The following is a 126539-nucleotide window of genomic DNA, read 5'->3' on the forward strand; positions in this document are numbered from 1 at the left end:
GGGCCCAGCCGGGGCCCGGGGTTTCCATGCGGAAGGCGGCCCGTCCACGCATGACGGAATTGCACCGGTGTGGGGGCTGCCGCTGTGCCCAGCCCGCGCTGCTCCCCCGGGGAACAGCACTACGGGCCGGGGGGGGCATCGCCTTTTGTGGACGTTGAAACCAACGTCCTGGCTAGCAGTGTTTTCTCATCCTTGTCCTGAACGTTAATCAGAATTTAATTTTTTCTTTTTTTAAGAAAATAATTGATGTTGATCCATGAAAGATGCATCCTAAAGTTTTCGAGGCATCAGAAATCACATACCACGAGTAACCTCATGGAGTTAAGGAGGTACATTCAATTTGGTTGGAGTTCTTGTGTAATTGTGGGATCAGGGCTTGAGGAGGCTACTTTGTACGCTGTTCTTCCCACTTAAGTAAACTGGAAGGAAACTGGCTGTTGTTACTTATGAGACGATACAAATGTGACTTATCTGGCCAGGAACAGCATACATGCACTGTTTATGTTGCGAATGAGCCTTTGGGTTCAGCTTTGGGTTCAGCTTTGACTCAGCTTTAATTTTGTGTACTAGTCTTTTCTGTCTTAACACACAGGCTGAAAAAGTAATTTGGGCAGTGCTTGTAGTTTATTTCAGTATAACGTATGGTAAACACGTACCCTGCATCATGCAGATTTTAATCATGATACTGAGAACGGAAGAGGAACCATAATACTTCAAAAATTAATTCCTTTTATTTAATTCCATGAAGGCTGTTGTTAAACTTTTACAGAATCAGCCCAGACCTGTATTGCAGGAGAGAGTACTAAAATATTTACCTTAAAAAGAATTGCTGAGCTTGACCATACATGTGACATTAATGTAAAATAGTCTTGTCGGGACAGAAGAGGCCAAAGGAACAAGAGCAGAGAAAGATGATGGTAGATTCATAATCAACAGCAAGGTAGATCTAATATAGAAAAGTAAAAAGTGGTCAAACTATCTGTTGGTTTTATTTATGTGTTGGTAAGATCCTTGGTTGGAACATGTCTCTAATAGCTTGTATTATACAGTGCTCTCATAGAAGCTAGGCCATTACAATGGTTAAGGGACTGGAGCATCTGATGTACCAGGACAGGCTGAGAGAGGTGGGACTGCTCAGCCTGGAGAAGAGAAGGCTCAGGGGAATTTATCCATGTGTATAAATGCCAGATGGGGGAACTAAAGATGGCAGGGCGAGACTCTTCTCCATGGTGTTGAATGAAAGGACAAGAGGTGATAGCACAAACATGGGAAATTCAATTTAAACGTAAGAAAAAAAAAAAAGACTCTGAATTTGTTCAAACAGTGGAACAGGTTTCCCAGAGCAGAGAGATTATGAAGTCTCCGTCTTTGGAGATACTCAAAACCCAACCGGATGCAGCCTTGAGCAACCTGCTGTAGCAGACCCTGCTCTGAGGAGGAGGGTTGGACTAGATGATCTGCAGGGATGCCTTCCAACTTGAATGATCCAACGATCTTTAAGCCAGTTTTTCCAATAAATGTGAAGTGCATAAAAAACTGTAATGAACAGCAGGATATCCTATAAGGTCTGTGGTTCCAAGGACATTTTCATCAATCTGTCATTCATATAGGGAATGGAAGTCCAGAATACAGGGTACGTTACCCGCAAAGATTCAGCATATCCAAGTGTTATGTCGTTGCAGGAAAAGACCTCAGAAAAGCTGTGATGCCATTGAAAGGCAAATGGCTAGATGTTTTGTGAAGACTGAATCTTAACTTCTTGACTGGTTGCTCATTCACCCTGTGTGTGTATAACCATTGCACCTTTATCCCCGTGTTCTTTACTACTCTGGAGCCAGATACCAGCAGCTTTTGAGTCATTAGAGAGACATTTTGTTCTGATGAAGCCATCACCTAAATGTTGTCCCCAGCCACTCTGGTTTCCAGTAGGCCACAAACACCCTGGTGAGATCAGGAACAGGGTAACTCCCATCAGTGGAGCTGCCAGAAAGCAAGCCATGTTTGCAACTGATATTCACAGTCCTTTCTGCTCTCACAGCTAATGGAGGAGTCCAAGGGCAGAACGTGCTTGAGAGCAGCAGATACAATAGGTATGCTTGTGCTACTTGGTAACAACATAGATTAAGCTATTGGCAAAAATGTTTTTGTAACTTGCACTTTTTGGAGTGGACTAGGCAAGTTGTAAAAATACATTGTAAGCAATAGGATTTCTGACCTTAATTAGTGATTAGGTTGGGTCAGATTTGGTACATCAGAGGCAGAATATAGCTTGTATATAGAAGTTTATAGCTCAATTGTTCAGAGTCCTGTGAACAGAGCCCTTACCTTCCGACTCTGAGATCTAGTGTTTCTTTATATTTTTTCCCTAGAGCTTATTTCAGTGTCACTCAGCAGTAGGTACCGTGCTGTATCTGACTTTGCCCTCACAAAAGCAAATTAAGCTGGTGGCTTTTGCTGAGCATCTTCTTAAAATTATACTCATACTTAGTAGTCATGGAGTTTGTTCTGGAGATTACGTGCTGGCAGTTTCTTACTTGGACGCTTAATTATCACATCGGTTATTATGATGTTATGATCAGGTTCCATTTAGGTTTTCTTTAAAAAGAGTAATTGTGTCCTTCAAGTCATGAAAAATTGGTATGGCTGTAAGTCAGTATGGCTGATAATGTTTGCATCCATCTCACTGATAATTTACATGTGAATAAATTGTAAAAATTATTAAAGAACCATTTTCAATCACAGTTCCTTCCTGTTTTTCTTGTGTCTTATTTAGATCCCTTTCCAGGTACTGGCAATGCGCTTAGCAAACAGCAGTGTGCCGAGTAACACTGCCAAATTTCTCAAGCTCTCGCTCCTCTATTGCTAACAGCCCTAGGTTGTAGGATGCTAAGTTGAGGGTCGTCAGCTTTGTGTTGACTGGTTTGAAGGCCTTTACATAAAAATGTGTTTGCTTCTTGGTCTACAACCAAATTGAGTTATTTTATTATCCAGTTACATTATCCTGTTTCCTAACGGTAGCAGTTTTTCTACCTTGACGAACCCATCAGCTGGTGATGAGTGGTCCTTTTGAGTTCAATCAAGGTTACTTCACTGTACAGTAAACATACTGAGCCTACTGAAGTGATCTGTTCACATTTTTGCTATGCAGCCACAGTGATAGAGGGAAATTAGAGGCTGGGTAGGAAAGGAAGCGGGGGGATTCTAATTTCTCCCAGAATAGTCTTCTGTTGATGTATTTTCATGGAAATTCTACAAATAATTTTTCTGCCTTCCAGCTTCTTTTGAAACTTGTCTATAAAAAGAAAATACTGTCATCCAAGCATCTAAAATCTTCCATAACTTTTTCTATGTTAGTTATTAATAATACTGCGCATGCACCGATACTTACCTGCAATCATTTGATTAAAAAGGAATGACTAAGGAGAATTAACAAGATTGCTTGTAACAGTGGTTAAAAGGTTTACTTCGTAACTGCAGTAGCTGCTCGCTTACCAAAAGGAAGAGTTGGAAAAAACATCTTTTAATTTTAGCTGGCTGTGGGCCACCTTTGAAATTAACTGCACAGGAAACAGGAGTTTGGTGTAGTTAAATACAAAAACTTGCACATGTGATTCTGAGGCAGTGCTTGTAATACTACTGTCCACTAAACCATTTGTGATATCCAGGAAAAATTGGTTACCTTTATTACTAACATCCCCACTACTAATCCAAGCAACCCATGATATGTATCAAAGACTACGTGCATTTTTTAAAAATGTGGATTTCAAAAGAACCCAAATACCTGAGTATTTAGTATTCTTGTTTTATACCGCTTGTATCACCACTAAAACTGTCCCTGACAAGGATTTTAGAGGACAGAGAGCTTTGTAGTATGTTAGCAGCAAGAGGTTTTAGCAAATGCGTATTTCCATCAGTAGCTGAAAAAGGGGTGGTGGAATAAGTGCTTCTGTTTTCTGTGTGACAAAAACAGCAGAATGTGTTTGTAGTTCATGAAGATAAAGCAGTTTTCAGTCTACAAACAACTCTGCAAGGTTTAAATTGTGAACTTTTGCTGGGATAGGTTTGCCAGGAAGGTCAGTTGCTTTATTAGAATTAATTTACTCAGGAGGAAAGGAGTGTGGTGTAGAGCATGTCAACTAAAGCAGTGTTTTGTGGTATAAGCTACAACTGTACTAGGAACATTTTTCATGCATAGTGTATTTGGGACAGTTACACTGAAAAGGAATCCTTGTAAAAATATGTCCCAAAGTGAAGGCAGTGTGAGCGATAAGCAGTAATTCTATTGACACTATTTAATCTGCAGGTCCAGGTAACCCTGGACTCTTAAAAGTGAACGTAACAAAGGAAAGGCTGTCAGACCAAAAGTCTGTTAGACTTCATAAGCTGTTCTGGACAGTAATCAGTAGAAAATGCGTAGTGAGAAGTACAAGTATAGGGAAAATGTAGAGTGGTACGTGCCTCAAAATACGCTCCTGCCTGCCTTTCTCAGCAGAGGAGGTAGCTGGTCTGTTTACAATAATGTATGCAAATCTCAAAAAGCTTGAGCCATCTCAGAAAGGGTGATGTCAGGGCCAGTTCCCATTTGTCTGAGCAGGATGAGTCAGGTACTAATAAGCCAGGCCAGTTTGTTAAAGTCAGTCCTCGGCAAAATAACGGAAAAGAAAACATGGAATTTCTTTGATAAAGAATAAAAGGGCAGGAATATAACTAACAGCAGTAAGTGCGGCTTAAGGAAAAAAGATCTTGGCAAACACACTGAGCTTCATTACTTGAGTAGGTGAGAAGCTTCAGCACAAAATAATTGTGTAGATGGAGTAGACTTTCATAATGTGCTTCATACTACACACCAGTGAGTCTCACTTAGTTTCAATGTAATATGTTAAATGGCTTAAAAGCTGATGGACTGACAGGTCTGAAGAAATAAGTAACATTACAAAAGTAACCAAACAGTTGGATTGTTCACAGAGGTGGAGCCTTAGTTAGAGTCCAACAGTTCCATCGTGGTCTAGAAGTCAGCACAGTATTGCCTATGATTTTATTTGTGGCTGTGAAGATGCTGGAGTGGGTAAGTATGGATGATGAGGAAAAGACAGTAATGCAGAACAATCACACAGACTGGATTACTTTTAAATGGAACCACTTAAATAAGTTATGTCTTAATGAGTCCAAATGCAAAATTATGTATCTAGGATTAATGAATGCAAATCATGTAGAATATGTAGAAGATATTACTGAATCCTGGAAAGCAGAGACTTTAGAAAAGATTAAAGGGGTGCAATCACAAGACACCTCAAAAAGAGTCTGGTATACATGTGGGACAAAAAGGGCTAGTGCTGTTTAGGGATGATAACAGTGGAGCAGATAGATAGAAATAAGGTGAATTTATATCGGCTGGGTCCCCTTTTTTAAATAGACTGAAAACTGGAGAGGCCACAAAGAATCATAAAAGAATTCAGAGGCTTAAAAAGTCTCTAGCAGTTTAATAACAATAGGAACAAAAAATAGAGATACATAGTAATGGGAAGTCACTTTAGTCTAGAGAAAGACGTAACTGAAATTGATAGCCAAAGTTTAAACAAGATGGATTCAATCTAAAAACTTAGACTTGACTTTCTAAATGGTAAAAGGTGATCAACCACGAGCAAAACACAAGAAGCAGGATGGGTACTCCTCCCCTTGATGCCTTCAGCTCAAGATTGGATGGCTTTCTGGCATTTGTGCCCGAGTCAATGTCCTTTGGTTCACAAAGGAGTGAGCAAAGTTTAATGGCTTACACCACAGAGAGATCCATATCAGGCCGTCTGTGACAGTTCTCCCCTGTCCTTTCAAAAGTGGAAGGAAGTAAAGGTATCTAGAAGAATACAGTTTCTTGAAGTCATATTTTTTAGTATTCTCATGTTTTCTATTTAAGAATTGTTTCAAATCATTCCTTTTGCTCTGTCAAGACATGCCCTGGTCTAGTTGCTCCATAGGAGACAGTAAAATCTTGTCCCCTTTTGTAGTCTCCATAGGGCTGTCCAAAATTTCTAAAGAATTGCCCAGACATCAATTTGCATTTGTAAGTTAAACTAATGTGATTATCTAATCAGGCCTGTGGAGACACTTAATTCTGTAGAGTCAGTCCTCTAGTGTCCATGCTCGGGTGCTTGCACTCAGCCAGCAGTGCATGTTTCTCCTCTCTCTCCAGTCTTGGATATTACAGGGTCGACATTTCTCAATATTGCCAAGCCTTTTACTGTCAGACTGAGCAGACCCTATTCCTGTTCTTCTTTGCTGACTGCTTTAGGGAAAGGTCATTCTGTGTCCACCACGGATAATGTTGCCACCAGGCTGCCATCACCAACCCTTCATTATCTCCCTGCAATCACTTGGTCCTTCACCAAAACTATCCTGGGCTAGATGATCTCAAGAGTTTCCATGCAGGACCTGGAAACATCCAGTGAAGAATGGGCTGTGACCCACAGAAGGAAATGTGTCAGAGATTAGTGATCCCAGCCTCTGTGCCCAAAATAGGTCTGAAGAGGAGTTTCTTTAACTCGTTTCACTTGGGGCAAAAATCGTGTCAAGAAAACAGTTGCTGGAACCTCCCAGAGCAGCACTGGTCATTGCTGACTGCTGTGACAGAGGCATATGGCTATGCACAAAATCTCAATGGATGAAGCAAAGTCCCTTGAAACTGCCTACAGAAAAGTGAAGATAGTTCAAGTCATCTGGAATTGACAGGATGTTTTATCCATGGTATGAAGTGTTGAATCACATTATGGCCAAGGAACCAACATCATCAAATTCAGAGAAATCACAGCATGGGACAGATGCAGTCAGACAAAAAGGACACAAGATACTCCGAGGTGTGAAGTGATGTTACGAGGAGTCAGGGTTTGGCATTCCTGCTGGACAGGGGAATGAGAGGCGTATATGATTAATCTTTCTTGTGGGCAGGGGATCACAGGCCTATAGAACTGTCCAGATCTCACTATGCATATGTGATCCATAGGCACCAAAGGGCAAGTGCTTCATAACCTTGCATTCCTCTCCCAAGGCATGGTTCAAATGGTTTGGCTTTGTTTGGCACTAAATTGGTCACAGGCTGCTCACAAGTAGAAGCTTCCCTGTTTTCCAAGTGCCTCTGTTAGTTATCTGCCTCATTAAAGACAGGATAAAATCAGCATGGAACCCCAGGACAGTCACCTGCCATATGCTCTAGCAGTCCTGGGTTTGCTGCATGACCTGCTCCCACCAGGCAGTATCTTCACCAGCTGGAGCACCAGCTGAATGCTGCGGCTTGGTGTGCTGCCTATCACCCTCCCCTGGGAGGCTGTGGAAGGGCTTTGACCCATCAGTCCACACTTTTGCAATTACCTCTGGTCTTCAAGGTGCTCCCTGGAGAGACCTGAAGAGAGAACTGCCTTGGTGTTGGTGGGAAGCTTCACATAGCTTCTGGGAAACAAGGCTTGGAAGGTACAACCTGGGCTGGAAAGGTGCCCAGGCTGTCACAGTGCCTGGGTTTCAGGTGGCATCTGGCCTGAGGTTTGTCAGAACAAACGGCTGGGCCACTGAGACAGGCACATTACAGCCCCTACCAACATGTGCAGCACGAAGCCACCGACTCGCTTCAACCCATGAAGTTTAGGGACATTAGTGCCAGTCGTGCTCAGGGATACTGAACCACTCCATGGTATAGCTCCATAATCACCTCTAAGACCAGAAATACCCTCCTGTTTTTTTCAGCAGCTTGGCTGAATTAGACTATGTCTACCAGTCTCCAAACCTAGGACAAATTCAGACAACCAAAGTTGTGATGCTCACTGAACTGCCCACACATACAGGCAGCCAGAATGCTTGGGAGCCAGAGGCTTGAGTGCAAAGGAAGATGAATGAAGCTGTAAGAGAGAAATATTTTCTTTTGATGAGAAAACTCATTGCAATGAGTTAAGTAATGGAAACAAGATTGACCTGAACAATCTTGTATTAGTAAACAATTCTTTTGAAGAAATTACCGTTAAAAATGCTTATAAAATAAACCAAAAGTCTTTCAAAGAAGGTTTTCATGGCATTATAAAACATAATTTTTCCAAGTCCCAATGTAGACATTGCTGGGATCTGTGTAATGCTGAAAAATAAGTTATCAGAGGAAAATCTATGAAAGAACCATGGCAACGTGTTCATCTGGAGGAAGTTCATCATGGTGAGTCTGGGATATTGACTAGCAAAGGAGTAGGAAATACACAGGCTGAACAGGGAAACGTGATCTGAGAACATCGTATTTGTCAGTGTTGCTTGGGGTCTGAAAAATGGATTCAGATTTAGACAGACCTTTTAGTGGTTCCTACTAATAAAAAAAAAAAAAGAGTAATTAAAAAAAAATGTGTTCAGATATACCAGGCTGACCACCGACTGACATGGTTTTTATTCAAATATTATCATACATCTTTCTTAGAGAACTGTGTCCAATGTAAAGAACCCCCTGGCTGTTTGAACCCAGAAGAGGAATGCAAAGGGCTCGTGTTCGGTCTGCCTGTGCTGTGCTATGCAAGATAGTCGTAGAGAAAGATCAGAAGAGGGTCCAGACATTTACAGTCTTTCTTACGGTGGTGTTTATACGAAGTCAATAGTTTGAACTGACCTAATACGTTTAAATCAGTGAAAATGTTGTAAGGCCAATATGAAATCTCTACAGCTGTGTATCTTTTGGATAACCTCTCTAAAAATATTAGCAATGTGCAGCGTAGGGTTACTTATTTTGAAGCTGTCTGACATTTTGCATTATACAGGTTTTTAGTTTGCCAGCGTTCCCAAGTCTGAAATTTTCCATAAGGGGTGTTGGCCTCAAACTGAATGTTTTGGGAACATTCCAGACACAGTTTTTTCAGCTGCCTGAGATCAAAATGCAGATTTTTTTTTCCTTGTTAAAAAATAAAATAAAATAAAAATTAATTTAAAAGTTACAGAAAGAAAACAATTTTGAGAAAAGATCTTACATTTAAACAGCAGGGTGGTCCTGTGTTGAGCAGGGGTCCCTGGCATCTTCTGGAGAGCTGACAAGTTATTTGGCTGCATTAAAATCTTTGAAATATCTTGGTTTACAAATATTCAGTAGACTTCTTAATACTTAGTGGTTAAAGGTAGGGTTTCACAGGCAATTTTATTTCTAGCACTTCCTTATTAAGCGCTGTGCAAGGTTAAAGGAATTTTTAATTGGGCAGAGAGGTTAATTATTTATTCTACATTTTCAAATAACATCCTCTTGGTTTAAACTCTCATAGTTTTAGCGGGGGAAAGGTAAGCAAACAAAAAAATCCAACATTTACCCTATAATTCTGTAAGCTCACATTTCATTTGCCTTATTTGTCCACGAATCAAAGATATCGCCTCCAGAGTTGTTGGTGAGTACATGTAATAAAGGTGAAAGGACTAGTAAATACTCAACCCAATACGTTGCTGGAAGTCAGCACTGATAGATCTTGAAAAAGAAAGGCTAGAGAAAATTCAAAGAGTTAAAAGGTATTTCTGTTTTCTCTTCTTGGCTATAAAAGTTACAAATGGTCCCGAGGGCTATCTGCTTCGGTGACTACGTAAGCATTGTATTTTGAAATAGGACTGAGCCAGCCCCTCCCGGTTTCTCTAATAAAGAGTTTAACAAGACAGCAGGGCATTACGAAACAAATCATTACGTTGAGGGAGAAACCCTCTTTTCAGTGAGACTTTAATAAGAACAAAATTTGCTGCTAGAGTAGCAGTAAAGACAACACTGAATTTTAGGGTTGTATTTGTCAGTTCAAAGCTGTGGTGTTTGCTCTCTTTCCAGCAAAACGCTTCCGTAGCTACATTAACTGTGCTCTGGCTGAGCCACGAGGCTACTTTGAAACCCTCAGGTGAAAGATCCTACATAAAAATGGAAACCAAGTTCCTCCGGCACAAGTAAGAGCAACGTCTTTTCTAATCTTTACGTAAAAATGCATGTTATGACTTGAAACTGTCATACAGGATTGGACCAACAGGACCCAAATTAAGAATGGAGCCAAAGTAAGAAGCAAAGCACAAATTAAATCTAAACTCCTGAAATACGTGGAGCAGCTTTCCAACAGTCTGTAAGCTGCCAGGTTGCACTGGTAAGTACTGAGAGTCCATTTTTCTGTGACATTACACATCAAAACAGACACCTTCCCATAAAGCTCAAAATCCTGTCAAAGACAAATGTGAAGTTTTAACTGCAAAAATAAATTTCCAGCACGAACACAAACTGGTAGAATAGCAACAGCATGGAGTAGCAAGTAACGTAAAGGAAGAGTTAGGCCTCCAGGAAAATGGAAGTCATTTAAGATCACGGTTTCTAAAACACTTAAGGCACCAACTTACCTTTAAGTGTGTAATGGTCCCATTGGTCTTAACAGGACAATTTGAGTGCTTAAAGAGTACAGGTATATGGTTTGCAGGGCTGTACCGGCGTTCGCTTGCTCAGTGTGTTTAACACACATGTTATCAGACAACTAAGCAAGGGGCAGGACGCCAAAACCATACAGAGAATACGTGAATGCTTGTGACTGCTGTGGGAGGACTAATTACGCTCTCGTACCTTTTATTTTCATGAAAAGTGTGGCTCCGTGTTAGTTTTATAAAGTATTAAGTTGTGTACAATTACTGCCAAATGAATAAATGGGAGACAATATAAAGAAAGAAAAATACTTGTTGCAAAGCTTTATCTTATCAACAGCATTTTTGCTATAGCCAGGAAAAAGTACCTAAGAAAGTATTCTACTTCTGTATGCCCGATGCTAGTCACCGACGTAAAAAAAAGGTTCTTGAATGAAAACTTACAAAAGCTGAGACTGTTAATTCTGTATGTGTAGTAGTTAAAACTATGTTGCAAGTGAACGATTTTGGATTCATAATAGATTACATAGTTGAATAGATGATTAAGCAAAAACAGGAAGAAAAATGAATCAGGGAACCTTAAGGCACATTTGCAGGAGAAAATGCTTTTCGTGTCTGCATCGTAAACTAAATACACCGACATAACTAAACATAGAATTGTGTAATGTTTGGCAGGGGAAGAGGCTTTCTAAATAACATAATTCATCCTGTCTAGTATGTTAGATTCATTTACAAAGGTCCACAAAGAGGCAGTAAAGGAGAGCTGATGCCTTGATTCATTTGAATCCTTAGGGTTGTGGAACATGAGGGTTAATTTGTGAATCTTAATTTTTTTTTTCCAAAGGTACTGAAATATTAGAAGTAGTATACTAGGCTTTAGAAAGCCACTGCTTGACCTGAAAAGTTGTTTTTTTATAAATGCATACGCTGCAATTTCTTAATGAAGCCTTCTTCAACACAAGTAAATATCGTATATGTTAACATTATTTCAACTAAAATATTTCAACAATTTTCATCCATGCTTGAGTAAAGTGTTTTAGTTTGTTGTATTTTTAAAAGGCATTGAAGAATATGTATTTATTTACATGTTTGAGGTAATTCCTTTGACAAGATGCCTCTTCCTTGGCACCACAATTCTCTTGCCTATTCCTTCTTCCTTGCACACTGCCCATGTTAGGAGGCTTGTTTGTTTGTTTGGGTTTTCATCCTTTCAAGGCAATAAGGGAGGAGAACTTATTTACATACTTGTCTCACTTACATACAGTTTTTGACTGTCACAGCTGAAATATTATTCACTGCATACCAAAAACTCTCTAAAAATGTTTATTCTACCTGGATTTAGTCTGGAAAGATGCAAAACAAGCACTTTTACTATGCCAGTAAGATGGACTGGAGACGTATAGAAAATTAGATGCGCACATATAGATGTAGCTTTACAGAAACAAGAGTAGCAACACGAAGCCAGAGCACATTTGTAATTTTAGCATCATGGTAAGTGAACATCAGCTATTAAGCCAGCCATGCCAACATAATTATGGCAATGGAAGAACTGATGAATGACGAGTAGCGTACATAGAGTCTGGGGATTGCAGTAAAAAGGCCACTGACTGTATCATGCATGCACAAGCGCCATCGTATGGTCAGGAACCCAGCAGTATGTGCAAAGTTGTTGTTGTTGTTGTTGTTGTTGTTGTTGTTGTTGTTATTATTATTATTATTAAGGGAGGGCAGCAGTTTGAAGCTTTGTAAATGTTTAGCCCCGGCCTCGCAGCAAGAAGTGACCCAGAAGGGCAGGGGTGTGCGTAGCTGGGGCATTGCACTGGTGGAAGCACTGATGGGACACCAGCATGCGAACAGGATGGGGCAGAGGTTTACATCTTTCACGTAGGCAATACTGAGGCCATCGCCAAGATGACTCAGCATGGAAAAACAGTAGAAATTCCTTTTCCAGCAGTGAGCTAGAAGGAACTTTTGAAAGTGCCACAAAAGTGATGCAACAAAACCATAATTTTAAAATGCTTTTGGATTTTGCATATACTAGAACAAAATCAGCAAAGATGATGATTGATGATTGATGCTTCACCCCTTCAGAACAAAATCTGAAGTTTGGCTGGAAACGGCGTTTCCTAAACATATACTGAAGTCTTAGAAATAATTACTGACACAGTGCCTTAACTTCGTACCATTGCACAAGATATCTACTTATTTGTATTAAAGCAGCATGATGTATTACATCATGCTGCCTTCTTAAATATTGAAGTAATGCCGCCTGGCACAGCAATGTCCTCAGCCAGCATTGTATCCTTTAACAATGCTTTAGTTCAACTTGAGCCAATACAAAACACTGTATGATGGGTCAAACCTCCTTCCCTCTTATGCTGTTCAAAACCACTCAGTGCCTCAACAGGAAAACAGGGTGAGACAGAAGCTGATGTAACAACTGTGAAACTAGCAGACCCATTAATCACCCTCATTTTTTCCCCCACCACATTTTATTTGGGCTAGTTTAGGAGAGTTCCCCGCAAGACACTGGGAGAGCACTCTGAAAAATAAACTACGAAACTGTCCTCTCACCTGAACAGCGACCTGCTCCGCTGTTAGGTATATTTAACTCCTATGACAACAAACTTTATAAACCAGTATATAACCACAGGGCTCTGGTGACTACATGGAGCTTAAACTTTTACTTTTAGGAACTAGTCCGGCATGTTAGAGCCATAGTGGTTGAAGCAGCAGTGTCTTTTTGCCTTTATAGGTATGATTACAAATCAACTTTTCCTAAAACCTCTTCTTTTTAAGGCATACAATGCAGCACAATAAAACATCATCCTACATTTGTGTTGAGTCTAAGCCTACCCATCCTTTTAAGACTTTGTATCTTTCTCAGTGTTTTATAGCTGTTTCTTCAAAGAATGAACCTCAATAAGCATCATGTAGGAGTGTAAGCTCTTAGCTTTATGTCTTTTCTGCATCACAGAATTACTCTGTTTCACTTCTGTACAGCCATTCACCGATCTTATTCTAGTGAGGCAGTGTTACTTATATGCAATAGTATAAGTAACATAACTATATATATACTGATGCCTTAGAGAAAACTTCAATATGAAATTAAGATAATGCCTCTTTCTCCCCACACTTTTGTGAAACCAGGGCTTTGAAAACCAACCTAAGCTTTTAACAGGACCACCGCCACAACTCTGGGAAATGCTCTCTTCGTTTAACCCTCCTTGTTATACAACTAACCAAAATGCAGATACTCCACAGATACTCTCAGGTGTGCCTCCTCTCTTTAACCAGCTCATCAGAATACTTTCTAAAAATAATGAAGCAGTGGAAACCACCAGAATTTGGGGAAAGGAAAACCAGGATGTTTTGGGTTTATTTTGTCCATCATTCACTTGCATTTTTACTACTTGGAATTACAATATTACAGTTATAATATCCCACTTAAACTGCATTACCATTGTGAATTACTAGATCTACAGAACAGAAGTATACACACAGGCTGGGATGTAGTATCAGTTTAATGGAAATAAGAGTGCAAAGTCGTACGTATAAAGTCTTAAGTTATGTTAGGTATCTGAGGAAACATAAAGGTTATTTTCTAGCTGGGGAAAGCAAAACGGAATTTCCCACATTCCCTGTCCCCTGAAACCTTAGGACAAAAAATTCATTTTAAATCCAAGATGCCAACATAAAAGACTGTCTTTCTCTCATTTCTAAAAAAAACATAGTTTTTCAAACCTGTTCCCACATCTGATTCACTGCACATCTGAACAAGCACTGCAGCTGATACAACAGGTATAGGGAACAAGCATCCAGGAGCAGTATAGGTCCAAGCTTCAACAGCTTCAACCCAGACTTCTGCTCCTTTAAAGCAGCTATATGACCACAGCTGCCATTAATTTGACATTTCCCTATTTCAGCAGGTTTGTGTTTCTACAGCAGTTACTAAGGTGACTGACCTTGCTTTCAAACATTCCAGTAAATGCATTTTTTCCTATATTTTTCTTTATGGCAAATTTAAGGTAGGGGGTGATTCTCTTGCCTGTTACGCAGCAAGATCTAAATGGAAGAGAACTTGGAACAGGGCGCTGGGAAGACACTTCTACATCTTTTGTCGCTGTTAGTAACTACATGCTGGTCTACAAGACAATGAGACCTGTACAAACACGAATGGGCAGTAAAAGGGTCACTTTCACCTCTCATTTTCACAGAGAGAACTGGTGGGAGAAAGGGAAGAGAAAAAAGAAAGAGGAATAAACTGAACAAGCTCTCCTGTGGGTGTTTATTCCACTTCGGAGTAAGTTGTGTTTCACCTGGAGTTAATTAGAAACACAGTTCTGAACACTGGTCCTCCAAATCCCTGAAGCATCCCCACAGTTGTTGCAAGTCCCGTGCCGTGAAGAGCATACGTACAGAAGATTAAAATCCACCCACGGTACCCCAAGTGACGAGGACTTCAGCATTCTACGTGGACGTGGAAGAGAGGAGAGGTGTGAGTCCTCGCCGTGAAGAAGAGATGTAAACCTTGCTATTTGGAATACAGTGTTTCTGCTCTTAAAATATATTTTGCTCCCTTACTAAGGTTTTCGTACTCATCTGGATGGGAAGCAGAAACGTTTCAAAAAAGCCCCGGAGGACTATCTTCAACGGAAAAGCTGCTTTTGGACAATCTCTAGCCACAAAGGCTTGGATATACGGCATGGTGCCAGAGAGCTACCCTAGGACAGGAGTGGCGTGCAGACCTTGGAGAGCAACCACTCTTTCCTCCCAGAGTTTCTATTCAGTTTTAAACTTGACTTCAGTTCCATCAGAAACAATAGGAAACTAGTATACACTTTTATTAAGAATAACCTAATTTCCATACACAGAATCAAATGAAGCAGCAGTAAAATGCCAAAAGGCATTTTGTAAATGCCCTTTGGCATTTACAAAAAGTTAAGGTGAAGAACTACTTTAAGTTTTGTCCACCTTTGCTTCCTTAAAATCTGGTTACCTAGTTTTAAGTATAAGAAATTAATCTCATTTTTAACTGTGAGTGGTTTTGCACGGCAGCACAGTATTTGTGATATAGATAAACATATTGGAGATCTCAGTTTCTTAAGTAGCTTGTTTAGTTTGAGCTAACCAGCAAAAACTCCTTGGAATGACAGCCAGCCAGTCTCTCCTACTAGTTTTAATACAGAACCAATCACAGGTTGATAAAAACAAAGCCAAACCACGACAGGTTCAGTTTAACTTACAGTGGTCTGGTAGGTTTCTTAGATACCAGAAGTCTTTTGCAAAATATTTATTGAGGTGACATACTTTCCTCCCCATACTGAAGAGGTACCACTATTCTAACACCCTCCTAAAACCAAGTTCTGACAGATTATTGGAAGAGATTCAGTTCCCTAAGAGTACGTACTGGTGCCATCTCAGATGCCCTGCTGTATCCATCTACCGCTCCACAATGTGGCAAGTGTGATAGCTGCCAATGCCACACTTGTGCCCTGGCTAGCCAGCCCATTTGAAATGCAACTGCACGCCTATGTTCAGGTAGCTAAATATGACCTATGAAGGGTAAAAAGCAACAAAAAAAGAAAATCATCACTCTGAAACAAATTCTTGGTAAAGTGAGAGAGCTCGCAAGTAATCTGTTACTATTTTCATCCTGGACAAGAAAATCTGAGAAATTTTTAACTTCCTTAGTTTTACATGGTCTCTCTTCCTCTCATTCATCTAAATCTCAGCATCACAATTCAGTGAATGCAGAGTGGGTGGATACAGACACATCAGCACATAATATATTTATACTTCCACTGTTCATACTTGGCTTTCTGATGCTGCAGAGTCACATGCTTCATGTGTTCATCGAAGTCCCAAACTGTTCCCATTATGCTTTACTCGTGCCAGCAGAGTCAAAGCTTTCCAGTTAGAGGAAATGTAACATTTTGGTGGCAAAAGAGAGCTTTGCACTTTCCACCTTCCCCCCATCGTCACAATGTGACAAGATATACAGCACACTGTTTATGGCATATGTAAATCACAGCTGACACCTCAGACTACCTATATGTGCTCCTAACCTCCCTTCTCTTGGGAAGGATCAGGAACAGACTTTAGGCCAGACATTGTTACTATTCTGCAACAACCATCCCACTCAGGCAACTCTTTTCTGCACGGCACAGCATACATGCACGAATAAAGAACCTAAGTCTACCATCAGAAGAAAGTGCAGAACAGTTCAGAATATAAGAAACTGCCCTGGGAGAAGGCTGCATCTGCTAAAAAAAAAACCCCTAGCCCAGCCTGGAAGAGCCATTGTGAAAGCAGGCTGAGGTGAGAATGGGTCAGAAGCAAAATTCACTACCCTGGCACTTCATTGTGTCTATCCTTTCTCTGGTTCCCACCACTTCCTATGCACACCATCAGACAAACAAAATATTACTTAATATTTCAGAGGGAATAAGACACTTTCATAAAGTATTTCTGAACATTACTGATAACATATACCTAATAAATCTGCTATCAGCTACAGCAGCATCAAATCATGTTTTAGACCTACATTAGGTAATGACCTACAGCTATTAGCTGGAAGGATGTTAAGGGTGGCTACTAATCCTCACACTAGGACAATACTAGTACTAGGCATTTATTACCTACCCAAGTGAAGGTGTACATTAAGTGTTTTGGAAGGATTTATGGCACTTTTATTTTTTGAATTGCAGATTGAGAGATTAAGGCCTAATCTCCAAAATATCTGGATGCCTAAAAATGCCTACAGGTGCTTAACCAATCTGTCCGAAGCATTTCAGCATTTCTGTTATCATTCAACCCACACATTCAGTGCATCTAGAAAGAACTCTTTGGACTAGATTTCACCCTGGTGGCAGCGTCATCCTAGATTCTGCGGTAGCTTACTTTCTCTTTTGTGCTCACCCTCATGCTCCCAAACTAGGTAACACATAAGTTTATTCAAATTCCTAGAATTCTGAGTTACAGAAATGAGCTTCCAAAGCATGGAAGATGCAGTCTTTGAAACAGATACATTTAAGATTGTATACTGGTCCAGTACTAGAAGAATCAGGAAGAACTAGAGCTGACTCTCTTTTAAAAAGGAGAAGCGCTACACAACAATTAATGTATTTAGTCGCAACACCATGTGAGGTAGAAGTACTTTACAAATGGAGAAACTGAGTACGGGAATGTAGGTGGAATAAGGCAACACAAAATACAATGCAAAACAAGGAACAAAACTCAAGCTGCTTCAGCGAAGTGCATTTTGATGGGTGAAACGGTATTTACCTTTAGAACACCCTTGAAGATCTTAAGTGCAACTGAAACCAGGCTTTGAAAATGAACACAATACTGTGTATAAAACTCTGGAAAGTAGCATGACTTGCTAAATAGTCTAGTATATATAATACCTAGAACTATGTGCATTAGTACCAATAAAGAAGTTAAACCTCAATGGATGAAAGTATTAGCACCCTACAGTAAGTTTATTACATTATGTTTTCTCCTAAGGAGTGTGATTCAGCCTAGCTAAGCAAAAGTGGTTTTACACCTTTTTCCTCATCTCATTCTGAATTCCACCTCCCCCCTCCCAGTCGTTCCCTTCTACAGCCTTTTCCAGATATTTTATAGTTCAAGATCATAGCTAATATTCCCTCAATATAATTTTGAAATAAGCAGTTTACTCCTACTGTATGAAGAGCTCTCAGGTCACTCACACAGAATTCCACAATGATGAACACCTATGTTTCAAATGAATTCTTTTCATAAATCCATTCTAAAATAAGGTAAAAACCAGTACTGCCAGTTCAGATGCAGTTTACTTGTAGTTTTTCTTCTGGGGTTTAACCAAAACTCCTTATAATATTGGAAGTGACAAATTTAAGTCAGTCAACATTGCCATCCTAATTACAAAGTGTAATACAGCTAGAATGCTAAAGTCAGAACCATACAAACTAAGAAAGTTTCTGCTGTAAACAGCTGTCTAAACAAAACAAACTGAAGATGTTGTGCAGAAAGGGTACTAGTCTTCAAGGAGAGTTTGGTGGTTTGTTTAATTCTCATACTGGTTAAACAACCACTGAGGTCTTTTGTTACTCAGAAAAATTGTATGAATTAATGAAAATAAGCAATATTTTATTTCAGATTTATAGTTTGTGTGTTACACTGGGGCTGGCTTGACTGATATTAAACAGGTATGTCTGAAACACAAAATAACATAAATTAGACATGCCATGGGACATGTACAATTAATTTCTACTAAAATGTGGATAATTAAACCCACTTCTATGCCAATTCTTTTACACTTCTAATGGTGATAGTGACTAGTATTTTAGTAAGAGGGTAAATTCAATGAAGTGTGTAAGGACAGCCATACAACTCAATGATAATGTTTGCACAGCTTCCAATTCCACTGTGAAGATATACCCCCTCCAAAACAGAAATAGGCACTTCATCTTTAAAAATGAAGCACTCTCTTTTGTTCTTCAGTCATCATCAACAGTTGGCTTGATTGTCACTCCTCTTCTGATTTGACCCCAACCAATTAAACTGCAAAAAGAAAAAGTTTATATTACTTTTAATAGTAGTCAGAAACATCCAGGATAAATCAACATCCTTCTGTCATTCGTATGTCTTCAGTTCTCACATTTTGAATTTTTTCCACCTCTCTCCCACGCAAAATATCCTACAAGATCTAAGACTGCTTAGTGGAAACACAGAATAAAAAAGAATAGGAACAGAGAACATTTGTATGCTTGTAATCAGTTAAGCATGTATCTTTGAACAGTAAACTAAAAATCTGAAAATGTTGTAACTTGTACTGGTGGACTGTGAATCTATTTACAGCTTGATCTCTTTCACCTATGTTACTGTTCACTTATGTTACTGTTTCACCTATGTGCTGCCTTACTTTCAAATAGAAATGAAAATGTTAAAATTCAGATGACAGTAAGATTATAAACAGCGCTGTAACTCTCAATGAACATGTAACCTATAAAAGGTAACTCAACTCTCAGGTAAGTTCTACTTATACTCAGTAACATTAAGGACCCCTTTTACAGGCCACTGTTGCATCAGAAGAACACATTTGTAAGAAGAAATTAAGATTATGTCCATTTCAACAATCAGTAGGCAGTCCACGTTATTAATACAACTATCTTCAAAATGTTTCCATTTCTGGCATGGAGATAACACAGAAACAACATGTGCATCTCAAGTTCCTTTCCTGGTGTCCAGAGACAGGCTGTATTGCTTAGCAAATTAAAATAAGTATATTAGCCCATCACTTCCCACTTTTTAGGACTATATCCATAGGTTATAACTCGTACACCTCTGAATTCATGGTTCCTTGGAATCCCTAGTGTATCTTGTTTGCTTGGCCATTTGCTGTTTAGCCTCTATGCTTCTATATATTTACTTTCTATTTTATACTTCGTGTTCATCTCTTGCTTTCTCACTTTCTTCCATCTTTTCGGTACTCCCTTACCTCAGGCTACAAGTTCCTTTTCACAGTACCAACTGTATATTATCTGTACTCCAATTGGACTTTATTATGCTGCTTTTCCCAGTTTGCCTCCTTTCCCTTTTCTCAACTTTCAGTTTCCTTATGTTGTCCCTCTGTCCTTTTTATACAGCATAGAGGGCAACTTTTTAATAACAGGATCTTTATAGCAGGCTGCCACTACTTGTTCACCCCATAAACCAGAACGTGGGCTTTTTCACAAAATTTGCTCATCTTTTTCAAGTGGGAAGTAATCTACAGAAGCAACAAAAGTCGCATTAAAGTTTACACAGGCTGTCAGTCTATAGCTCAAAAAAAGCATAATTTCCAATACAAATAGTTTCTCCTCTTCCTTCTGCTTTCCCTGACTTAATTTAGGTCCTGTCTTTTTTTCCTCCCCACCCCCGTTTAAGAGATGTCAGTGAATCTAAATACCCTTATGTTCTTATGATATTCGTGTAGTCTTATGGAAGATGTAATAGGTACAGTCTGCATAATCATCTAAAGAGAAGTATGGCACCAAGCTTAAAATGAATCATCAACCAATTCTGCTCGCCATTTTCAGCCTCCAGATGCCTCTGTGCAGCTGGACATTTTATACTTGTAATTTGAATGGGTCAACCCAGTCGGTACTTCTTTCTTTCCTCTCTACTCATAGTACATAAAATACTCAAACTTTAGAATGTCCCTCCTCCTTTCCCCTGCTGTTACTTCAAGGTTGCACTAGAAGTCACATACAGCTCCACAGGTTGAACATCACTGTGTATAAAGACAGGCTTTGGATTAGCATTACTAGAATTTTAGAACTGCGCTGTTGAGATAGCCTGCTGTTAGCTCAATTACAGCATGGCTGTTCTGGCAACAAACCATGAACCTCAGATGTTTCCTTGTCTGTTAAGTAATAGACATCTACCCATTATAATGCTTCTTTTAAAAGAGGCTAGAAATGAAATGGAGCATCCCACAATCATGGTGTCAATGCGTTAGGAAAATCTAGAGGAATTTTAAAAACAGACATATATTTACCTATTCTAGAGCAAAATCAGATCTGTGTATTTTTTGTTAACCTTAAAACAAGCGGGTACTCTACCAATTTAGCACCAACTTACCGCCAGTGTTTCTCAACTCTTCGACTCAGGGCAATTTTTTCTCCCACTTCTGTGCATACTGGGTTAGTTAGCACAATCTTCCCCAAATCAGCCTTTACTGCACTGACTCTTCCTCCAGTAGATAGGGATCCTATGTTTACCATTAAAACTTCATTCTTTGATAATTTTTGCACCTGAAGTAAAACATGCAAAACATACATAAGCTTTAGTATTTATAAAAAGAAACCCACAAACATACCACAGACAATATTAAGTATCTCCTGTTACCTAGCTACCACAAAAAAAAAATATCTGAGAAATTAAAAAATTATAAATATCCCCACATAAACCATGCATGACAGTGTCAATGGATAAAGTTTATATTCTAACTCTTGTGAAAGGACAAATATGTAAATATGTTGGATATGTAGTACTGCAGGTTCTTGTTGTAGAGAAATCCCAAGAAAGTATATCATGCCATTTTCGGTCAAACGTCCTGAAGATTACACACAGACTCATAGAATGGCAGGTTGCTCAAAGCCCCATTCAACCTGGCCTTGAACACTGCCAGGGAGGGGGCATCCACAACTTCTCTGGGCAACCTGTTCCAGTGTCTCAGCACCCTCACAGGAAAGAATTTCTTCCTAATATGTAATCTAAATCTACCCTCTTTCACTTTAAAACCATTACCCCTTGTCCTATCACTACATGCCCTTGTAAAAAGTCCCTCTCTCACTTTCCTGTGGGCCCCCTTCAGGTACTGGAAGGCTGCTATAAGGTGTCCCCAGAGCCTTCTCTTCTCCAGGCTGAACAACCCCAACTCTCTCAGCCTGTCTTCAAAGGAGAGGTGCTCCAGCCCTCTGATCATATTCGTGGCCCTCCTCTGGACTCGCTCCAGCAGCTCCATGGCCTTCTTATGTTGGGGGCCCCAGAGCTGGATGCAGTACTCCAGGTGGGGTCTCACAACAGTGGAGTAGAGGGGGAGAATCACCTCCCTTGACCTGCTGGCCACGCTGCTTTTGATGCAAAAAGTCTCAGATATTGCTACAAATTGGAATGTTATAATATTCTTTTAAATAATCTGGATATTCTCATTTCCCTTATGCCTACATATATCAAATTGATTTCACAAAAAATAATTAATTTCACAGGATAGAGAGACAGTTGAGGCACTTAATTTACTGTTGCATGAAGCAGTTCATAGATTTTACTGTTAGCTGGGAAAGGACCAGTCTCCGTGGAACATGAGACTGTGCCGTGCATCAAGTTCAGTTTCTTCTCAACTACAGTGTTTCAAAAATACTTCCTCTTTAAAAAGTTCTTCAGAGAAAGAATCTATAAAAAGCACATAAGTAGGAAGTAGATCACTATGTATATAGAACTAATTATTGCACAAATAAGGAGGCTGATAGCAAAGGAAAACAACTACCAATATGTTTCAAAGAATATCTAACGTCAAGACACATAAATACTTTATGGTACTTTAAACTACTCTGATATGAATTCCTAGTCCTCTGAAAAGTATTCTTCTATAATACTAAATAAACAGTAAGTTTTTTTGACAAGCATATATGAACAGGAAGACAAAATTACTACATGAACCAAAAAAATTTACATACTAATAAAACTTAGCACAATAAGTTAATAAAAGAAATTAGGAAAAAAAACACCAACATAGTACTGTCTTTCTAAAAAAGAGGGTACATACCTTGGCAGCTTTCTTGTCTCCTTCAGTGCGTACACCTAATAGTCGTCTCAACAAGAAATAGGAAATTTCTAGCTCCGTAAATATTTCCGGCAGTGCTCCAACTGCACCAAGAACTTGGCCTACCATTCGGTCAGCCCGACACAAAGTTGGATCAATCTTAGTTCCAACACCTACAACACAATAAAGAAAGTCACAAGAGGTAACTGAAAGGTAGCTGTCATATTTACATATTAAAATATTCGAAGGAGATCTAAAAACAACAAACTGAGAATGTACTGGGAATTCCCTATTACCCAGACAGCACTTTCAGGATGTCAGCAAGGCTGAGCTCTGTCTAAACAGATGAAGAAATATTCTACTGTTAAAGCCGATACAATTAACAACGCAAGTTAATCTGAGTTGGCCAGTGACATTCAGGAAAATTATTTATTTATTGAACATCTAATTTTCACACCCATGTTGTCTCTCTGTCTCTTTCTACATAGATGTATTATTTGAAATGGCTCATAGCCTTTTTGTTTACTACACTGAAATTCATTGTTAAGTGAAGCCAAGTGTTTTCAATAAGCATGAAGAAATAAATCTTTTCATAAGAGAATATTCTTACCTATAAGACCTCCTGGAGCAGCATATTGTAGATCATTGTGTTCGGCAAAGAGTGACACAATTTTGGAAAAGATTGGCTTGCACATGAGTTTTCCTTCACTGTCCTTGGACACAATACCAGGCCGGACCTCAATTTCCTGGCCCACCTAATTACAAAAGTGAAAAAGTGATTAACTGGTTGTTTCACAGGAATGTAAATCTAACTACTAGTCACAGATAAGACCTACTTATCCCAAGATCTACTGTTTATACAAGTCCTTGGTTCTGGGCTACTGTAGAACTGCTGTTGCAATGTTTACTGCAAACTGAACAATATTGGAAGCTCTGTAACTTATAGCCAACAAAGCAATTGATTTTCTCTTCAATACCATCTACAAAACTGCTTTAGCAAAGGACATTTACCAGCAATAATTCCAGTATTTAAATTTTAGGGTTTTTTTTTAAATGACATTCAATGTAGAAATGTTACAGCACCAAGAAAAATTAAGTTAATTCTATCGGTGCAACTGAATAGCATCAATAAACTGCAAGACAAAGAAAATACAAGTTGCATAAATGTTAAAAGATGTAGTTTTCTTTCCAGTCTAACAGAGGAACTTTTAAAGTTTCCATCTATTGACAGTATCCACAAGCAAAATAAAAAATCAAAATACACGGAATACTTAAATGGGCAAATGGGACCTGTGGGAACCCACACACACTTCAGAGGTACCTTTAAAGTTCTTTTGCTGCCCTCTTTTCCCCCAGTAATTCAGCAAGTAAAAGTGGTAGGACAGAAAAAAAAAGGTCAACTCCCTCAATTTTTGTAAGCAATGAAATCAGTATTATTATTAGCAAAAGTTAAGACTATGGTAACAAAAATACGTTTCTTGTTCCGGTATTTTAAAACAGGAAAGTAGAAATAAGGCACAGTGAGAAAGGACAGGTGCCATCTGACTGTGTTCTAGTTTAAAAAACATTCAATTATATAGATTCTTTTTGTACTAAGCATGCAAAAACTCTACTCATTATTATAATTACAAATCTCCAGACAACAGAGGGAAAAGGTTACCTTTAAAACACCCTTTAGAATACTGCCACCAGCTACACCCCCCTTAAGGTCATCAACTTCACAGCCAGGCTTGTTGACATCAAAAGATCTAATTACTGAAAAGAATAGACCATAACCAAGTTTATATTTAAGATCAGGTTTTTAAAGAATTAGTAACTTTCTTTTTCTTTGCTTTCCTATTCTTATTAAGGTATACACATATTTATAGACATCATAAAAACATAATTCAGGAATAACACTAAAATATAAATATTTTATTCAGAATTTTTAAGCATATAGTTGATTTTGTTCTCAAAACCATTTAAGCTGCTCATATACATAAATGGCTTTTAAAACTGTTTCTGCATAGCAAAAATCAAGTTAAATATCAGTATCTGAAAAAGAAAGCAATAATCAACTATATTAAAAAAATTCCTCGACTCACAGTTGACATTGTGAATATTGTAACCTTGTTTTAATGTAGTCAATTTTTATGCATTCTGAACATATGTTTTGTTGGTCTCCTATGTCTTGTGTGAGTAAAAAAGCAAACGGATCCATAGTAGTGGAACTGAATTTCAAAATATGCTGGACAACAACAGACTTTCGGGAGATAGGACTCAACAGAGAAAATCTAACCAGGCTACCTATAAGATTTTCATGGAAATAATTTAATTTTCAAATTCAACAGTTTGTCAGTACTTTGTTAAATCAAATTTAAATTTGTAGCAACTAAAGGAATGTTTTAAGACACAGGTAAGTTTCTCATCTTTATTGCATTTTAGTGCTGTCATACACATAGAACATACACAAACACCAGCAATTACCTCAAATAGATTTAACTGTAGCCATTAACTATGAACAAACGATACAGCCCTCAAAAATATGCAAGTTTTAAAATAAGAGTGCAGTAAACATTCCTTTTAAATCTACCCCTTTAGAGCATTCAGCAACATGCTATTCCAAGTGTAGATAGCTGTAATAAACGGTTAGCCACAAAAGTCCAGACCTAAGTATTTACATACCAATAAGCCTTGGTTCAGATGTGAAGTCTCGCAAAGGGACTGGGATTTTCTTCACTATATACTCACAAACTACCTCAATGTTGTATTTCAACTGTGCTGAGATTGGAATTATTGGAGCTCCTTCTGCCACTGTACCTAAAACAAAATCAAGTTCAACATGAAGCCTTAATACAGTATTTACAGCAACATGACTGTGTTCTGTCATTGTTAAAAATACTAATGAATTTCAAGGCACATTTTATATGTATTTCCCAAAGCATTAAGTATCAGAGCATTTACCCTTCCCTTCAACATTTTAGCTCAAACCAGCCAGACCTACTCTGAGGCAGTTGTGTTGCCTCTGGATAACTGTGTCCTGAAGAGCTTTACAGTTGCTCTCTGAACATTGTGCAAGATAACCTTCTGCTCTAAGGGAGAATTCACTTCTTACATTGTGATCAGAACTATTCTTAAGAGAATTTCCTCGGAGAGATTTGATATCTCAGTATTTGATACACAGTATTAATTTTACAGTCAGATTTCATTCTGATGAACTAAAATTCCTATCAATGATATGTTTTCTAAGTTTTGCAATACAAATACATATTTTATAAAAATTCTAATTTTATGGAAAGATTTATTTAGTTATCAAGGCTTGCTAAATATTATTAGTTTTAATTATATCTGTGTTTCTTGTGATAACTCCAGTTCTCACAAAGAACTCCAAATCTGCACATCAAGCTACTCTGACATAGCTGTTATGAACAGCTTATGCAAGGCAACAATTCCGAAAAAAAAAAAAAAAAAAAATTAAAAAAAAGAGACCCATTGACTACTTTTGATGGTGACAATCTAGCTCTGAAGCTTTTCACATACCCCAGCTACAGCAGATAAGCAGGGAAAACAGTGGAAGCTCCTGGGAAGATGAAACTCAAAGTACTAGTCTAAAGTTGAGCAGAACTTCATGGACAGAGTAGGATAACTCTGTCTGAATTGGACTTACAGAGAGAGATATGAAAGACCAATCTTCTGTGATTAGATAAAAGTAACTAATATATTTATACCTACAAGGTGCCCCTAACAAGTACTGCTTCATTCTCTCCTGCACTGCAGTAAAATCACAGTACAATCTCTAGCAAAGAAACAATCCAAGAAGAGACAATACCAAGAAAAAAAACCCGAATTCAGTGAAAGCTGCTAGGCAAGAGCTATTGCTATTTTACATCAAGAGCTCTGAATAACAGCCGTAACACTATTGTACGTAAGCAGTCTGAAACAGATAAGAAGCACAACTCCAATGGTCTATTTTTTAGATTAACAGACTATGTACATCAGCATCGTCTAAATAAGAGAAGCTTTTCTATAAACATACAGAAAACCACTATGTCCACGTCCCAACACTGAAGAATTTCCACCACCGTCTGGATTTCTGAAAACTTACCTTGTACAAATGCAAGAATCTGTTCATACTGTTCTTTAGCCTGGCTCTCCTTCACCAAATCAATCTTATTCTGTAGAATCAAAATGTGTTTCAGTTTCATGATTTCTATAGCAGCTAGATGTTCTGAGGTCTGGGGTTGAGGGCATGACTCATTACCAGCTGAAAGAAGAAAAAGTACTGCAATATAGAAACTATAAAGATAGACAAAACCCCTACAGTTAGGACATCTACTTTCCATTATATCTTTATAAAAAAAGACAGTCACCTCTCAGTAAGCTACATGTGAAGCACCCAAGTTAATAAGCACCTACTCTTCCCCAGAACTGCTGGCTATAGCACCCATACAATATATGACAAATGAGAGATTGCCAGAGTGGTTCCCCCATTCTACTTGCTCCCAGTAGAAACACACATCTAAAATTTCCAACTATATTGACAGCTAACTTTTGTCTACTTGACTCATTCCATCCTTTAGGCCTTCAGACATCTCAGTACTGACTGTAACATAATGGACAATTGACCTTTCAAGAAATATCTTAAAATTCTATGGCCATTTTATTATCACTAAAGCCATAAAAATGCCAAGATTCCCAAGCTCTGTAACATGCAATAAATATATCAAGTATGTGAATAAGGCAGTTATCAACATGGTTTGGATTTCAGCCATCCAAGCAGCCAACTTTGGCCTGATGTGCCATTATGGTGGTTAATCTCATTTGAAGTTTGGTTTATCACACTTTCTATATCTAAACAGGCAGAAGGAATGACAGCTCATCAGCTACCTCAGACTATTTAAAACACAGTATCTGAAGCTGTTTTTCTTGTTTGTTGACATGCCCTATCCAGGTAAGATAACTACTATTCATCACTGCAGAGCACTACATTCTGCTATAGACATACAAAAATCAGTATCACTCACTTCCTGTTGGTTGCAAATCAGAACAAAGATTGTCCGAATCAAGATAAATCTCCTGTACCTTGATTTTGCCCATATACATCTGAGTTTACTGTTTGTACTGGTGTTTGTGGACTCTCCTGTATGGCAAAGGCTACATATTTAAAGCAAACTGAAGCTTGAGAGAAATTCAAAGTCTACCTGTAGCTAACCTATTTCCATAAAATTATATAAATTTTACAGTACTATATCACTACAAGATTTCATCTTACCTAACTAATCTTCTATCAATCGGGCCAGCTACCAGACTAATGAGTATGTATAGCAATGTTCAAAAAACCCTGCTTGTTAGGGTACATTTTCATTGTAGCATCACTTTATTTTCTTAAACACATCTCAAAAGCATCCACTTGTTTTAATCGCTCACCCCACCCCACTAAATTTTAAATCACATATAAAGTTGCTTCATGATATTAAAAAAATAAAGCTCTGCTTTTGTGTAGCGATCATTACCTATCAACAGTAAAGCTGCATCCATTACTGCTGCACCGTTCAACATAGTAGCCATCAAAATATCATGGCCAGGACAATCCACAAAAGAGACATGCCTGTTGTAGAAGGAGGTTAAAAAGAAGTCCAAAAGCCAATTATCAACAATTTCTCTGACTGATTTATGTGAGTGGCTAGGCAGACACAAAAGTTAAAAGTATCCTTAAAATAGATAGATAAACATTTCAAGACAGATGCTGAGAAGTAATACCTTAAAAGTATTTTCAAAGTCGTTCTAAAAGAACACAGACTACTGAATGGCCACTGAATAGTTTTTCTGAATTTTAAGATTCGATACCGTACATCCATTTTAGGTACTGCTTTAATAGTTCACAAATTTACCTGTAAATTAGACTAAATTTAAATGCACCAGAATAAAAAACACACCACCCCAAAAAAACAGCAAACAAACCACAGAGGATTTCTCTTATCTCTGTTAAAAGACGTCTCCCATTCTCCAATTTTAGAAAATTATACTTCTTTAATTACACAGTTATAATTGCTCTTCACTTCAAAGATTTATCTACAGAGACAATGTTACAGCTCTTAGTTCCAACCTTATGATTTTATTGTGCACGAACTAGGAATCTTGTTGTACAACAGTCTTTGGGACTACTCTCATTTGAGCAATCACTGTAAAGACCCATATAACAACTGTTGTGGTTACTATACTTGCATAATGACCATTTTATGCTTTATTAGAAATTAAGTAAATAAAGAATACTTGGCCTCCAGTTAGAGGCCTGATCTCACATTAAGCATAAGGCTTTCCTATACTCATTTTAAGAACTTTGAAACCTTTTCTGCCTTTAGGAAGAAAAAGTTTAACAAAGATCACCCTTCAGAAAGGAATTTTAAAGATGCATTTGTGAGGTCCACATTAGTTCTCATTCTAGTGGCTTTAGAATGTACTTATATTAATAGCAGAAAAATTTCACTTCAGAGTCCTGCAAATACCAGAGGACAGATGACATCATTGGGCTGTGTGTCACCACTAATAAAAACAAGTCAGTTTAGATGATAACTTAGATCAGGGGTGCCCAGCATCTAAGAACATGTGGTCTGCCATAACAATTAATTCAGCATGCAGCTCAATCCTGACTGTTTTCTGTTATGTAAAAGGAAGCAAACACAATTTATACCATTCATTTTACAGCAGTTACCTGACTAGTTTAAAGTTCCCTTTGGTGCCAGGAATATCTGTAGGGAACTCATCTGGGGTGCTACTTCCACAGGATCGGTAACACTCTGGCCGGGAACAGCTTGGGTCATCCAGCTTGTAAATCTGTAAGTAATTTTTAAAAATTGAGAAAAAATTCATGAAGAGTTAGTTACCTATCAGCTTACATCCACCCTGAAATACATTAGCAACATATTTGCTAGATTTACAGTAATAACTCACCTTTGCATTAGCATAACCCAGCTTGATTGTGATATTTCTTTCCAGTTCATTTTTAAATCTGACAGTATGAACTCCAGATATAGCTTTGACTACTGTCGACTTCCCATGGGCTACATGGCCAATTGTACCTATGTTTTAAAAGCAAATGTTTGTCAGTAAACCACTGTTTAATTTTGTGCAATGTTCCATTGCGATCAACACATAAATACACCAAACTCTCTGTAGACAGGAAGTCCAGAGCTCCCATCAGAAGCATGCATGGGTTTTGTAATCATTTTTGTTTAAACAAACAAGATCCTAAATTGAGCTCCCAAAGGACACATCTTTGCATTTTCATGAGAACTTATTTCAGTGCTTAATTTTAAGGTAAAATAAACTTTGCTTTAGTAACTATTTCCCACTTCATTCAACAGGGTTCTTAAAGTAAAATCAGTGTTTTTCAAGTTAAAAGGGTTTGACAAGTCTCTTCCTGTGCCTTGATAACATTTATAATAAAACCACTATATCCATATTACTGTCTGTTTCAGTAAGGATTCCTCAAAAATGTTCTCACATAGGTACCATATGCTACTGCATGAGCATCAGAAAGTCACATTAATGCACTCCTCTTTTTTAGATGTTTGTTTTTACCTATATTAATTGTTGCTTGTCTGCTGATGACTTCTGGTGAAAGAGGCGTCAGCTTGGTAACATCCTGTATGAGGGAGATTTTAGAATTTATTCATCTTGTATCTAAATGTTTAGAGAGTATTATAAGTATTTTCTTAAAAAATTATCCAGTAATTCTATTCAGCAAAATCCAACCAAGCTCATTAAAATAATTCTAGATATGCATTCCAGTCTTTTAAGATGTGAAATAGGACAAAAAGTGAACAAAATCCTGATTGTAAATCAGTATAGGTTGCAAATCAAAACACTGATTGTAAATCAGTATAGGCTGCAAGGTGTTAAAGAAAGATGGAAGGAAACAAAACAAAAAAGCTCAAAAGAATCTCTAACACACAAAACCCCTTTACCTACCCCCAAACTTAAATTACACGTAACAGGCAAATTCAAACTAACTTTCCATGGGCTACATGGCAAACTGCACCTATGTTTTAAAAACAAAGGTTTGTCAATGAACAGTTGTTTAACTGGTATAAGGTTTCCTTACAGTCAATATGTAATTACAACTAACACTTTGGAGTCAGTAGGTCCAGAGATTTCATTAGTGCCATGGATTTAATTTTTTTTTTTTTTTTTTTTTTAAATGGCTACTTTTTCCTCAAATACTGTTATTGCTACTTTAGGTACCAGACAAAAATTCTGCTGTCCTAAATAGCCTGTTGCATGAACCTACTGGTAGCACCTGGCAAATCAAAACACTTACAAATACATTACATATAGTTAAAAAGACAACTCTGAAAGAGTTGGTTTTGTTTTTTTCTAAAGCTATTTGTCAAAATCATGGGCAAATGTTGAAATCCACTGAAATGTTCCTCTGTACTATTTTTGAAGCTGTTTACAGTTACTGTTCATCCTGCACTGAAGTCATATGGATGAGCTGCTCAGTTCAAGCAAAGATTCACGATACCAAGAGTCCTTAGTGCAGGACAGGATATAAATATTTTGCTAAGATACAAATAACACACACACATTAATTTACATTAAATCATGTATTTTTTACACTGTTACAGGCAGGTTCTGTGCATAACAATCAAATAAATACATCTGTGTAAAAATGTAAGCTCACTCATTCTATTCTCAAGTATTACATGAATAAAATGATCACATTCAATACAAAACAAGTTCTGTCCATCTAACACAGGCAATTCAATTTGTATTTCTTGTACATCTAACTTAAAATGACTACGCCCACTGAAGTCTACGATGGGAACATGACCTGCAGATGGCACCATCTAGTAGGGTGATAAGCATGTAAGCATGATGCAAATCCTGTCATCAAGAGAACTGTTCCTGGAGCACACAATTATGCACACATGCAATTTTTTCCTCACGACTGGTATAAGGCTAAGTTCATCTACAAGCTCCAGTCAATTGTAAGCATTCAAGGGCCAACTGAAAAAATACAGAATAGGCCTTAAAGGTAATTCCTACTGACTTCTTAACTAAGCCTATCTGTGCTCTTTCTGACTGGCAAATATCATTGTCAACAATGAAAGGGAGTAAAGAAACTTTCTGAAATTACTAACATGCTTCACACTAATGAATATCAACATGCTTAGCTATAACACAAAAAAAAATTCTTGTGCTCAAACCCCAAGAATATCAAACATTATTACTGTAAAGACAAATAAGTCCTTCTAGTTTGCTGAAAACCAGGACTTTCAAATGGTTTTGTCTGCATATATGTGCAGTAAGTGAGACAGCCCAGGCCAAACATTTAATCGGCAAGACTACAACAACTGATTTTCGTAGTAGTCAAGAAAGTTTTCTTGGTAGACCAAGACAGGACTGGCAACCAATCCATCCAGCCCACCGGGGAACAAAACACCAATTTATGACTCTGCTTCAGCGAGGGAAGAGCCTTTAACACCACTACGCACGACCGACGTTACAAGGAGGAAACTGCACGTCTCCATCAGTCACACAAAGGCTTCACTCGCAAAGCCGGGACGCCAACCCGCCGGGCTTTGGACTCACCTCACCAGCAAGCGAAGCGCCTCATCCAGCCAACTCAAACCCGTTGCGACCAGCCTAACCTGCTCCCAGCGCCACCGCTCTGCCCCGCGCCTACTGCCAGCTACCCCTTCCTTCAGCCCCGGCGCGCCGCAACTCGGCCCCTCGACGTACCGCCGCCGTCCGCGCCCCCTCAGACCTCACCGGACCCAGCGGCCGCGGCGGGGCCTGGAAGGAGACACGGATCCCCTCAGCCTCCGAGCGCTGCCCCGACCGGGCCACGCTCCGCCGGCTCCCGGCGCCCACATCCCCCGCTCCTCGGCGCCCCCGCCCGCGGCTGCCTCGCCCCGTCGCCTGGGCGCCCCCCGGGCGGGTCTCACCAAGGTGGCGAGGTCCTGCCGGCTGAGGTGCGGCTGCCCCAGAGTCACTCCCGCCTCATCCCCCGCCATCTTGGCCCGAAGAGGAAGTGAGGAGCCTCCCGCGGCCGCCTGACCCCCGGCTCCGCTCGGCGGCGGCGCCCCCGTCGCGCAGCCCCGCACCCGCCAGCCGGGGGGCAGACACTAGGCCCGGGGACCCGCCGTGCTAGGCCGCGCGGGGCCGTCGCCAGCCCCGCCGTGGGGCGGTAGCGGCTCAGGCGCGCTACGGGGCAGCCCCGTGAAGGACCTCCGTCGCCCTCGCGCCGGGTGATGCAACCCGGTCTGCCGCAGGGGCCGCTCCGCGTGCGCGCCGGCGCCGCCAGGGAAGCCTGCGCCTGCGCGGGGCGGGAGCGGGAGGGCGCCTCGCGCCTGCGCCGTGCGCCGGCCTCCGGGTAACGGTCGCGGGCTGGGGGTGGTGCGGGGCGGCCTGGGGCGGCGGGGAGCGGGGTGCGGGGCTGGGCTGGTTAAAACGCACCGCTGGGGAGTGCGTGCGGGTGGCCTGATACAGCGCTTCCAGTGACTGCTGCTGGAACAAATGTCTGGGGAATCCGCTTCTGAGGCTTCCTGTGGAAAGGGGGTGGTCTGTTGTCTTTATGACAGGCCGGTTGGGCCCGCGGTGGCTCTGTGCTAGTGCTGTGTGTACTAGGGGTGTAAAATGCTGCCGTTGCTTCGGTAGGGTGATCAGGATGGGGACCTAGTTTGGTTCAACGATAATGGAAAAAAGAAGATTCATCCTGCGTTTATGCTTTATGCATATCTAACAGCATGGTAGTGTAGGTTTATTTGGGGCAGTGAGTGGGTGTGATGCAGAAAGGAAGATGGGGGTAAAATTGAAGCAAGATGTGCTTGTATGTGTTGGACATGAGCATATCTAATTTGATGTCTGATCAGCTTATCTGCTTGAACAGTGAAATGCCACTCTACATATGTTAGTAATCTGCTGGCCATCAGCCTGATAAAATTTTGAATTTCAGCCTTTCTCTTGTTACTGTCTTTCGTGGGCTGAGTGCTTAGTGTTAGGGAGACAATACAGATATAAGACCCTGCCCCAAGATATGAACAGCTTGAATCTTTTGTACCAACTAGCTAAAAAACCCACCAAATGTGTGCTGTTTTCAGAGTTGACTACGACATAAATGCTTTAAAATTCCAGTAAAATCCCTGATCCAGTGATGAGAGCCAGCTTAGAGGTTCAACAGAGAGTAAAGGCCAAGTTCATAGCCCTCCCCCATGGGAAATTGAACTGACCTCTCCTTCATGGAAACTTCTTAAAGACAGAGGTTGTTGCTACTAATAGGATTTCTTCTATGATCAGAGAAACAGGTTTCAGTGTAAATAGCCAATTATGTTAAATACATGCCCATTGATCAACAGTGGCTTTGCCTGCTGGAATATGTGGTGTTTCTCAGATTTAGCCTGGCTAACTGCTTGGGTCAAAAAAACAGGTTTGGAGCAGACAACCACGTGATTGAAATGCGATGATGGAAATCCGTATAAAACTGTTATGCCTGGTTTAGCAATGCTTGTAACCTCCCACTTTCGCAAATACTAGTATTTCCATTCTTTCCTGACAGAAGAGCTAGGAGTGAGTTCTGCTCTATATACCTACAGCAAATACATTGCTGGCATTCTTGTTTTGAAGAAATGAATACGAAAATGTGGTAAGAAACCTTACAGTATGTATAATGGTGTTGCCAATGACAAAACGTATTTTGTCTTGCAACCCAATAATTTTGCACATTGGTCTGGAAAATAAATTTTTGTAACTAATCTTTCTTCAGGCTACAAAATGTTTTAAATTTCATATAAAATATGTCACTTCTGGGAAAAACAATAGATGCTTAGGTACTGAGATACACAAAGTACAGTGGGAACATGATGCAATACTTGGTTGTAGTTGCTTCGACGTCCAGGCATGCATAATCACTCTTTTATGAAAATGAACTGAAAATGCTAGACTCTGTAGTTACTTAGCCATTTAAATTATGCAATAATGCAGTGCAATGTAAAATCATGGAAACAGTTTTTGCCACATTTGCAGCAGCCTTTAGAAAGGATTTAATCCTTGTCAAGAACTCTCTCAGGAATCTGAAAAAAAATAAACCATTGCTCCTAGTTTAGCAATGAGATTATACATTTTACATATTCTGAGACAGTCGTGTTACTTTGATTCACTGGATTTGGGAATATTTGTGGTATGAAGAAAAACTGGAAAAGTCTAAGGACTGCAAATGTCTGATTAAAGTAGGTAAAAACATTTCTAGGTGTTGTCCAGTATATTATGCTTATATATAGAAATTAAATATTTAAGGTTATTCAAATGAAATGGTAAACAGTATATTAATATAACTCAAAAATGTATGTCCAAAATTTTATTCATTGCAATACTCTCATTTAAGCCAGTGGGAACTACTTAGTAACCGACTTTGTACAGATGCCTGAATCAGAGGGGTCAGCCCAGATCTCTGTGTAAAATAATATTAACTAAGGTCACGTTGATAGGGCTGGTCATTGTTAAGGGCCCAAATTTAACAGTGTCACATTTTTATTTAGGAGATTAGAATTGAGGCGTTATTAACATATTTTGATTTTTCGGTAGAGGCAAATTGTCCAGTGTGAAGGAGATGTGGGGTTTTTTTTGTGCTTTTAAATGTTGAGAATCAGTATGTTTGGCTTTTTTTTTTTTTTTTTTGTTGGCTAGGTTTGAGATCATCTTCTGTGGCAGAGTGTAGGAGAGACCTGAAGATCGTCTTATGCCTCAGCTTGCCACAAACTGCGAACAGCAAAATGACAGTCAGGTAAAACCAAAACAGTCCTGCTAGCTTTTTCCGTGCTCACTGACCCATGAAGGTCAAAAGTCCAAAGAGGGCAGAAGGATGCATGAAGTTTTGATTGTATCATTTCTGTGTATGAGAAACTTACTTTCTTCTCCAGTTTTTCATTGCTGAAGCATGAGATGTGAGTGGGTACATGCTTGGTGCAGCAGAAGATACATCCTATGAATAAGAGAGAGAAAGGCTTTCCATTGAGACTGAGGCGGCAGGAGCGGTAGCTGTCTTGGCAGAGTCAGTACGTAAAGGCTGATCGTTTCACTGTAAGTGCACAAGTAACAGGTTTTTAAACAGTGACTGGGGAGATGGGGCAAATTTATGGCGTGAGTAAGCAGATGAGGTGGAATAGCGTGAAGTTTGCTGAGTGGAGAGAGGTCAGGCCATTGTTGGGACAAGGAGTGAATGTCAGCAGGTTGACTCGTGTGGAGTAAGCAGGCGGTGAGGGAGCAGTAGAAGGGCAGTTGAACAGAGTGGGAACAGCAGTGGGAAGTCTTTTGTGAAGCAGTGCATGGAATAGCTGGTTCTTGTGTGAAGCTTTCACAGGTGGGAAAGACATTGAGCTTGGGGGTGGCAGCTATAGGGGAGGTACACCTTTGTTTTATAACTCAAGAATGGGGTGGGGGTGGTAATGAGAGGCTGAAAATAGGCAGCGAAGGGGATGGGAATGGCAGCGTGTGGCTTGCTATTTAAAGCAGTGACTGACACAGAGAGTGACGGGGAGGTGCTTAGCAGGTAGCGAATGGTTTGGGGTAGCAGTGGCAAACCAAAGGTCCACGTAGTTTAGTTCACCTCTTACAATAAAGTCACAGTTTGCCAGGCAAGATGGAGAAAGCGCAGAGGTGACGTTTGTGCTAAGGCAAAGCGCTGTTCGTCCCATGCTGGGCTGCCGTTCCCCGTGAGCTGCGTGCAGGTTGTTGCTCAAGGGCAGGTACGCTGAGTGCCTGCGGCTGGTGGCCCTGACCCCTTGGGCTTTGGTGACCTGGTGCCCACACCGGCTGGCAAGGCTGCCGGTGGCGAGAAGGGAGCTGGGATGGGCCTGCAGCACCTGCAGCTGGCCAGCTGTCAGAGGAGGAGCTCAGCAAGCTGCTCACAGGGGTTTGCCGTGGCTTAGGTGGGTTTGAGCTCAACGCAGCTGCGGGGCTGCTGCCTGAGAACAGCGAGAGCTGCGGGGAGTGTCGAGGAGAGGGGCCGTGGGGTGCAGTGGGACCGGGACGGGAGGCTGAGGGCTGGAAGGGAACAAAACACCCTTGAGCCACCAAAAGCGGACACTTGCAGATGAGTGTCCTCAGGAGTCAGACGCAGATGACGCTCGTTGGTGCCGCTTTGCCAAGCCCCAGCCATGCGCGGCCTTTGCTAGGCTCCGGTAAGGGGATCTGCTCCCAGGGCGTGCACGGCCTCCCCGCCGCTGCCGGTGCGGGCTGGCGGGGCCAGGGCCAGCCCGGCGACTGGCCGATGCTGCGACGGACAGGGAGGTGCCGGTGGGACAGGGCCCGGGGCGGGGGTTCGCGAGGGAGCCGGGCCGGGCCGCGGCAGTGCAGGTTTGCCGGCCCGGGTGCCCCTCCACCCCCCGCCTCCGCCGGGCCCGCAGGTGGCGGCGGAAGTGACGGCCGGCGCGGGGTGCCTGTCGCGGGGGAAGATGGCGCCTGCGGCCGCGCTAGGCAGCGCAGAAGGTAAACAAGTGTGAGCGGTGGGGGGCGGGCGGGAGCGGCAGGGACCCCGGGGGCGAAGCCAGGCCAGGCAGGGCCGGGACCGCCGGTGCCCGGGCGGCGCGGCGGGGGCGGCTCCCCACCTCCCTCTGAGCACGGACCGCGGGGAGGAGGGAGCCCAGGATCCCCCTTCCTCCGCCTCCTCCTCCTTCTCCCGGCTTATGCCTCAGCCGTTGCCCCTCTCTTCAGCCCCCCGGCGCCTCCCTCCGTCGCCGCCACTGCCGCCCCCGGCTTTATGTTACACAGAGGCCGCCCTCGCTGCCGGTCCAGCGGGAGGAGCCGCGTCTTCAGCGCCGCCGCTGCCGAGAGGTAGGTGAAGCCGTCGCCGGGGTTCCCTGGGCCCTCCCGCCGCTGCCCGCCCCACCGAGGGCGGCCTGGGCCCCCTCCTGGCCTTCAGGGACCTTCCTCCCCCGGCTCCGCCGGCCCGGGCAGGTGGGGGCGGCGGGCTGGGCGCCGGCGATGAGGTGGCGGCGGGAGACAGGCTGTAGGGCGGCCGGGCCGGGGGCGCGGGCGCCGGGAAAGCCTTGCGCGCCCGCGGGGCGGGGGATCGCGGGGCAGGCGCGGGCTCCTGCGGCGGCACGGCTCTGGCTCCGAGCCCGCCTGCCCCGTTGGCCGGGGAGCTCGGCCCGTGAGCTTTCGCTCACAGCGGAGTGGTGCTAAACGTGTCAGGCAGGCAAGCTGAAGTGGGTCATCTGAGTTCCTACCCCGAAAACAGCTATTTCACCATCAGCGACGTTGGGGGAGAAAAAAGTATCTGTGAACAGAAGGAGTATTCTGCTGCTCAGCAGTGGTACAGGAGCTGTGACTATTTGGTAAACACTTAATGCTGCTTAAAAATTTAAAGTTCGTGATTTTTTTTGTTGTTTGGGCTTTGATTTGGGTTTTTTATTCTTCCTTTAGAAGAGTAATAGGGGAACCATAAAGCTGTTACTGGATAAATGGGCAGAACTACTCAAGTCTGGCTTCCTGTTGACTTCTTTGTTGTGTATATTTGTCCCTAAGATAATAACCCAGCTCTTTCACCAGTGTTGCCCCAGTTCACACTCAGATCCCCTAGAGCATACGACCATGCTCCAACATCCTGTCTTTTTCCTTCCAGCACCTACCAACGTGTTTAATTTCTACCACACGTCCTATAAACTTTCCCACTGTCACTCATCTCCTTTCACTTTCCCTAATTATACCCTGTGGCTGGTTTGGATCTACACATGTGTTGATTTGCCTTTCAGCAAGCAAAGCAGAACAGATAACTGTTGAGCTCACACTGGAGACATGGGATCTTTTTCATTTATCTAGCTGGCAGTTTGGGGGAAGTTTGTAGAAATCTAATACACTTGAGATTTCTGTCTTTCTGACAAATGAGGTTCACATGTGGCAGTGAGGTCAAAAGCTGTATGTCTTGAACAAAAGGCACAATCTCATTTTCTCAGAAGATGCTAAAAGTATTAACTAAGTTAGCAATAAATATACAGATAATAACAAAAAGACAACTGTAAGGGGTAGTTCAACTATATTAATTTATATTAAAATTATTTTTACTAATATAGTTTAAATACTACTTGTAGCTCATTACTTTTTTATTATGTGACAAGAGTACAAACACTTTGATATAAAAAGCAGGTTTAGATTTTTGCTACTAAGAAATACTTAACTTGCTACTTTTCTGTAGCAAGTTTTTGGTTTTCTTGATAAATATCTTCACAGTGAGAAAATCACTCTTTATTAATAATTTTTTTCTTACATTTGGAAAAATTAATCATTATAGAAGCCACAAATATAAGGAATGTTGGCACTCAGGATTGAGCAGTCCTGTCCACACTGAGAGCAGTGGCAAGTCTGTAGTTTTCAACGCTACCATCATTTAACTCTTAGGTGTTAGTGATACAGGATTTTCTGGTTAAAGACAATTCTAATTCTTATGAATATATTAAAAATATTTTATACTAGGCATCTGTTCTGGTATCAGTAAATGCAGTTGGAAGAGCATTGAGCTGAGCTTGCTCTACATTCGGGAGCATACAGGTGTAGTGATGCAATGATCTTTTAGCCAAATGGTTTAAACTGTCTTAATGTCTGTGAAGTGCAGTTACATCACCCGCATAATGGACTGATACAATGAGAAACTAATGTATATCTTGTTGATGTTAACTCATGAGCAGAAGCTGAGTTTAGATTCAGTTAGATGAAGTCAAACTGGTCAAGTAACTACAACTGATGCATATGTCTGACAGTCTTGAAATGTTTCTCAAGCATGTACTTTAATCAGAATCCTTTTGATAGTCATCCTAAAGCTTGATTTAAGGGCTGAGCTGGGGAGCATATTTTATTTTCTTGTGGCTGGTGTTGTAAAATGGGGAGTTTCTGACATATAATCAATTGTATTAATCTAAATTCAAAAGAAGTGAAAACTATACTCTTCAACAGTATTTTAGAACAAAATGGTTCTGATCTTTTGTGTGTGTCTGCTTGTAACATTTGGATCATTCTGTGCAGAAAGACTAAATTGGGTTATAGTGTAAGTTTTTAGGAACAGAGAGTCATATGGGCTAAGAAACTGTCCATTATGAATCCGTGCATATGAGAGCACCAACACATCTGCTTGAGTTAGAGATATCTCAAAAAGAAAACAGAACAAAACACACTGTCCTAGTACTGTACGCTACGAAGATAGCTAAAGAATACTCAGCAGGGTTCTAGCATACTTACAAGAGTGACGTGTAACCATACTGAGCTGAGGCACAATCCGTACTGACTTTTAGTATGTTTGGTTGTAACTAGTTCTGATAATGCTTCTAGCATAACCGTAGTGACCTCAGAGACGACTGATGTGTTACAAAAGTGCCACTGTTGTTATGAACTGATGCAGATCGCTCAGAGATAGCAGCCTGGATAAAGATTGTAAGAGGAGCTGTCATGGTCAGATAACGTGTCCCTAAGGAATTCTTCATGCAGTGTGGACAGTTCTCAGGCGTACACAAGTTTTAATTTCTGGAGTTCTGGCAGTCTGATTCCTCTGACTGGCAGCGACTGGTAAGCTCCTAACTCCTCCCTTCTAAAGTAATCCAGTATTTTTGGAATGCTCAGCATGAATTGGGTGAAGTCTTCAGCGTGAACCTACCAAAGTGTTTAAGATAAATTGTTTTCCAAACTTAGCATATTAATTATAAAGGATTTTAGATAAAACACATACAAACTTGATGTGTTTCTTTGTTTCCTACATTTGCAATTTTTGCAGCAGTGGAAAGGTTTTATATCCACTGGTTATTGATCTTTCTCACTTTTACATCATTCCTTCTGTTGCTGTTAGTGAGAAATTATGACGAAAAACGGTGGTTCAGACAAGGTTTAATGGTTTTAGTGTCGAACCATGTAAACAAAGGTTTAATTTGGGGCATGCATTATTTATGCTGTGTAAACGTGTATTTACACACTCATTGCATTCTCAGTCATTGCAGTACACTGCATTCAAAGTGATCACCAGTTTTTAGTGATGAATATGTGCAGTTGTGAATGTTTTGTTTGTATGTGCAAATGCCTGTGTGTATTGTATTTTTCATACGTGTATAACATTTGACTACTGAGAAACGTCCTATTTGTGCAGGAAAGTTTTGTTTTTACAAAATTAGGGTCAAAGAATTCTGCTCAAGGCAGTCTTTGCTATGCACCTCACTAAATAAAGCATATGTAATGGCTTTAAAATTTGCATTTAAATGCATGCATTTGATGAATTAAAGGAATGGGATAGATGGAACAGATGACTGGATTTGCAGCTCTATTTTAGTACTTTTTGTAACCAGAGTATGGTTCTGTATATCTGGTGAAATATCTTTTTGTGTAACCTGTAGATACAGTGTTTTATTATGTGAAAATTTATTGTTCAGCTGTGTTCACATAGGTGCTTTCTCAGAATTCCTATGAGGTAGGTAGAATGAACAAGTACTTCATAATCTGTAAACAAAGGAACTTGCTAGTTCTGTTGCAGCATCTCAAATGAGTTATTAAGGAAAAGCAGTAAAGGAAAGCAGAAATCTGCACATGCTAGAGTTGGTATTGTCAACACTTTACTAGAACGATGCATTTCTATCCCTAGAAAATGCATATAAGCTTAAATATTACATAAACACACTTATTTAAAGGGCATTTTTTCAGGAAGTACTGCTTTTGGATAGATTTTTAAATCAAGCAGGGGAAGAGCCAAAAGTGGGTATTCCGTAACTTCCTTCTCAGTAGCCTGTGCATTTAGATTCCATTTCTTCTGCTTGTGACTAAGAGCCTCAGACACCCTGAGGAAAGAAGGTTCTCCTTGTTCAGCAAGAAAAAGCAGTCTGGAACAGGGTTTTCAGACTTCTGTTACAGCTGCAGAATAAAGATGAGAAATCAAGTGTTCCAAGTAAGTGCTTTTACAGTCACGGCAGAGTAGACTCTGTAATGCATTATGTGCTAAAAGAGGAAGAAATGTCAGGAAAAGCTAATAAGGTTATGCGTATTTCTCTTTTGGCATTTCAGCAGAGAATCTTACTTCCTGCGCTGAGTTATACTGATCAGCTCTAGTATGCGCAGAACAATGCAGAACGTCAACTTAGATTCCCCCCCCGCCCCCGCCTTTGTTGTTTATACGTTGGAATTTTTTGTTCCAGTTTTCTTACGGACCACTGTAGGCTACATGTCTTCCGTAGGATTAAGTGTGCTATTATGATTTGCGTGCGTGAAGAAAATCGAACTCTGAATTTTGCATTTTATTGAAAATATGGAAAAAAGAATCGTTATATTATTGTTCTCTGGGAGATAAGCTGCAGCATTTGAATAGTGCGTAGAATTACATCTAAGATTGCAAGTGTGTGTGTGGGAGGAATGGCATAGCTATGCTTTAGAAAAATGACTTCATTTGAGAGTATTTTGTATTGCTTTTTTAATATTTGAACTACCACATTGCTATTTGCTTTTGACTGAGGAGATTAGCTATAGAAATTAAGATTTATTTTTTTTTACCAGTTGATCGTAATGTGCATTTAACTATCTAGTTTCCTAGTTTCTGTGCTATTTTAACCTGCTTGTGTATTTGCACTGGCCAATACTTTTTTGTGTTGTAAGGAAAAATATATCTGCTGATACTGTGTGTGGTTTTATGCCAAAAAAAGAGGTATTTACTCTTTTTATTTAATGCAGGAAGACAAGTAGTCTTTCGCTTTTCACTCACAGAATTCTGAAGCTTCTTCAGAATTCTGTGAGTGAAAAGCGAAAGACTACTTGGAGGAGTCATACTGGTTTTGTCTCAAATAATCAATTAAATGCTGTCTGATATTTGGAAGAAAAATATTTTGAGATTGAAAACTGTAGATTCACTAAAAATAATATAAGCAGAGATGTGAAAAGAAAGATTAAGTGACTTAAACCCCCACGTTTTTTAAACTTTCTGAAATAATAATTTGAGTGTTGACCACTTTGTTACCATTGTAGAGTTTTTGCAGCTGACTTCTGGCTTTAATATATTTTTATGGAATAGCCAGTTTTAGGGAGATGTGAAAATTGGAACCCTAAAAGGTGTTCCCTAAGTGCAGGGGGTTTTTAAATGTATTTTGATGATTCCTAACACCTTACTTTTTGATAGATTTAAAATTTGAAGGGTAGTAGCTTATATCTGATTTTTTTGTTTGCGCGTGTGTGTCTTATTTCTATTTAATCAGAATTAAAAGGATGGTCACAAAAAAATTAGTGCAGACTCTATATAGAAGCCACTTGATCACAGAATGACAGACTAATTGAGGTTGGAAGGGACCTCTGGAGGTCATCTGGTCCACCCCCTCTGCTCTGCAGGGCCACCTAGAGCTAGTTGCCCACAACTCTCTCTGATATTGTTTTTTTTGGTTTTGTGTATTGTTTATTTGTTTTGGTCCTTAAAAGGAGCACTGGAGCAGCTCCTCTGGATTCGGTGCATTCACCCTCTACCATTTGTCTTTGGTTACCTTCACTTGCCAACTTTTCCTTTTTGCTTCTTTTGAGGGTGGTGAAAGAGGCCTCTTAAAGCCGTCCTATGTAATAGTTAATTTCTTTCCTTTTATTTGCAGAGTACCTAATAATGTAATTATCTTTCTCAAGTTAAAAGGGGAAAGACCTGAGTATGTGATCGGAGCTTACTCGTGTGGTTCTTCTGTGTTGTTCACATACACAGTAATGTATGTGCTGTTTGAAGAGATCCCTTCCGTGAGATTGCCACCTGCACGAGCCTGTGTGATGGGAGATCCCATTATATTCAGATTAATATATGTTGCTTCAGTCACCTGGGGAATGTTGCTTCATTTCTGACTTTTTTTCCCCCTTAATATATTGTTGTGTTTTTCTGTTCATGTCTCACATTTGCAAACTCCAACTGTCCTGTCCCATTTTTTCCATTGATCTTGGAATTGAAAGCTGAGCCATACCTCTTAATTGGTCTCCTAAAGAAATGTAACTTACACAGTTGTACTGCCTGAGGATCCTAGTAAACTTTGAACCTCTTGGCCGATTTCAAACAAAATTGAGAGAGAGTTGTTTCAAGTTGCTGTGTATTTTATGAAAATGGGTGGCCCATTTAAAGGCAAGTGACCATTAAATCTCTTAAACAGGAAAGACTGAAGTATGAGCTCAAGTGTTATTAAACATCAGAGAACTGGGGGTGGGAGGGAAGGAGTTACAAGTGCTCTAGTGAAAGAAGAAAAAAAGCTAATATTAGTGTTTACCTTTTTACTTGATCAGAAATATAACTAGAAAGCAAAATCCTGTAAAGTCAGACTTTATGCTTCATCTTCAGTTTGTTACTTCTTTTTGAGGTGGTAAGAGTTAGTGAAGTAATTCCTTCCTTGTCTACTTTTGTGTAAGAATTGGCAACAGCTAAGAAAAATATTTTATGGTAATTTTTCTTTCTGGTAGGCATGTGCTGTGTTCAGGAATAAGGGGGACACAGTATAAAGCTCCAGAGCAGTTTGCATTTTCTCTCTTGTCTTCAGTGACTTTCAGGGGATTGTGCTATTGTGGATACTGGCGAGAAAGCGATTGGATTGTCAGCTTTGTTCTCTTGCTGCTGCTTTTACTTTCAGAAATTTGAATGTTGTCATAAGGCCTTCGTTGTCAGGAATGTTCCCAGCATTGATTCTGTTGTGCACAGAAGCTGTCAGCAGGCTTCAACAGTGTGGGGAGCTGTGCTCATTCCATGAGGTGTGGTTACAAACACCCACTCACCATTTTAGTTTTTCATAGACAAAGAGTATCTCCAGTTTTGTTTTCCAGGATGTGTGCTGATGAATTAAGGAGAGGAGATGGTTATCTGTTGATGGAGTCTAATAAAATACATTCCAGTTACAATGGCAGCAGTCAGGATGTGGTGCTTGAGGAAGTGGGAGTAACATGATTAACTCCTCTCTGAAGTTGTGAAACCTGGGCCAAGGTAGAGTCGCTTCTGGGTCCATATACTGCTGTAAAGTTCTGTAACCTTGAAAATCAGCAGTTTTTAAAATGTGCTGGTGTTACTTAGCTTTTCATGTAGGTTACCAGCACCAAAACATTATTAACTTTAATTGTTGTAGGGAATTCAGAGTTAAATGCACAAATAACTGAGTGAACATTGCAGTGTAATTTAAGGTGGGATAAAGTGAAACAAAAATGGTTGAACCAATTCTAGTAGCTGATGAATGCCAAAAGGGGAAGATGTTACTTTTTTTTCCCTGTTCCCGCTCAAGCATGATGTCCTGCCCTCTGCATCAGGTTGGCTCTCGTGCTGTACCCCCTTGCAGAGTCAAGTCAGAAGTCATCTCACGGATAAGCAGAAAGCTCTCTGGTTTTGTGTGTACTGGGAGGTGGTGGTGGTTGTGTCATGTGTTGTTGTCATTCCCCCCTCCCCCCCCCCTGCTTTGGTTTAGTTTTCTGTCAGGTTTATGAGTTGAATTGGCTTTCTAGAGCAGTCCCATGAGCCCCAGAAATGGCTCAAAGTAGGCAACAGGAGCTCAGACCCCTGAATGCCAACAGAGAGGGAGGATGGAGTGTGCCATTGCCCTTTGACTAGTGATAAATTGTTAGATTGGTTCAAGCAGTCTTGTGCAACTTCACCCTACCTAAACCCAAGGAAGTTGAGCAAGATTTTGAGAAATTCGTGGATTTTGAATATTTTTTGATACAGATTTTTATTGAACGTTTATCTTCCTTAACTTTAACAGGGTAGGATCCTGTTAGTCTTTAATTTCTTTTTGGCTTATTTACAGTTTGACTATGGCTTCCACATAAGTAACACTGCATCTGCAAATGTTGAAATGCTTAATAAGCAATTAGGCTTCACAAAACCCAGTACACCGAATATTATTTATTGTGACCTAATCTTGTCAGTGCTTCCTACTGCCTTAGTATTTTGCACTTTCTAAATCTCATCACCTAATTAATTCCTATAGTAGGAAACTTGCAGAGCAGTGGGGGGTGGGGGTGACTATGTTGTTACAGGAGAAGTGAAACACACAAACTTCAATAGTATCTCTGAAAATGTTCAGTTTCCTAGAAATAACTTTTGAGTAAATTGACATATATTTTTAAAGATACTAAAATTTTTTTTAGGTTATATCTTGTACAGATTTACTGGAGCTTGTTTCTGAAGTTAAGGAAGTTCGGCTTTCTTTCTGAAACCTTTGATATTCAAGACTGGGTGTTTTATTGCTCCCCTGTGATAAATTCTTTAGGAAGATTGAGAGGGGGAGAGGAAGAAAACCATGACAACCTTTATAGCATTGCATGTTCATTATCTGACCACTAAGTAGCTTGGAGTGAGGAATCACTTTGCCAGTATTGTGTAGTTATTCTTGTTCATTACCCTTTCTTTAAAATGAGAATATTTTGGGGGGAGAAATATTTCAAGTTTGTGTTTTAAGTTGTTTCTTAAGTTGATTTTTCAGCTGAAGAGAAAACAAAAAGGGTGGTGAAAACTTTCAAGTCTTAATAAAAGCAATCTCAGTTAGGATTTATCTGGTCAGGAAGGGCTTGCGATATGTTATTAGAAATAACAATTTATTTTTATTTTTATTTATTTATTTTTTCTTCCCCCCAGGTGATTCATGGCAGGGGACGTGGAAGGGTTTAGCTCCTCCATCCATGACACCAGTGTCTCTGCTGGATTCAGAGCACTGTATGAGGAGGGATTGCTTCTTGATGTCACACTTGTCATTGAAGACCACCAATTTCAGGCCCATAAAGCACTGCTTGCCACCCAGAGTGATTACTTCAGGATTATGTTCACAGCTGATATGCGAGAACGAGATCAGGACAAAATCCATTTGAAAGGTCTGACAGCTACAGGCTTCAGTCATGTCCTCCAATTCATGTACTATGGAACTATTGAACTGAGTATGAACACTGTTCATGAAATCCTTCAGGCTGCCATGTATGTCCAGCTTATAGAGGTGGTAAAATTTTGCTGCTCTTTTCTCTTAGCTAAAATCTGCTTAGAAAACTGTGCAGAAATTATGAGACTTCTGGATGATTTTGGTGTAAACATCGAAGGAGTCAGGGAAAAATTGGACTCCTTTCTGCTAGAAAATTTCGTGCCACTCATGTCCAGACCTGACTTCCTTTCATATCTGAGCTTTGAGAAGCTCATGTCTTACTTGGATAATGATCATCTGAGCAGGTTTCCAGAGATAGAGCTGTACGAAGCTGTTCAGGCCTGGCTGCGCCACGATAGAAGACGCTGGAGGCATACGGACACCATCATTCAGAACATCAGGTTTTGTTTGATGACACCATCCAGTGTTTTTGAGAAGGTTGGTGCATTTGAAAAGCAATAGACAGGATTCATCATTTAGCTAGGGCAGCATGCCATTAAATAGGTAAGATTCCCAAACCTACTAGGAGGATCAAAAAGATAGCATTTATTTTTCTAATAAGCCTGTAGAAGGCAAACATCTAAAAGTATTTTCATCTGATTATTAGACAATAGTATGTACAGTGGCTGGAGAACAGGTAGGTTTACAATACATGTTTTTAAGTGACTTCACATGGAAAGGACATTTTAAAATAAGGTCACTTTCATCAAGTTTTATGTCAATCGTTCTTACTCTTTTCCACAAGTTGTTTCTTGCTTTCCAGAGATTTTTATAAGCTGCATACAGTATATAGGGCATATGTCATGATAACTGTTATCAATATAATCATAGTGACTGTAGATTTTATGTGTTTTAAGTACAGGGTTTTTTATTTACAAAGGAAAACTAGCATCTACTGTTAAATCTGCAGGGTGTTATTGTTTTTGTTGTATCTTCAGCGCTTGTGCTGTTACACAGCAGTTGGAAGTAAGCCCTGATCCTGCAGTTACACATACATTTGGTTCTCCACAAGGTACATAATACAATCAAAAGTTAATGACGGTGTGAAATGTAATGATTTGCTTTAAATATCAGAGGAATCTTTGTAACAAGTGTTCTAAAATTCAGTTAATCATTGTATGTATTAAGAGGTTAAAAGAGAACTTGCTTTTTCTACTATTCTGTCCAAGAATAGACAAAAGATGTTTTCTAGTTCCTGAAAATCTCTGAGTATTTGTCAACAGCAGAGAATTACAAAACTTTGTAAGCAGCTCTCTTTCAGGCTAGTAATGGTAAGGGTATTCAGGTTAGGATTTACTTAAACTGCGCTGTTTCGTTTTAACAGTGTTAATTTTGTGTGATAAGGTACAACTTTAACTTGTGTTGTTTTTCACCTCTCAGTGAATTAATAGGATTTAAGACCTTGCGTTTTTGTTGAGCTTCTTACAAATTAATTTCCCATATATTTTTGCTTTAGTGTCTAGTGAATATACAGATAAGGTTTCATTGGTCTTGGTGTTTTTAAGGGCTGCTGGATCATTTAAGCAATAATGCTCACACTTATTTGTACTTTGAATTATAAAAGCTATTAATTACTTCAGAGACTAGTGAGTTTTTATATTTTGGATTTTTTTTGTGTGTGTGAATTGAGTAGAGGAAGTAATAATACATAAAATATATTTATGATCCTATATTAGCCAGTAGACATAAACAAAATACCTAAATATATTTTAGAACAGAAATGTAATGTTTATATTGGATTAAAACATTTCCAACTAGTAAGAACTGAACTCTGCAAGACACTGTGTAGTGTCTTGTTTTTAATAACGCTTTTACCTTATTATTACATCATTTAAACCCTTTAGTAGGAAAACTGATAGGATTCACAGAGTATTCTTAGGGTCAGTCTCATAGGATAAGACTCGTGTGAAAGAGTCTGCTTCAGCTCTTTGAGTTTTTGGGATACAAGTTCAAGCATCAAGCTGTCTTCAGTTTCTGTAAGCGCAGGTGAGAAGTACATGTTGGTCTTCAGCATTACATTTAGGTTTAACTTCTGGAGCTGGTTTTGGTATTAGTGGTGTAAATCCTGCATACAGTGCGTCTCATGTTTTATCTTGACAGCTACCAAATGCCCAGATAGGTACAACTTAAGGAGAGAAGTCGTTTTCAGCATCTCAGTTTGTATACCCACATGTAAAAGCTTTATCTGTGAATACCCTTTCCATTAATTGTATGTGGGAGCAGAGAGAAGCCAGTGCAGATTCTGGAGTGGGACAATTCAGCAGAGGGAAGCACAGCTAAATAAGATTGTCATTTGTTGCTGCAGCTAGGAATGTATTTGTGTTTTGCCCTGGCTAGAGAACCTTGAGTAATCCAGCATGACAAGTGACAAAGGGCAACTGCAATTGGAGCTAACATCAAAATAAAGACCACTTTTTTTCTCTTCCTTTTTTTTTTTAAAAAAAAAATAAATGAAAGAGCATGTCTGTGAACTGTTCTGGAAGTAACCTGCAGAGAACTCTCTTCTGTGTGTAGAAGGGGGAAAATCTTGGTAAAAGTGCTCTTTTTTGGAGATCCACAAACAGAATTCACCCTTTTCCTGAAGCCAGCACATACTAAACGCCTGTGTGAATATACCAAATACGATCTGAGGTTGACTCTTACGGTTCAGCAAACTCTGTATTTGCTATACACTGGCTGGCTTGTCATATGTACTCTTATGTAATCTTCCTAATATGCATTTCTAAGATGCTTGTCATTGTAGCATATAAATAACTTACATAACTTAACTTTGCAAGTCACAATAAGGATATGTTTGGCCTCTTAAGCCATTCTATTTCTTACATTTTTTTTTTAAGAGATTTATAATCTGAGTGGGATGGCTCGTCCTTTTAAAAAGGAATTGATGAGCACCTCTAGATTTGTACCTTGAGGCTGATTTGCATTTGGAGTGAAGGTGCAGCCTGTTTGCCTACTCTAAACTGTCCTGGAATAACTGCTTCTTAAGTATGAATAGATAGTCCTTTTATTCCTCAGCCCTTAAAATAGATGTAGATGTATGAGGGAATATTGAAAGATAAATGAAGTAAGGATTTGGGGTACAGTTAGAAATTAAAGGCAAAGTGTATGGGGAGAAGCACAAGTTCCACTATCCATGTTACACTTTCCTTTATTTGAAATAGATCCTTGGCTCTGTAAGTCTTGAGGAAGGTTGGAGATAGAAGTTAGAGGGCATTTCTCCTAGGTCATGGAGTTAATCTCTGTGTTATTGTAGGCAACCATGTCATGATTTCCCTTCATACACTGTTGAAGCTCCATTTAGTTTCTGTGTACTACTTAGATTGAAGTCTTGTTTCAAAACCTCTGTCCTTAAAATCAAAAGGGTTTTTTTTAATGTCCAGTCTGTAGTGTTAGTTATGACCAGCCCATGCTGATTTATAAATTCCTGACTTAAATCAGAAACTAACTAATCACTAGCTGCATCAGCTTCTGCTTTAGAGGTAGGGTAAATAGCACATTGAGTATGTGCTTTCCTGTGCCTAGAGAATAGTAACTTTTGAGAAGATGTCATTGTAATTTTATGTCATTGTGGCTTTACCTTTGATAAATGTGCTGGAATTTATCTATTTTTTTTTTTTTTTTTTTTTTTTCCCCTCATTTACCTCCATGTCTAGTAATTCATATGTATCTACTTTTACAACTTAATAAGCTGAAGCTTAGAATAAGGAGTGTCTAGTGGATGAGGTTAGTGGGCCCCACGTGATATTTTTATATCTAAAGGTTATTGCTGACTTGGATAGATTTGCTAGCAGTATTTATTATGTGCTGAACATCTCAGTTCTGGCATATAGATTGTTGGCTCCACTCTGATCTGAGAGATTAGATCTGAGTTAGATTCCAGCTTGATTGTGATAATTTCTCTTGCCAGTGTCTAAAAAGAAACAGCAAAATACTCAATTTGAGGGCATTGTCTTTGCTGCACAGAGGCTATGTCGTCTTGTCTTTGTATGGTTAGGCTGAAAAACAGTAAATGATTTGTAGCACTTGCAGAATAACACTTCAAAGCCCTATCCTGGTACTGACCAGTTTTCATACTGGCCATGGGATGTAACTAAGTAACGACCCATGCTAGAAAAAGGGGAAGTTAAGTACAGCAGCTTGTCCAATGCTATGTACACTGATGTTGCAAAGTAATTTTGATTGCTTCTGTTTTAGAGACATATGTGTGACTTTTTCTATGTGACTGAATTTTGATTTGGAATAAGTGTGTTAACATTTGGATAATGTTTGTTGACAGGCTTATAATTGTGCTTAGAACATGGCCAGAGATAAGTAGATGTGAAAATAATAAGGATCCTAGTTAGTAGGATTGATGGATCTTTAGTTTTGATTCAGCTTAATCTCTAGTAAAATACCATTTTTTTGTAAGTAAAAGGAAGAATTTGATCTCTAGAAGTCTGATACAGACACCATCATTATTCATTGAAAACGTGTAGTATAGCTTTTGTATTCCTAGTAGTTGAGTTTGAGTCACTTACACATTCAGAATTGACAGTTCTAGAAAACTTAAGTAAGCACAATTTTATAACCTTTGAAATAGTTCTCGCGTATGTGGCTAGAGATGATAGAGTCACGTTATGAGCCATCCAGAGTTTTCTGTGTTTTTTTACCAGTTCTACATAAGGAGCCAAGCTAATATCTCCCCCATGTAATAACCTGTTAAGACTTAGTTACCAGGTGTACAAATAATAGATGTTTAGTTTGGGCACTTCAAATGTAGCCTTTCTTTATGATGTTGAAAGGTTTTTCCTAAAAGCCCAAGTAACAAAAATACAAATAGAGCAATAGCTGTAAATGGTTGTATGATAAAAAAAAAAAGGCTGTATACTGAAGTCAAACTTGTGTTACAGAACATTTACCTTGCATTTCATTGCTCTTCCTGCAGCCTGTTATTTTGCTTAATTGTTTTAAGGGGAGGGGGGAAGATGATTAACATACCATGGTCTCCTTTGTGGAGATCACTTTTCAAATTAGAAAGTAATGGCGTACATTTTTGGCTTTACTTTTTCATAGAATATAGGTGGAAAGTTCTAAAACTTGCATAGCTGCTGCAACTAGAAAAACATGCATTGCAATACAGCAGAAAAAACAGGCAATGATTAACAGCTGCACTAATTTGGAAAGCCAGCAGTTTTTATTGAGTGTTTCACTGGTTAAAAATGAAGAAGAGAGAATGCATTCAAGCTCCAGTTTACTGTGGCTGGAGGAATGGTGGTGATTTTGGTGAAGTCTTGATGTTTTTGGTATTGACTACCTAGGGGGTGAGTAGAGAGGTGGACTTTTAAAATTATTTTCTTCATCTTCTTTTTTAATGGAATGACACATTTGATTTTCTTTCCGCTGTTCCTTGTCTGTGTAGCTAAAAGTCTGACTGTGAAGCACTGTAACTGGTAGATGATGCAATGAGATAGTTCTCATTAGAGTTCTTTGGGGAGCTCTTAGATTAGTGCTATGTCCCAGCAGAACCTCTGTAAGAAGGTTTTGTCCAGAAAACTGAAGAGAAGGAATTGGAAAGAATGTAAAAAATCACATGAGCAAAGCTTAGCACTTGGATTAAATTCCTTTTTTTACAATAAGACTGGGGTTGGTAAGGAAGTCAAACTTTCTTTGACACCCTTCAGCAAGATAACAGAATAGTCTTTCTTTAAACTTTGAAAATGCTATGAAGCATTTATATTTTTTAATCAATTCAGAGTTGATGATGTACTCTTAGGAATGCACATTTGTTTTACTTCAAGGTTCGTCATGGTTAGTGTACATTTCCATCTGTTGTGGATGTTTTGCAGAAACTTGTGAGTGTTCTCTCTGAGTATGTTGGTAGTTAGCTGCATGTTCCTTCTGGAGCTTGTCTATTTGAACTTAACAGGAAAATCGGACTGTTGGTAAGCTATTAGATATCTGTTGATCAAATACTTGTTGCTACTTACAGGTAATGGCAGAAGCCTACTTTTGAATGCTGAGGGATTTCCTTCAGCGTACTTTGGGTGTAAAGACAGCAGTTCCCACAAAAGGTTTGCCGAAGGCCGTGTTCTTTAATCTACTAAAACTAAAATTCATGCACAACTTACAGTTGTGTTTTAATGCCCAAACACCCAAATTTTAATGCTTTTCTTTTTTGATTAAGCACATAAGTAATTACAGGTATTGTAAAATTATTCAGAAGTGCAGGTGTTTGGAGGGTTTTGCTTACTATGGGCTGAATAAGACTTTCAAAAAATTCTGGAAGATTTCACACAGACAGTGTGTGAATGTGAAAGTGGGCAAACTGACCTTCATTTGCTTTGTCTTCATTTGCATCAAGCAAGCGTGAGCAGTCTGTACTTTCATATAGGCATATCCTAACATTCATCTTAGACTATCATTTGAGCCTCAGGAGAGGTACAGCTCCTGTGTGGCAGAGGTTGTGCTGGTGAAACGTGGAAAGTAAAAACTGGTATTTTTCCTCAACAGCAAAGTCTAGGAAGTCTCCAACTACCTTTTCTTACTAGGATTTAGAGTCTATCACTCTGTTTTTTCCTGTGGCTTTTTTTTCTGAATATTTTAAGAATTTCTAGTGCTTATATATTTTCATGTTCATCTCTTCAAGATTGTGCTTGTAGATAGCTTCCCCTTCTTCAGTCTGAAAGAGTTGTTTATAACTGGTAGTTGCATTTGCTTCTTGATGTCTCTCTGGTTTAAGGTAAGAGACTGAGGCTTTGCTTTGATGTTAGTGCCTTTGTCAAGATAAGTAGTTGTAAACTACAAATAGATTTGATTCCCTGGTCTTGAGATTCTGTCTCTGGAATTAGAGAGATTCTTTGTTTCCTTTTGCATGCTCTCATGGGGTGAGATTTAGGCTATGTGAAGGAGTAGAGTGGTGAGGATATATGAGGCTTATTTTAATTCCAGTTTCTGGCTGGCATTTCAGTTTCTAGATCTAAAGACAGTTGTAAATGTTGAGGGGGAAAGAAAAAACATTTTCCATCTCTGCCAGGCTTTGCTGGCATGTTTCACGTTGTAAGCATGTTGATCCTGTTGTCTCCCATAATCATCCAAGAAAACTTGAAATGCATATAGGTGGAACAAAAATCGTTTATCTTTTTGTTTAATTCCAAAAATGGTAGCTCCAGTTTGGGAATGCATGAAATAGTCATGCTGGTTTAGAATTTGAAAGTTACTTTGAAGGATAAAGTAATCCATTCAATATTCTTTGTTATTTTAACTTCCTTTTCATTTTTTGTAACCTTTAAGGATTTCTGTATTTTACCATTTTTCTGTGTTGTGGTTCTCCCTGTCACCCCTCTCCCAGCGTATTTTCTGGAATTTATGTTCAATCTTTCAGTCAGGCAAGGTATGTGGTTTATTCTAACATGCCATATGAGCAGATCTTCTGTGTTTGTATGATATATTGCTTATTTGCAATAAGAAAATAGATCGCTTATTCCCCAGAAGAGTGCACTATACCTAAGTAAACCTTTTTGCTCCATCATCACCCCCAGTAAAAACGGTAGAAACAAGTTCGATATTGCCCTGAGAATAATATATGCAATATGCATGTGACCATGCTCTTTTTCCAAGCAAACATAAGTAGAACTTGTCAAAATAAAGTGGGGGAAGGAAAAAGTGTAAATAAACACATCAGATCAGTGCAACTCTTTGAGTTATATAGTGCTTTGCAATGGTAGGTTAGTATTCAGGGTTTTTTGAAAATCTGGTGTGTAAAACAATCTCAAAATCTGTGTGAATCATGCCCAATAGTAACAGTTTGAAAGATTTTTTTAAAATGTTTACCTGACAGCAGAATGTCTTAATTACTATACAAGCAAACAAAATGATTAAGAGAAAGCTAACAAAATTTGAGTAGTATGTGTTTATGGAACAAGCAACTACTATATTCACAAGGTGTAAAGAACATTCATTTCCAAATTGCTTTTCATATACATGAAAACTCACACCACAACCCCTTAGGTAAGTGGTGGTACAGGCTTTTGTCCCTTGACACAGGGAATAGGAGGAGTTGGGGGAACAGATATTGAAAACTAGGAGCTTCTGATGTTATCTTGTGGTTGCTTTGAAATTTCAGAGTGGCCTGATGTTTTTTCAGAGCGTTGCTTTGCTTTTTTGAGCTGGTGGGAACTAAAGGCATTTGGAGTGTTTGAAAGCAATTCAATTTTATTGGAAAGAAACTGGAACTTAGGATCAAATCTGATAGAGCATTTGTCGATTTGGCACTATCTAGCCAGTTTTTATTTGTGTTAGAAGTGTAATTCAGACTGCTGTGTTAGACTAGACTGTACAGGAGGAGTGAAGCCTCTTTGAAGAGAATCACACGGTGACCTGAGGGCTGCCTGGAGCTAGATTTATTAAAATAAATTTGGTACTGTCTCAGGACCAGTCTCAGGAACTTAAACTGGCTTAGATAGTAGGAGGGGTTCTGGAAAGGTAAATTCTTACGATCTCCACCACCCTGCCTCCCCCTGCCCCTGCCACCAACTCCAATAAAACTGAGCAGGGGTAGCTCTTTTCAAATTGAGGTGGCACCAAGGAGCACTTCACTACTATGTGGTAATTCAAAGGTTGTGACTTCCACTTGGGAAGTGGAAGTTCAAACCTACCTCCACAATTTACCAAATAAATGCACAACCAAGGGATTATAGGTTGAGATGTTTTCCTCTTGTGTTAAAGGCGTTTGTTAACATGTGAAGACTCACAGAGGGGTAACCATCATGACAAGTGGTTAGTGCGATCATGTGTTCTGAAGGAAGGGGTATGGGTACTTTCCTTTCCCACTCCACCCCAATTAAATAGCCCTGTGAGCAGAGCCTAGCATTTGGGAATACCTCCTTGGTCTTGGTTGTGAGAATTCAGCAGAAATTAGACTAGGGTAGACCTTGGTAAACACAGAATGGGTGTGTAGAGTGTTTTTCAAAACCAGGAAAATAGTGTATTTTTAATTTATGCACTTCATGGATTAAGCAGAAGGTGAACAGAGGCTTTTTGGGGGAGAAAGAATAATGATTTTTAGACTTGGGGATTTCAGTTGTGCCTAATTCCGGCTTAAATTCCACATGTGAGTATGCTGCTGAAAATGTTAGTCACTGCTGTTAATCACTAAATTGCCTTCTGGATTTTGGATAACAGTACATTAGATTAACCCTCCATGTGCAAATGCAATTGCTGTCAAGACTGCCTGAATGAAACTAAGTAAAATAATCTTCTAATGACACATAGTCATTTAGATTTTCTGGATTGTTTCTCTTGGTCAGGATTTTAATATCTTTTAAATGTATTCATAGGTAAAAACATCAGAGTTTTATCGATACTCCCGGCAGCTGCGACATGAGGTTGACCAAGCCATGAATTACTTTCATAGCGTTCACCAACAGCCTTTGATGGAAATGAAATCGAACAAAATTCGTTCTGCCAAACCCCAGACTGCAGTATTTAGAGGAATGATAGGACACAGTATGGTAAACAGTAAAATTCTTCTCTTGCACAAACCAAGGGTCTGGTGGGAACTAGAGGGTCCTCAAGTACCTTTACGACCAGACTGCCTTGCCATTGTGAATAACTTTGTGTTCCTGTTAGGTGGGGAAGAACTGGGGCCAGACGGTGAGTTTCATGCTTCATCCAAAGTGTTTAGATATGACCCAAGACAGAACACTTGGTTACGAATGGCAGACATGTCTGTTCCACGTTCCGAGTTTGCTGTTGGAGTTATTGGGAGGTATGTTTATGCAGTGGCTGGGAGAACCAGGGATGAAACGTTTTACTCAACTGAACGGTATGATATTACTGAAGATAAATGGGAATTTGTGGATCCCTATCCAGTCAATAAATATGGACATGAAGGTACTGTGCTTGGTAACAAGTTGTATATCACTGGTGGAATTACATCATCTTCAACTTCTAAGCAAGTGTGTGTGTTTGATCCCAGTAAAGAAGGGACAGTAGAGCAGCGAACAAGGAGAACTCAAGTGGTCACTAACTGTTGGGAGAACAAATGCAAGATGAATTATGCAAGATGCTTTCACAAAATGATTTGCTATAATGGTAAGCTTTATGTCTTTGGTGGTGTCTGTGTGATCCTAAGGGCCTCCTTTGAGTCTCAAGGATGTCCTTCTACAGAGGTTTATGACCCAGATACTGATCAGTGGACTATATTGGCTTCTATGCCAATTGGAAGAAGTGGTCATGGTGTAGCTGTTCTGGACAAACAGATAATGGTTCTTGGAGGCCTTTGTTACAATGGTCATTACAGTGATTCAATTCTCACCTTTGATCCAGAGGAAAACAAATGGAAAGAAGATGAATATCCGAGGATGCCGTGCAAGCTGGATGGCTTACAGGTCTGCAGCTTGCACTTCCCTGAATATGTTTTGGAGCATGTTAGACGTTGCAGCTAAAACAGAATGACCAACTCAATGAAATATAAAAGGCTATACCTAATTTGTCAAAAAATACAAACCAGTTGAATTCCTTCAGAGACGTTACCTTGTGTATAAGAACAACTGCTAAATGCTTAAGAAAAACAGGGTGTACAGGGAGAGTACTTACAAAGTTTATTAAAAAAGCAAATAGTTGGTCTGATATTGTAAAAGCTTTGTTTTTTTTTTTAACAAACATAATTGTAAGTAGGGGAAAGAAAAATATATTTTTGAGTGTGCTTATTTTTTTGTTACATTTTATGTCCATAATACTTTCTTCTCTTTTTTATTTTAATGTCCATTATACCACCATGCTTCTGAAATCAGTTGAGTTCAACAAAATAGTTGTGGAAGAAAGAAAGACTTTATTTTCATTTTTTTATTGAGCATTGAAATAAAGCTCATCATCTGTTCTAGGGTACAACCAGGTTTAAAAGAACAAAACTAAACCACTTCTGTATTTTATGTTGTCTTTTCGATGCTTTTCACATTAATTGCAAAGTATTCTCAAATCTGCTAGGTGTTTTTGTTTTCCCTTATGTACGTTGAAGAATAATCTTAACCCCTTTGCATGACCTTTTTCCTGGTTTTGTATAGTAGTACCAGTAAGTCTACCAAAATGCAAATTACACATTTTCTACCAAATTGAAAACAAAATGTTTTTATATTCAAAACACTATTTCTATGCTGCCTTCTATTGTCTGCGTTGTGTTTGGTGGTGAGTAAAAAATATATACACACACATGCATACACTGTAAAAACTATACATAAAGACATCTTTTTATGTGCAGTTACAATATTATATTTTAACTAGTGCACAGATTCAGCCATATCTGTTGAATTTAAGGTATAGTACTATCCTTTAATGAGCTAAATAATTCAAAGTTCTTAAGTAACTGGAGGCTTCATTTGGTATTGAAGTATCTTATCTTTAGTGTATACTGATTGATTCAGTAACTTTAAACTCTTTATATCAATGCTACATAATGAACTGTTGATAATTTGTTATTTTATAAATTATTTTTTAAAAAGTGAACACATCTTACCTGAGTTTCTTTTGTGTTTGAATGTTCTGCCCAGTCTTCTTTTTTATGAAAATGGAAAATGTCAATAAGCAAATGCTCAGCACTGCTTTGACCCACAGTTATTTTTGGAACTGGATAAACTACAGTTTATTCTCAGTACTTTGCTTGTACTCGTAGTTCAGTACGAGTATTTTGTTTGTACTCGTGTTGAAGTGGTATAATTTTTTTATTATTATTATTATTTTAATTATCGACTGCTATGAACTACTGTGTTTGAAAATGTGGAGTTAGGTGGTTGGATGGTTAGTACCATTTATGTTTCTTTTACAAAAAAACCTACACAACTATAGCTACTGACCTCAGAGTGCCTGAATTGAGATGTGTGGTCCAAGAGGGCTTTGAGTAATGCCATTGTGTTAACTTGCAGGTATTACTGACAGCAGATTGGGAAGAATTCTCTGCCAAGACATAAATAATAACAGTAGTTACATTCTGATTAATGTTGTTAAATTAGCCACTTCTAGAATCTAAAGGAGAGATTTGGAGAAGTTGAAGGCTCACACTTAGTTCACTTGTGTAGGGGTGGAATGCTGGAACATGCACCTGCATATTTTGTAAAATCTTAGGCTGCTGTGCTTCACTTAAGCAATAGACTTTACTTTATATGCAGCGATGCAAAACCACTTTATTCAGCATCTTCCAGTCAGAAATCACTGTAGAAAAGGAATGTACAGTACTCAGGGAGTTCAAAAGAATGCACTTACAAAGGGACCAAAATCACCCTAAATTTCCTATGTTAAACATAACACCTACTTGCCTAAACTGAGTTTGAAATAATTGATAGAAGTTAAAACAACATATAAAACTCCTCATACTTGTATTTTCGTATTTTTGTAGTAGTTCTATGTTCTGGGTTGAGATGAGAGGATTTGGAGCTATGTGGCAAGTCAGCAGATTTTTTTTTAAATTAGAAATGATTTATTGATAGAGTATTTTCTTTCCCTATGTTTTAACAGAGCGAATGTAAGCTGCCATAGCTGTAGTGATAAGTTACTTACACCAGTAGTGACTGGACCAAATACTGATTCAGCTTTCTGATGCAGACTAGTTTGCAGTTAGATTTAAGTCTTTTAAAATCAAAATTCACTTTACTGAATTAGAAGTCTAATTTACTTTCTTAATAGCTTAACTTAAAGCCAGCATGGCTTACACTAAAACCTCAGTTTCACTGTGAGACTTGTGTGTGCATTACCCTGCATGGGTGCAGAGATAAACTGACTGCAGTAGGTGCTGCCTGTGTGCAAGTAAAAAGGTTCTGCTGTACATAGTTCATGGAATATTGGGCCACAAGAAAAATACAAGGGTTTTTTTAATTGTTTTATTATTTTTGACACCAGCTTGCTTCTCAACAAGTTTATGGGCCAGCAAAAACTAACCCTGCTTGTGTAGGCCTTCATGGGTGTGTTACGTATAGCACAGAGTACTTCGCTTTTATCTACGGCCAGTCTGGGGAATGGACGTGGTTCTGGATATCTGGTCTTCCATGATTCAGGTGTAGTAAAGCCAAGTCTTTATTAAAAAAATAGTGGTAAGGATGGGAGTGTCTCAAGTTACTTTTTTGAGGCTGCATTTAAGCACCTTCTGAAGTTCTGTGTGCTAAGCAACTGCCACTAAAGTTGTTGGTGAGTATTGACACTTGAAAGATGAAGAACCAGATCATTTTTAGGTGCTCTGCTTTTAAGTTCATATTTATCTTCAGGCGCCCAGTTCTGAAAGACTTGTTCAGGTTTGTAATAATAATTATTCTGTCAAATTTTAACTTGAACTGTTGGTTTTTGCTTTCCTGAAGTTGTGTCTCCTTTGAGAAGCTGACTGTAACCTTTCAAGCATTGGGAATGATTGGAATTTGCTTGGGTTTAGAACATGTGGGGGTATGCAAGAATGTTTTGGTAATTTACTTTTCTACTGTGCTTTGTTGTTTCAAACATAAAATATAAAATTAGCTTACATTCTATTTTCCATTGCAGTGGAACTTTTGAGGCAGTTATTTTTGTTGTTTTATATATCAGAGGGATATTTTCTTTTTTTTAATTGAAAGTTTCTGTTTTGTGTTTGTTTTTAATATTTAGCTCCAGATAATTTGGTGTTTAAAACTAAAACTGGCTAATAAAAATTGCCTGTTACTATCAAATTTTGAGCATTATGATCAGATTAATGTGGGTTTTAAAAACATTTAAATGCCTCTCATTTGTCAAGGAAAAGGTAAGTTACAATCTTTGATTAGGCAGTTTGGAGGAGTTTCTTCTTCTATTCCCACCCCACTCATAATGGAATGCCAGCAAATCTGATCTCATCCACATGTTTAAAATTTAACAGATGACCTGCTTTTAAACAGCAACTGTACTTGCCTTTTCTTAAAAACGTGGACATAGTGAATTACAGTCTAAGTTTTTTTTCACATTTATAGCAAAAATGTATCAGATTCATGTCTTGATTTGGCAACTAGGTCTGGGAGCAAATTTTGTTTTCAAATGAGCCAGAATGCACAAAAAGCATAGTGCTCCTGTAGAGGGGTTGGACACTGTCAGCTCCTGTTCCACATTCCTGTTATATCTGATTTTAGGGGACAGATAATTTTTTTTCAAAGTACTGCATAAGGAAAAAATAGCTTATTCTTCCCCACAAAGTGTTGGTTGATGGTAGTTTCATAGTAGGAGGTATTAGGTGGAAAAAAAACCTTTTGAAATTTTTTTCCCCATTGATTCAGCTGGAGGAAGGCAGGACTTGATTTTACAAAGGCTCTGCTATTTCAGAAAGCGCTGCTAGCGAGTGGGGCTAGTGGCAGCGTATGAGCTACCCGGCAACCTGCTTTTATGTTACTTTCTTTTGAAAAGTGTGGGTGCCCTGCTTTCTGCAGTGTGATAGCAGTTCTGTTACAACTGGCTCTAAGGGTTTGTGACTTCAATATTTCTCTGTTTTTTGAGACTTGCAGCTGTTTTTTCTTGAGGACTTCCTGCCTTACATACCCAAGTGCTGTGTTTTTTCATGCTGATAGTATAACTACTTGTATCAGGGACGAAGCTTCACTTGACACTCAGGAAGCAAAGGATAAAATTCAGCAGGTATAAATTCAAATCGGTTTAAAAAGAAAACATTGCTTAACTCATTATGTCCATTCTTTTGCAAAAGGAGGGTAGGCATTATGGGGAGATGATAACAGCTCTTTAAACTTCAGGCTTGTGTCAGCAGTTGTATGACAAAGTCTTTTTACAAAGAGTTGCATTGGTAGAGGTGATTTGCCTTTTTGATACATTTTTCCTTAGCAAAAAAAAAAAAAGTGGTGAATTGGGCCCCTGGTTATTTTAACACTTCAAATATGCACTTCACATATGTGAACAGTCCAATATAAAGACAACAGAAAACTGTATGGTACTTAAAACATAAAAGCACAAATGTTATTAAACCTGTGCTTAAGTGTTTATAGGGTTGAGGGTATCAAAGAAAACATCCATCCTGCTCTCCTTCCATTAATAAAAATACACCTGTTGAAGTTACTTGAATATTCAAGTGTGGTCCATCATATGTGGCAGGGCTCACTGAAGGAGAGTGGGAAAGAACATAACTGGAAAGCACCTGTAATCTATTTAAAACAAAGCTTGTCGGTGTCCTGTAGCTAGCATTTTGAGATTTAAATGTTTGTGAAACAATCTGAAGCTGCTTAAAATAAATACTAATGACTACTTTTGCATCTGTATTCTATTTTTGAAAGTTGGTGAGTAACTTTAAAATTTCCATTCGTGTGGATAAACATCATAAAACATAGTTGTATGTGGCAGGTGGCAGCAAAACTGACCTGTGTTGAGCACAGCTTTCCTGGATTTCCCTTTACTAAATTTTTTTTTCACTTCCCAAATTTCAATTAATGTTTATATAGTATTTTAAAAATAACGTTCAAAGATCAATTTCAAATACCTTTGGATTAATATTAAGTTGGTAGCTAGGGGAAAACCACTTCTGTTTGCAGATGGTAGTTTTTATTTATGGCTCTGGTAGAAAACCTTGGTGTAAGTCTAGAAAATTATGTAGGACTGTAAAGTTATCTATACTTAGGGAGCTTTTATTACCTCAGTGGGACCCACCTAACTTTTATGTCAGTTCTGGGAACAGGTCAAGGGGGAAGAGTGAGCTATGTTTTTATTTTAAATATTTTTCCCTATATATTGTTATTTTTGTAGATCTTTTTAAAATAAATTATTATATGCTGGAGATTGCAATTCCACTATAGTATCCCACTTGATTCCAGTGTACAATATCAGATTGTTTGTATTTAAAAGAATGTATTTGCTAAGTATTTGATAAGTTAACAGGAAAAGTTATTTTCAAACTGTGCTGTGTTTATGTCTAGCAATTGGAAATACTTTTCCTATAGAAAATTAAAAAAAAATATATATGACCTCATATGTACATTTGGAGTAACTGTCTAATGATTACCCCAGGGCTGCTATAAACTTCTCTGAATAATTTAAGAATTGCCTCTTTTTAACTGTTTTAAAGCCTTTTTTCTTGTCTTTTTTTTGGCAGAAAGTAATTTTCCCTAGCTATGGATACAGTATGCTCAGACTTGCATATGTGCTCTATTTGGTTTTTAAACTGAAAAAATGTGTAAAATGTGTATAAAGAAAAGTGTAAATAAAATATTTTTAATCTTTAAACACTCTCATGTAAACTTTGTAATACTGAAAGTGTAGTGGACCTGCATTAATTTCTACGGGACTTCAGAGTTTACTCGGTTAAGCAACTCCTCAAAAATGTATTGCCATATTTCAACGTTGTATTAAAGTTATCCCAACAAGAAAAGCTGGATGTCCTTATATAGCATCAAGCTCATATCTTTAGCTGTATTTTACAATCTTCCCAATTTTAATTACTGTAGCGCATTCATGTGTCTGCTCTGTATTTCAAGCTTGAAATAATGTTTGGAATTTACTTTGTCGTTACATTTGTAACTCAGTGTCAAGGCATAAATTTAAAGTACAAGACCGAAAACCAAAGCCAGCCTTTGGTGTTAGTCAGCAGTCAGGAGAAGAGGCTGTTCCCCACTATCAAATACACAGGAGTGAGGGCTCTGAGACAACGTGCGTTCATCACACGCTTGGACCTCAAAGTGCCAGAAGTCCAAGTCATACTGCTTAACGCTTCCCATAACAGGAGGGGGAAACTTCATTTCAGGATCGAAGTATCAGAACAACTTTCAATACCAAGAAGGTGGTGGTGGCGGGCGGGGGCGGCAGTGGAAGCAGGTGAAACAGGAGGTTATGATCTTATTTTCTCAAGCAGTCTGATGAAAGCCTTCCTTGTCAGTCCCTTGCCACACTTTTCCTTTTCTCTGCCACTATTTTTCAGCAACTCTCTTGCTGTCAGATCGAAGCCCCTGATTTAAAAATCTTATCAAGAATGTCTGAAAATAACTGTGGCCTATTTTTTTTTTTAAATTGAGTTCTAAAATAGCATTTTATTTTAATACCTCAAATGACTTAAAACTTTATTTGCATGAAGTAACTTTTTTTTTCCCCCCTCTCTCCTTGGTAACTTGACTTCATCCTACACTAAGTAGTACTGTTAAATGAGAGGATGCTGTGGATGAATTTGTGCTGGTCCCAGTGGGATGTGTCATGGGAGGAAGGGCCTCTTTTAAATGTGATGTGTCCCAATTTTTTGGTTCAAAAGGAGACCAAATGTATTGGACTGATACAGCAGAGACAACAGCAATCCTTCCCCACTGTAAATGTTATTTACCATTATTTTTGTTCACCTTTTTAATTTCCCTTCTCTGTGAGCCAGGTTGTATTTTTGGCAATACCTTTCTTCCATGACACTACACTGGCCGATTTGACTTACTTGTTAGCACCTCTGTAGTTGATTAGGAATCTCAAATAATGGTTCCGTTATTTCACTAAGGAGAGCTCTCACATTTTAACTGGTTCATAGTTGCTCATACCAAATTCTTCCCTTTTTTGGAATACGTGGCCTTATTTTTTGGCAGTAGTTCAGTCATCTGTGTTCACTTGTTTTGTGCAATACTAAATTAATGTTAGTTTGGCAAAGAGGTTTTTTTCAGTTAATTCCTTCCAGATTCCTTGGTATAAGTTGTCTACCCTTGTTGACTTGAAATTCTTATTTCAACAGATGTTCCCCCTTTGTTACAGATTGGGTTTTTGGTTTCATGTTTTTTTCTTTTCTGATTCCATCAGGTTCATACTATGGAAAGGAAAACTGTTACTTTGGGTGTTGCACAGATTCTGTACAAGTTGTGTACATTTTGAGTTCATAACATACTCATGGACACACGATCCCCCACCCAGCCTTTAACCTGTCAAGTCTTACTGGTGTTTCAATGTCATCTTTCAAGCCGAGCGCCTTCTTGGCATGTGCCAGGCAGCTTTCTTGGCACGTGCAAAATTTTCCTTCTTTCAAGAGAATATGTGTAAAGACAGCTTTCATTTTTTGTTTTCATTAACACTTTCCACTTTTACATTCGATGCTTTAGTTGCACTGACAGGTGCTTTAGGTGATGTTTACAGGTAAAAATAAACCTCATCATGATCTCTGTTGAAGTACCCAGTGACTCTTCAGTCATCTATCCACTGGAATGAACGCCAGCATTAAGCATCAAATGCTGAGCACCAAGCCTTCTAGACTGATGCTATGTAGTACTTGAGGAACTAAAAAATACTCTTTTTACCATGTATCTGATGTCTATCAAATGTGTCTCCTGGTGATGTCACCCTTGGTAGCAGTTCTCCTATATTATGGATAAATGTTGCTCAATAAATGGTGCTGAAAAAAATAGTTGTTTTCTAGTGAGACAGATGGCTTTAATGCTTAACTCTTTTATTGCACTATTTATTTTTACCAGACAGATATGTCTTTGGCCTAAACTGGCAGCCTCCTTTCCCACACCCATTTCAATATGTCCTCAGGCATGTTCTAAGCATTGGTTTGTTTGCTTTTTTTCATCATGTGCCTCATCTCACAAGTTTGCATTACACCAACCATATGATTCTTTTTCTATGTGAGAAACTTTATCTCCTGTGGTGAATTGTGCGTGCTATGGGTTTGTTTATATGTATTTGAATACTGCTGATGAGACTTTCTGGCTTTTCCATCCCTTCCTTGTCAAAAGAATTGCATCAGGCTAACTGAAACAAAGTATTTCTCCCATGTTTAACTTCCACAGTCTCAGGGGAGAAATTCCAAGGTGGTCAATGTATTCCTCTTGTATTTACGTTCCCAGATTGCTGAAGTCATACAAAATGCATGGGATTGTGCTTGTGGTGGTGACACTGGTGTCAATGCAAGGCATGGCCTTAGCGCTTTCCCCTGTGTTGGTGTAGTGATGGCCTTCGTTTTTACTCCTGGAAAGCAAGAAATTGCGGTGCTGTTCTTGTGCCTGTTGGAAAGCCCTGTTGGCTAATTTATTCCCAGGAGGGACTTCTACTGATTTGGGTATCCTTGGTTGGTTGAGGGATGTTCCATGGGATTTGCCTTGTGTAACACATGCTCTCACTTCTTCCTCTAGCTCTTACAGGTAGTTCTGCAAGGATTTGTTTTTATCTAACACAGACGCCAACTTGATACCAAGAACTTGTTTTAATTTCCAATGATAATTTTTAGCATTATAATGAAACCCAAAACATAGAAAATTTAAGTTTCAGAAGAAGACGTTTTAGAGTGCAAAACCGTTCTTCCCCATCCTGATTCTCAGTTCATTTATTGCAATCAGGAAGAGTTACTGTCAAGTAATAGTTTTTTCTTCACTGTTTCTCCTGACAGATTATCCAAAACGCTGAAAAGAATTATGTAGTCAGAAAAAAAATAGGTGATGATATTTATCTAAACTATAGCTTTTAATTTAATGACTTTTCACAGTCTTAAAGTTGGGAGTTGATCCAATTAACAACCTTATTGGAAGTGTTAGAGCTGATTTCTGAAAGAGCTGGATTTTGGCTCACTGCTGTTCTCTGAAAACAAGGGGAGTGAGGCTGACCTCTACATAAGTTAAATAAACTAAATACTCCAGCCAAAGAAATCTCAGTACAAAATTGTTAACACCCAAATAAGCAACCAGCTGTACTTTGCAAAAGTTATGAACCTTACAAAATGATCACAGTTGCTCAGTTTTAGTTTTGTCCTAGCTTTGTAGTGCAGAGATTTTTATTTTTCCCATGGTAAAAATTAATTACAAGAACGTATATTTTGCTAAACATGTTAAACCGATATAGGAAGCCATGCTTTCAGATTTGCTGCCTTGTTCAAAGCAGGGCAGAATGCATTAAAGTGGCTAGAAGGGATTGCAGTTTTCCAGTGCCTTCTGAGATTTATGCATCTTCTGTGGATGGAAATCATCCATATCCTCCAGAGATAATGCATGGGACAAGGCATACAATATACCTGCTTCATCTTCCCATTCTTCTGTAGCAATGGATTGATTATCAGGCTTTTCAGTTCATGAAATTGCCATCTCTTGATGTTCAGTGAAGTCGCTCCTATTTGTAACATGCCGTTTCTGTACCTGTATAATACCATGCAATGTTACAGACATACAGGAGTAAGAACTTATTCAATCACACTTGAGAAATGTGACATTATTCTCATCTATAAAACTGCCAAAGCAAGCTAAAGTGTTTTTTTTTTTTTTTTTACTTGTGCCAGCACCATATTATACTAATTTAGGAGACTGAAAGGTAATTTCAAAGGCTGTGCGAGAGAGAGACAGTTAAAAGTAAAGACAATGTCAGTCTGTGCACCACTACCCTGTGCCCCTTCAGTTCCTCTACTGTAAGCTGCCAGCCATAGCCCTCCTCCACAGGGTGTGGGGGCAAAAACATAAATGACTTCATGTTGTTAGAAGTAGTAGGTGATAACACATGGTAAACATATAAGGGATCACTGGTGGAAACGATCAGATGACAGTTTTCATTAGTGTTTATGAAAGACCCGTGAAACATGTCTTAGAGTTTCCTAAATGCACTTCAGGATTAAACATGTGTAGGGTTGGGTTTTACTCCCTTGTGGAAAATGTTCCCAGAGTGGAAGCGGTAGTTGAAGATACCAGATGTGATGGTTCTTGATGAATGTGAGGCAAAGGAACGGAAAGGTACGAAACCAGCCTGAACAAATGCCATGGTACGAAAGGGCAAGGAACTGTAGTAGGTATTCCTGGTTAATGAGTACTCTGCACAGAAACACAGGATTATGTCCTGAAAAGGGCATCTTGCTTCCAGTTTTGCCTCATACCTCTTATTCTCTCTTAATCAAATACACCCTCTTCATTTTTGCTAGCTTCTGCTGAGTTTGAGAAGAGCAACATGTTGGCTGCATGGACACTGTAGTGGGCCAATAAGAGTAAAATGAAGAGGTGACTGATGAATTGTATGGAAATTAAGATCTAGAAAAGAAAAATATTTAAAAGCCAAATACAGACTTTTCCTTTCAAAAATGGTGTCACTCTAGAATGAACAAATAAAGCCATGAAACCAGATTTTGCCTTCTAGGAGTAAAATAATAAAGGCTTTCCCTTACGCTCTTCTCCTATTACATCAAATGATGGTGGCAGCATCAGCGAAGAAGAAATCTGGATGATTCTTCGTGTGCTGCTCAGTTCTGTCTCCCTTCTTGTTCAAGCTGCACAATAAATCCCTGCAGAAAGGTCTGCTGCTCTTCTGGTCCCTAGGATCCTGGAAGGCTTCAAGCCCCCAGCCTAGGGGCTTAACGGGGAAGCAAGTCAGAGCTTAAGCCAAGAGTTAACTGACAACGTAAGTAGAGGATTCACTATTCAAGTACACAAATCTTTGCCTGTTTCTCAAGGACCAGCTAACTTGCATCGTGCAAGATGTTACACAGCATGTAGTGGTACATGCTGCATTTTCCAGTAGGTCTCTGTGTGTGTGTGAGTGGAAAGTCCCATGGACCTCACTGTAACTCCTCTCACTCTTACAAGTGTGTGTGGGTACTGTTAGAAATATTAAAATGCAGTTTCCTAACAGCAAAAAGGAAGACACTGAACACCTTCAGTAATAGACTGTAATAATCATGTAATGATATATGTATATATAGTAAGCATGTAATACATTCTACTTCTCATTCATGGGAGAGCTGCATCATGTGCCGTGGTAAAAAATAAAATAGAAATTAAAACCCTTCAAAAATGATCATCCTAAAAGTCAGTTATAAGTAACAAAGTAAGCTCAGCATGTCACTGTTAATTATTAAAGAGGCAGCACAGTTAAAGAAGGAATGCATGCCTTTAATTAGAAATTATTTGGTAGACCTAGAAACTGTCCTTCGGGTAAATAAGGTACTACATTTAATATATATACATATTAATGTAGATATCGAGGTCAATACATATATAGGCAAATGAGGTAAAGATAGTCACATCTCCTCGCTAAGGAATTAAGGATTGCGGTGAAAATAATTTTTTAAGTTAAAAAGATTTGATGCACTAAATACCTAAAGAGACGGGCAACAGATGCAAGACCTTTCATGTTTAGGCTCAGTTGATGTCCAAAATGTAGCAATCTCAACTGAAATCTGAGATGCATTTGAATTTTGACAGGAGTGGGACTTGTAATGGGCGCTTAAGGGCAGCAAAAAGGTGTTTGAGTTCTCACTGCTACTCGTAGCATATATCCATGCTTTAAAAGATGATTGCTACACCACACGTTAGCTGACATCTCTGTTGATAGTATCAACAACTCGTTAACAGAAGAATAATTTGTCAGTGCTGGAAGGGAGTAATTGAAAAATGTGGAACTAGAGCTACTGATGGCTACAGTGAGAAGTCACAGATTTGGATTACGGAAGGAATGTTTGTGTGTTTAACCATGGCGATATCAAAAGTGAAACTATATTCAGTTGGATTACACTGGGGTTTTTGCATGATACGTTTCTCTCTTCTACCTGTCCCCTGTCTTAGAATATAGGATCTTTATTTGGAAAGCACCGAGTGTGTTTTGGATGTTGTCAGAACATGACAAAGCTGATGAGACAGCATGCGCTGAAATTCAAGTACTGGTTTGCCCCAGACGTGAACACAGTAATGCCTTTGATGCAATTAAAGGTAGGTCAAGTGGGAGAGCACGAAGAGCTCTACAATGACACCTGTCCTTAACATTTAATTTACTTTCTGAATGTATGACTTCAGACCACGTAGCTGCCAAAATAGCACCTCTGACAAACGTTGAAAAACGACCCACCTTATGTATGAAAAGCGAAAGCACAAGGTAAGTTTCACTCCAAATAAAACAGTATCATTAAATACAAAAATCTGTTCAAAACCCTTCTTTTTTTTCAAATTAAGGAATGAATAAAGTAGAGTGAAATAGGCTTCTTATGAATATATGAACTACACTCCCTTCATAAAGGCACTGGGAAAGGTCCATCATCACATACCCCTGTAAAAGGCAGTTCAATTAGCTGTTTAACAAATACGCGCTAAAAGTGATGGGAACATGAGAAATGGATCCTGTGCTTTGGAGACTGAGCTAGAAAAGCTGTATACCTGACATGTCACCTCCAACCGTTCCTTGTGCGGAGCATTTAGAAAGCCAGGCTCACGGCGTTAGGTGAAGCTGCTTAACAACTGAAAGTTCAGTTTATTGGAGCCCTGTGAATAAGCAATCTAATACAATATTATGAAAACTCAGACTGTGATGGCTAAGGCAAAGGATTAGAGATCAATTTTCTTAAATTGTATTTCTGCCTGAGCTGACATAGTTTATGAACTGTGGCAATGTTTTCAAGCTTCTCCGAGCTGCAGCTTTCTAAAGGAAATATTTACCTCAATGAAATTATTCACCTCAATGCTGTCACTCCTCTTGTGGGCTTTCCTGTCATTTTGAGCTTGGGAAATTTTCTGTCTCTAATTCCTTGAGGATGAATAAAATACATCAAGAAATGTGACTATTTTGCAAACTACCCGATCACTCTCCACGCTCTCACAAAGCTGCCATAAAATACTGCAAAATCATTTTTCCACAAACATTTGCCGCACCCTGGCTGCTTGTTTTCCACTGACATAGCCAACTGCCAAAAGCATAATGCAAGGGTGGGAGAGGCCCATTAGTGTTCTTCACCCATCCGTCACTTCTGTATGTTTTAGATATAACTCTTCCTTGCTAAAGAGGGAATCTTCGTAACCAAACCTGTAATAAAACATTGGAGAACATTTCCTACATGCATGTTGTCTTTCGTTGTAGTAACATCTGTTTCATCTGTTATCCTGTGGGTTTGGTACTGAAGCTGATCTTGTACCATTTGTTCATGGTGTTTCTGATACCCCATTAACTTGCGAGCATCAGCTGCTGCCTGTGAAATACAGCAGAAAAATACAATAAAGCTTTAAAAAGAAAAGGCACAAACCTGAAGTCTTCGTACTTCATCTCACGTTGCTCCTGCCAGTAGTCCAGTCTACCAACAAGTAAGGAGGACTCTGTGCTACTTTTACAAACAGCTGGTTGAGAAGCATCGCCCAATTCTACAATGTGATAGTTAAACATCCCCTGGTCTGGAAAATACCTGTTCCTGCTGTAGCTGGTTCTATCAGGTCTATAAAGAGACTGCAATAAAGAAATGTAGGATTTTTTTTGAGATGGAACAATAAAAACTATCATCACAAAGAAAATTTAAGGTTATAAGAGGGTGTGTACCTTGTCTTTCCACAATACCCTTCCCAGTGAAATATTTGCTACTGTGTTCTACAGGTACTTTACCTTTTATGTAAAAATTCTTTTTGATAAAATTTTCCAGGACTATTGGAGTGCTATTCTTCATATGCTAAAAGCAATATTAACTATTTTAAATTACTACAAGCTGGGGGGGGACACCTGAGAAAAATCATAAAGAGAGGATCCATGTTATTTTCTTGGTGTTCTTATGGGTGTATATTAGCAGTGTAGGCTTCTCTCCCTGTGCCAGGGAGAAGGAGGAGGTGACAGCACACTTCAAGGCAGAATTCAGGTGCTGTGAACACCTTCTGGTGCAGTCTACATCCAGTCTATACCCAGGTAGCAGAGGCTCCTATGAGGTTTCAAAAGTTAGGCAGCCTGAATCACCCCAGGTCTTGATGGAGCGGCCTCCCAACAAAACTGTGATGGCAACCGTATGGCACAGCCTATGGAACCTGCATTTTCCATAAATAATAGTTAATCTAAACAGAGAATACAGACTAATGTTTTCAAGTATCTTTGTGTCTTAAGCTTCAAGGTAATTTTCCACTGCTACCTAAAAATTAACAGTATTCAGTAAAAGCAAGGCACTTGTTTGCATTTGAAATGTGGTGTTATGTGACCAAGATTAAGTATGAGGATAAATACCTTACAAAATGTTAAAAGTAACAATCACCAAGATCCTAGTAACTGATCAGAAAATGATGATGCATGAACATGAAGTAAGTCACCTCATTTGATGGGCTTACTCTTTTTCTGCTAATGTATTTGTTGCCTTGGCCTTGAGTGCTGCGAAAGATCTTAAACACAACAAAGGGTGGAAAGTGCTGACCAGCAAATCTGAAGAAACAAAGCAGCAGTTAATGAACTGACAATATGAGATTTCCCATTATTTAAGTCAGAAGGCAATATTGCCTTGGTTTATCTTAGCTGATGGGAATTTAGTACTCGTTATTTCTGGTATTCTTCTACCACTGAGTAACAAGTCAGCATATGTATATATAAGACCCTCCCTCGCAGCAGATGTGAGTGGAAAAGAACTTGCTCCTGTCCAGCTCTCTCACGTGAGCTCGAGATGCCATATCCCAGCCTGCAGAAACCAAGAAGTGTTAAGATACGGAGAAAGGGGTAGCTTTATTGGTTTTAATTCAGTATTTTAAGATTAGAAAGGCACGGAGCCCTATCTTGATCTCCATACTCTAGCCCCATCCAAATTCTAATGGCATTGAGACATCTCTGAAAATCACAGAATCATAGAATGGTTTGGGTTGGAAGGGACCTTAAAGATCTAGTTCCAACCTCCCTGCCACGGGCAGGGACACCTTTCCACTAGACCAGGCTGCTCAAAGCCCCATCCAACCTGGCCTTGAACACTGCCAGGGAGGGGGCATCCACAACTCTGGGCAACCTGTTCCAGTGTCTCACCACCCCCAAAGTAAAGAATTTCTTCCTAAAATCTAATCTAAATCTACCCTCTTTCAGTTTAAAACCGTTACCCCTCGTCCTGTCACTACTTGCCCTTGTAAAAAGCCCCTCTCCTGCTTTCCTGAATCCGGATATCCTTTACAAAGGCTGCAAGGTAACACACTGAGTCGTGCTTGCAGGTCTGAAGAACAGCGTGTCTGTGCTTTTTAGCGCTCCGGCACTTCACTTTTTTGTTTGTTTTCAATAAATTAAGCTCTAAAGAGGTGTTCCTACATCGTAGATACAGAAATTTAAAATATTTTCTATTGCCAAGCTTCTTCCAGCGGACAGTAAGCGATAATTAAAAATAAGATCCAAGTCCAAACTTAAAAAAAACAATTCAAAACGCGCCTCCCGTCACCCGCCGGCTGCTGTCGCCGTTCTCGTCGCCGGCGGGTGATGGGCGGGGCCACGTGGCGCAGAGGCCACGCCCCCTCGGCGTTGCCAGGTTACCACGGCGCCCGATTCAAGCGGCCCCGCCTCTCCCCCCCCCCGCGGCGGGCTGGGTTTTCTTGACGTCAAAACGCAGCGACGCGGCCGGTGCTTCACGCTCGGCGCCGCCATGTTCAAGGTGAGGTAAAACTGTTGCTCTCCTCGTCCCTCTGCAGCCCCGCTCCGTTGACAGGGAGGGGGAGCGGGAGCGGGAGGAGGTAGGCGGCGAACTCTCTCTTCAGGCCTCGCCGCAGGCTCGGGGCCTTGTAGCGGGACGCGCCGGTTCCCGCGGAGGCGGCAGGGTGGCTGCGGTCGCTTTGGGGCCGGCCCGTGTGCGGCGAGGCCGGCAGGGGGCGGCCCGGGAGCGCGGCCGAAGGGGCCCGGCGCTGAGGCGCCCTGCAGGCGGGTGCTCGGGGCCGGGCGGGGGGGGGCCCACCCAATTTCTCCCGCTTCCCAATTTAAAGCAGGTTTTTGTTACCCAGTTGTCGATGATACCAGACGGTTTAGTAAAAGTAAGCCTCAAAGTAGGCCCTAAAAGGCCTACTCTGTGTAACCTTTAGACAGAATCAACTTTTCTTTCAGCAATTTTCCTTTCAGCTAAAATAATGGTACGTTATGAAGCATGTTTTGTAGATAGGGTCTGCTTCTGGGACTGATAACACTTAGAGTTATAGTCATCACTGATTCTTGCTTGCTCTTAGTCTTAAAGAATCCAAGGTCTCTGTTAAATTCCCCACTAATTACAAAGAAGGGCCAGAGATAAGCAAGACTGTGAACAACATCTTTGTAGTGTCTTAAATGACTTGATTCATAGCTCTGGCACCAGGAGTAGAGATAGAGATAAGCAAGACTGTGAACAACATCTTTGTAGTGTCTTAAATGACTTGATTCATAGCTCTGGCACCAGGAGTAGAGATAAATCCCGTAGGAACCAGAACAGTATCTTCTCCTTGGAGCCACCTGCATGTGTCAACAAAAAGACCCCGACCACGATTGTGCAGAAGTGGAGTTATACAGCGGACAGCATAACTATAGGGGGGTTACGAGCACTAGAGACCACCGGAGACCACCCAAGACCCCTTCCCCAATTTAGTATGCATGCGCAAAGACAATTACATAGTATATTAGCATATGCATAAGGTTTCTTGGAATAGGTGGGCTTTACTTGGAATTGTATGAATATTCATTTTTCTATAATGTATATAATGAGTGTGCTTTTGTCCCTCGGTGTGCATACTAGGAGGAGAGATCCCCCATGCACCCAGCGCTGCAATAAACCAGTGTCAGCTTTCTAAACTATCATTTGGTTTAGAGTTTTCTTGGTTACTATTTTCTGGTAACAATGAGATGCGGTAGTGAATCCCTGATGTTGTTACCAGTGAATGATTTTTTTTTCGCGTTCCAGCTAAAACTGTTCTAAACTCTGTATTCTCTGGTGCCAGCTGTGCCCAGGGTATTTTCTCCATAACTCTCACAAGCTGTTAAGTTTTACGCTTGTTGCAGCCGCGTAACCTCTCTTTTTAATATTTCAAAGCTGCATGCCCTATCCGTGTTGCACAAAAAGAAACACACAAACACCACATTCATTATTTTTAAAATTACTTCTTGGGTACAGCAGCATGGAGCTGTGAGTTAGTGTTACTGCAGAGCTTGGATTCGTGCGGTTGTGACTGTCTTCGTCTGGGAAGTCTCCCTTTCTTGCGTGTGGGTTGTCAGGGAAATCTGTGAGAAGGAGGGAACGTGCCTGATTGGGCTTAAGTTGGATATTGCCTTAAAGGTCTTTGCCTCTGATAAGAGCCCCAGATCCCTTCAGGCTAAAAGCAAGTTGTATGTTTCAGTCAATTTATTGTCATGATTACTCAAGAAGCGTTTTTTTTTTTTTTTTAAACCCAGTAACACTTGATTCTTGACATTTCTTCTCTTTGTACCTTTTTTGTTTGTCAAATATTGATAATGTATCAATATATTGATATGCTGAGCAGCCTATGCTTGCTTTACTCTTGTTGCATCTTGGTTTTTGTTTTTGGTTTTTTTTGTACTTTAATGTAGGGGCAATTGCTAGAATTCCTATGTAAGGATTTTGTCTCAGAATCATTGAGAATTCCATAAGTGATACTGAATTGTCCGTAAAGGGGTTACGTGTGGAGCTGTGGGTTTAGGTACTATGCATAATACTACTGCTTTTATACAACCATTGAGGTTAGGCAGATTCCAGTGCTTCAGGCCAACCTATTTTTTTTGCCTCTAAGAGCAAAAGGGAAAGGTGGCTTCTTGTCTTGTTGATAGATAGGAGGAAGAATGGAAAAAGAAGAGGAAAATGAATCAGCTTCATATGTTAGGGCAAATACCAGCCTTCACAAAAGTAAGATTAAGAATTTTTTCCTTTAATTCTTCCTTTCCCAGTTTTGACAGGGTGACTATAACGGTAACAAGCAAACTGAGAAACCACAGACAAGAGGAAAAAAAGGCAAAAGTTCTAGTTAACCTTTAGCTCTTTGTTCCCCTCTGTTTGTAGTGAGAACTGATACGGGATTTAGTTTTTCCAGAGGCATTTTTTAGTTAAGAATTAAGAACTTTGAGAAAGACAGTAAAGCAAGACAATGGAAAATGAAATGTGAGTCTTTTTCCCTCCAGCCTTCAGAAGGAATTTGCTCATGAGTGATCTAGTGTCTACAGATAAAGTTGACCTCTTCAGCTAGAGAAAGGAATAAACTTAATACCTTTTTTTACTTAAAGTGAATGCAGAGCATTGCATAGAGAGAAGAATGTCGGCTCTACTTTTTTGGTATCAACTGAATAGCTGTAAGACAAGCAGACTGAAGGCACAGCTCAGTCAAAATTTTACTAAAACAATTGGTTTAGTAATACGTGGTTAATACAAAATTAAGAAATGAGATCTTAAAGTGAATTGGAAACAGAAAGTGGAATGGTTAATCTTTCATACTACCGAATAAACCTTTTAGTGTGTGCGTATATATGGTACTTTAGTACTGGTTGTATCTGTCCCTTAAACTTAACTGATGTAGAAGACCATTGCAGTATAGCTTGAACAACACGTTTAAGGAGAGATTCTTCTTGCACTTTTAGTGGTTGATTTCATTTTGTTTAAAATGTAAGTATGAAGCCTTTGGAAAATCTCTGCACTTCAGTATTTTGATGTTGTTTTCAGTACGAGTAGTTCTGTCATCATTGATACTTGTTTGTGAAACCAAGGTGGTTCCATTCTTATGCTCTGCTGTTTGCTTGCATCTTTATATACAAATCTGAAATATGTAAAGCATTTGGATTTATTGTTTCTGCTGGTGACATTTAGTTTTCAACCTATATAAATGGCAAATAGCAGCAAAAAACACACCTGTTGTTTAACACAGTAAACTGGATTTTTTTTTCCTAAACAAAGGTTATCCATAATGAATTATGCTTTTAAGTATTTTTTGATGCTGCTCTTCGGTTATTTTCTTTTTTCTTCTTTTTTTTTTTTTTTTTTTTCAGCAAGAGGCACTTGTAGAAATGTTGAATAGAAGATACATGTATATTCATTTAACAAACTTTTGCCATGTTCAGGAATTAAGTTTTAGACACTTTGTCTCTGAGTGGCTCTCTGAAGTTGTGTTGTTCAAGGCTTGATTCAAAAGCCTCCCCCACTACTAACCTCTTTTGAGTGTAGTATATGCCATTAATTTACTAGTTGCTGTACCAAAGTACTCGTAGTTTTAGACTTGTTTGAAATTTAGGCTCACATGAAGTGTTTGCACTGAATATGGCTGTTCAGGTAACTGGTAGCTGCAGTTTAAATAAGTTGTAAACTGCTTTGAAGAAAGTGAATGGAGTGGAGAATGTCTTGATGTCTTTTCTAGCTGTGTGTTTCATTCTTAAGCATTCAGAAAATCACAGGAACTACTATTTTACTGAAAGCATATTTTTCAGAATGAAAATGCATTTCAGATTTTTGCCTTTTCAGTGACAGAACAGTTTTACAGTGAAAAAAAGGAAAGAATGAGGAAATATATTCTACAGTTAATGGTTAGTGGTGTTCATGTTTTTATCTTGGCTAAAGACAGTATGTGAAAAGTCTTCGTTTATGCAAACGTTGTTAAAGATTGTTGGTGTCTTTCCTTGGCTGTGAAACAGAGCTGATCCGGTCATTGTGGTGTTTCGTTACAGTGCTGTAATGAGTCCATAAATACAAATAAGGAAAGACTTCTGTTTTAAGCAAGTTTTTCCATACCTTTTGATCCATCAGATCCCTTGTGTCTTTCTGAAAAGCAGTCCTGTGACCTAGTTCTTGTGTGCTGTTTCTCTACACGTAAATGAACGTTTTTGGGAAGTTTGACAACTATATAGTTTTGAGTTTGAGGAGTCTCTTCGTTACGTTTAATAAATATTCCACCTGCAAAGCAGTGGAAGAAATCTAAGCTGCAAATGCTGTTCTGTATACAATAAGCATGTAGTCTGGATAATTTTAAAGCTATTTTCTAAGAGTTCTGCAATGGGCAGAAACAAAGTTTCAGAGTAGTTGTCCTGTGGCTAGGTCAGTTATCACTGTAAAAGTATGAAGGATGTATTGGTTTGACCAAGGCTCCAGTTTCACAAGCAGCTAGGTCAATGTAATGTACCCTTATTTCTGACAAGGAGGAGGGCTTGCTGCCTTCTCCTTTTTCATCCCCTCTGCCTTGGCCCCACAGTTCCTCTGGTGCTTGTCAGACTGTTTCATGGCTAGGTTCAACTTACTAAGCCCGCACAAAGCTCTCTACTTCTTTTTCAGGATTAATCTTTTGCCAAACTGGCGAGGTGAATTGCCTCGCTGTGGAAGCCTCCGGCCACCACAGCTAGGGCAAGGTGAGCAGCAGGACTTCTGGGAATGGATGCCGCACGCAGAGCCAGGCCTCTCCAGTTTGGTGGCCGCAGGCTGTTAGATTTGCTCACGCTGTAACCTGTTACAGCAAAACACAGGCTGTTGTAACTCTGCACGTTTATCTGAGCAGTAACGTGAATATGAGACATTAAAAGGTTCCCCATTGGAACTGCTCTTGAGTTAAATGTTGCTGTTAATAAGGATGTGCATTTATTGGAAAATGCTTTCCGTGCATTCTTGATTCGCTACACAGCTAAGATTTTTATCTTCTGTTTTTTAAGTTAAAGCAGTCTCTCCTAAGAAATACAGTTTAGTGTAGGTCCTGAATATAGGAAGAATTGTATTCACCTTACTCATGGTGATTGTGTTGTGTGACTAGATTGAATCTGAAGTACTCAAAAACAGTCAAGTATCTGTCACAATGCGCTGTAATTCGTGTTTCTCACAGAAAAGTAGGAGACATTCCTAACATTCTTAGAAAGCAGTGATTATGTTCTGATACTTTCAACTGTAGGACTCATTTTTTTCCTAAATCTAGACGCACACGATAACTAGAAATAAAACACTGAACTTTTGGTACTAATTACAGAAAAATTGAGGTGTTATGGACATTCACAAAGTTGTTTGAATTATGAATGTAATGTTGTTAATGTCTATACTAAGAAAGTTGACAAAAATTATATTTCAGGTGAGAGAAAACAGAAGATCTTTTTGTGAGATGAAAACTGATGAGATTAGCATTTATATGTACAGTCTCCTTTAGCCTTAGACTTTTCTAAATACCATCTGAATAATTTAGGTGTTATCATTTGAGTGCCTGAGAGCATTAGATTGTGTAACACTGACCCCCAACTTTCTCCTAACTTCTAAGCATCTTAATATATCACTTATAAACATATACGGGGACATAAACATTGTCTACATGGATGTGTTCAAACATTGCCATTTTGTTTGAACTTAATGATTTACATCTCTTCCTATAATGTTTCTAGGTAATTCGGCTGGGGGCAACCCCTGTTAGCCTGAGCTTGCTCTCTATCCAGGTTTATGCTTCCTCTTCAGAGAAGGAGACTTCCAAAAAGGAGTTGCTGAAAATTGAGGAGGTAAGTATGGTTAGAGCCCTAGTGCTCTTCTATCTTTATGGAAATACCTGTGGAATTCTGAAAGACATTATGTTTTGATGCGTGAAAGCATTTAAGTACATCTCTTCACCCTTTGTATTCTTGCCTTTAAACTTGCTTCTCAATTTTCAGTAATAGAGATGTTGATATGGTTTTGCTTCTTTTACCTGTGGGTTGCATTTGATGCCTTTAGCTTGATAGCGTCAGGCTTGTTTGTGTGCAAGATCTTTTTCCTACATTAAAGCCTTCTGTTCTTTGTTCAGAAATTACCTTTTCATGTTTATCGATTTACTTGTGGTCACATTTCAAATCCACAGGAATATTTTCTTTGCTTTTTATCCAGGTAACACCATGTATTTTTTTATTACAAGTACTGTTGGCAAATTCTAATAAAATTTCATTTATGTTCTCCAGCAAAACAGCAAATCAAAAGTTTTTATTTCTAAAAATACAGTAATTTATTCTCTTTTTTTTTATACAGGCAAAATTCTTGTCTGGCAATGCTTTAAATCTGATATTGTAGCCTACAGAATTTTATCATTTTTCCTCTCTTTACAGCATTCAGACCTAAGCAACAACCAATATGATAAGTAGTGATAATAAAAACCTGTTCCTTTATTGTTTCTCTAAGATTTTACAAATGTCTTGGTTATATCGCAAGTAGAGCATTAAAACACCCTGTCAAACTGTAGACTCACCAGCATTGTTGCATAGGCTTTTAATAGTGTCTGACATTAAAAAGACTTTTTTTTTTTTTGTAGTTCATAACTAAATACAGCTTTATATCCTTGAGAGTTTGTAGTGGTTTAAAAATTCTGAGTACTTCAGCCCAAGCTAAAGTGTTGTTACATGAGCAGTGAAACTAAGTGAAGCTTATTTTTGTGTATACTTAGGTCTTTTGGATGTGTCTGTATGGGCAATTCACTTGCATAATACGAGAGGATCAATAGTCGAAGCAGTCCCCTGGCTTCACCCCAGTGAAGTAACCTTAGCCTGGGCCGTTGTGTGCCCTACACCGCTGCTGGCATGAGTCAGTAACGAGGCAGCAGTTTGAAGTTACATATGTGCTGAATAATTGGCTTGCCCATCATCTTCAGCAAAGCAGAATGTGCAAGCCATGGAGTTTTGGCTGCCTTTCTTACCATTCACAGAGTATGTTAGTTTGGATCTCTTCTCTGTCAGCTGTCTGGTTTCATAAAATGTATGGGAATTTCCTTATCTCTGAGACTTCTGCCCTTGTGCCAGATGGGGCTGTTAGGTTGTCTAACAGGGTCAAAGTTAAACTGACTGTGACTGTGATTCCCAGAGATGACCGGATTTCTTAGGGAAATGAGACTTAAAATGCTTGTCTTTTGAAGTATTATGGGTAATCCAGCTGCATGAGTTATGCAATTATTTGACAAATTCTATGTCATTACATATTTTGTTATGGTAAGCAGCTTTTTTTATTATAATAGAGATACAGTTGTTTTCCAACTTACCTTGAAAAGAGAGCTAGCTACACTTTGATGCAACAATATGTGTAAACATCAGTTTATAATAAACTACTAAATGTCGTATAGATGTGGTAAAAAATATAAGCTCTTTATCCTAAACATCAGTGTAGTATGTAAACTGCTAGGAATTTTAACGGGTTTTGTTTTGAGCTAAACTTTGCTGTTCATCTTCAACAGTGTAGGCTTTGGTCTTCCTTTTTTTTTTTTTAATACAATTTTAAATATGTTTAGGTAATTGTAATAAATACGTTGTGATGCTAAACCCAAAATAGGGTGGTTTAGTATTTATGATGTGAAGATGCCTATTGCTCTTCAGGTAGATGTTACAGTTCCTATTTGCTCAGCCTCATGGTGCTATTAATGCTGTCAGTTGCTGATGTGGTTAATGATGACAACATTGGGATGTGTACCATTTTCCTGCTCAGTAACAAACAGACAAATTGGTATCAGATGTTACCTTTGTTAGAAGCTACTTAGACTCTTTAATGATGGCTTGTGCAAATATAGAAAATGATCGATCATGATTTCAGAGCTGTAGTACATTTAGTATGTTAACTGGGAACCAGAAGTGCTGATTAAGACCAGAAATATTTTTCACAATTATGTTTTGTGTTCTTATTAAACTAGTTTAATATTCATTTATAACCTGTGACTTGGATCATATAGCAGCTATGGATGAATTGCATAGCAATTAGAAGTCATGTTCATCATAATATGTAATTAAACTTTGCTCATAATGGTTGTCTCACAGCTGTACCTGAATTTTTATTATGCATTGTTTATGTAGTAAGCACCGTGTTAGGTGTTCTCCAGTTACACTGTTCATGCCCTGAAGACCTTCTTACACAATTACACCTTTGTTTTTAACCTCTTGTTTGCTAATATTCACAGCTGTCACTCTACTCCTCTCCAGCTCGTGAGACTAAATATGTGGAGAATCCACAAACCCAATTGGAAGAGGGCGTTTCGCGTTTACGGCATGTTATGGAGCCATACACAGCCTGGTGCCAGGTATAATGGTTTCATATCCCATCTGGTAGTGGTTCAGTGGTAAGGGTTGAGCTGGGGTTTTGTTTTTAGACACAGAATTAATAGATAGCAGCAACGTAAAAGTTAGTAGCTGTACAAGCATTTTTCCAAAATGCTGCATGACTTAAAATTTTCCACAGTTCAAGTCATAATATTTACCCCCTCCTCATACAAAACCAGCTGTTTCTTTCTACTACTTTGCTGAACTAAAGCCCTCCTTTTCCACATTTTTTATCTGTCCAAAAGAATTAAAAGAAAATTAACTAAAGCTTAGAACTGTTATCTGAAATAATCTTTAAGCTTAAAGATATCTAAGGATATCTGGATTTGGTACTGTCCTGTGACTGAGGAAGACAGGAGAGTGATTAAATTTGCATTTTTCGTGCTCACGGAGAATGCCATAAATTATCAAGCAGTGTGTTTTGGAGCAGCGATACCAAGTTATCCTCACTGCAGCTGTGACAGTTGTCTGCAGACAGACAACACAACTTTGCAGAAAATAAATCGATAAAATTGCTGAACTGAAATGTTGAGGGAAGGAACATGGCTCTCCAGAAGAGAGAAAATCCCAGGCCACTTCTCAGTGGCAAACCTGTCCCCCAGACCTTACCCCAAAACTTTCTTCTATATTTTGTTAGGTAGCATGTTTATACCAAACAGTCATTAAATACAAAAATAGTCTTTAGAGCATAGAAGAAAACCAAGATCTTTGTAATCAAGGCCTAAATTATTGCTGTTAGACTGGAGTCACATGATGGCTTTCTTACTCTTTTCTTGACCCAGCAAATGTTGAGGCTTACTTTTGAAGCAGAGGGTATCCTTGTCATCTGGTTGCCTCTTGGCAACTATAGTTGATTCTCTACTTTGCACTCTGGCTGTTGTGAATCCTCTTGTTAAGCTGCAATCTGTTCTTCCAGTTCTCTGTAGAGAGCCAAGCTGTTCAGATCAGGGTGTCCTTCCTGCCTAGAAGTGCCATATTGTGGTACTAACCTTTAACAGTGCTGAAACATTTTTTCAGAAATACTCAGGGTTACTCAGCCTAGTGATGTGTTTCTAAACTGCCACCAGCAGGAGTCCTGACTCCAGTTTTGAAGGAGAAGGGAGGATTTTCCACAGTATAGTTAGAGCTCTGACCTTGTAAATGTATAGATTCTGTTTGGTTGCCTGGGGTAACTGTAGCTGACAAATGAAATTTGAGACGAGGTTAGTTGCCCAGTTGGACTGACTGCAGGTAGGCCTTGAACGATGCTTTATGTCTCACTGGCCTGTTGTCTTCCTATTTGCTTTACTTTTTGTCTGTGTGGTGATCATTTACATAAGATGTGCTCTTCTGCACACACACAACAAGCCATTTCCTGGCAGTGGTTTACTGACTCATTTTATGAAGTGGGCACGCAAACTTTATGGGTTTGGGGTCATCTTGCTTGCTTAACTGTAGTCAGAGATAGTCTTGGTTCCCCCCGCCAATGTTAAAGAAAAGAACATTTTAGGTGTCTCTCAGTTGTCTTTAAAATTAAAAACATAACCCAGGATAATGAGAATAAAATTGCTTATGTTCGTATATCCATTTTACTTTTTCAAAATTGCTTGACTGTAGTGGAAAGTCAGTTCAAAGCACAGGTGTAGAACTGAGCCAGTTATGTGTGGGCTGTGACAGAAGATCAGACTTACTTAATCTCTGGGGTCTTTAGAGCATGTTCTTTTTTCATTGGCTTTTAATAAGACCAACATCCATTTAGAGTTATGTTGTGTGTCACATGCTAACATTTTTTTTTTTTCATGACAAGTTGTTTGGGTTTTTTTTTTTAAGTCACTCTTGGCAGTGAGGAAATGAAAGTTCTAAAGATATTATCCCCCATGCAGTATCCTCAACAAATGCTTTCACTTCTGCACAGATACAGCTCAAGTGGTATTGCAAGACCATTCTCTTCTTTAGCTTTGGGCATACCTGTTTATGAGTTTGTTCCCTAATTGACAGACAGTCTTACACTGTCTCTCAGAAGGATTATTAGCATAGTAACAATTAGCAGGATTGCTTTTACTGAGATTTTTTTTCCTACTTTGATAAAAGGCATTGTGTATTCTTTCACTTCCTGCATATTTTCAGTCTGAGAAAAAAACCTAGAACTAGTTTGTGGGATTGATGCAGTGCTCTTTGATGATTTACTTTGGACATTGTATGGACATCTCATTTTCCAAGTCACTTCAAAAATGCAGTTTTGGTAGCCTAAGATAGTCTCTGCGAAAGTGGAATTTATCACCCTGCAGAATGAGTCATGTACCTACCCCTGTGAAGTGCTAGGAACGTGTTTATTACAGTGTTGTACTTCCTTCCTTTGCATCGTCAAGTATTTTTGCACTGAGAAACCTGAGATAATCCTGAGTTTCAGCTACCTGATATGGAATTCAATGAAATACTGAAGTTGACTTCTGTGTTTTGAGGTATTACATTTCATTTGTGTCCAAAGACTACTTTGAGAAAAAGCTCTATGTTATGCTAAACATCATGTTGAGCAAGCATAGCCCTGTAAGTGAAGGGTGGAAGTGGGAAACCCAACACATTTTTCTTTCTTCTTTTTTCTTTTTTTTTTTCTTTTCTTCATCAGGTCAGTCACAATCTGTAGTTAATATTTTACTTACTTGGTATCTATTTACTGTTGTGTTGTTTTGTTTTGTTTTTTTTAGGATCTTTATACCAAAGCTATGCCCAAATTAGAAAAAGCTGTTGAGCGTGGTAGAGGTAAATCAGTTCAGTTTTCTTAACTAGCAATTTAAAATGAAAGACTATACTATATCTTCTGTTAAAAAGGAATTCCATTAAGCATCATTATATATATGTAATTTCTAATGCATTTAAGACTACTTTATTTGCACTGTATATCTGTTTACATTTCCTTTGTAGGTCATTATTACACCATATTTCTAAACAGTTAACATCCAAGACCTGCATCTATGTCACCCAGTGTCACTAAAAATGACAGTTATGCAGGAAAAGATGGAAAAAAAGCCTCACAATTTATTCCCAACCAGTAGTATTTGCTCGACGCAGCCTAGTAACTGAAGCTTCCTGCAATGTTTATTACTTGTCACAAGTGTTAGGTCTTTTGATTGCAATGTTTAACCTTTTCATTGTGGTGTACTTCCTTGGATTTCCTAAGAATTTTGAATTAATACAAAATAATTTGTGTTTATTTTTGTTTTGGAAGCATACTTTCATACTTAGGCTCATTGGGACTGAGCATGGATGCTGTCTAGAGCTCATTTCAGATACTGTGCATCTTTTCCATAAACTTAACAGTCTGTCTTTTGAACTTCTTTGTATGGGAGGTTTTTCATAGTTTTCCATTCCCCCATCAGACTCCCATCTTGGAGTAAGCTTTGTTTATGCTGTGTCTTTCCTTTGTTCTGTGATTTGTTTTTTGTACAGTGTTTTGCTGAAACTAGTTCTTGTTAATATGTAAATGTAAGAATACATTTTGGAAAGGTTTTTATCACTGATTTCAAAAAGATATAATTGAGATGCAAAAGAGCAAAACAAAACAGATGGCCCAGGAGCAAAGGCAAAAGCTTCTATGAAAATCGGTGAATACAATACAATGTTCAGTTTCATTCATGTGTCAGTAGAGAAGATCTCAAAGGCTTTGAATTTTATGCCAGCAGATCTAAAATGTGCATGATAGTTAAATGTGTTTTGATAACTTTATGTATTGTAACAATTGCCAGCATGTATTGATGACTTCTTATCACAAAAACACTTTCACATTACATTAAAGCACTTTGTTCTGACTTCTTTTCAGAGGGCTGTGAATTTCTCCAAAACCCCCCTGCTGGATTTTATCCAAGGCTTGGTGTGATAGGTTTTGCTGGAATTGTTGGATTGTTTCTTGCTAGAGGTAAGTGGGAACCTTTTGAACTGCTTATGTTATTATTTGGGATGAATAATTTATTAGTAGTTTTTTGGATATTAATTTTTAATTGTGACGCATGAGATCTGACTTAACTGTACGGGCATGTTTCTACAACGTTCTTCCAATTACAAGAAACTTCATATAAAAGGTGTAGAATAACCATCAATTATTGTTTAGAAATACCATATTTGTTACTGGGATCTAGTCTTTGATCTTTGCCAGTTCTAGCTTATTATAGCAAAAGTAGGAAAGGAGTTTTCTTTTTTAGCCTAAAAAGTTCTTGATCACATATGTCACTGTAGAAAACTACAGAGGAATTAATTACAGTAAAATACAGAGGTTCCTGAACTACGTGTACAATTATATGTGTGTATATATGCACACTATACATGTCCTATACGTGTACAATTACTTATATATGTATATACAAGTATTGTGTGTCCAGGCACAGAGCTGCTGCAGATGGTGATATTCAGCAAAAAGTTCTTCCTCTTCAAATTCCTGCTTCTTGAGTTACGTGATTATGAATGAGATCAGCTTCCAGCCTTTACAACTGTAACAAAACTGGGGCGGGGGAGAAGTGCAGTCATGGGGCTGGATCTGAAAGATTAGAGTCTCCTAAGTTTACTAAAAATAAAAATCCTTCATAATACAGATGTCTGATTTGTGAATCATTTAGAATGGGATCCATAATTTTAAAACTCTTTGTCTGGTTATAGTTTACAATACTGACTGTTATTTCCACAAAGTATTCAAACTGTAGAAGGAAGTGCCCCTTAATTTTGGTGCTACAGACAGTTAAAACCAAATGTCCTATTTTTTTATCCCTTCCCCCCTTGGTTTCACTGGAAAAATTTCCCTCTTGGAAGCTACAGATAAAATTTTCCAGGTCTAAACATAACACTTGGAAGATGCAGCTGCCCACTAAGTAGAAAGTACGGTATTCAGAGTTTAATTATGTGAATATTGTGCAGTCATCCAGCTTGGTTTAAAATGCTGTTGAAGATAATTTGTTCTAACCTTGTTGAGTAGTACTGGAATGCATATGGGAGCATTCCTAAACTTCCCTCTAATGGGTCTCCAGCAGGTAGCAGCCTGCTGGAAGGCATTACTATCTTCAACTATTACGTTTATTCCTAAAGTGATGTTGTAGGCACACTGATAAGCTATCACTCAGGAAGATTTCTCCATTCCCAGAAATTACAACGAAAGTGTCTTTTTTTTCTGGTTGTAAAGATGCAATGAAGCTTGCCTTTTCTGTGCTTTCTTATAGCCAATTGGTACCAAGTTCCCTCTTCACAACATCACTTTATGAATCTCTTGTTTACTACTAAGTGTCTCATCTCATCATGAGCATATGTTAGTGGAAACAGTAAACACTTCTAATATGCATTTCCTCTTCAAAATTCTTTATCCTTTATTAGAAGCACATGTGGCTTTGCATATAGAACAGGCTGTTCTATGAGGAACAGAACTACTGCGTCCTGACTCCTGTACGTCTGTTCTATGACCTTTTTTCTCCTGTACTGCTTGCTTTTCTCCTTTACCTGCTCCCTTCTGTGTCCCTTTATGACTGGATAAAGTGCAGCCCTGTAACTGATTCAGTGATGTGTATTATCACTGGCCAGCCAGGCTACACAACCTGTGGCTAGCTGTGATAAGAGGATGAACTTTTCAGGCAGTTAAATTATTTTAGACTTGTATAATTGAGTATAGAATTCAAATCGATTAAAATGTTCAAAATTTACTTGGGGATTGAGCAATAGGCGTATAGCGTAATTGTAAGTACTTTAGTTTGAAAGTACTTTCACAAGCTTTGCAAATTAGTGGTTCAAGAAAAATTATTCATAAGAGCAGTTGTGGAAGAATCAATATTTGTGAGTCAAGGTAACTTATAAAGTTTGTATTGGAACATCTCTTGTTCTGCTTGATGTATCGAAAGAATGCTATCCTAACCTTTCTTTGCCTGAGTTTTTCCTTTTAGTTTAAAAAAGAGTATCAGTTGGTATAATTCTCTTAAATATCTGTTAACTGTGGCTTTTACTTCATTATTCAGTACCGAAATAAATTATGTATTAGTGCAATAAATGTAAGGTAATTCTCACTATGGAAAGACGTTAATACAAACATTATCTTAAAAAGGTTAAAAGAATAATTGCTGATCAGAGTAATCATGTTTCTTAAGAAACCAGTAGGACTGAACAGAAAAAATGCTAAACTGTATTTAATAAAATTGTTTTCATTATTAAAAAAAGGGTAGGGCCAATTCAGCTATCTTGGTTAACATAGACTCTAACAATGTCTTTTTTTATTTTTTTTTTGGTGAAACAGGCTCAAAAATAAAGAAGTTAGTGTATCCTGCAGGTCTCATGGGTATTGGTGCCTCCATGTATTACCCTCAGCAAGCAGTTGCTGTTGCAAAGGTCAGTGATGATACCTTTCTTTGGAGAAGTGTCTTTTACTTTGGTTATTGCCTCCTACCTTCAAATTAACTAGTAATTCATTTTAAAAAGCCATGTCAGTGTGCTTGGTGCTTAACAAAATGATAGTTATTTTGTCAAAGAACATGCAGTCTAGGCTGAAAGATGGTCAGATATTCTGTTTCTTTTAGTGACTTTTTTTTTCCTAACATCTGCAGTGGTGTCTTCAATTTGAGGAACATAATTTCCTTTCTGAATCTGTAACCTCAAGTAATTATAAATTAATGTAAATATGCTTAGTAAGTGCAGTTTGCATGTTTACTTACAATACTAAGGAAGCCTGAAATATCTTGAGAGCAAATGAAATCAGGGTTTGAAAGAAAGAAAGAAAAAAAAAAAAAGGGGGAGTTTCTATAGAGAAATCATAGGAACATCATTTTGAGATAAACATTGTTATTGAAGTTTTCTGCTTTTTGTTGGATAGAGTTTTAAGAAAGATAGCATGCATGTTCTGGAATGGGGTAAGAATTCTGCTGCTTGTTGGATGCCTTTCCTGTTTATGCATTTATTGTTTCAGGCACATATGAAACATGTTAACTTACAGTTGCTTAAATGGGTTTCCTGTGAAAGAAAGAATTGAAGAGACCAGACAATTCCTTACAGCACCTGCTAATGTCAGGTCTTATGCCTTGCTGTACATGCTTAATTGTACTGGCAGATTCCTCCGTTCTCCACCACATTCTTTTTCAAATGCAGCTTTTGACCACTTACAGTGCACGTATTTTAGTGTGTCAGAAATACTTTATATTTTAGGCTCTGGTAAATTTGCTATCCAGTTATTGGTGACTTGTGGATGACACTGAGATGTCACGATAAAAATATGATATTCTCAAAAACATATGATGTTCTTTGAAAACTGAAAGGTCGTTGACTTAGGGAGAGTCAAATGCTGTGTTTGAACTCTGCCAGCATGGTGATACCCTGATCTTTGATGGAATCTTTTAGTACTTCCAGGATTCAGACGCTCTAAATACATATAGTTCTGTTGACTTATTCTCAGGGAGTGAAAATCGTGCAAGTGGCAGGAAAAAAAAAACATCAAAAATTGAGAAGCTTAGACATTTCTGTTGGAAACTGTGTATTGAAATTCTAGTTGCTTTCTGAACAGTGAAGTGGGAAGTGATTGAATGATGTTCAAACTGATGTTATTGTTTTTAAAGAAGCTCAGTTCAGTCTTAACTATGGATTTGCTACTAACAGCTTCACAATACCTTGTTTATTTTATGAAAACTTTGAAGTGCATGATTGCCCTTTGATTAATTCATAGTTCTTAGTTTGACTATAACAAAAAATCTGATATGAGACCATGAGCCTGAAACTTGATTGGAATGGGTTTAGCTTTGTGGACTTGGTCAGGACACTAGACGTATGAATTTGGAAACTTCTGTGGAGAGGGTGGTATCCTAGATACTGTTTTGGTTCCTGTAATCTCTCTCGCCCTTTTATTTTTTTTAAGAAGGAAAGTTTTAAGCATATCAGAACTTACTATCCATAATTTTTATGCTTTAATCTGAAATTGGAAGCACTTTCCTCTCTAGTTATTATTTTGAAATGTTTCATAGGCCTTTCAAAAAATTTCTGTAAGCCGAGAAAGGGATGCTGTCAGTACAAAGCTCACTTGCCAAGTTAATAGAACAGTATAGGAAATAATCTGGAACATAAATTTTACATTTTTTATTTATTCTTTATATTATGTTCTTTTTATTTTTCTTCCACATCTGAATACTTCCTCACTGCCTTTTCATTTACAGTGGTATAGTTCCCTTCATTTGGTAAACTTTCAGATTTGACCATACTTCAAAAGATTAAAAAAGTTTTGGTTGTTTTTTTTCCTTCCCACCTTTATTAAAGACTTTGCATTGAAGATCTGTAAGTAAACGCAGCAAAATATATTTGCAGTTGAGGTGCAACACTTGATACATCTGGAAAAAAACTTTTTTCTTTAATTAAAACATATGAGTTGGTAAGTGAAGTTATAGCAACAGAGTTCATCATTGGTGATAGATAGTTTTCAGACACTGTTCATCTAAGTGGAGATGGAAGAAATGCACAGAGTAATTACTTTTTTCCCCTGCTTTAGTAATCATTCTAATAAATCACAAATTTCTAAGGGATTTGTTTCCTCACTGCTAGTATTACTTTAATTTGTATAACTTTGAACAAATGGTCAGACTGTATATGTGGTAAGGGAACTGAATTTAATACTAAAGTTTATTTTGTTCTGGTGGAACTTTAACTAGTGTTTTGGAGCTGTATTGCTTTCCAGCTAATCATAATACATTCAAAATATTTTCTGTTTACTGTGGCTTATCTTCAATGTGGAAAAACTTTCAATTATGAAGTTACTTAAATCAATATCTTTATCATTAGAATTAATTTTTGTTCCTTGTAATTAGAACTTCTCAAATTTCCTAAAGTAGTGTGTGTTATGCTTACTTTCTTCTTGAAAGAAAGAAAAGCTTCCTAGTACGTAAGTTTCTTTGACAACAAACTAAATTATTTTTATATCTGTTGAACCTATACCTCATCCCTTGCCCAGTTCAGTCCATAAGGCATGAACAGTTGTACTGGTACAACTGAGAGCGTGACAGGATTACAGGAACTGTGGGTTGAAAAGAAGGGAGTTGGGGTCAGATCCATATTTGCTGCCGAATTAAATGCTTGTGAAATTGCACTGTGACTCCTTTGTTAACAGTATAAATGTAGAAAAGCCAGAAGATTTCGCAGTTTAGTCTCTCAGCATGCAATGTAGATAAAGAATTGCTAACCATAATTCTGCTCAATAATCTTGACATATAACATACGGTATAGTCAATATTATATGCTTATGGTCCTATGTGGAATTAAAATATGGGAGTTTGTTTACATGCACATTAGGCCTTTGAGACTGCTGATCCCTGCTACCCTGTAGCGCCTAGTATGGGTGTTTGTGGCCCAAGGTCACCTGCAAACTATTTCAGAGTCCCTGTTGAGAACCGCTCAATCTGACTTTTGAACTTGTTTGTTCAAATTTAGCATACAAACTTACTTACAGTGTTGCATTGAACAGAGATGGTATTTTAGCATGTTGTAATTTAACATAACAAGCTGGAAATTGTTATCTTCCAGAAATTAAGAATTCCAGATGACTGAATGGAAAAACTTGTCCTTCTTTGAAAGAACTCTTTGTATGAATGTTGGAATGAACACTTTGAACAATTGAACAAAATGTTTGTATTATGATTGTTCCTTTTACTTTTCCTGGTTGGAACTGCCACTCCCAAGAATAGTGGTAGCAACTGCAGTACCCACCTGCTTCCTCTTCAACTGCTCCATGACAGAGAGAGGTATAAACCACAAGCCTAACACATGGCTCTAGTGTTGTGTTCATGAGAGGATGCATTGGGTGGTTATTAGAATTTCTTGGCTATGTTCCTGTTGACCCTGTAACTTGCAGCTTACAGTCTGTCTAGAATTGTATTTTCCAGCCCATGTGAACTGTGAACATGGGTCTCAGCTCTTGGGAAGTGTGTAACGTCTTGAAACATTGATTGACTGTGGCACACTAAACTATCTGGGTTGCTGTACCTTGTGATGTAGCTACTTTACTCCAGCAACGTGAACGACCAGTTTCTCATTTAGTGCAATTCATAATTCACTTGGATCGTATGACTCCTATAACAAGAATATTTTAAAATTTGTATTGATAGGTATTTAGAGTGTTTTTAAGTATTTTAATGGAGTATTTTTAAGCAGGATCAAGAAATGGCTTATGCATAGTTGTTGTTTCTCGTTTTATGTTGATAGCTGTGTCCTCGGTAACATTGCAGACAAAAAAACCCTGTTTGTTTGTTTATTGTGGTTATTTTTCAGTCCTGGTAGGTTTGTACTGCTTGTGCAACTGATCACACTGTCTTTCCAGATGAGCCATAGGCTCCTCTGACTTTCAGAACTAGTTTGTTGAGATACTTGAGAATGAACACCCCTGATACTGAAAAAGAAGATAACTGTCTGTACCTGTACTGTTTGAATTGAGGGATTTTGGAGATTAAACACATTCAGCCCCAGAGCACTTTGTGTGCTTTTTTTCTGATAACCTTTATTGCCTTCAAATATAGAGAAAACTCTGTGCATCATACTGACTTGTTTAAAACTGAAGTACAACTGTAATTGTCAAATGTGGTGACAAATATGCTAGTTCTTTGTATTTAAAACAGCTTATGTTTTGGATCTAGTTGTGACTTGGAAATGTAGTTGCTGATTTGGGTTTGTTTTTTTTTTTTTTAAAAAATTCTAATGATTAAATAGCCTCTTCTGTAAGGTAGTAACATGATCTCTGCCCAGAGGCACATCCCTTAACATTGGGGTACATAGCTGGTGTAGCTAATTTTGTTCAGCCAGGCAAAGGGAAGTGGTTCTTTGCACCATGTGCATCCAGTGGTAGAGCTCCTTGGCACAGGATGTTGTGGATGCTAAAAATTTGCATGGGGTTCAAGGGGAAGTGCAGCAAGTTCATAGGAGGGAAATTCATCTAAATGTTGTTCAGGAAATCTCTGGGCAACAAATTGTTGGAGACTGGAAGAAACTTAAAAATTTCTTTCAGAAACATAAGAAAACTGTTTCAGAAACATCATTTATGCTTGCCCTATTCTCATAGTTTTGGTTTTCCAGCTTTGCCTGCTGTGGGAGGTAGGGGCATACCTTCTTATTTCTTGATTTCATAAGTTTTTTAGATTAATAGCTGTCTAGTTGGGCAAATTGTCCATTTTTGCTGTTCTTTATTTGTAAGAAAACTGATAGTGATATGAAAGTGAGTACTGACCTGAGCCTGGAGCTGTAAAAACCTCACACTCTTGGGTTTTAAAGGACGCTATGAATATTACAGTTCCATATCATGTAAGGGGCAGGAGATACTCTTTTATTAGACGTACGGACTTTTCCTGTTGTAAAATTACCTGTTGGTGCAATATAGCAAATATTGTCTTTCCTCGTTGTGTTCTGTTTTGAGAGTTGACAGCTGGTTATTCATTACAGCCATCTATCAGCAAATTAGGTCTGTCTGCTAAATAGCAAATAAAAAGAAACAAAGGGGTACTCTTACTGTTCTGTGAAAGCAATGAAAATGTAAAATTGCAAAATAGTAACAAACTAAGAAGGTTTGGTTTTCTGTCTTTAAAATTAGTATGGTCAAATTAAGAAGTAATTTGCTTATATTAAACCTGTTGAATGTCAAATACTAAGAAAACCAGAATTGTTTCCATGCAGCATCATTCCACCCCTTTTTATACAGACATGTTTTCAGGTAGTCTTCAAACAGTTTTTAGCAAGTTGGCTTTTCTTATTCCTCATGTGTCATTTTTTTCCCAAGATGTTTCTATATAAAATATTTACAATATTTATATATTTATATAATATATATTTAAATATTGTATATTTATATATTATATATATGTATAAGTAATATTTCCCAGAATATTAAGTTCACGCTTTCTAATATCTTTTGTTTCAAAGGTTGCTGGTACACAGCTGTATGACTGGAGTCTTCAGGGATATATTGCTGTAGAATCTCTTTGGAAGGATAATCCTAAGAAGAAGAAATCTGGGAAAAAAAGTGATAAGGTAAGAAGTCTGAGGAACTTGATTTCTGAATTTAGCACTGCGTTTTCAGATAAAGAATATATGAACAATAGTGGTGTTTTCCACTCTGACTCAGCTTTTGTTTCTGAAGACAGAGATTTCATTCTCTCTTTCTAAGCTGTGGAAAAATATTAAGCTTATTTCAAGTTTAACTTTCAGAAATGCTGTTTGGAAGTTTTCTTTAGTATAATCTACTAAGTGTTTAGTAGGAAAGTTGGGAGTATTGTGATTGGAATGGTAGAGATCAAGGCTCTTAGGGTCTTGATTATTTTAAAAAAACAAACTTTTTTTTTTAAAAAGTAAAAAACCCCTGTAGCTAGTTGTGTTCCCCAGGGGCCAATACTGGGTTCAGTCCTGTTTAACTTATTCATCAATGATCTGGATGAAGGGACTGAGTGTACACTCAGCAAGTTTGCTGATGACACAAAACTGGGAGGAGTGGCCGATACACCAGAAGGCTGTGCTGCCATTCAGCAAGACCGGGACAGGCTAGAGAGCTGGGTGGAGAGGAACCTCATGAAGTTCAACAAAGGCCAGTGTAGGGTCCTGCACCTAGGAGGGAATAACCCCATGCACCGGTACAGGCTGGGGGCTGACCTGCTGGAAAGCAGCTCTGCGGAGAAAGACCTGGGAGTTCTGGTGGACAAGAAGTTCACCATGAGCCAACAACGTGCCCTTGTGGCCAAGAAGGCCAATGGTATCCTGGGGTGTATTAGGAAGAGTGTGGCCAGCAGGTCAAGGGAAGTTATCCTCCCCCTCTACAATGCCCTAGTGAGGCCACACCTGTAGTACTGTGTCCAGTTCTGGGCCCCCCAGTTCGAGAAAGATAAGGAACTACTGGAGAGAGTCCAGCGGAAGGCTGCAAAGATGATCAGAGGACTGGAGCATCTCTCTTATGAGGAGAGGCTGAGAGAGCTGGGTCTGTTTATCCTGGAGAAGAGAAGACTGAGGGGGGATCTTATCAATACTCGCAAATACCTTAAGGGTGGGTGTCAAGAGAATGGGGCCAGACTCTTTTCAGTGGTATCCAGTGACAGGACAAGGGGCAATGGGCACAAACTGAAACATGGGATGTTCCATCTGAATATGAGGAAAAACTTCTTTACTTTGAGGGTGGCAGAGCACTGGAACAGGCTGCCCAGGGAGGTTGTGGAGTCTCCTTCTCTGGAGATATTCAAAACCCACCTGGACATAACCCTGTGCAACATGCCCTAGGTGACCCTGCTTTGGTAGGGTGTTGGACTAGATGATCTCCAGAGGTCCCTTCCAACCCCAACCATTCTGTGATTCTGTAATTTAATTTGACAAGTTCCATCTTTAAAAATTTGAAATAACATTTTTTTTTTTTATTCATTACATATCTCTTTGAAAGAGAGAAAATAGAATCTTGCTTCAAATTTATTCCCTTTTTGTTTTTTTTCTTTGCGTGTTCATTAATATATGTGTTAGCATGATGATGCCATTGTGTGCTGCTCTGTTAAATGTTACTACCTAGTCATAAAAACAGCAGTTTATAGGCATATGCTGTTCTTACGGATTTAGTCATAGATAACTAGCTGTGTGGTTTAATACTTACAGCCCTATTTTAGGAAACTTTGGTTTAATCAGTTCTCATTCAGAAGACCGCCAATAAAAATTTGAGTTGCTTCTGAGTGTGCTTTGAACCGGGCATCCTGATGAGGTACCAAGTACAGTCATTGCTGAAAGTTTCTGCTTTCTAGATTTCCAATTGTTAAACGCTGTACGAGGAGTCAGACTAACATACAGATACGTGATTTCTTTAATTTTTTTTTTAGTTAGAATAACATTTGTCTATTTTCTGTTCTATGAGTCACTTTTTTTTCTTGGTCTGGCATTACTGTTCTGTGTTATGCTAAGCAGACTGATGTCTTGCCTTAGAGATGCCTGCATCTGATGACAGAGCAAATGCTAACATAATGGCTTTGTTTTCCACGTTTGGCAAGCACTGAGGTTTCGTTAAAACAGCATTTTAGAATTAACATTGCTAATACAACTAAGTGACTGTCTGCATGCTTATTTTTAGTTTTAGAATGGAGCAGCTTTCCTTACTCCCCCTATGGAGCAGCTTTCCCTAACCCCCCTGCAGAGCATCAGTGATACAGTGTGATTTCCCTGTGTACTTCACCAGCGAAGGGAAGCCTTTTTTTCCAGCACTCCTGTGGTCAATGCTTATACAATACCACCATTTTAAGGCACGTGTGCCTTTAGTTACTTTAAATCTCAATATCTCAGCAAGTGTGCTCTTCCATAGTTGGGTGACTTACAGTCATCCAAGTAGTTGTGCTATATTTAAGTCATATTATTCAGTGTACGTGAAAGAATTTATCCTTGGTTTTGAGTTAGTGTTTGTATTGGTATCTATTTTCTTATATGTGTGTGTGTGTTAAAGCAGTGTATGTTAAGACTTAATATTAGATTTCATATATATATATAAAATGCATATTATGTTTCTATACAAAACCACAAAATGATTGAAGATGGAAGGGACCTCTGGAGGTCATCTGCTCCAACCCCCCACTCAAGTGGGACCACCTTAAGGCACTTGTCCAGGACTGTGTCCAGATGGTTTTTGAATATCTCCAAGGATGGAGACTCCACAAGCTCTCCGGGCAACCTGTGCTGTGGCTAAGTTACTTTCACAGTAAAAAAGTGTTTCCTGATATTCAAAGGGATCCTCCCATGTTTCAGTTTGTGCCCATTGCATCTGGTCCTGTCACTGGGCACCACTGAAAAGAGCCTGGCTCCATCCTCTGTGCATCCTCCCTTCAGGTATTTGTACACACTGAAGAGATCCCCCTGAGCCTTCTCTTTTCCAGGCTGAATAGTCCCAGCTCTCTCAGCCTTTACTCATAGGAGATTGTTCCAGTCCCTTAATCATCTCTGTGGCCCTTTGCTGGACTCTATACAGTATGTCCATGTCTCTTATACTGGCGAACCCAGAACTGGACACAGTACTTAAACTTTGTAGAGCTGGTCAAACATAATACACAACTGCAGTGAATTGTAGGATTTCAGTTTTGTATATCTGTAATTGTTTGCTTCTACAAATTGCTAGATGTTGTGACTGGATAGTAATATCCAATAGAGCGGTACACGGTGACAACATTACGTTAGAACAAATATTGATAAATACTCCCCCCGAAAAAAATCAGAAATAAGATTCTATTTTGCATTCTACAAAATGCTACCAAGTTTCAAAATAAGTGCAGTGTGATTGATTAATGATATTAGTTGAAGATTACCACTGACTTGTGAAAAAATGGGAACTTGTTTTAATGAACCATTACATTATGTAATGTCTTGATCATAAATTATAACCTGCCTGAAGCTTCAGGCGTTAAGTATCTTAATGATGTTTTTGTTTTTTACTTGGTAGACAGTTACCCCACAGGACCAAGCTGTCTTTGTAGTAGTACCTCTCTGATACAGATAGCCAAACTGACTTCTAGGAAATGTATGTGGATGGCTCAGTGAAGCAGTGTGTAAGAGACTGGAGAACTGTGTGAGTTGATTAAATGTGTGCCAGGAAGAGCCTGTAAGGTTTTTAGGGATTTTTTTTTTTTTTTACTTCTATTTCAAGAGATAAAAGTTCAGGTGTGTAACATTAAGCTTCTGTGGTTTTAAATTCACTTATAAACTCACTGTGGCTTTAATACCTGATTTCTAAGCAACTATGCTTGTTCTGTTGATACAAACTGCTGCTCTAGCTGCAGACTGCTTCCCATCTCTTAGTTGTTTAATGTAGCTTGGCAAAACTAACAGGTGATTTGAAAACAAGAACCAGCAGAAAGTCTTGGTCTGTTACTGTGGACCTCCTGACTGAGCCATAGGTCACAACTGGTAACGGTTCACACTAGGTTGACAATGATGTATAGCTTCTGGGTTGTTGCAAACAAGCAGTCCTATCTGACCAGAACATGGTATTTTCAACCCAGAAGCCTGATGTAAAGGGGATAGCCACTGAGAGACACATGTTTTGGAGAGGCAATTGCACTTGAATAGAGTGCAGGTATGGGACTTAGTTCCCTAGGTAGGTCTAGGTGTGGGACTAGTTCCAAACAAGCTGGGTTGGAGAAATGCCCATGTGTCCTGTCAGTTGCTGAGTCTTACAAGAGTGGAGGCTTTCATCGGTGGATACTCGTCCTGTATTGGCCCTAGCCACTTCAGTGAATGCACTTGTATAGCTCTTTGAATAAACAAAGGTTAGTTAATCATACTGTACCTTTCCTAAAACCTAGGCTGTCAAAAAGTATCAAAAAAACAGGCAACTTTAAAATATTTCAGAAAGACAAACTGACAGCATGAGTAAAAACTAGCTGAGCTTTTTATTTTATTGTGTCCCAGGCTTTCAAAAGGAAACATGTGGTTGTTATTGGAAGGCAAAAACTTTTGAAGCTTTCATCTTATTATAAGGCTTATTCAAGCACTTGCTACCTCAGCAGAAAAACAAACAGCATGCAAATTTGCAGAGACCACTAAGTAAACACATTTCTTTCTCTTCCTTCTTGCAGAATCTTTAAATCACACCCCTTAGTTGCCAAAATATGTTATTTGCACAAAGGAGTGAAATGCTCTTGAATGGTTTCTTCCTGAAATTCGTGTAATTGATCAGCTATTGTTAGTGTTAACTGTTGCCATTTAACTTTATGATAGATTAGGCAAGATACAAAAATCGTGTGACTCAAATGAAGCAGCACTACGCACTTGATGAAATTGCCCGCATTTCAGATGTTCAGTGATCTCTTACCAGGGCAGTGTACAGCCTCATTGTTTCTTTGTCCTCTGAAGTTGATAAAGAGAGGGTATTGTCTCCCTGGTATCTAGAGAAGCTGAACAGCAGTTGTAAAAAGTTACATGCTTTCGAAGTCACTAGAATGTGGACTGAAAAGTATTTCTCTTGGAAGAAGTCTGCTCTGAAACTTCCTTTGGTCTGCGTTGGTGAAGCAGTATAAAATACATAGATGATAATTTGGGGGGGTGGGGGGGGTATTGTGGTTTTTATTGTTTTGGTTTAATTGTTTTGGGGTGTTTTTAAGATAGTGTGATGTTCTATCAGGATGTGGTCAGTCACACATAATAATGAAAGCCTCTACCTCTTTTTGTACATATAAACACCGGTATGTCCCTAACATGAGATGTCAGAGGTGAAGTCTACCCTAGACAAACTTTTTCAGTCTGTCTCTAATGCTGTGTGATTATACTAGTGCAAAAAAGTACTCCTTGTTCATACAGATTATTAGATCCACCAAATCAGTATCAACTTTTCCAGCAAAAGAATTTCTGTTTAAGTTGTATTTTTGTTGGAGCTTTTACTGATACGGAAGTGTCATGGAAGAAAATAAATACTTCTAACTATCAGGTACTAAAATTGGCAAAGTATTCTAGGACAGTTTCTGGGGTTTCTGTCTTTGACAGCCCTGTGAAAGAACTGGGTTGTTTTTGTATATTTATTTCTTATTGTCATGCTAGGCAGGTAGATTCCTTAACAAGTGAAGGCAAATATGTTATTCTTGAGTTGTTGTTACAGCAGATGTAACCCATTTTGTGAAACGATGCCAGAGCAAAAGATGTTATTTTTTGTTTTTGTGACATTCACTCTAGCATTTTCCTGTTGCTACGCAAAGGATTCTTGCAAATAGTCAAGCAGTATATGGGTGTCTCTTCTTGGCTTGTGTTAATTTGTTACGTTGCTCATAATTTGTTTGATAGTCATAGGTACCACAGCTGTGCATAACTTCATGTTTGTGCAGCAATATGTCATTAAAATAGATGTGGTATGTTAATTTTCTGAAGGTTTTATGAAACAAAAACCTGTGCCAAATTGAGGTCATATCAACTGAAATCTTAAATTCTGCCAAGAAAGATTAATTCCAGGGCCTTCTGCTGCTATGTTTCAAAACACTGGCTGGAGCCCCTCCATAGAGCAAGTCTATCTGGTTAGGTTTTGAATACGCTGTTTACAGTATAGCGTTCTGGTATCCTGAAGCTGGCTTGTTGAAGGAGCCAACTCTTCAGGATGTCAGGATGAAAGCCCTCTGCTAAAACTACACAAGTACCCTAAGCATAAATCAGTGTTCACGTTTTTTATTTCCAGAAGGATGAAACATTTTCTTAATAAGGGACAGCAGGAGTAGTTATTCAGCTTCTGTATACTTTATCTTGACATAAAGTGGACAACTTTTCTACTTCTTCCCCCAGGTAGAGGAGATGGTAGAAGAAATATAACCATCTGGTTGGGGGGCCAGGAATATTTTAAGGGTTTTATCTTCTGAAAATCGTTTGCTTACTTGAGTGATCTTTACTCACAAGAAGTAATTCCACAAAAATAAGTGGAATTAGTGTTAACATTTATATTATCAGGTTGTAAATCCTTAGGGGAAGCGACAGTGAAGTGGAAGATGTGTCCCTCAAACCTTGTTTATCTTAAACTTAGTATGCAAAATTTGTAGAGAATCATACCAACTTATGCCTTCATGCAGTTTTTTAGAATGATGCATCTGAAACCCTTTTGAGTAGCCCTAGGCGGCATCAAACTTTCATTACTGGGGTTTTGCAATTATGAAAGCTAATACCCTGCCTTGCCTTCAGCTAGTCTTTGTGAGTAACTGGTCTCTCTGCTCTGCCCAATAATATCATAGTTCATGCAAGTTCATCTTTTTCTATATTTCTTTTATTCTACAGTTTTTTGCCTTTCAGTGCCTACAAAAGTGTTGAATTAGCTGAACTGTTAAGCCAGTGAATTGCAGCTTCTTCCCCCACCAACCCCTGCTGTTTAATACTGGCTGAATTTATCAGCTTTAATACCTGTCCTTAGGTCAGAGGGATGGAGGAACCATAGCAGCTTGAGGATTTTGTGCAACAGCATAAACTTAAGGACTGTGGTTTTGTATACAAAGGATTATAACTTCTTTACAGAAAACTGCTTACAGATCAGTATTTCAGAGCCACAGTTCAATACATACCATCTGTAAGTTTCTAACAATCGGGTCCTGTTTGTCAGTCAGCTCATTTGATGTTTATTTTCGTGAAATGAAGCCTTTTTGCCCTTCCTCTTCTACCTCTGGTTTCGATACTTCCATATCTTGCACTGTTGTATTGTGCTGTAGGGTTGTCAGCTGTCATACTATGACTTCGTCTTCAAGTGACAAGGACATGTGTTATGGCAGCAAGTCACTTAAACCCAGGTTTTGTTCCAGCCAGTGAGCTAATATGCACTGAAACACATAGAAAAACAGTTTTCCTCAGTTAGTTCTCACTTTGTCTGTCTTTATACCACTCAAAGACTTTTGCTGTATTTTCAGCTATTCTGGATTCTTTCTCTTCCCCCAACATGAATCTACCACCCGTTGTTTTTACTGAAGGTGGCTGAAATGTGAAAAACCAGAACAGCTTTAGAGCTCTAAAAAACATCCTCCTTTTCAGTTCTTGTTCCTTTCTTCATATTGTGTGCTCTTTCCCACTTCTGGTCCCATCGGTAATAAGATCTTACAGAAAACTGACTGGCTTTTCCTTTGTTCTTGCTGTCTGTCATTTGGTTGTTTATACAGCTTCAGGGATTGAAACTCTTGCAGCTTATTGTTAGGTTTTCATTCCTGCCTTGTCTGTTGATAGAAACTATCTGTGACTTACCAATTCTAATATATATTTTATATTTTTAACCTATATATGTTTTTATTACACATATAAGGATATATAAATATTAAAAATATAGGTATATCTATAAAGCTGTCTCTGGGTATTTTATTAATTGTTAGCTGGTGACAGAGTGCTTCCAAGTGCAAAGACTGCTCAGCTTTGAGTATTTGTTTCCTGTGCTTGCTGAGAACAAGCATCAGGGAAATTGTGGACCTGGATTCTCCTTACCTGAAAGCTCTGGTGGAAGTTGTGATGTCAGTGTGTTGACTGGGGAGCTTTACCGTCAGCATCGTGGATTGCGACCGTAGCAAACCTTAGATTGTGTTTTTAAGTCACTTGTGTTTTGAGCATCTTTTAAAACACAGCATAAGCAGCTGAGAGCACTTCTTCTAGAGTAAGTGCTTGTAAGACTTGTCTTTGGTAGCTTCTCGACAGACAAGCAGAAGTTTGGTCACCTGGACTAAAGGATAAACATCTACTTCTGACAGAAAATACTGTTCTCTGTCATACACTCTCCTTTTATTGTTTGGTAGTAAGAACAACAGAGTAAAACTTGTAAAAATTATTACTACTTTTGGATTGGATCCTTAGTTTGGGCTGTAGTGAATTTAAATGTGTTAGAGTTAAGAAAGAATCTACTCCACAAAAAGTTGAGCTTTTCAGGGCAACTTAAGACTAGTATTTTTAAAAGTGCTTTATATTTCTGAGAGAGTTAAGTTCAAGCTCAGCTAAGCATAAAAGATGGAGAATAAGTTACTGATTGACTGGGGGAGCATGAGTAAACCAGTGACGTTCTCTTTATTCTAAGTAATACACTGCAAACAACAGAGGACAGAAGAAAAGGTAAATTATTAATCTGTGAGCCCAGATGAGCCTTTGCTTTTCTTTTGCAGCTGTGTTTTTTTTTTCTGGTGACCAGACTCTACCTTTCAACAGTTTTCCGTAAGCATAAGAGAGATGTATACCTACCTTTGGAGTATAATTTCTAAGGTTAGGTGCCAGCGTAAAAGGACCTGGCCATCTGTAACACTTTCTCAGAGGGAGCAACAGAAACTAACTTCTGCATCAGACTAGGCTGTAATATGAGTAAAAAGCCACCCACATTTGTTTTTTTGACATTGAGCTAGGTTGCTTTTGGGCATTTTTCTCTGTATGGAAATTTTCACAGAAATTGCATTTTTTTTGTCTGTAATTTCAAATTGAGGTCTTAATGTATTTCTGCTGGATACTGTGAGCGAAGCTGGGGTGTCTTTTAATCACTCATGTACTGAAACATTACAAAAAGCATTGTGTACAGTCCCCTTAGTTCCAATATTATTTTCAATTTCAAATAATGATTTTTTAAAAATTTTTTTTCATCCCTTGGAATCCAAATGTATTGAACGCTTTACTAATGAATTCATTACGGAGATTTCTTACCAGTCACCTTTCAGTTGAAACTGTCAGATGTGCAAGAATGCTGCAAAATATTTCCCCTGCTGCTGTGGGTAGAGCTCTGATGTGTGAACTCCTCTGGCCACACAGATATATTATGGAGTGGTTGTGTTGAGCCAGAAAGTAGAAAGATGGTCTTGAATGTGTGCCTGCTTCTAATTACGAGAGGGCATCATGGCCCAGAGGAGGTCTGTCTTCTGGGTCATTGATCTAAACACATTTTTTGCTTCTGATCTGGTTTTGAGTGTGACTGGAGGACTTTGACACTTTGTTGTAAAATGAGGTGTCTTTATTTCCTGTGCCAGCTCCAAAGATGTCCTTTTCTGGCTATCCATATTACTGCATGATCAGCCTCTCAGGTTTGCTATTTATGTAGTGGGCCCATACAGTGGATGGAGTTAAAAGAACTTCTTAATTGATAAGTCAGCAAATGAGTTTGTGTGAGGAGTGATAGTTTGGCAGTGGATTGGCTTGAATTAAATAATTTGGGCTTAATAGATCTAGTGAAGACAAGCCCTGTGATGAGATCTGCCAAGCTCTCAGGAACAAAGGAACTGAGCAAGACCCCTATTTTCCTGTATGTTTTGTGTGTGTGTTGCTTTGGGGTTTTTTTTTCCTTTTTCAGGACAAAAAAAAAAGAAAATCTTACCTAGATGGTATTTGCTTTTCACAAGTTAAAACAAGCAAGTAGAAAAACATAGAACTCTCTGTGAACAGCTTATTTATAGTTCATTTGTCCAGGATTGAGTAATCCCTGAGATGAGGCATCGTGAGTCAGATTATTCATTATAAATTATAGTAAAATGTCGTAACTTACAAGTTCCTGTACAGGAAAATTACGGAGTAGATCATTATTTTGAAATGGGTGTGGTTTGTGAATGTGATTTCCTATGCTATGAATATCTAGAGTAGTGATCTAAACAAAATGGGTTTTTGAAAGAAAGAATTACCTTTTAAAGGTCTTGCTAGGCATATTTTGCATAAGAAATTTAGGAATTATCTTCATAATTGAATCTTGATGTATTGAGTCCCTATCTCCAGCGCAGCATATGCAGGGTCTCATAGACTCAGTGCCTTATTCATATTGTTTAACTTGTGCTGGGACATAAATCTGACCCATCCTGTGAAATATTTTCCAGTCTCTTCTGGCTGCTTTTGTTACATTTTCCATCACATTTAAGTCATATTGGTAAAAATATCTTTTTAGAATAAAAAGAAAATGCCATTTAATTTTCATGTGTAGAATTTAATAATTGAGGCTGGGTGCAACCTCTGATCATTTCATCCAACCCCCTGTTCAAAGCAGAGACAGCTTTGAAGTTAGATTTGGCCTTGTGCAGTCAAGTGCTGAATACTTCCAATATTTCCAAGGATGGAGATTCAAAAAGTTCTTTGGAAAACCTGCTCCAGTGCTTGATCAGTGGTGTGATACTTCCCCCCGCTCCCCTTAGATCTAACAGAAATTTGCCATGTGCCTATATCCTTTGCTCCATGTCCTTTTGGTGTGAACCTCTGAGAAGAGCCTACCTCTTCCAAATATGTAAATATGTACATATCCATTAAGGAACCGTGGATAGCAATTAGGTTCCCCCTTTGTCTGGTCTTCCCCAGGCTGAACAGACCCACATCTCTCAGCCTGTCCTTGTATGTCATATGCTTTACTCCCCTAGCCATGTGTGTGGCCCTTTTAAGTATTTTTTATTGATATCTACTTAAAACTATAATCAAATGCCTGTTTGTTATAGCATACTTGGCAAATAGACCAGATGCTCTAACAAGCCTCTCTTCCTGCTTTGATTTCTATCATTTATTTCAGGGAAAGTGTGAGAACACTCTCTCAAAGGATACATACTAAAAGAGAGCTATTGTATAAAACCATGCAGAATTCAGAGAATGCAAAATAGCAACTGTACTGTGGGAATTCATCTTCTGTTATTAGCGCAGGCAAAATGAGTCAATTAAAGCATTTCTGTTGAACTTTAATTGCTCAGGCAGCTCCAGGAAGACGACAATCTAGAAATCGTTTGGGAAAAGATCATATTTGAGTATATTATACTGAATTAGTCTCATCAACCACTTGATTTTCAAGTTTTTGTTTCAGCTTTTGAAGAGGTTTTCTGTTTTAGCAAAAACATCACTCATGGATTGCCTCAGTTGAAATTTTGTGTGTATTTTTCCCTCCTCAAGGGTGATGCAGATGGTAACAAGCCCCTGGAAATCCATGCTGCTTCAAATGAAGAGCAAGCCCAGAAGTAGAACACCAGATCACTTGGCATCAAGCAGGTAAAGGATAAAGACTGTTAACAGTATGTGGCCACAGCAGCAAAATAACCTGGGAAAGCTGAACATTTGCAAGTTTGACTTGTATTTATCTTCTTCATATTGATGAAGAAAGAGGGGAAGAGAGGTAATAATTTTATTCATGTTAACATTTCTCGAGAATATGCGTGCTCCTTAAAACTATTTAACTTATCTAAATTAAATGTATCTTCACCTTTAGAGCATAGCAACTAAATGTATGTCTCCTCCAAGGCTTCTCAGTTAATCTAGCCAGGCCTTGTTAATGTATGGGTTTTTTTAGCTTCTTCCCTTCCCATGTCTACCCCCTGTACCAAAAACCTCTTTGCCTTCTTTGTCACACCTGTGCAGGTATGAAGGAGGGGAAAGAAACCTCTTTCCTACTGATATGTTTTCTCTAAAGATTTGTCAGTGTGTCAAGGTTTAAAGCTGGGCCTGCTATTAAACCTGTGGCAGACGCTCTCTGTTAACCCTCCCCCCCCCCACCCAAAGGGAAAGGGAAAAGGGAGAGAGACTTCTGGGTTGGAAAGTTAAAACAGTTTTAATAAACTATAATAATGAAAAAGAGTATAATAGTAATAATAGAAATAATCAAATATATACAAATATATACAAAACCAAGATTGAGCTCCCCTGAAGTCAGCCACGTCACCACTGGCACTGCAGGGCAGGCTCCGGGAAGGCCCAGGCTGGGCCTAGCGACGGTCGAGAGCTGTATTCAGGGATGCACGGATCGGGATCGGGGGCAGCAGGAAAACAGATGGAGTCCTCCTTGGACACTGGCCAAAGGCTCAAGCCGCAGAAGCAGCCCGAAGCAGCAGCAGCACCCAAACACAGCAGAGGAAGCAAGGGAAGGCGGAAGGGGCAAGAGAGCGAGACCCTCGTGATCCCCCCGTTTTATACTGAGAATGACGTGTATGGGATGGAATACCTTTGTTGGTCAATTTTGGGTCACCTGCCCTGTCCGCTCCTCACTGCAGGTGCGACCCCCCTTCGGCTCTTCACTCGTAAGCAGTGAGGAATTTAGCAGTGACCTTGGTTTCTCTAAGACTAAGTACAGCAAGAGCCTTTCTGCATAACATCCCTACCGGTGCCTCAGTGATAATTACAAACTTCGAGCGTTATCAGTCCTGGAAGCAGACACTGTCTGCAAAACATGCAGTTACTTTCAGAAAGTGCAGTTACTTAGAAGAGACTTAGCTGAAAGTAAAAATCACTGAAAGGAAAATTGGCCTGGTTTAGGCCAAACCAGGACACAGTGCCAAGGTACAGCATTATCTTACAGCCTGTGACAGTCCACGATGTGCCTGACCTTTCATATTGATGCACCTCCCTAATGAGATATGCTTCATCAGTTGGGAATGAATGATGGAGGAAATGGAGGCAGTGTTTCCCAGTTCTCTCAGCCAGAAACTCAAGTTGAGACGCCAGTTTTGTTTCTGACTTGGCCACTGGGCTGCTTTCAAAACTCAAGCAAGTCCAGTGATTGTTACAGTTTCTAGAAAAGCAAAACAAAAAGACCCTCTCAACTTTTTTAAGATGGTTCAGTTTCATAGGACAAAAATTGCTCTGTATTTGAGGCTTATTATTACTAATGATAATGTAATTGGACATCATCTAGTACAAAATACCAGATAATGTCTGCTCTGTCATCAGCTGATAAAGGATGTCTTTTCTAAATGTGTTTTCTAGTTGCTTGCCTTTGCCCTGTATTATTTTCACGTTATGTGTTAAAAACTTATTTTTCACCAGAAAGTAATCCTAGCATTGTAGGGACTCCTCATTATTTTTTGTATGCAGTGTTCCATTCACCAGTAAAATTCTTTATTTTCCTAACTGCCAACTGTGTAAATAGAGTCCGGATTTAGAAAACTGCACCAATTTTTTTCTTCCATGCATCATCACCAGTCACAAATGTTTGCAGATGTGATGGAACACACACATCTGCTGAGCAACAGCGTTCCACTGTTACATAGTCAACTTTAAAAGCAAAACTAGTTTCTAATGTTGTGTTTCCCTTAATGTATTTTTAATTGCTATAGCTAATTCTCACAAGGCCAAAAAGGTGTGTTGGCTGACTGATTTACCAAGTACATTAGTTTTTCCTTCAGACATATGAAGTCTTTAAGAATATGTGTTTTCAAAGTATTTTATAAAATAGCCATGTAAAATAAAAATCAAGAAAAAAAAAAAAAGGGAAGAACAGTTTTGTTTTGAGTAAAGATACCCAGGAGAACCAAGAGGAAGAAAAGCTTCTCTAAAATTCACTAAAATATTGTGCCTATTGTGCACTAGGGCAGAGCTACTAAATGATAAAAAGCCACGAAAATTGAACTTTTATTTATGTATGTGGGACACTGTACAAATGTCAAGGTTCATTACAAACAGAAACCTGTAAATAGCTTTTATTTTCTTTTAGCATTTCTTACTATGTGGATGTATTTTCTGTTAAGTCTTTATTCACTTTTTGAAATGTTAGTGTTTTTTGCTGAAGGCATGTTTTCTTTTTAAGGGGGTGGGTGGAAGGAGAGGAACAAAAGCTGTCAGGAAGACTTATACTAAAGTTGGTATCCAGACCCTTTGTCCTCAGGATTTTAATCATAAATATGCTCATGCCATATAAGTAAGTTTGAGGAAAACCTCGGTAACAGCTGCTCTCTCAGATGTTCTACTGTCTATCTTTTTAAAGAGTGAAGATAATTGCTCAGGTCCTTAAAGTACCTGGGTGCCACTGGTTTTGAAATCTACTTGCTTTGCCACATGTTGTTGCTGGAGGAGATACATAAATGGAACTATGAGATTTTTGACCTAGAGCAACCAGATGGTGAAAGTTCAATTCAGTATCAGCTTTCAGCTGTTCTGCGGGGGTGGCGATTTGTTACTTCTGCTTGAAATCAAATCCAGTTATTTAACTCCATACCCAAGCCCAGATGTTTTGTTGGATGTGGGTGATCCCTAAGGTTGAAGAACACTGCTGTGATCTTTGAAAAGACATATTTGTTTATTCTGAATGAGATCAGTTCGGAAAGACTCGCTGAATTTTCAACTGTTGGCAATATTTCTAGTTGAATCTGGTTACTAGAATAAAGTCAATCTCATTTTTCTCATAAAGATTTGCCGCAGCATGGGTCTCTGAATTGTGAATGGTCAGCCAAGGACAAAATAACTTTGGACTGGAGACAGTAACATATTTCTCCATTCCAAAAAACCAGCAGCATTGCACCTCCTTTATTATAGTGTTTGCCATCAATAATTATATGCAAACTACGGCCCAAACCACATCCCATCGTGGGAGAAGCAAGCTTTAATTTTATCCAGCTGTTGTGCTGAAGAATTGCATGGAAGTGACATGACTTTGTGTTTTTCCATAAGACAACAAATCTCATTTTCACTCTGTTCGGGTTCTATATTTATGTAACTCCATTTCTTTGTGTTACCCTAGCTTTACACCAGAGTGAGATTAGGAAAAAATGCATTTGATGGGAACTAAACAGAAGTCTTTTTGAGAAAGGTGGTTTATTATACAAGATTCTAGTTGGTGTTCTGTTGGTGTGAAGTGTTCTTTCTCATTTCCATACAGTTCAACTATAGGAATTGAGTTTTCTAGAGCAGACATAATCATTAGACCTTTAATGTCAGTAATAGGAAGAGTGAAAAATCTTTACTAGAAGTAAATTGGTATTGAGAATGTTCCTCAAATAGATTTTGATCAACTTGCCACATCAAAGGAGAAAAGTTAATTGAATTTTGACAATGGACAGCAAAGTCCTGTGATATTGTAATTCTGCTTTTTCCCTTCTTCCCTCTCCCCCTTATCCTCTGTCCCCTTTCTTTGGTTATAGGTGAATAAAAAAATACAGATATGAGCAACAATTTCCGAAGAAAAAGAGGAAAACCATCTGAATCCATTTTGATTTTGAATGTGACTAATCTGCCTTCTGCCTCAGGAAAGACTGACAGTGTGCTGCTTGGGCTTCTGGTATGGAATCTGTGAAAGGACACTACGTATTTTGGGTCAGTCTGGAGCCTTGTCCTCAGTTCTGCAGTGGGACTCAAGCCTACCCATGCTTGTCCCATTGCGGGATCAGCACTGCAAGTAGCAAGTCTCAAAATTCCTCAGTCCCTTGTTATTTATATATAAAATAAAATTCCAGTTACACAAAATGGTCCTGTTTTTTTCCCTCCTCCTGTCTTCTTTAAACTTGTGTATGTGACATTTGCACAATCCGTGAAAGCTTCTCAAGATGCTGTTGACAATGCCTGTATTTTTTAACAGTAAGGAAAAGCTTAAAGTAGCATGATGTTTTGGCTGACATTAGCTAATAGAATTGTGAATGAGAACAATTACAATGTCTCTTGTGTTTTGTCTGTCTCCCCCTCCTTTCTATACAAATCTTCTGCCTCATCAGTGCCAGCGGGAGGTATATAATGAAGCATCTGTGAGTTCCTGTCTAGTAGATGGATGGGAACAGAGCTGTTAATGTTTGTTCTTGTTTTTGCTTGAATGCACAGCTCAGTGGGAACCAGAACACTACAGTGGTGGGAACCAGCTATAGAATAACGTGGCTGTTTCCTTATTCCCAGCCAGGGGAGGGGAGGAAAAAGTGAAGGGAAGGGAAATACAAAAGGATTTCCAGGATTTTGAAATCTTCACACAATAAAACCCTTTCATCGTTTGTTGCCATTTCCATGAGTCTGTCTTTTGGGGCATGATGCTTCACAAGTTACTGTAATCCAAGTAGCTCGGAGCATTTAAAGCTGTGTTGGCAAGTCTTAAATGTTCCTAAATTAATCAGTGAATGTGAGGAATGGGGGAAGGATGGAATTAAATGAGTGCTTGTACGATACATTAACTTTCTAAAAAGAACAGGGAAGAAAATACAAAGTAAATCGGATTCAAAATGCTTTTAAACATCTTCATTATTACTTGGTTAGGTGTTCCAGCTGAGCGTATTCCACAAACTTTTAGAGAAAAACAAACAGACCTTGGCAAGACGAATACCAGTCTGTGTGGGCATTATAAAATGGGCCAACTTTTTTTTAATACAGGCATAAGGCATGTGGTTGCCTCAGGCAGAAGAACAGTATCTCCCAACATGTTCAGTGCGTGTTTTTATGATTGTTTTAGGCTGGTAAAGATGGATGTTGATTTAGCAAAGGGAGCAGAGTTCTTGTGTGGGGTTTGGGGGGTGTGTGTGTGTTTTTGTTTTTTTACTTTAAATTTGCCAACATAGTTCAAACAGGCTTGGGAGGATCAAAGTAAGTGTTTCTGTCAATAGTGAAAGGGAAACTTGGGAAATATCAGTCATAGCTGTAACTGCTCTGTTACACTCTTGCAATACAAGCATAGAGTTGTTTCTTCCCTTAAAGATAGTCCTTCACTTAGGCATTCTCATATCCTGAGAAAATTATTACCACTGAGTTAGGAACACAGCTTTAGGTACCTGTATTTTTTTTTTTCAGTAATATTTGGCATATGCCACATTGACATTTAAGAACATAATTACTTGATTACTTGGTGATTCAGGTATTTTCACCCGTAGACTCCACTAAGATGTGCTTTCCTCATTCTTCTTTTCGATGCAGTTGTTAGCTGTTCTGTTTCTTTTTACTGCCTGTGAGAGCAAAGTGAAACTCTTCATGTCCAATCTGTTTCATTAGCTAATCCTCATTCAGCCACAATAGCTTTTAATCTTGTAACTGTTTACATATATGTGTGTGCATGTTTAAAAAATCCTGGGTTAAATAAGTATCACTTGACTTAAATGCTTTTTACTTGATCACATCTTCATACTGCATATTTACAGCACTGCTTAAAAACGTCCCAAATGATAGACATCAAAACGGAGTGCTTTTATCTAGCAGGAAATGACTGCCTTGGAGCACCTGCACACACACGTGCTGAGGAGATGGTTCCAAAATGTGAGCCAGAGAGCCCTAACTGAAATCCTTTCCTTATGTCTTCTGTTTTTTACAAGTACAGGAAATAAAAAAAAGTTTCATGTTGGTAAGAGTGCCAGAGGTCGTAAACATTCAACTTACTTGGCACAGGCTTTCCTAATGAGGAACAGGAGAGCAGTTTACCACTGTTCATATATATATGTACGGATGTACACATACACAGATGCATGGAACTAATTTGTGCATGCCATGTGTTATCTTTTGCCAGACTTTGCCTGTGGGTATTACAACGTAAGCTAAAACCAGTATATTCCCCACCCAAGTTTCCCGTCATCCTTCTACTCAAAGACTTTCGGCTTGGTAACTGGGGGTCTGTGCAGCTGAGGAAATAGCATTCTCATCTCGGCATCCTTGGCCATAGTGGCTGTTAGCAGATATGTCGGGGCCAGGTTGCAGTGCTCTTTCTTAAAAACACAGTCTTTGATATCTACAGCATGTGAAAATCATAGAACTGGAGATCACCAGGTTGGCCTACGCAGCCCTCAGTGTTGGGATGACAGTTCCTGTAGGTGGTGTGTTAGTTGAGTAAAAGTGGACAGCGTAGCCTCTTGTTTTGCTAGAAAGAGCATCACCAACCTGGAACAATCCTGTTAGCCCAGGTAAATATGCACAATCTTGCAGCCTTGAATAAAAGCACAGTATTTTGCCCCAAGTGTCCATTGCAAAAATCTGGGTTAGACTCAGTGCTCTAACTGTAGAAGGCCCCAGGCACAGACTTATGAGCAGAGGTTATAACTGAAAAGTTTTGATGCATTCTTCATTTTATCTGTCACCTTCGAAGAGAGCTATAACTGCAGTGCAATAAAAAGCAAGATTAATACCGAGGGAACTGTATTTTAGACCTAGAGAAAAGCATGCCCTGGGAGTTAAAGGGGCTTGCTACTGCTCTGTTCATTAGCCCCAGCAGAAAAATCTCAGTGTCAGCACATTTGCTTCAGAACAAATATGAGTTCCTGCTGCATGCGTTTCTTGTTCCCTTTTTTTTGTTTTTTTTAAAGGTTATTTCCGTACCTTCCCATAAATCCCAAGCTCCTTGTAAAGCCAGTTTTATCATAATAAACTGCTATTGACAAGGAGCGTTTTGGCTCTTCAGGCCTGCATAACTTCCTGATGGACTTGCCTGGATTGTAGCATCTTAAAGCAGGGTTGGCTGTTGCACCTGGATGGCCTGGCAGCTGGCTAGGTCAACCCCACTGCAGAGTGTTTTTGACAGGTACAAAAGCTTCTTGTTTACAAGGAAAACCTTTGATAACAATGTCTTAACCACAAAGCAGATGTTTTAGCAGAAAAAAAGATGTTTCTAATTGTGTAACAATTCCCCATCCTCTTAAGTCTGGACCATTAGCTGATTCTGGTGTTTCTCAATTGTGTGTGGTTCTTAAATTGACTGGAGCTGACAACTTTCTCAAGGTCTCTCTGAAAGCAACGTTGGTATATTGATGCAATTGTGGTGTTTTCTCCTGTTTCATGTCGGTGAAGTTAATTACTGGCCATCTCTGGTTAAAGACCAAAGTCTGATCTGGACTTTCATCTTGTCTTGAAGTTCATGGATTCTACCAGTATGCTGCTCTCACGGCCATGTTTCCAAGCTAGTGTTACTGGTAGCCATTGCATTGGTGTTGAAAGCTGGAGAAATCAAAGGTGGGTTCAGGATGTCTCACAGCTGGTTGCCAATCTTCTTCCTCTAAAAATACCTTTCTGCATGGAAAATGGAGCTGCAACGCCTTCACCAGACTGATGATTCCTCCTGGCCTCTTTTTTCTGGGTGCATTTAAAGGTCTAAATCTACCAACTAACATGCAAAGCCAGTCAGTCATGTGTGCCGCGTCCAGCTGTGGCAGGTAAGCTGGATGCAATGCTCCATCACCAGGCCCAGCTACTGAGGCATGATCTTGTTATTGGTAAGCTTTGCTCGGTCTTCTGGGGAGAGGAAGATAGATCCCAGGTGATTTGCTGCTGCGTGCCCGGGAATAGCCATGCAGCAGCCTAACCTGTGCTCAGACTCATCATCGCAGAGTCTTTGTGCCCACCATGAAAACAGCAGTGGGGGCAATGGGACAGCTTGGTCAGGGAGCTTCTCTTTTTGTTTATAGTGTGAATATAAACCTGCACAAGACTCAGGAATTTAATTTGATAGAGACTAAAGCTAAAGGATGTGCTTTACATGTAGTCTGAGTGTCCAGATCTTGTTCAGCTGTACTAACCTGAAGTTCATAAGACAGCCCCATGAAGTAACAAGATGGGTCACTTGCGACACTTTTTGGCAGAGAGGGCAGATGCTATGTTGGGAAGGCTGTTGCTGCTGTCCTTTACCACTTGGGTTCATCAGTCCTTTTATCCAAGGAAGGTGGCCTGCAGCCCTGAGAGAGCTGTGCAGATGAGCGCTGGAGGGCTGAGTGTGAGTACCTCGTGTTGCCCTGGGGCCTTGCTCAGCGTGCATTTTAAGGTAGTAGTGAGATCAGCAACGGCAAGCTTGAATATAAGAATAACCTCAAGAGGAGAGCCTCATTTCTTCCTTCTTTGGCCGTTACAGCGTAAAGGCTACAGAACCATACCACCTTCCATACCAAAATCTTTCAAAATCTGGTGTTACGTGTCCCACTGCATCTGAATCTCCCAACACAGTCTTAACCTGAAGTACCTTCACTCAACTCCAGGGCGCAGCACCTATGCCTTTGAAGAAGTAATCTGTTTCTTTGAACTGAAATTGAGGCACATCCAGCACTGAGGAGCCCTGTGAGCTTGCTGTGCCCCCGCTCCGCATGCAGCCGGTTCGAGAGGCGGAGGAGGAAGGAAGGATGCCTCGAGCAGAGGTGTGCGGTGATGCTCCCTCCGTGCCAACTCATGGCTTTACCTGAGGGGCGTAGAGAAGCGCTCTCATTTTCCCAGAGATGGGGGGGATGCTGAACCATGAAGCCAGAAGTTTTTGTGGTTGTACGCACGCATCTGTTAAGGGTTGTAGGCAGGCAGGTACGGAGGCAGCCCTCGCCACCACAGTTTTAGCCCCTTTACTTTCTTTTATTGTTGTTAAAAATTGTGTACAGAAACATGCAGAGTTAGTGTGTCAACCCACAGTGAAAGAAAAGGGATTCTTCCCTTCCCCCCATCCTCTGCCCTAGATTAAGTTCACGGCCGCCCTCTCTGTACGTTTAGCAAGCTTCAGACTCACTTCCTTTTGTAAGGAGACCTGAAAGAGCCGTTTCCTGATTCGTACAGCGCTCTTGTATGCACCCACTAAGTGCTCATTCATGCTGTGAATCATAAAGGTAACCTCCGTTCAAAGCACTGCTCCAATACTTTGGCATTGTATAAAAAAAAAAGTTTTGTTATTCAACACAGCACGCTGAAGTAATCTTTGCATTTACTGAGGAGCCGCACCAGTGGGTTTTTTGATCTCTCTTAAAAGCATCGTTTACAAACTGCCCAAACCAAAACGGGCTGGTAAAAGCACCAAAGCCAGGCCAAAGGAATATGTTTACTATCGTGTGCCAGGCTTGACACGTTTTCCATATCCTGCCAGAGATGAGGAATGGCATCAGGAGCTGCGAGTGAGTCAGCCCCGGCCCTGGCGTGGTGCCACGCACGGCGCTTACACAGCAGCCTGGCCCGCATGCCCGGGCAGGTTCGGGGCTCGGTGCAATCCTTCGTAGGCTAAACTGAATGAAGATGCTGGAGAAAACTCAACTGCTACCAGCAGCAAAGGACTTACTTTCCTGTCTGTGGTTTGGTGGGACATCAGTGAGGCGCGGTCTGTTGCATTTATCCCTTCGGTGCTCATCTCCAGGTTCATCTGACAATAAAAAAGATGAGCTGTTACTGGCTGATGAAGGAAGGAAATGTGCATCTGCTCGGCTCTCCCCCATCTCTGACAAAAGAAAGAACAAGCCAATTCATACATAATAGCAGAGTCCTCTGCCATTTAGCAGCTTTTGCACAGCATCCAACTGTACGAGGATGTGTCCCTGGGACCAAACAACCTTTGGCTGTACTTTTGCCTTGATGGAGTAAGATCAGTACGATCTACCCTTGTACAAGAGAGCAAAATACACAGATGCTAAAATCAGCAACCGTGTTTTGACCAAGAAGAAAACAGTAAAGGGGAGGAAGCCTTAGCTTGTGGAAAAAAGAGGTAACTCGATGTAAGTGTAAGCACATCCTCTTTTACTACCATGAGCCTTCTCAAACTCTTTAAAAAGCCAGATGTTTACTGGTTGCTTTTTAGCATTATTGTTTTTACACTATTTTCCTGTTTGTAGATGACGTTAGCCTGCTAAGGAGACTCTCTTGTTTGAGGTATGTTAGAGGAGCAGTGGTGTAAAAACACCCTCAGCCCTGGGCTAGCCGGTGACTCACCCCCAAAGGTAACAGAACTATGGGAGCAAAAAACCCAAGTGATTTTAGGTTCCTGGTGGGTAAGCTAAGGTGTAGCATAGATGTGGAGAACTTGTTACATACCTCAGGCCACAAGTATCTGAGCTAAGAATGTGCTGTGCTTGGAGCCTGGTTTTTGTCCTGGAAGGCTACTGGGTGAACTACCATGAATAAACTCATAGCCATCAATCGTTAAGTAAACTGCCATAAATAAAGTTGTAACCATTAAGGAGGTGTGAAATGGTAATTTTAATTGGTAATCCTGAGGGATTTCCCATATGTTTGTATTTTCCTTGTGGAGTGAAAGGCATGAGGGGAACAGTTTTATTTGCACAAGAGTTTCTCCCCTCTTCCCCCGCAGCTGAAAAACTGCCCTGCCTGAGGGAAGGCTGAGGAGCATGGTGTGAACCACCCAGCTCACCTGCCAGCCCTGGAGGGATGCTCCTGGAGCACAGGAGAGCTCAACACCATCCCGTCCAGCTGGAAAAGAGGGATCCTTTCTGCCCACATCTGTGGGAACTCAACCCTGGGGTCCCTTGGCAGAAGATCCTGTAGCATTTCCGTATTTGATCGTTGACTTAATTCTCTGCACCAACTTGTTTTCTCTAGCCTTTCTCCTCTCACTGTGTTTGTGACCTGTCTCTGATGGACTTTCCTGGCTTTGCCTGGAGGGCCTCCCTGGCCCAGGGGCCCTGCTGAAGTCTTCCCAACATTTTTCTCTTGCCTCGGTGATTTTCTTGAGGAATCCTGACACCTCATCGCCCCTGCTTTCAAGGTTTCTCATTTATGGATTCCTCTAGCTGCTTCTCGTGTATGGTTACCACTAGCCGCTTTTATTACTGATTTTGAGACAGTGTTTCCTTAAAACCTGGTCAATTATTATTTTGAGAGCTGGAGAACAATAAGCTCACTATTCTTTTTAATATAATTTATTTGAAATGTCAAGGTTGTGAGCCAGGTTAATTTTTAGCGGTGATGGCCATGCTGGTCCCATGGCCTCGTCTGACCCAGTACAGGGGGCCTTGGCTCTGTGCCGGCATGTCTGGAGGACTCCTGGTGCCCCCGGAGCTGTTATGCCTAAACACATGGTGCACAGGGCCGTGGTGCGTTGCCCGGTGCCGACGTGAGTGCGTGCAGGTTGTCTCCCCATGCTGGCACAGCAGCAGCCTGTCCTCCCTTATGGGACAAGCTGCAGATCCGTGTGGTTGTCCCTAAAAGCCTGGCAATGGCAGCTCTGCAGCACTTGTGGCACTCTGCAGCCAAAATCATCTGGAAGGGTGCTACAGCATGCTTTGCATGAAAGGGATGTGTTTGAAGGATATGAGTATTTATTTATGAAGAGATTAGTGTTGCATTTGTTTTTCTAATGCTCAGTTTCCTGTTCATGTGAAGGCAGTTACGAGGGACAGCCGGCCCAACTGGGGGGACATGGTAGTACCCGTGGGTAGGTGAGCTCCTTGGACCGAGCTTCCCTCTGTGCTGAGCGCCGGGACGAGGGTGATGACAAACCAGAGAAAAAAGAAACATCAAAGCAAGGGAGAGCAAAAGTGTGCGATGTGATTGGAAAGGACGCAGTGAAAGCAGGCAAAGAAACTATGGTAGATTTTTTGTATCCACGCTCTCCATTATTGACTTTCTATCCCCACAAGTAAGGACTGCTTTCCTACCTCTCCTTTCTCCCCTTTCCTATTCCTAGCTCAGCAGTACAGTTGGGGGAGGGCCACACTCCTCACCAGGTTAAAATTTAAGGGATATTTTTGTGGGCGATTTCCAGCCGTGGAAGAAGAAAGCTTCTTATTTATCCAGGAGGCGCAGGGCTGGCGATGGGTGGGCACCCAGCGACACAGCTCTTCCAGCCCTGATTTCACTCAGGGTGTTACAATAGCCCCATAAGTCTTGTTACAATCACTTTTTCCTAACGTACCCTTGTAGTTGCAAGGGGTCTTTACGTTGTTTGTTTTGTGGTAGGGCATAGCGGAGGCCGAGTGCTAATTTGTGTGCAGAGGAGAAACCCTGCCTGCTAATAAATCTAGGACAGTTTTTCTCCCCTCCTTAGGTGGGATTTATTTTTCACTAGAGATAGCAATTCTTCAACAGTATGTTGATAAGAAGCATGAGAATTAGATCAAGTTTTAACTGTTGAAAGGGAATGCTCAAAGACATATTTCATGCTGACTTTTCTTTCAATTTTTCTAGGTAATATGTTGTGTAAACATTTTGACATTTAAACATTTTGACTTCAGGAGACGGAAATTAAGAGGAGATCTTTAAAAAATTCATAGAGAACAACTTACTTGTAGTAAGGTACACTTACTACAAGTATACTTCCCAGCAGAGCTGCTTGCTTCTCCTGGGATGGAGATTTAGCCATTGATTTATTCATCTGATCTATTTAATTTGTCCTAAAGGAAAAAAAAAAAGGAAGAGATAAGCAAAATTGTGCTTACAACAAAGACTGGGCCTCTCCAAGCATGCCTGTGCAGTTACAGTGCCCTAAGTCTCTTTATAGATTAACAAGCTTGAGCCATCGATTATCTTACTGAAAACAAAAGTAGATACCCTGAAGTAATACATTATATGATAATCCCAGTCTGGTGGTGGTTTTGGATTAATAAATGTTACTAAACGCTTTGCTGAAAAGTGTGCCAGATGTTTTTCCTGGTGCGTGCTTGAAGGTTACAGCTGCGCCTCGTAACCTTTCAGCAGCTGCGGCAGAGGCGAGGATTTCCCGCTGAGCGCTGAGATGCCTGCGCATTGTTCACCTTCAGATGAGTCAGTGAGGGGTTGTCGAAGGACAGGAAAGGACAGATAAAACTGAGTGTCACGGAGCCTCTGACTAAAAAGAAACTGGCAGGTTTCGGATGCCCAACCGGTATTTTTAGGGCTCGCTTTGCAGGAAGCCAGTATTGCAGGCAGTGCTGGCATGAACCCACAGCGTCTGGCTGTGCCAAGGCTTCTTGCGAGGTGATGGCCCAAGGAAGGTGGTCCTGAGGCGATGCTGACACCCTGCGCTCTGCATGTCAGGGCAACATGAGAGGCCCAGGGGCTTGCTGCAGGGCCACCTGCACTTTTTCCAAAAGGAAAGGCAAGAAAAAAAGCCCAAATGGCACCCAGCCACCCCCTGCCCTCCAGGAAGAGAGGGGAGATGGGCTTGTAAGCAAACAGGATTGCACCAGAGACATGGCTCGCCCATTAGTCAGCCCCGCTGCAGGGCTCAGTGGGATGTGGGCTCTCTTCCCACACCAAAAAGCCGTGTAACACCTCCAGGGAGGCAGCTGGCAAGTACCAACTGGGGTCGGAGTGCTCTGGGGCTGCTAGTCCTCACCGCAGGGACCAGCTCCTTGCCCCGCTGATATGCGGCCAGGGACGCATCGGGGCTGCTGGATGGAGCGTGTCTTTCTCAGCCAGGCAAAGGACACACAAGACATGGCACTTGGTTGAAGTGGGCAGCAATTCCCAAAACAGAGGTTATAGTATGCACTTGTTACTGGTGCTTGCAAAAGCCTCTTATTTAATGCTTTAATAGTACAGTTGCTTGTCTCAAGAATAAACCACTTAGAGTAAATTGCTTTATACATAAATGCAGCGTTTAGTGTCTTCAACACACTTTCTGTAGGCTTCCTTGGAATACGGTCACTAGAAATTCACTGTTACTCCTCTAATGGAAATAACACAAAAATGCATCATTACCAGGTGCAACTTATGTGCTATTTATGCACGTTATCACTCAGGTACTGTATTTGCTGGGAATTAAGTAAAATTCCACTATATTTCTGTGGGAAAAGTCTTTTAGCTATAGCTTTAACGGAGCAAAAGGAGAGGAACTCAACATATGTGTGCTCACGCACACATTATATGAGCCACACCTAACTATGAGGCTCTGTGATTTAATAAACCATGTTGAAGAAAAGGGGATTTAGTTAATGGCGGCAGCTCTGCCGGATGTCCATGGAGGTCATTGCCAGGTGTTGCAGAGGGCTGATTCAAGGGCAGCCCTGAACATTCTCCTGGCCGTACTTACCCAGCCCTGGGGACGGCCCGGCGCTCTCCCAAAACGCAGGTGTGTGGGCCCCAACAGCTGGCAGCTGCCTGGCCAAGGAGGTGGCTGAGTTTGCAGGGTTTTGGTAAAAGAAGTTCTCTGGAAAAAATATTTATGTTTCGTGCCAGCTGTGTTGCAGAACGCTGTTTCTGGGAACGCCTGCTGTTTTGCTGCAGGGCGCTGTATTTCTTTGCCTGTAAAACGCGGTGTATGTTTTACGCAGTGTGCCGGGCAGCAGCCTGTGAGACAGGTGAGTGTGTGTCCATGGCCCCATAACACGGTCTTTGCGTATCATGTTCAAGTCCAAAAGTCTCTTCAGATGAGTCACTTCCTTGTCTGAAGGAGGACAAGCATGATCTTCCTCTGCACCGTCGTGTAAAATGGCTGCTGAGGGGGCCTGGTGGTGGAGCGGACCTGCTGCCAGCCCTCCCATGCCCTCGGCGTGCCCGGGCCTCCCCACCAGACAGTCAGGTGCCCAAGCGCCTGAGGAGGGACAAACCCACATCTGCTCCCCGTGTTTTCCTGCATTCACCTCAGCGAGTTTCTCCTCCGTCGTGCTCCCACCACGGACCACGGCGAGCCCACGGCCGTGACTCTGGCTTTCACATCCCAGCAGACACTAAATGTCATCCACTACAGCTCAGACCCGCTGCAGAGAAGCCGTCTCGGACTAAACTGGCTTCTTCCCAAATACTGTGTGCTGTGTCATGAGATTGCTGGGGCTCAGCCTTGCTGGAAAGGGACGTTGTTTTGACTTCGACTGGCAGCAGCAGGCATCCATCTGGTGTGTCAGCAGGCGCTGGGCCTGCCGATGTTCCCCCCGCTGCAGCTGGGCAGGTTTGGCTGGCTGCAGCAGCACCAGGGACAATGTAATGAGACTGTGACACTTGGAGTTGTCAGTGATCATTTCCCCAGGCAAATGGCTCTCTTGTGGAGTACTCAGTGGGACCTTCAGCGCAGGGCAAGTGCTTATGCACCAAGAGGTTGAGGGCTTCCAGCTCCTCACAGCCACCTCCATGCCCCTCCATCCTGCGCCAGCTCCCACAGAAGCTCTTCTGAAACACGTACTGCAGTGCCTGTGACAGGTTTGGGGGGGCATGCAGGTGCTGTTTGGAGCAAAGCAAGACCACCATGACTGAACTTAGAAAAGATCATGAAACAGAAGGACCAGCTGCAAGTGCCACTGTCCCCATAACGGTGGGGCTGTGAAGCGCACAGGGCAGCCCAGCCAGCTGAGGAGCTGGGTCTGCACCCCAGCAAACGGTGAGGGCTGGCCCAGCGCAGCCCATGGCATATTTGTGTTTCTGACCTTTTTGTTGCAAGCTGCACATGGCTTTACACAGATTTATATTCATTCTACATTCTTTACTCCTGCAAACAGGAGCACCTGATGCTTTATATTTTATATGACAGGACCATCAATTCTTGGATCCCAAAGGCTCAACAGCTTCTCTAAGAAAGAATAGGAGATAATTTCACATCCTCCTCTACACCTCATGAACCCTTCTTGCTTTTAGACCTGTGTTAAGAGGATCTTTGGCTTTTGCAGTCCTGTCCTTATTCCAGAAAATACCCTAGCTGAGAAACCAGATGTAAGTGTGTGTAAGGGAAGCCCTAGCTGCCTGAACTGTGCTGGAGGGGCACGTGGCTATGGGTGCGCAGAGGCAAACCTGGTCCTGCCCAGAAGCGAAGGAGTGATGTCTGAGTACATTGAACTGCAGAGGTGAAAAGTGCTTTGGCTTTTAACAGCAGAAAACAATAGCTTGCTGACGCTGAGCCCAAATGGCAAGAAAAGGAGCTCTGGGGTTCTGGCCATTGCACAACTTCCGCACACATGCAAGGTTTCCCCTGGGCATGACTCCCCGCAGGACTTCTGTAGTCAAATTTCAGTCGAATCTTGGTGACGGCAAACTCAGCATGGAAACGCAGGATCATTTTATTGCTTCTCTGTGCTGAGTAGGTAGTCAACTGATGCCTATAAATCTTAGTATTTGCTTATGAAAAGGTTTCTTTTTTCCTCTGGGTTTCTTTAACCTTGTCCTCACTTCACCGTCATTTGGACCAGCTGTATTTTGTAATGCAGTGGACTTTGTTTTATCAGCCTTATTTATAGTGTGCCAGCTTTCAGAGATACGTAGTTACATGAAATGGTTGTGCTTCCTTGCCTGGCTAAGGAACAGCATACACTGATGGCCATTATCCCTTGAATTTTCATCTAGTTTTGTTTAAAACTGGATTAATATAGTGTTATTTCTTTGATGCTAGTACTTGTTGCTGCCTCTGTCTGCCAGTTCTGCCTATTGCTCTTCAGCAACAAATAATTCCTGCTCCTGCACCACTAAATCCAATGCTTGCTAATCCGTTGAGTTATGGCTAATGAGATTAATGGGGAGTAAAAATAATCTGGAAAGTATTAATGTATCTCAGGAATTTACCTCTGAGGCTTCTGATTTTGCGAAATAAGAGTCTTCTAGTTTCTTCTGATTACATTTACTTGGAAAGAATAAAGCTTAAATTATTTTCCTTGATGTCACTGCCTCCGTGGGGCGCGTGGCTCCCCATGGCAGCCTACGTGGTCAGCCCCTGCACCTGGCATCCCATCACCACTCCAGACCTCTCCTTCTGCCTCTTTTTTTTCTTTACATTTTCTGCCCCAATGGCAAAGCGACAGTTGTGTACAGAGGTTATTACCTTTAGGAGTGGTGAATGCAGATTTTGATCCTTCTCTCCACATTGGCTCTGAAAAAAATGGGAAAAAAAAAGACCCATGTGCCTGCAACTGTAGCTAAAACATATACAGGCTGTGTGGTGGGAAATGTTCTTGTACATCTGTGTTGGCCCATGGTAGGAAGTTGGCTGGGGAAAAAAACCAAAATTCTACCATATGAGCTGGTTGCAAAAGGCAGGAGACTATAGACCAAAATGCCTTTTGTTTCCTCCTGTACAAGCTGTGCGGTGGTGTTTCTATGTCAGTGACTGAAACGGGTCAAATGTGAAAGTTCAGGGCGATCGTGAAGAGCCCAGACTGGAGTTTGCTCATCATGAGAGCCATTAGAGGAAAACTCTTCAAAGGTGCCTTTGCAGTGGTATCTGGGTGCCTAATTATAGTAACTAGCTTTGAAAAATCTCACCCTGCACTTTTACCGGTGTTTTGGAAACACCACTGCAATATCCAGGTTACCTGGAAACACCGATGGCTTTCATGTGGAACGCTACCATCTCTCTCATGCTTTTCCTCCCCTCGGTGGAGGAAGGTTTCTAGTAGGAATTTCAGGATTTCCTGTCTCTTCCCCATACGGTGGGCTCCTGGGTGGTGATTTGGAAGACGTGAAGCTGGCTCATCATGCTCTACAGCAAACTTTCAGGGTGGGTGGACACCTGGTTTTGTCTTCCCAAAGCACTTTTTAACCTGTTTTGCTGGAGAAGGGAAACAGAGCTCAAGAAAATGGAGGTGCCTTTCCCTTTGAGTGAACATCACCCCCTCACACCTGCTGTGTGAGCAATAGGAATATGCAAAGGTCCAAATGCAAATAAACAAAACTATTTAACTTAAAGGAGTTTCTGCATGTGGTGTTTGTTTTTCATCCTCATGAGCTAATTATCCCTTGAGGCTTTTTATCTCTTGCTTTGGCCTCCAGTAAATTTGTGAAATGAAACCGAAACTGGTTTGAAGATGGATCTCTGCCCCCCTCCTCCCTATTTTCGGTAGAGGTGTGTACCTGTGCTTTATTCTATTATCAACCACAGCGAGCGTTTCTAACTGCAAAAAAGTCAGAGTGTGGTAGGGCGAGGCCTGGGGGACAGGAGAAGTGCACCTGGCAGGGCTGTGCTGGTGTTGGTCTGTGCTCCTACCCCACAGCCCATGTCCACCATCTTCAGCCTTACACCCTCTCCTCCGCAAGCTCCCTATGGGTACTAGTCTGAGCTCCTGATGGGCTCTAAAGCCCTCCATCAAGGTTGCACTTACCAAAAACCTGCTTGACAGCAAAAAAAGATAGCCAGGTCTTGAGGGGGAACAAAGGAGAGTCCTGGGAGGGAGTCGCACTGGAATGGAGAAGTTATGGCCTGCTTTGAGTTTGCAGTGAGATTAAACGTTAGTGGCAGCCACGCTGGTCGTGTGTTGTTTCAGATAGCAGCTAACAATGCCTTTATTTAAATTGTGGCCACATCTCTGAAACCTGAGTTCCAAAAAAAAAAAAAAAGCATTTAAGCACTCCTGCCCAGGCAAGCAAAACAACTGGGCAAAGCCGAGTCTGTTCCGCGAGGCGAATTAGTTAAACCAAGGCAAACAGCTGCGTGCGGCAGGTTTCATTGGCGCTGCCATCATGTGCCTCTGTGTGTCTGTGTGTGCGCACGGCTGTGCGTGCGCTCCTTCAGCTCAGCTTTTGCTCCCCCCGAGGAGCATGGAGGGAGAGCCCAGGGGAGTGAGTGCTGTGAGGAGGAAACGTGCAAGCTCAAGGAAATAAACCTCCTGGTTGACTCAAAGAAAGGGAGGCACAAAATGTGCTAGCCTCCAGCCCGAGGTAACACTGTGCAGCAAAATTACGCAATGGTTTCCTGAGTCCCTGCCCCGCATGTAGCTGGTGTTTTCCCCGCAGCTGTGTCAGTGAGACCTCCACATTCATCTGGCCAGGCTCCAGGATGGCAAATCTCCCAAGACAAAACACCATGTGCAGGAACGCATTAAAGCACCTATACGCTTTTTTGGGGGAAAAGTTTGCATTGGGTTTTTGAACTACGTTGAGAGCAAAGGCCCTTTAAAAGAAGAGGGGAGGGGGAAGGGTTGTTTTTCTCACATACATTATGTTTTAACTCAAATTACGTAGACAAAAAAGCCTTCTTCTATGCTGTCGCTATGGCTACAGCTCGGATCATTGTGCCTGCGAGCAGGAAAACGCCAAGCGAGGAGCCGGCCACTCCTTCTTCTGGCAGCCAAGTACAGCCCTCGGCTGCATCCTCCGGCCACAAGTTTGCCTGAGGCCTTTCCATCCCCACCTGATGGGAACGTAGAAATGCTGCAATTGTGAAGTCTTCTGCTGGCTGGCTCTGCAAGAGGAGAACTTCCCAGGTCACAAGCTTGAGAGCAAGAGCAAGGAGGATCTTTGCACCTCACCTTCCTGGAGATGTTATCAGCAGTGTCATAACACCCGCTCTCTAACTCTTCCCCAGGGGCATGCACGCTGCAGCGAGGAAATAGGGTAACATAGGAGGCTGACATCCCTGCAGGCCATGCGCAGGCCCTGTGCCTGTGCTGTGATGGATCCTCACTGGTGTGATACCAGTGACCGGCTCAAAGCCTACTGATATTGCTTGGCCCGAGTCATATGCTCGCACTGCAGCTTGGCGGTGTGATCATTGTCCTGGAAACGAAGAAAGTCAAACTGGGTGAGGTTTATCCTGTGTCTAAACCCACAGAAAATACTCAGCTGTACGTCTTGGTTGTAGTTACAGAGTCACTTTGGTCCCCCAGTAGCTTGAGAAAAAGTTATTGAGGGAATTTAAAATTGGTCTTTTCTTGAGCCATGGCATTACCACATCTGTCTGTTGGAGACTCTGTTACCAGGACTGTGAGAATATTTCTTCTGGTTTTAAAACCCCTACCTCTTAGTAGAATCTCAGTGTAAGTCTAATCTGAAAGGTTAGGCCTTGTTTTTACTTCCATGTGTGAACGTTTACAATTACCACAGTTGGCTAGAAAAGGTCTTCTCATTTAGCACTGCCTCACTTGTTCTCTGTGACTCCCTGAGAATCCATTTCAGCAGAATTTGTTTAGAAAATGCAATGGTAAACTGCATTGGCAGAAGATGATGAACAAGATACGGTAAACACTTTTAAATTGATTGAAAATTTGACTAAGCAGCTTACTTTCCTAATTATAACGCCTAATTAGTTAGCTTGTTCCATTCAGTCATGCAGCTTTGATAGCCTTATTGTGCTCCAGAACTCGGGGGCCTGAGATGTAAACAGGTCTGTCCTAGATATCTAATGAACTGTTAATTTGAAAATAAAAACATTCTTAAACTGCTCTACTAGTAGTCACTTTCCGGACTGATACACGGAGCCAAACAACCCAGCTTGAAATAAATAACTTCAAAACAGGTTCCACTAGGACTGAGGTGCATGAGTAGGTTACTGTAGCTCACAGAGTTACCAGTGAAGTTACTGCAGCTTCACTGATGAGAAGATACAACACCCTGACGCTCAGCAAGAGCTGCTGGAGACCATCTCGTCCTTCCCATACCACCTCCAGCGCCAGTTACCAGGCCAGTTCATCGGGTGGGTTTACTCTTACCTCCTTTGGACTTCTGAATTGCAGGAGAGTACAGGCTCAGCAAGGGCAAGTAGGGAGGGCAGTTCATAGCCTTGCAGTTAATCTGGTGTCAAGTAAGAAACACAGATTTCTGTTCCCCTCGGGCAGGAGAGGGGTTTGAGCCTCAGACTCCTGCAGGTGGTATGAACGTTCTCACAGCTGAGGTGCTGCACAGACATGGGGAGTGTCTGGAAACAGCTCTTTCTTATGCAGAACCTGATCTGCAAAATCAGGGTAATTTATGTGACAGATTCTGGGCTCAGTCCAGCCTGTGTTTGTCCAGACAACTGCTTGGACATATGCTACCTCCTGCTCTCTTCCAAGAGCTCCTGTGTTTCTTATTGGTTTACTCATTCCTGAGGCAACAGCTGACAGCCATATCTCACACCTGGGCAGAGCTGGCACACTGCTGCCTACGCCTTAGTTAAAAACAAAACAGAAAACAAGAATAGTTTCAAGCTAAATGCCCTGCACAACCTGCTGCTGGTACTAGGCAGAGAGACAACTTGTTCTTAAATGTAGGTGAGGGTTACCCATGGTTGAAACAGTTACTGCCCACTACTTTCTAGGATCAGGAGACATCTTCCAGATGACACATCTGGATCAAAAACAGTTTAAAATCTTGTTTTCTTTAAATCAGTGCACGTTACAAGGCAGGTAAGTCTCTTCCCTTCCTTTGAAGCGAAAGCCATGCTGGCCCAAAGAAGCCTTTTATTGTGGGGTTACTATCAGAGCAAGAGGAGAGTGGCATAAAACTTGCATGCATCCACTCTCACCATCAACTTATGTGACAAACAGCTACAGTATTGCAAAGTTGGTAAGTTTGTTTCCAAGCTGATTAAAAAGTTGATGAGCAGCATTGTTTTCACTTACTGCTCTGTAAAGGTTTAAACACACAGGATGGGAGTTTTTCACTGCTTAACACAGCACTGTTTCAGGCAGCTCACCCCTGCCACTGACTACACAGCACTGAAGCATGTGAAAAACTCCATACAGTATCTGACATCACATACATAAACCAAGATTACCAGAAGCATTCAACTTTGCTGCTTTAGGACTCACATAATGGAGTTTTTTGTGGTTTGTAAAAACACTTTTTCCTACTCCTGACCAGTCAAACCTATTTTTTGTGATTTAGGCTTTGAAACCACAGACAGATGCATTTTCTCCTTCAAGGCTATGCCCTCCTGATTGAGGTACTCTGCAGTTGACTGGAAGTCCCAAGGAGGTAACACCACAAGCTCCAATTTTTCTGGAGCTGCTGTCTAGAGGGCTGAGACCAGCAGCCTAATTGAAGGACTCCAACTGCAGCAACTGCACCTCAAATTTAGTTCTCTTGCACAGAAACATTATTAGAGAGGATGCTCTGCA

General features: G+C 39.9%; 3 protein-coding genes across 6 annotated transcripts; 2 read left to right on the forward strand and 1 right to left on the reverse strand.

Annotated features, from left to right (window-relative positions):
* Positions 1 to 18483: 18483 nt before the first annotated feature.
* EIF2S3 (eukaryotic translation initiation factor 2 subunit gamma) lies at positions 18484 to 32761 on the reverse strand. The gene is made up of 12 exons (XM_068425056.1): positions 32593 to 32761; positions 30224 to 30287; positions 29594 to 29721; positions 29355 to 29476; positions 28156 to 28250; positions 26748 to 26906; positions 25328 to 25462; positions 24324 to 24418; positions 23274 to 23418; positions 22667 to 22836; positions 20980 to 21152; positions 18484 to 18918 (listed from the first exon to the last, which is right to left on the reverse strand). The coding sequence occupies exons 1-12, from the start codon at positions 32659 to 32661 to the stop codon at positions 18855 to 18857; spliced, it is 1419 nt and encodes a 472-aa protein (XP_068281157.1). The 5' UTR covers positions 32662 to 32761; the 3' UTR covers positions 18484 to 18854.
* A 219-nt stretch (positions 32762 to 32980) lies between these two features.
* Positions 32981 to 62682, forward strand: KLHL15 (kelch like family member 15). 4 transcript variants are annotated; one of them, XM_068425567.1, is made up of 4 exons: positions 32981 to 33020; positions 35330 to 35426; positions 46227 to 46938; positions 55815 to 62682. In XM_068425567.1, exons 3-4 carry the CDS (start codon positions 46234 to 46236, stop codon positions 56922 to 56924), a joined length of 1815 nt encoding a protein of 604 aa, XP_068281668.1. In that variant the 5' UTR covers positions 32981 to 33020; positions 35330 to 35426; positions 46227 to 46233; the 3' UTR covers positions 56925 to 62682. The 4 variants fall into 4 exon arrangements, with proteins under 4 accessions (XP_068281668.1, XP_068281667.1, XP_068281670.1 ...); XM_068425566.1 differs by lacking the exon at positions 32981 to 33020 and adding an exon at positions 34209 to 34289; XM_068425568.1 differs by lacking the exons at positions 32981 to 33020; positions 35330 to 35426 and adding exons at positions 37094 to 37129; positions 37355 to 37474.
* Positions 62683 to 72674: 9992 nt separating this feature from the next.
* Positions 72675 to 108651, forward strand: APOO (apolipoprotein O). Its single transcript, XM_068395550.1, has 9 exons — positions 72675 to 72733; positions 78442 to 78552; positions 80958 to 81077; positions 83781 to 83835; positions 84893 to 84988; positions 87335 to 87426; positions 92974 to 93081; positions 104377 to 104472; positions 108330 to 108651. The coding sequence occupies exons 1-8, from the start codon at positions 72725 to 72727 to the stop codon at positions 104443 to 104445; spliced, it is 660 nt and encodes a 219-aa protein (XP_068251651.1). The 5' UTR covers positions 72675 to 72724; the 3' UTR covers positions 104446 to 104472; positions 108330 to 108651.
* Positions 108652 to 126539: the final 17888 nt, after the last annotated feature.

This window comes from Nyctibius grandis, chromosome 2, assembly GCF_013368605.1.
Source record: "Nyctibius grandis isolate bNycGra1 chromosome 2, bNycGra1.pri, whole genome shotgun sequence".
In the NCBI taxonomy this organism is placed as follows: domain Eukaryota; kingdom Metazoa; phylum Chordata; class Aves; order Nyctibiiformes; family Nyctibiidae; genus Nyctibius; species Nyctibius grandis.

Coding starts and splice junctions, on each gene's coding strand:
- EIF2S3 (XM_068425056.1), bottom strand. CDS start 32,661: ATGGCGGGGGATGAGGCGGGAGTGACTCTGGGGCAGCCGCACCTCAGC. Junction 25,463..26,747: donor GATTCTTGCATTTGTACAAG/GTAAGTTTTCAG, acceptor ATTTTGTTTTAG/GTACAGTGGCAGAAGGAGCT. Junction 21,153..22,666: donor GAGACAAGAAAGCTGCCAAG/GTATGTACCCTC, acceptor GTTTTACTTCAG/GTGCAAAAATTATCAAAGAA.
- APOO (XM_068395550.1), top strand. Junction 78,553..80,957: donor AGTTGCTGAAAATTGAGGAG/GTAAGTATGGTT, acceptor TAATATTCACAG/CTGTCACTCTACTCCTCTCC. Junction 81,078..83,780: donor CATACACAGCCTGGTGCCAG/GTATAATGGTTT, acceptor TGTTTTTTTTAG/GATCTTTATACCAAAGCTAT.
- KLHL15 (XM_068425567.1), top strand. CDS start 46,234: ATGGCAGGGGACGTGGAAGGGTTTAGCTCCTCCATCCATGACACCAGT. Junction 46,939..55,814: donor CATCCAGTGTTTTTGAGAAG/GTTGGTGCATTT, acceptor ATGTATTCATAG/GTAAAAACATCAGAGTTTTA.